General features: G+C 41.9%; 2 protein-coding genes and 1 long non-coding RNA gene across 3 annotated transcripts in view; 2 read left to right on the forward strand and 1 right to left on the reverse strand.

The window, feature by feature from the left end:
- Positions 1–162, reverse strand: part of LOC311133092 (VIP peptides-like) — a gene marked incomplete at its 3' end in the record, with an annotated part of 2,786 nt that extends 2,624 nt beyond the window's left edge. Inside the window, exon 1 of the mRNA XM_084166527.1 lies at positions 87–162. Coding sequence (XP_084022653.1) covers positions 87–88 — 2 coding nt within the window. The 5' untranslated portion in view covers positions 89–162. The remainder of the gene's footprint in view (positions 1–86) is intronic.
- Positions 163–5,664: 5,502 nt separating this feature from the next.
- Positions 5,665–52,854, forward strand: LOC311131381 (anaphase-promoting complex subunit 1-like). The gene is made up of 49 exons (XM_084164342.1): positions 5,665–5,822; positions 6,432–6,518; positions 6,612–6,848; positions 7,110–7,271; positions 7,454–7,496; positions 7,636–7,736; positions 8,626–8,708; positions 8,826–8,899; positions 9,146–9,291; positions 10,959–11,179; positions 11,421–11,630; positions 15,278–15,373; positions 15,468–15,558; positions 17,743–17,808; positions 17,892–18,029; positions 18,605–18,745; positions 19,371–19,431; positions 22,500–22,687; positions 22,992–23,066; positions 23,746–24,017; positions 25,049–25,140; positions 25,366–25,514; positions 32,167–32,245; positions 33,294–33,330; positions 33,921–33,994; positions 34,107–34,285; positions 34,402–34,628; positions 34,856–34,974; positions 36,814–37,085; positions 37,915–38,149; positions 39,627–39,718; positions 40,045–40,179; positions 40,403–40,485; positions 40,775–40,853; positions 41,052–41,126; positions 41,538–41,599; positions 41,701–41,791; positions 41,865–41,918; positions 42,089–42,282; positions 43,704–43,790; positions 44,360–44,477; positions 45,777–45,854; positions 46,173–46,240; positions 46,483–46,621; positions 47,271–47,357; positions 47,731–47,826; positions 48,469–48,670; positions 51,651–51,785; positions 51,967–52,854. The coding sequence occupies exons 3-49, from the start codon at positions 6,636–6,638 to the stop codon at positions 52,092–52,094; spliced, it is 5,847 nt and encodes a 1,948-aa protein (XP_084020468.1). The 5' UTR covers positions 5,665–5,822; positions 6,432–6,518; positions 6,612–6,635; the 3' UTR covers positions 52,095–52,854.
- A 1,957-nt stretch (positions 52,855–54,811) lies between these two features.
- LOC311132755 lies at positions 54,812–94,482 on the forward strand. The gene is made up of 3 exons (XR_014613535.1): positions 54,812–54,983; positions 88,470–88,564; positions 93,357–94,482. It is a non-coding gene; the product is annotated as an uncharacterized lncRNA (long non-coding RNA).
- Positions 94,483–144,179: the final 49,697 nt, after the last annotated feature.

Genomic DNA, 144,179 nt, shown 5'->3' on the forward strand with positions numbered 1-144,179 from the left:
AATATGATGTGAAGCCTAACTGAAAAGAATATCTAACAAATATCATAATTATCAAAAACAAATAGCACAATTTGAAAAAGTCTTACATTTTCTTTAGTTAATGATCTGCTGTTCCTGTTGGGTATCGGGTGCTGTCCAAGGTCCTGGAATGCTTTGTGGTTGTATCTCCTAGAGAAGTCACGGAACACTGTTCAGTACCTCAGTTGCTTCTTCACTGGTCAGCGTCTCTTACTATACCTTCAATCCTTCCCTCGTTTTATACATCTGAATACTTTTCATCAAGCAGGAAGGCAATCAGATTTGATCAAGGTTGATACGTCATATAAGTCCCATTGGGAGTGATGCATTCGTCATTGGCTTGTTGGCATGCTCAGCCAAACCAACCCTATGGTAAAATTAGTTTTGCTCATACAATAATTACTTATTTCATATCACGGGGGTTGACTCATCTTATGTTATACACATTTGCAATGGTATAGGCCTAATAGTTATGAATAGGGGTAAACAAAACACTAAAAAACAGTAAAAATACCTTTTAACATTTGGTAAGCAAAGTAAATATAATGTTATACACAATGTGGACACCGTGGATCTTTCCATCTCCCCAGATTGTATTTCAGGTACATAACTTGAAATTGGTTTATGTAATTGTGTGATATCTTGGACTATAACTCCCTCTGAGTGGTTGTACAGTGTCTGCATGATAGCCATGAAGAAAAAAATAATGCTTGAAACCATGAATAGTCTTTATCAGTTTAAGCACCTAAATCTCCTGCGTTTCTCCTCTTCTACCTCCTCTCTCCACCTCTCCAATTTCATAATCGTTCTACTCTATATCACTCTCTCCTCCTCCTAACCACCCTCAATCCCAGCCCTGCCTATTGTCTCTCCCAATATAAAGACATTAAACATTGACATTCCCTTACACAATGCAGATGAAAGGCTCAGTTGACACAGATGTCAGATACTCTCATGGAATAACTTTACACACTTCCATTACACCAGAAGCAATCACATACAAATCCCATCATCCCCTTATTAGGTTGAACTAAGTAAAGATTTGCACAGATGTTCTGATTGGAGAGAGTGTATTGAAAATAGTTGTTCCCAGAGGCAATTAATACTATAGACTTTGTGATCTTATTTGTAGTGTGGTAGATGCAAGACCGTATGTATGGCTGTTGTGCTGGAATGTTGGTGGTTCCATGGGAAAATAGATCAATCATTTAGAATATCCCTCAAGGCTCAAGTACTGACAAATGTGTTTCTATAACCCATAATGTTTTTGACACTGGTTAATTTCAGTGATATGCTTCAGGTTTGAGCCATAGTGTCGTACTTCTGCATTTGGATTCAGTATCAGTGTTGGACTCTAGTTTAGCTGTACTGATTCTCAGTGTTGGGTCCCATTGTTTGCATCTCATATATTCAAGACTGGGTGACATTGTTGAATGCATCTCATATATTCAAGACTGGGTGACATTGTTGAATGCATCACATATATTCAAGACTGGGTGACATTGTTGAATGCATCTCATATATTCAAGACTGGGTGACATTGTTGAATGCATCTCATATATTCAAGACTGGGTGACATTGTTGAATGCATCTCATATATTCAAGACTGGGTGACATTGTTGAATGCATCTCATATATTCAAGACTGGGTGACATTGTTGAATGCATCTCATATATTCAAGACTGGGCGGCTGTAGCCCTATCTCTACCAGCAGCCTCTGGAAGCCTAATCACAATTGTGATGTCATCATGCCAAACATCAAGTAGATTATAGACAAAGGACTAGGAAACATGCTCATTTAATTGACAGTGATGATTTAAAAACAGAGTCTGGAAAGGACCCTGTCATACAGGAAACACATGCATTATTTTGATGGAATGTGCAGAGTTTGCAAGTTCCATTGGATGAGCCAGTTATATATCCTCATAAACTACTGCATTGCTGAAACCATAACTTTGGTGTTATGATGCACAGACTTTCCTCTCAGTCATCCAGCAATAATGTCAGCAACAATAAGTTGGGTGAATTTTGGCCCATTCCTCCTGACAGAGCTGGTGTAACGGAGTCAGGTTTGTAGGCCTACTTGCTCGCACATGCTTTTTCAGTTCTGCCCACACATTTTTTATAGGATTGAGGTCAGGGCTTTGTGATGGCCACTCCAATACCTTGACTTTGTTGTCCTTAAGCCATTGTGCCACAACTTTGGAAGTATGCTTGGGGTCATTGTCCATTTGGAAGACCCATTTGCGACCAAGCTTTAACTTCCTGACTGACGTCTTGAGATGTTGCTTCAATATATCCACATAATTTTCCTTCCTCATGATGCCATCTATTTTGTGAAGTGCACCAGTCCCTCCTGCAGCAAATCACCCCCACAGCATGATGCTGCCACCCCCGTGCTTCACGGTTGGGACATCATTTTCTGGAATTTTCCAAGCTGTTTAAGGCACAGCCAACTTAGTCTATGTAAACTTCTGACCCACTGGAATTGTGATACAATGAATTATAAGTGAAATAATCTGTCTGTAAACAATTGTTGGAAAAATTACTTGTGTCATGCACAAAGTAGATGTCCTAACCGACTTGCCAAAACTATAATTTGTTAACAAGAAATTTGTGGAGTGGTTGAAAAACGAGTTTTAATGACTCCAACCTAAGTGTATGTAAACTTCCAACTTCAACTGTAGATCATTGGTATGTTCTAAACTGTGTACTTGGTTTTATTTAAAGAAAAAAAATCCACATTTCATTCAAGATTTCGACTTTGTTAAGCTACTGCATTTGGATAAATATTACATTTAGGCAATAAAAAACAATAACTTTGAGCCCAAATGGGCCCAAATAAAACACACACTGTATGCTGATGGTACACCTTATTTTGGGCCCATGTGGGACCTGTAATCATGGTCCTGTTTTAGGCTGAAATCCCTGCAACGGATCAATTATATGAACAGTTCTTCATTGCATCCCAACTAATTCTGTAAATACATTAGTGTCTCAAGCCATATGGAAGACATTATGACCAGTAATGGTCTCAGTGCTTCATTAGTCCAGTAATCAAAGGCACAAACCACCCTACAACAATCCTGGGACCACCAGTCATCAGATCCAATCACATTACAGCTTTTTCTCTCTGGGTTGCTCTCAGAGGTAGAGCCATGCATAACATTTCCTTCAATACTAACAAGATAAATTGTATTTAAGGAATGTCATTCAACTCTCTGAGGAGATGGTTCTCTGGATATCATCTACACTATATATACAAAAGTATGTGGACACCCCTTCAAATGAGTGGATTCGGCTATTTCAGCCACACCCGTTGCTGACAGGTGTATAAAATCGAGAACATAGCCATGCAATCTCCATAGACAACCATTGGCAGTAGAATGGCCTTACTGAAGAGCTCAGTGACTTTCAACGTGGCACCGTCATAGGATGCCAACTATCCAACGAGTCAGTTTGTCACATTTCTGCCCTGCTAGAGCTGCCCCGGTCAACTGTAAGTGCTTTTATTGTGAAGTGGAAACATCTAGGAGCAACAACGGCTCAGCCGCGAAGTGGTAGGCCACACAAGCTCACAGAACGGGACCGCCGAGTGTTGAAGCACGTAGCGCGTAAAAATAATCTGTTCTCGGTTGCAACACTCACTACCTAGTTCCAAACTGCCTCTGGAAGCAACGTCAGCACAATAACTGTTCGTCGGAATCTTCATGAAATGGGTTTCCATGGCTGCATACAAGGCTAAGATCACCATGCGCAATGCCAAGCATTGGCTGGAGTGGTGTAAAGCGCACCGCCATTGGACTCTGGAGCAGTGGAAACGCGTTCTCTGGAGTGATGAATCACGTTTCACCATCTGGCAGTCTGACGGACAAATCTAGGTTTGGTGGATGCCAGGAGAACGCTAGCTGCCCCAATGCATTGTGCCAGCTGTAAAGTTTGATGGAGGAGGAACATTGGTTGGCGGCTGTTTTTCATGGTTCAGGCTAGGCCCCTTAGTTCCAGTGAAGGGAAATCTTAATGCTACAGCATACAATGACATTCTAGATGATTCTGTGCTTCCAACTTTGTGGCAACAGTTTGGGGAAGGCCCTTTCCTGTTTCAGCATGACAATGACCCATACACAAAGCGAGGTCCATAAAGAAATGGTTTGTCGAGATTGGTGTGGAAGAACTTGACTGGCCTGCACAGAGCCCTGACCTCAACCCCATCGAACACCTTTGGGATGAAATGGAATGCAGACTGCGAGCCAGGCCTAATTGCCCAACATCAGTGCCCGACCTCACTAATGCTTATGTGGCTGAATGGAAGCAAGTCCCTGTAGCAATGTTCCAACATCTAGTGGAAAGCCTTCCCAGAAGAGTGGAGGCTATTATAGCAGCAAAGGGGGGACCAACTCCATATCAATGCCCATGAATTTGGAATGAGATGTTCGACGAGCAGGTGTCCACATACAGTCAGACAGCCAGATACGCATCACAGATTCTACTGCTACACAAGAATAGTTGCATTCAGAGGAAGTACTTATGGGGAAGATAGGAATTCTTGCTGAGATGCTGAGAGATGCTTGAAAAATATTTTTGTAAAAATGTATTCTTATGGTGTAAATTTTGCCCTGTCCTAGACACACATCATGACATAGGGGAGAGCAGTTAAAAGTGAGTGATTACTACAATATATAAATAATTATCAAGTTCAATAACAGGTGTGGAGGCACACTCTTTTGTAATGTACCTCAGGACAAACAGGAATATTGCCAGAGAAGACAACCTAGTTTAGCAGGCACACTGTTGGAAGGAATATCTCCCTAAATCTTTCTATTAAACTCATATTGATCTGACATGTCATCTCTAGTCCCTATGTCACCTGCATTCGTGAGCATCAATCACAATGAAAAATAATGGAGACAAATAAGAAAATCTGGACATGGCCTATATCAAAGAGCTCAAGCATGTTTGGCACCTGGCATAGTCCTATTGCATCCCAGACAGAACATCATTGAGATTAATACTTTTTGCATTGCAATTTCTTATAATAAATGAAATGTTAAGTGCCATATTATTCACTATTTGGATAGGCCTACTTACACTACATTATCAAAAGCTTCTAGAGGCAGTTTGGAACTCGGTAGTGAGTGTTGCAACCGATGACAGACGATTCTTACGCTCTACGCGCTTCAGCACTCGGCGGTCCCGTTCTGTGAGCTTGTGTGGCTCAGCTTTGTTGCTCCTAGAACTTTCCACTTCACAATAACAGCACTTACAGTTGACCGGGGCATCTTTAGCAGGGCAGAAAGTTGACGAACTGACTTGTTGGAAAGGTGGCATCCTATGACGGTGCCACGTTGAAAGTCACTGAGCTCTTCAGTAAGGCCATTCTACTGCCAATGTTTGTCTATGGAGATTGCATGGCGGTGTGCTCGATTTTATACAGCTGCCAGCAACGGGTGTGGCTGAAATAGCTGAATCCACTAATTTTGTATATATAATGTATGTTCCATTCTCTCTGGCTACAATGTATCTATTGCTGGAAATATAATTGTGGAAATATAACCGCTTGACACATGGTGCGTCACTTTCCTCCATCCTACTTGATTGGTTGATAAAGTGAGGATAAGAATCTCGGGACAGCAAGATGTCCGCGCACATTTGAAAAACTGATGTAGCTAGCTATATTCTTATTTTAGGTGTTGCTTTAAGTTGTTTTTATGTTGACAATACTGATTACGTGGTACTCGAGGAAGAGTCATATAAAGAAAAGACAAGGACTCCGAGACAAGAGCCAGACTATTCCTTATTATCAGGTTCGCGCCTGTGCCACGGCAGCATGCTAGCTAGCTAGACACTGCATGTATGATAGTATGCTAATCTAAACATGGTTGCTAGCTAGCCAGACACAAACATGCAACACTCAACGTTATATATATATATATATATATATATATATGTATGTGAGTTCTTGAAGTTTACGAAATGTATCCAGCTAATATTAGCAATCTGCTATAACGTGAGTCTTTCATGCTGAATGTTTTGCTACTGAATTAGTTAACCGGCTAGCCTAGCATTGCAACAGCTAGCTAGCTAACGTTAGTTTGGTAACGGTAATTAGCTGGCTGGCTAGCTAATTAAGTCATGATACAAAAAAAGTAACGATGACCACAGACCGTAGCTAGCTAGCAACTATTTTATCTTATTTTCAAGCCAATTGCTAGCTGCAGTAGTTTAATAGTTAGCTAGCTATAGTTATTAAGCTGTTATAGCTAGCTACTTGTCTGCCGTTGAGCATGTTCTACCTAGCTAGCAGTTGAGTTGGCTAGCAAAATAAACAATTCACAATGAGCTGTCCAGCTAGCTAGTATAACTTCTTGACTCTGACCAACATGTTGTCATGTCATTTCACCCCATGTTTCCAGACCTGAGCATCCCTTCAGTCTGGTGAACACTCTGCTTCATCACTGTATCATCATTGTATTTTCGAAGTATTTCACAGCATTCTACAGGTGAAGTGTAACAGGATATTTCTAAGTGATGTATACTGTCAGATGTTTATAATGTATTTGACTTCATGCAGTAACATACACTCTCTCTCTCAGAAATAATGCTGATATCTGGAACTCATGTCGAACGTCTATGAAGAGAGAGCCACAATGATAGCCGCAGGGGAATTGCAGTCGTTTGGCCCGTTTGGCCGTGAGCACTGCAAGAACCACCCAAACGCTGTGAACCTGCAGCTCCGGCAGCTGCAGCCAGCCTCTGAGCTCTGGTCCTCAGATGGAGCAGCTGGTCTGGTGGGCTCCCTCCAGGAGGTCACTCTACAGGAGAAGAAGAGGGTAAGACTGGGGGGAAACTCTTGGTCATCTTCTTCTCTCACATGTACAGGGTGCTACTGATAAATATGTATAGCTATATCTGGGATAAATAACCAGTTTGCCAGATAGCTTCCTTGCTTTGGTTCAAATAAGATCTCCTTACTCGGCTTATGGTTTCAGCTGCATACTTTTCTTTAAAGCGCCGTCTGTTGTGTGGTGGTTCTGTTTGATACATAAGCCAAGTAAGGAGATTTTTTTTCACCATTGTGTGTCTGTTTGCAGGAATGCTGGTTGCTGAGAAAGGGTTCCAGCGTGGACAGTGATGAGATGGAGTATGATGAGGAGCTCTATGCAGCAGGAAACATGGTCATATGGAGCAAAGGGAGCAAGAGTCAAGCCTCCCATGTCTACAAAGCTTTTACCGTGGACAGTCCAGTACAACAGGTAATCACAACATCAAACTAAACATGTCATATTAAACATACATACCTATACTCTGTGTGTACATTATATGGCATGTATGTTGTCATCGTCAACATTATGATATTAGACAGCTTATCAAGCATTTCAATAATTCTTTTTTTCAGGATGTATATCCAGTAATATCTCTCTACATCCCTTTTCAGGCATTATGGTGTAACTTTGGTATTCCACAAAAGAAGAAAGATGGTAAGTAGGCCGATGTCACATCCTCATCGTCACAATTTATCTTCATTAAATTCTATAGCTCATTGATGTGTATATATATTTTTTAATGTTTTATCTCAGTAATGTTGCGAAGATGTTCATTTGCTCTATTGTATTCCAGAGCAGGAGATTATGGAGCAGACAGTGTGTATTGTCCAGAGCAGCTGTGTGAATGTGCACAGTGTGACAGGGAAGGACTTTATCTCCCCTCTACCCTTTCAGGTGAGTTCCTCATCACTGATTGATATGCTGTTACATTGTCTAAAATGTGTGGTATCATCGCTGGATGGTCTGTCATTTGACATTTCATGGTGTTCATTACGTGTTGAATTTGGTGAAGTACTACTTGTGATGACGTCTTGAAATGTGATTTACTATGAACATTTGTTAGATAAATCCTTATTTGTACATTATCTAAAATATGTCTCCCAGTTCTGGCTGTCTAATTTCCTAATTAGAATCCCTTAAGGAGAACTAGCAGATATGGACAGTAATTATGGTTGTTTTACAGTTATTGATGTTCCCCAGGACCAGTCCATTGTCTTCTTAACCAATGGTAATGGATGATTTGGCACACTGACAGCTGACAAGAGGCTTCAGATTACAATGAAAACACCATCATGCAATTAACTGCCTCTGCATGTATGTGTGATTCTTTTTCACATCGAAATCCACTTGACATTATTGAATTTGGTTTTGTTTTCCTGGTGGGTTGCGGGAAAAACACTGCGTAAGCCTAGGCCTACTTTGTGACATGCAGGTTAAATTACGTTGCTTTCTTGGGAGCTAATTTAGCTGACGTTGATTGGGTCCACATTTACAGACCAGATTTGTGTTGGTGGATGCATTTCTTTTAAATACATTTTTTTAACCAGTTCAGTTGTAGTTGATAATACATGACTCATGAGCCGCCGTCAGACTCCAGCATTATTCTACTGTAAATAGGGACATGTCTTGATTCCCACCAGAGATACTATGAAAATGCAAACTGCCTGTTTATTTAGTGAGCCATTCAAGTGAGTCATGATTCACAAGGTTATCAAATTGTTCTCCAACATCACCTTGAATTGGATTTCATGAAATTAAGTACTGTGACTCTCGCCTTTTACAGGTCTCTAATCTGTGGCCTACTAAGTTTGGTCTGCTGTTGGAACGCAAAAACCCTGCACCCGATGCTCCTCTGAGTCCTCCCAGGTACACAGCAGAAACCTGTAAAACACACATCCTGCTGTTTCTGATATATTTTGGTTCATGCTAGTGTGTCAGGAGAGTTTGTTTTGAACATACCACTGTTTGTTTATCTGTTCTCAGGGAACCTCTCCCAACAGTATTCAGCATGCTGCACCCTCTGGATGAGATTGCCCCAGTGGTGTGCAGGCCTACAGGTGAGACTCTCAACAGAAACACGCATACATAGAAATTGTCACTATTTGTTTCACATTGTGTTTACAAAGAGCATGGCGGAAAGCACCATACAAATAAACTATAATGGATGTTGAAACCTGAATGTTGGAGCCAGCGTATTGTTGGCTCTCTTGCACTCCTTGGCTGCCCTGTTAGCTGGCTACCGGTACCTTAATTGCTGGCCCCATTATGGCTTGTTAATTGCTCATCTCCTGTGTCTCTGGCAGGTCTGTTCGAGGCTGCACGTGTACAGTACGTCTCTGACAGCACCATGAAAATCGTCTTCTCCAACTGTGAGCCCTCCATAGTCATGACATACGACACCGTGCAGTGCATACACTCTGTGTGGGCGCTGCGGAAAGTCACTCCAGATGTAAGATAACATGCAAGAAAAACACTGTTATTACTGTTCCATTACTGCTACCTCTATGATTCTTCAGTGGTAGAAAATGTAATGTTCATGTATCAATGGAATTGGAAAATAATTCTCATCGTAGCATGAGTGATGACTCAAAGGCCTATCTACGACCCCTAAGAGTGGATTTAAATTGGTCCGACTTGTGCCAGGGATAATTACAAAATGACACACTGTTTCCAAATGCTAATGTTCTAGTGTTTGTGGCACAAATCCCATTCGGGTCATGGTACCAATATTATAATTTCCAAATAATTGATTGTGAAGCTCAACAAAGTCACTTGTAGATGATTTGAACATGGTTCACAAAAAATGCTAATATTGGTACCATGACTTCAGTGGGATTTGTGCCACATGCTAAAACGTTAGCATGTGGAAACTGTGCCAGGTAAACTACACAAAAGCATGGATTGCTTGTCCATAGACTGCTTACAGGGTAAGGAAACCAGTATGTCATTTAGTAAATTGTGTGAGGTAGCACCATTGCTTATATGTGAATTAGAATTTGGAGCATGTTTGACACGTGTTGGAAGCCAGGAAAATCTAATGTTGGTTTGGTCTCCTTTGACAAATGTATTGAAGTATTTTTACTTAAGTACTTTACACCACTGCCACGTGGACAGAAAGCGGATGCAGTGCTGAATTTGATGAAATGCAGGCGATATCATCATTTGATTTCACTGAATCATTTTGTCGGCAACGTGTCACACTTTTTACTCACTCTGACTGGGACTGTATCACACTTCCTACTGGCATGTATTTCTCAACACCAGTAGGCCTAGATCTTATGAGACAAATGTTTAACATTATTAGAAAGACCAAGGTCTTTGGTTGAAATATGTTCCCTTTTATCCTTATAGCTTATTCCAAAATGGAGTTATTACCTATCAAACACACTGCCCACTTGAAATGAAGAAATGAATGTTGCCTACAGAAATGGCCTTAGAAATAGCCAGGCTATTGATTTTGATTGGACAGTATTCCTTACAAAATTTAATAGTTTATACACTCTAGATTGGTAATAGACTAAGAGCTGACACACTAAGAGTTTTCTGGCCCAGAGTACTTAGCACCTCTGAACATAATTAGCAAACCAAGTGTGCACCGATTTTCACATTTAGAATCAAGTGGAAAATGTTGGCAGTCAGACGTCTACAGCGGGAGGTCGGCAGACGAATACTGCCCAGTTATTAGAGCATGTTGTTGGAAGACCAGCAAAAGTAAAAATTTGAAGATTGGGACACTCAAGTGATACTCCATGATTAGACTATCATAGATTGATTTAAGGTGAGCATTTTTGTTCAATAAATGACTTGCGTGTATACATGGTTTTGTTTAGGCATTTTAGTAAGTTTTGACAATGTGAAACCAACTGGACCAAATGGGGGCAAAAAAGACAATGTAACAAATAATCTAACCCTGATCCGAACTATAGCAACCAAACTGTGAAAACGGCACCCGGACCCTGCCCATTTTTGTTTGCGCACCATCGGGACCACAGACTGCACTAAATTGCTAGTTTGGTCATGGGGTGGAGGCTTTCTGATGAGTTGGGTCTGGGGGGGTTGGAACAGAATCTGTTGGTTGTATATCATTTTAGTTTAACCTTTAACTCTGTCCCACAGGAGCAGTCCACAGTGCTGAAGTGTCCGGAGCAGGTAGCCACGCCCCAAGGCCTGATGCCGCCCAGCTTTCTGACCACACACCTGAGGAACGTCTCCAGGATGGACTCGCCCGGTTCACCCTTTCATTGCCACGCCCTGCACAACCAAAACAGGATGACCTCATCACCAGGCCTCCACTCACGGACACACTCACCCAGCATCTCCAGCATGGCTGCACTCAGGTGAGTTTATACCAGGTGTCTTCAGTTCTGGTCCTGGAGCGCTGCAGAGTGCAGGCTTTGAGTCAAATACCCAAATAGGATGTAAATACCATATACTATAAATTGGATCTCTGCTGTCCCACAGGATTATACACAGTTTCAGTCAAACATTCACCCTCAAAAGCTCATGACTCATTTACAACAACCACATCATGGACCATAACTAACCACCCTTCTGCGCTCTTTTGACCCATGTCTGTAGCCGGTCCCACTCCCCTGGCATGGCGGCACCCTCCTTCTCGGTTGCGGCACGGTTTAACATGTCGTACCACTCATCGTCCCCCAGAGGGCACAGCTTCCTGCCCTCGCCCAACAGCACGGCCAACGAGTCTGTGCTGGTCCCGGAGATGGAGCCCATAGTGCCTGACCTATGCATCGAGCAGCTGTGGAGTGAGACGGCTTCCTCCCACAAGTCAGTGTCTGACATTCACCGCTGTCTACAGTGGTTGTCATGAATCCTGCTCTGTGGTCTAGTTGGTTGAACCACTCCTAGTTTATAATTAGGGCTGGGAATTGCCAGGGACCTCACGATACGATATCACGATACTTAGGTGCCGATTCGATATGTATTGAAATTTGATACTGCGATTTGATGTTTCAAACATACAGTGAGGGAAAAAAGTATTTGATCCCCTGCTGATTTTGTACGTTTTTTCCACTGACAAAGAAATGATCAGTCTATAATTTTAATGGTAGGTTTATTTGAACAGTGAGAGACAGAATAACAACAACAAAATCCAGAAAAACGCATGTCAAAAATGTTATGAATTGATTTGCATTTTAATGAGAGAAATAAGTATTTGACCCCCTCTCAATCAGAGATTTCTGTCTCCCAGGTGTCTTTTATACAGGTAACGAGCTGAGATTAGGAGCACACTCTTAAAGGGAGTGCTCCTAATCTCAGCTTGTTACCTGTATAAAAGACACCTGTCCACAGAAGCAATCAATCAATCAGATTCCAAACTCTCCACCATGGCCAAGACCAAAGAGCTCTCCAAGGATGTCAGGGACAAGATTGTAGACCTACACAAGGCTGAAATCTGCTACAAGACCATCGCCAAGCAGCTTGGTGAGAAGGTGACAACAGTTGGTGTGATTATTCGCAAATGGAAGAAACACAAAATAACTGTCAATCTCCCTCGGCCTGGGGCTCCATGCAAGATCTCACCTCGTGGAGTTGCAATGATCATGAGAACGGTGAGGAATCAGCCCAGAACTACACGGGAGGATCTTGTCAATGATCTCAAGGCAGCTGGGACCATAGTCACCAAGAAAACAATTGGTAACACACTACGCCGTGAAGGACTGAAATCCTGCAGCGCCCGCAAGGTCCCCCTGCTCAAGAAAGCACATATACAGGCCTGTCTGAAGTTTGCCAATGAACATCTGAATGATTCAGAGGAGAACTGGGTGAAAGTGTTGTGGTCAGATGAGACCAAAATAGAGCTCTTTGGCATCAACTCAACTCGCCGTGTTTGGAGGAGGAGGAATGCTGCCTATGACCCCAAGAACACCCTCCCCACCGTCAAACATGGAGGTGGAAACATTATGCTTTGGGAGTGTTTTTCTGCTAAGGGGACAGGACAACTTCACCGCATCAAAGGGACGATGGACGGGGCCATGTACCGTCAAATCTTGGGTGAGAACCTCCTTCCCTCAGCCAGGGCATTAATAATGGGTCGTGGATGGGTATTCCAGCATGACAATGACCCAAAACACACGACCAAGGCAACAAAGGAGTGGCTCAAGAAGAAGCACATTAAGGTCCTGAAGTGGCCTAGCCAGTCTCCAGACCTTAATCCCATAGAACATCTGTGGAGGGAGCTGAAGGTTCGAGTTGCCAAACGTCAGCCTCGAAACCTTAATGACTTGGAGAAGATCTGCAAAGAGGAGTGGGACAAAATCCCTCCTGAGATGTGTGCAAACCTGGTGGCCAACTACAAGAAACGTCTGACCTCTGTGATTGCCAACAAGGGTTTTGCCAACAATGGTTTTGCCACCAAGTACTAAGTCATGTTTTGCTGAGGGGTCAAATACTTATTTCCCTCATTAAAATGCAAATCAATTTATAAAATTTTTGACATGCGTTTTTCTGGATTTTGTTGTTGTTATTCTGTCTCTCACTGTTCAAATAAACCTACCATTAAAATTATAGACTGATCATGTCTTTGTCAGTGGGCAAACGTACAAAATCAGCAGGGGATCAAATACTTTTTTTTCCCTCACTGTATAGGGCATCATGTGAAATAGGTGTGAGAATGCAATTAAATAGATCTTTATTTTCCCTTTGGGGCATTTCTTGTGCTGCATAAAAATAAATGTACATTCATATACACAGCAAATATCCATTGACAAGGGGAATATTAAAAAGCATTGAAGAAGAGCCATAGATGTACAAAATATACAGTAAATACACTGCTCAAAAAAATAAAGGGAACACTTAAACAACACATTGTAACTCCAAGTCAATCACACTTCTGTGAAATCAAACTGTCCACTTAGGAAGCAACACTGATTGACAATAAATGTCACATGCTGTTGTGCAAATGGAATAGACAACAGGTGGAAATTATAGACACCCCCAATGAAGAAGTGGTTCTGCAGGTGGTGACCACAGACCACTTCTCAGTTCCTATGCTTCCTGGCTGATGTTTTGGTCACTTTTGAGTGCTGGCGGTGCTTTCACGCTAGTGGTAGCATGAGACGGAGTCTACAACCCACACAAGTGGCTCAGGTAGTGCAGCTCATCCAGGATGGCACATCAATGCGAGCTGTGACAAGAAGGTTTGCTGTGTCTCAGCCTAGTGTCCAGAGCATGGAGGCGCTACCAGGAGACAGGCCAGTACATCAGGAGACATGGAGGAGGCCGTAGGAGGGCAACAACCCAGCAGCAGGACCGCTACCTCCGCCTTTGTGCAAGGAGGAGCAGGAGGAGCACTGCCAGAGCCCTGCAAAATGACCTCCAGCAGGCCACAAATGTGCATGTGTCTGCTCAAACGGTCAGAAACGGACTCCATGAGGGTGGTATGAGGGCCCGACGTCCACAGGTGGGGGTTGGGCTTACAGCCCAACACCGTGCAGGACGTTTGGCATTTGCCAGAGAACACCAAGATTGGCAAATTCGCCACTGGCGCCCTGTGCTCTTCACAGATGAAAGCAGGTTCACACTGAGCACATGTGACAGACGTGACAGAGTCTGGAGACGCCGTGGAGAACGTTCTGCTGCCTGCAACATCCTCCAGCATGACCGGTTTGGCGGTGGGTCAGTCATGGTGTGGGGTGGCATTTCTTTGGGGGGCCGCACAGCCCTCCATGTGCTCGCCAGAGGTAGCCTGACTGCCATTAGGTACCGAGATGAGATCCTCAGACCCATTGTGAGACCATATGCTGGTGCGGTTGGCCCTGTGTTCCTCCTAATGCAAGACAATGCTAGACCTCATGTGGCTGGAGTGTGTCAGCAGTTCCTGCAAGAGGAAGGCATTGATGCTATGGACTGGCCCGCCCGTTCCCCAGACCTGAATCCAATTGAGCACATCTGGGACATGTCTCGCTCCATCCACCAACGCCACGTTGCACCACAGACTGTCCAGGAGTTGGCGGATGCTTTAGTCCAGGTCTGGGAGGAGATCCCTCAGGAGACCATCCGCCACCTCATCAGGAGCATGCCCAGGCGTTGTAGGGAGGTCATACAGGCACGTTGAGGCCACACACACTAATGAGCCTCATTTTGACTTGTTTTAAGGACATTACATCAAAGTTGGATCAGCCTGTAGTGTGGTTTTCCACTTTAATTTTGAGGGTGACTCCAAATCCAGACCTCCATGGGTTGATACATTTGATTTCCATTGATAATTGTTGTGTGATTTTGTTGTCAGCACATTCAACTATGTAAAGAAAAAAGTATTTAATAAGATTATTTCATTCATTCAGATCTAGGATGTGTTGTTTAAGTGTTCCCTTAATTTTTTTGAGCAGTGTATATGGCTGTTATACAGTTCTGGTGTTTAAAGGTGATGCTGTGTGTCTGTGTGAGAGGTAAACAACACTCTGCTTCTGCAGGGAGATGAGCTGCCAGGCCTCTAAGGTGTTCATCACCTCCGACCTGTGTGAGAACAAGTACCTGTGCTTCCTCGTGGAGTCCCACCAACAGCTCAGGTCAGGGAACAGCTTTCTGTGTCCTTTCTGTCACTCTCTCTCTTTCTCTGTCTCAGTGAATCACTCTCACATGTTGATTTGTTTATCTTCATAGATGTGTAAAATTCATTGAGAGCAACAATCCTTCTCAGCTTATCTTTGCATCTGTTGCCACTATCCCTGCAAAAGACGCAGCACCATTGCAGGTAAAGTCAACCTGACTAATTGCTTTGCGTTTCCCCTAGCGGTGGCAAAGATTCTGCTAAACAAAAGCATACTGTACTTTTATGATGGTCAAGATCCTATCTTATTGACTGCTTTATTCTACGTGTGTAAAATGGTGTGTTGCTGTATCCATACAGTGCATTCGGAAAGTATTCAGACATTTACATTTACATTTTAGTCATTTAGCAGACGCTTTTATCCAGAGCGACTTAGTTAGTGAGTGCATACATTTTCATACTGGCCCCCCGTGGGAATCGAACCCACAACCCTGGCGTTGCAAGCGCCATGCTCTACCAACTGAGCTACAGACCCCTTTACTTTTTCCACATTTTGTTACCTTACAGCCTTATTCTAAAATGGATTAAATCGTTTTTTCCTTTTATCAATCTACACACAATACCCTATAATGACAAAGCAAAAACAGGTTTTTAGACATTCTTGCAAATGTATAAAATAAGAAAAACGGAAATATGACATTTACATAAGTGTTCAGACCCTTTACTCAGTACTTTGTTGAAGCACCTTTTGGCAGTGATTACAGCCTCAAGTCTTCTTGGGTATGACGCTACAAGCTTGGCACACCTGTATTTGGGGAGTTTCTCCCATTCTTTGCAGATCCTCTCCAGCTCTGTCAGGTTGGATGGGGAGCGTCGCTGCACAGCTATTTTCAGGTCTCTCCAGAGATTACATTTACATTTACATTTTAGTCATTTAGCAGACGCTCTTATCCAGAGCGACTTACAGTTAGTGATTACATATATATATATTTTTTATACTGGCCCCCTGTGGGAATCGAACCCACAACCCTGGCGTTGCAAACGCCATGCTCTATCAACTGAGCTACACCCCTGCCGGCCATTCCCTCCCCTACCCTGGACGACGCTGGGCCAATTGTGCGCCGCCCATGAGTCTCCCGGTCGCGGCCGGCTGCGACAGAGCCTGGATGTTCGATCGGGTTCAAGTCTGGGCTCTGTGTTGTCTTGGCTGTGTGCTTAGGGTCGTTGTCCTGTTGGAAGGTGAACCTTCGCCCCAGTCTGAGGTGCTGAGCGCTCTGGAGCAGGTTTTCATCAAGGATCTCTCTGTACTTTGCTCCGTTCATCTTTCCCTCGATCCTGACTAGTCTCCAGTCCCTGCCGCTGAAAAACATACCCACAGCATGATGCTGCCACCACCTTGCTTCACCGTATGTATGGTGCCAGGTTTCCTCCAGATGTGACGCTTGGCATTCAGGCCAAAGAGTACAATCTTGGTTTCATCAGACCAGAGAATGTTGTTTCTCATGGTCTGAGAGTCCTTTAGGTGCCTTTTGGCAAACTCCAAGCAGGCTGTGATGTGCCTTTTACTGAGGAGTGGCTTCCATCTGGCCACTCTACCATAAAGGCCTGATTGGTGGAGTGCTGCAGAGATGGTTGTCCTTCTGGAAGGTTCTCCCATCTCCACAGAGGAACTCTGGAGCTCTGTCAGAGTGACCATCGGGTTCTTGGTCACCTCCCTGACCAAGGGCGGCCAGCTCTAGGAAGAGTCTTGGTGGTTCCAAACTTCTTCCATTTAAGAATGATGGAGCCCACTGTGTTCTTGGGGACCTTCAATGCTGCGTACATTTTTTTGATACCCTTCCCTAGATCTGTGCCTCGACACAATCCTGTCTTGGAGCTCTACGGACAATTCCTTGTACCTCATGGCTTGGTTTTTGCTCTGACATGCACTGTCAACTGTGGGACCTTATATAGACAGGTGTGTGCCTTTCCAAATCATGTCCAATCAATTGAATTTACCACAGGTGGACCGCAATCAAATTGTAGAAACATCTCAAGGATGATCAATGGAAACAGTATGCACCTGAGCTCAATTTAGTCTCATAGCAAAGGGTCTGAATACTTATGTAAATTAGGTATTTCAGTTTTTTTATTTGTAATACATTTGCAAAAAATTCAAAAACTTGTTTTCGCTTTGTCATTATGGGATTTTTTGTGTATATTGATGGGAAAAAAATATATTTAATCCATTTTAGAATAAGGCTGTAAGGTAACAAAATGTGGAAAAAGTCAAGGGGTCTTAATACTTTCCGAATGCACTGTGTGTATATGTGCTTATGTACTATGTTATTACATGTTTATAAACATCATTGGTTTGGTCTCATCTCAAACTGTTATTTTTCCTCTCAGGATATAGATGCCATGCTAGTTCTGGAAGCCAATGGAAGCTTGGTTCTGTACACTGGAGTGATGAGGGTAACTAGAAAGTAGTGCTCGTACTGTTTAAATGTGTTTATCGGTGATGCAAGGTCAAATGGTCAAATATGTTCCGTCCACAGGTGAGCAAAGTGTTTGTCCCTGGCCTCCTGTCTCCCACCTTCAGCCTGTCCAACCACGTAACCCACCTGAGCACCCCCATGGAGAGTGTGAGCACTCCCGCCAAGGCCACAGGGAGACACATAGGAAGACTAGAGGAGGTACCACTGACACCTGAGACAGGGGTGTATATGTATTGGGTTGGTTATTAGAATGATAAGTGTAATTGCAATGAATGTATCAAAATAATTAAGCTGCTCTCATGGAAATTCAGTCAGATTGCTATGACAGAGTATAACTAACCACCAAACTGAAAGCAGGTAGTTACTGGTAATGCAAATGGTGTAATCTCAATCTGAATTACAGTGAAGAATTGCTGTCCCTCCATTTACAGTAGAGTGAAGCTGCAGTATTAGTCTGCATTAGTCTGCAGTAGAACAGCCAGTGACTAATGGAGACTATATTATGGAACCTGATCAATACTCTAATTAGATTTAAACTTCAGACTGTGTGACGTGTCTGTACCAATCTATATCCTTAAAAACAAAGGGAGAAACTAACAGTAGATGAATCAATTTAATATATGTTGCATTCATTGCAGAATTGCTGTAGAATGTAGAGCTGAAGTGTATGGATTAGTTCCCCCAACTTGCAACTAATCATCTTGATTGTGTCTATACATCCTGGGAAGCTGAGTTGTTCCTTGTCCCTCCTCCCCTCCCTTCCTGTTGGCCAGGTGGCCATGCCATCCCCTGTATCAGAGCTGAGGGGCTCAACCAAGCACCACGAGACCTCCTGGCTGGGCGACTACACCTTTCAACAGTCTGTACCCTACATCCACGGCCTCAGAGACCCCGTCAGCAGCAGAGTCACCCTGGTGTGTGTGTGTGGGGGGGTCTGTGTGTGGGTGGGTGTGTGTATTGATATGAGTGAAAGGTGGAGGGTATAATGAGTCTGAGTCAGTGTGTATGTGTCTGGCTGGTTGGCACGTGAGTACTTAGACCTCCAGGGGTGAATGTTTCTTAAATGGACACTAATTGAACAGCTTAATTTGATTTAATTGGAATGGAGAAAAGCTCTGCCTGTGTACAGAACTGAGCACCAGAGGCCTGTCAGTATGTTTACTGGGTCCAATAAGGTTACAGTTCTCTGGGTGGACATCGCTACCTGCAGGGGCAGTTTTGTTAAGACCGGTAAAGACATGTCGTTCAGCCAAGGGACTTTTCCTCTCAGACCTGTCAGTCATTTTCAAGCCCTTTTGAGAGAGCCACTCTTGACTGAGAGATATATATAGATATATATATATATTTTTTTTTCAGAGACTTGTAAATGTCCAACTGCATATGTTATGACATGTCATATTGATTGTTTTATCCCCTGATGTCTTCATCTATGTCAAATTATTTAATTGATAAAAGCGTTCAAGAGTTGACTGAAAGGTAGCATGTAGACATCTCTAACTTATTGTGAAATTATCTCTATCCCTCTGTTTGTTTTTGTAGGAGCTAAGCAATGGCACAATGCTGAGGATAACGATCCCTGAAATTGCTACCTCAGAGCTGGGTAAGGTTAACACGACAATGTGCAAAACCAATGTGCGTGACAAGATTGTGCATTGGCTTAGGTGTCACAGCTGAGTCATCCAGCGTTGATGGCCTGAAAATTGGGTTGAAGTGCTGCCAGCCTCCCGCTGTCACATTGACGTAAACCTAAGGGGACCCCACCCCACCGTTCCTCGCTCGTACTTACACACTCACCATTCCCCTACACACACTTGACATCCCCCACCCCACCCACTCTCATATCTCCTGGCATTCCACATGACACACACACACACACACACACAGTGTCTATATACACTCCGCTCTATCTGGGTAAGCCACAGCATTACGATGGCGTCACCACAGCAGCTACTCCACGCCAGGCAGTTGTAGGTGCTGTTTGTTATGGTGGGATTTCCATGCCTTTATTCAGCCCAAGATTCAATTGGGCCCTTGAGTGTCGATTATCCAGCTCAGTTGGGGGGGACAGGGGATGCTCTGGAACATGATGTTGATGAGGGTGGAAAGGAGGGATGGGGCAATAGACGAGAGGGAGAGCTGATTCTGCTCCGTTTCTATCCTGCCCAATGACATGCTCCGTAGTGCTGGGATATAATGTGAGTCTGTGTTCAGGTAGATTATTAGTAAAACATAAGACAATTTCTGTAACTGTCAGTAAAAGTGGGTATATTAACCATGGTTCCTTGCGTTTGTGCGTGAAGAGTCTGCGTCTGTGACTGTCTTTACTCTATCTAATATAGAAATGGCTTTCAATACACCCTTTCGTCACCCATTTAGTATATCTAAAGATGGGTACTTTTTTTTTGTAAATGACTTTATGTATGGGACCTATGCTGAAATCATGCACGATTCACACATCTTTCCGGTGGTGATATTTGAGCCTCTGCTGATGCAGCCTTATCCACCAGTACATGCATGTACTGTAAAACATGCTGTGGCTCATCTTTCTACCCAGCTGTAGATAACTGTAATAGCGTATCATTTTACACCGTAATTAAGGAAATGGAGCACTCGGGTGTGCCAGTATTTACCTTACAACCCTAATTGGCTTTTTGTGCGTTTTTAAGGTCTCTGCCTTCGTTTATACCATGATTCTAGTCTTTTGATCCCCCATCTTTTGTTTTGTGAAACCACTACCAATTACCGCATAGTGTTGTTCCCAGTTCCCACATATTAGTGCCTAATTGATTCAAAAGGCAGGACTTCTCAGTCTAATGAAATGGCATTTCTCCTGCTCTGCCTTGACCTTTGGAGTTTGTTGTCCAATTAGAGATTGCGGTGGAGTTAATTACCTGTCAGATTGGGTGGACATGGGAGATGGCACGGATGCTAATCAGACTTTCGTGTAGTTTGATGTCAATGGAACTTGATTAGGCACAATGAATATATACTGAACAAAAATATAAAGACAACATGCGACAAGTTCAAATCAGTCAATGAAAATAAATTCATTAGGCCCTAATCTATGGATTTCACATGACTGGGAATACAGATATGCATCTGTCACAGATACCTTAAAAAGTTAGGGGCGTGGATCAGAAAACCAGTCAGTATCTGGTGTGACCACCATTTGCCTCATGCAGCGCTACACATCTGCTTCGCGTAGCGTTGATCAGGCTGTTGATTGTGGAATGTTGTCCCACTCCTCTTCAATGGCTTTGCGAAGTTGTTGGATATTCGCGTGAACTGGATCAAGCTGTAATACATGTCGATTCAGAGCATCCTAAATATGCTTAATGGTTGACATTTCTGGTGAGTGTGCAGGCCTTGGAAGAACTGGGACATTTTCAGCTTCCAGGAATTGTGTACAGATCCTTGTGACATGGGCTGAAACATGAGGTGATGGTGGCGGATGAATGGCATGACAATGGGCCTCGCCCACATGACGCCATACACATGGTCTGCGGTTGTGAGGCCGGTTGGACGTGCTGCCAAACTTTCAAAAACGATGTTGGAGGAGGCAGCCTATGGTAGAGAAATGAACATTAAATTGTCTGGCAACAGCTCTGGTGGATATTCCTGCATACAGCATGCCAATTGCACACTCCCTCAAAACTTGAGACATCTGTGGCATTGTGTTATGTGACAAAACTGCACATTTTAGTGTGGCCTTTTATAGACCCCTTTCTGTGTTTGCAAACATTGCTGCACATGGGAGATGCGTACAAGTTGGTGGCATAACACGTGGGATTTCTTAGAGAATGCCAGCAACAACAAAAAAGCCTATAAGTGCATTTCACACTACTTTTGGATTATAATAGGATTTTAAGGCTTGTATGAATGTCCTGCCTAATATAATGTTTGTCATCGCAAATCAAATGCATTATACTTAAAAAACATTTCAACTTCAACCAGTACAATGGTTCTGAGGCTGGCTTTTGCTACAGCCTATATCAATGAGCGTTAGCATTCTAGCTAACAACTGCTGCATCCTAAATAGTTATTTTGCAAAGATCACAGCCAAATATAATCTTAGCGACTGTTCAAGCAAGAATCTAAACATAATTGTAAGCGTATGAGAACCCACATTTTTTATTTTCTTTAGAAGTAATAAAAACTTAAATCTAAGCTATGTTGAATGGGCGCAGATGGCGATGGCTTTCTTACTGCCGCACGCATCTGTCCGTGACGTCAGTGTGTTGTGAACTGTAAAGGGGTATATTATCCCTAGCACATCCCTAGTGGAGGCTGTTTAATCCGCTTCTTGATATGCCACACGTGTCAGGTGGCTGGATTTTCTTGGCTAAAGAGAAATGCTCACTAACAGGAATTTAAACAAATTTGTGCACACAATTTGAGAGAAATAAGCCTTTTGTGCATATGGAACATTTCTGGGATCTTTTATTTCAGCTCATGAAACATGGGACCAACACTTTACATGTTGCGTTTATATTTTTGTTCAGTATAGATTTATTATTTTAACCACTCCACTTTAAAAATAAATAAATTACAGTTATACAAATCAGCACAAGTTTGATACATACTAATGTCAAATTTGCTGTGTGAAGTGAACCTATTGTCATTGTGCATTGTCTGACAAATGCTTCCTCATCCCACTCGTGTCCGTAGTGAGGAAGTGCCTCCAGGCGGTGCGCTTCATCCTGCCCAAGGAGACAGCCATGAAGGTGCTGATAAAGTGGTACAACATCTACAACGCCCCCGGGGGGCCCAGTGCACACCTGGAGTGGAACCTGTTTGTCACCTGCTTCATGACTCTCATGGGCTACAACACCGAGCGGCTGGGCTGGACACGCAATGTGAGTCGCCCTGGCAACGGTGCTGTCATTCACAGCAGAGGGAGTGACACAAAGTAGACGTAGTGCAGAGCTCATTAGGAGGATAGTCTTACTGACTACACAGTGTATATCCAAGTACGTAGAAGTGCCTCAAGCTAGGTCACACCAATGTCACCTAACCCTGCACATCTCTGAAATCCATACATAGAGCCTAAGCCACAGATGTAGGTTGGCAAGGGAACACAGGAAAGACCTATGTTGTTTATCAGATGGTTAATTGGTCTGTAGCCCTACCATGCTCTTGACCTTTGTGTTTCCCCCACAGCTCCATTTTGAAGTGCCCCTCTCTCCTGTGATTGCACCAAAGAAGGCCCGGCCTTCGGACACAGGGTCTGATGAGGTAGGTAGGGGTTACCCCCGTAGGCCATGCTTTAAGTGGAAAGCATAAGACAATTCCTGTTACTCTCAAGCTCTGAGGTAGCGATGAGGTCAACTTATGAGTGAATTCGCTTTTCTGTCATGCATAATAGGAATTTCAGGAATATGTTTAGTTCATATACAGTTCACTACTATGAAATGGTTGAAACCCAAGTTACGTAATCTTGGATTAGAAATTCTGTTCCAAGTGCAGTATGTTATTTATAGATGTATTGAAGATGAGGGTAAGGTTGATAAATAACCTGTAGTGCTTCTTTCCTTCATCCATTTGCCCTGTGTGTTATTAATTCATGTGGAATGTGAGTGGTGTTAAAAAAAAACATGGGCTGAAGTAGTGGCGCTGTACTGTAGCATGGAATCCTGGCAGGGGTCATGGCCCAGGGTTGGGAGTGCACAGTTGAACTGGGGAGTTGTTGTGTAGAGTTCACCCTCTGGCTGAGAGTTGTTACTTAAGAAAGGAAGTGCATGTAGAGGTCGTTGGGAAACTGCTGATTCAGACTAGGCATCAATGTTGTTCCTTAACCTTCTGACCTTTTTGTATGTGTGGCTTTGGGGCCTGTTTCTGTGTATGCATTGAATTTAAGTGTGTGTGTTTCTGTGTGGCTTTGTGTGTGTGTGTGTGTCTGCATATAATCCACCAGGACTGGGACTACATGCGGTGCTCAGACTACCACAGACAGGTGGTGTTCAGGCATGTGTGTGGTGCTGTGAGTCTGGAGTCCACAGACACATCTGGTTGTGAAGAGTCTCTGTCTTCCACCCCTGCACTGCATCTGGACCCCTCTGCCCCACTCTTCCCCCACATCCCAGCCCTGTTCTACGTGCTGCACTTGCTCTATGAGGAGCTGAAGCTGGACGAGCTGCAGAGGAGCGGGGGGCGATCACTGGTGGGCCTCCTGCAACAGCTGGCCAGGTACTGTTGCTCCGTCTTCACAATCTATGTTAACGCTCAAATAATTCTGGAAACCCAGAAATAAAATATTGCATAATTGCGTCAGATGCTTGATTATGTTCTGGGGGAGATGAGAAAATAAAGGATACTAATGAGACCAGTGAACTCTCAAACTCTCAGCCAAAGCATGTGCCAAATGTCCCCTCTCCCTCTGAAATTCGAAAGATGCGAAATCATGATTAGTCCAAGTGAAGAAATTCCAGTCTGTTGACAGACGCCTGGATACCATCCTGTCCACGAGAGATTTACTCTCAAATGACTCCAGTTAAATGTTGTGGATTTATTATTATAGCAATGGCCTTTCAGAGACAAACTAAAGCGACAGGTCGCAGGTGAATCTTTTCAATTCAGCTATTCATTCAGAACGAACACTATTTCATGAAGCTGTTAAACATTTAAATTCAAAAGTATGCCCGATGAATCACTGCTCAATAAAACCTGATGAATATGGTCTCTCCTAAAACGTTTATATTACCAGGATAAGAAAATGGCATTAAAACGGTTTCAAGTGTGTCAAGTGGCCTCGTCCACAGTCCCATTTTACATTAAAAGAAGAGCTGAAGTGGTAGAATCAACTGGCACTTGAATTGCTTAGTGCTTATTTGGGCCTTGTTTTAGTGTCCTGGTCATTTAGGATTTCCAGGCTGGTCGACACAACAGTTGGTGCTTCAGCCAATTAATAATTGTTTATTGTCTTTGGCGTACATACTGTACAAAGAGATACAGTAGCTAAAATAAAGCACAAACCAATCTGGCAACCCGGCTAGGCCTGTACCACAATGACCTCACTACAGCTAACCCAGCCTGAAACCCCCACATTAGTAGCAGAAGTTTAAGTGGGTGTTAGCTTAATCATAGTTCTGATTTAGTTTATCTTCTTCATGGTGAGAGTAGAGCAGGTTGGGGTATTAAAAGTATTGATTAAATGGCTCTGGTTAGATTAACAGCCCCTCTTATGACCTGCTGCTAATTGTTGTACTGTTTATTAATAGGGATCTGCAGCTGGAGGAGTATATTGATCTGTACTGGCGAGATTACCCCTCATTCATCACCACGTTCAAGGAGTCCTGCATCATCGATCAGGGTAAGAGGCAAATCAACCTCTCTACAGCGTGTGTAGTCCCCTCTGCTCACGTAGAAGAGAGGGCATGTCTACCACTTTGGCTTTTCCTGATGGAGAAAAAAACTGATTGCTCATATTGATTGAAATGATGGTCTGACTGAGTGATAAGGACAGGTGTGTCTGTAGTCGCAGAGCCTGTTGTGACAGTTTGATTGACAGTCTCCGTGGCCCCTCCCTCTCCTGCAGCCCAGATGGAGCAGATGCTGCGTCCGTCCTTCCTGAGGGCGGAGCCTCCGTGTGTGTTCAGCTGGCTCAGCAGCTGTCTGAGGGGAGAGGAGGTAGCACCCTTCCCCTACCTGCCCGGCATCTGTGAGAGGACCAAACTACTGGTGCTGGTATGCTATCATCATGTTTCTATCTTTGCCTCAGGATGACAAGGGAAATTTACGGAACCATATATCGCTCTGGAAATGTATACAATACACTTTTTTATCAAGAGATGATAGCCATGCAGGTGGCAGTTTTAGGTGGGTTGCGATATAGACATCTCCAATAGGGGGTGCCACAGACAACTGAAAACCCTACTAGGGAATTACCATTTACATTGTCCTTGGTGTGGTGTGAGGAAAGTAGATTTCCCATCACCTTTGGCTTGGTTAGCTACAGCATGTGTGCACAGCTAGATGACCTCACCACCTGACTGACATGTTACATAAATACTGTTTGGACAACAAATCGTTTCTGAATATTTTGAGTGACCAATGTCAACACAGCCAATCGTATTCTAAATAAACCTTCTTCTCCCTGGGTTGGTTTGCGGTCCCTAGCCCCTGTGTAGCCAATGGCAGTTTATGTTCAAACATGATTTCCCAGTTAAAAGGAGTCATCAAACACTGACACGCACACACACACTCTGCTTAAATGTCAAAGGGCTATGACATAGGACTTCATGCCAATCAGAGAGAGGGGGAGAGAGAAAGGCATTTTGCCTATGCGTAAAAACTAGGGATGTGCATCTCTCCTTTCATGAACGATTCGATACGGATCTACATACATGGTCTCAGATACGATACAGGAACGATACGTTTAATTTGAAACGATTCGGTTTGATTAGGGGAATGAATTGATGTGAATTCAGACAATACATTTTTTTACATGAACACGTGCATTTTCCATTTTAAATTAATATCTGCTCCTGATGGAGCCTCTCTGAGCTGGATCTGTCTGAGATGACTTTTTTAGCTGAGTGGCCCTCTGTTTGTGTGTGTGTGTAGGCACCTTAGCTGAGCCATAGGGCAGATTGGGAATCTACCACCCGACTATCAGATTAGGGGTGGGGGCAATTTATGGGGCCCCCACTTTTTTATCAGAAATCACCATCACCCACGGATTAACTTGTAGTTTTTCCAGATCAAAAATGTTTTGACATAGTACTGTCAATATTTATCTTTAGAAATTAGCAATGGCATTTAGACAATTAATAGAATGCTGCTTTGGATTTTACCCCCGTCCCAAAAGTGAATTGTTTAGACTGATTGGAATTTTACAGAGAGCTTCTCCCACTCTGACCAATGAATGCAACCATGCGCAGCTCACAAAAACTATTGCTGTCCTTTATGAAATTACCCTGTTCATGTAAAAATGACCAAATACACTGACTGTTTAAAGTAAACTACCAAAACTATTTCTTATTGTGAACCTGAACAATCTAAATTAAATCTGAATGATTGAAAACCCCAATCAGCAGTTAGATGTGAGTTGTGTCCAATCCGGTAGGTTCCACAACTCCTGTAAAACCCAATTTTCTACAGTGCATTTGGTAACAATGACCCAGCAAATTACACTGAACAAAAATATAAACGCAACATGTAAAGTGTTGGTCCAATGTTTCATGAGCTGAAATAAAAGATCCCATAAATGTTCCATACACACAAACTTAATTCTCTCAAATTTTGTGCACAAATTTGTTTACATCCCTGTTAGTGAGCATTTCTCCTTTGCCAAGATAATCCATCCACCTGACAGGTGTGGCAGATCAAGAAGCTGATTAAACCGCATTATCATTACACAGGTGCACCTTGTGCTGGGGACAATAAAAGGCCACTCTAAAATGTGCAGTTTTGTCAAACAACACAATGCCACAGATGTCTCAAGTTTTGATGGAGTGTGCAAATTGGCATGCTGACTGCAGAAATGTCCACCAGAGCTGTTGCCAGAGAATTGAATGTTCATTTCTCTACCAATGTCATTTTAGAGAATTTGGCAGTACGTCCAACCGGCCTCACAACCGCAGACCATGTGTAACCACGCCAGCCCAGGACCTTCACATAGGCTTCTTCACCTGCGGGATCGTCTGAAACAAGCCACTCCGATAGCTGATGAAATTATGGGTTTGCACAACCGAAGAATTTCTGCACAAACTGTCAGAAACCGCCTCAGGGAAGCTCATCTGCGTGCTTGTAATCCTCGCCAGGGTCTTGACCTGACTGCAGTTCGGCATCATAACCGACTTCACTGGGCAAATGCTCACCTTCAGTGGCCACTGGTACGCTGGAGAAGTGTGCTCTTCACGGATGAATCTCGGGTTTCAACTGTACTGAGCAGATGGCAGACAGTGTGTATGGTGTTGTATGGGCGAGCGGTTTGCTGATGTCAACATTGTGAATAGAGTGCCCAATGCTGGCAGTGGGGTTATGGTATTGGCAGCCATAAGCTACGGACAACGAACACAATTGCATTTTATCGATGGCAATGTGAATGCACAGCGATACAGTGACAAGATCCTGAGGCCATTGTCGTGCCATTCATCTGCCGCCATCACCTCATGTTTAAGCATGATAATGCACAGCCCCATGTCGCAAGGATCTGTAAACAATTCCTGGAAGTTGAAATGTCCCAGTTCTTCCATGGCCTGCATACTCACCAGACATATCACCCGTTGAACATGTTTGGGATGCTCTGGATCGATGTGTACGACAGCGTGTTCCAGTTCCCACCAATATACAGCAACTTCAACTTCGCACAGCCATTGAAGAGGAGTGGGACAGCATTCCACAGGCCACAATCAACAGCCTGATCAAGATGGAGATGTCGCGCTGCATGAGGCAAATGGTGGTCACACCAGATACTGACTGGTTTTCTGATCCACGCCCCTAGCATTTAAGGTATCTGTGACCAACCGATGCATATCTGTATTCCCATTCATGTGAAATCCATAGATTAGGGCCTAATTTATTTATTTCTATTGACTGATTTCCTTATGCAATTGTTGCATTTATATTTTTGTTTAGTGTACATTGGTTTTCACTCAAAGTATATTATACAAGCATCTGAATGCTGAAGGCGCCGTGCAGATGTACGAATAGCCTATTAGAGCAGGGATAGGTCTACAGTGCCTTCAGAAAGTCTTCATACCGCTTGACTTATTCCACATTTTGTTGTTACAGCATGAATTCAACATTTATTAAATATTATTTTTCATCCATCTTTTATTTATTTATTTTATTTTACCTTTATTTAACTAGGCAAGTCAGTTAAGAACAAATTATTATTTACAATGACGGCCTACACCGGCCAAACCCGGACGACGCTGGGCCAATTGTGCGCCGCCCTATGGGACTCCCAATCACGGCCGGTTGTGATACAGCCTGGAATCGAACCAGGGGGTCTGTAGTGACGTCTCAAGCACTGAGATGCAGTGCCTTAGACCACTGCACACAATACCTCATAATGACGAAGTGAAAACATGTTTTTTGAAATTTTTTCACATTTATTGTTAATGAAATACAGATATCAATACTTTGTAGACCCACCTTTTGGCAGCGATTACAGCTGTGAGTCTTTCTGGGTAAGTCTCTAAGAGCTTTCCACACCTGGATTGTGCAACATTTGCCCATTTATTCTTTTCAAAAATCTTCATGCTCTGTCAAATTGGTTGTTGATCATTGCTAGACAACCATTTTCAGGTCTTGCCATAGATTTTCAAGGCCATTTTAAGTCAAAACTGTAACTTGGCCACTCAGGAATATTCACTGTCTTTTTGGTAAGCAACTCCAGTGTAGATTTGGCCTTGTGTTTTAGGTTATTGTCCTGCTGAAAGGTGAATTAATCTCCCAGTGTCTGGTGGAAAGCAGACTGAACCAGGTTTTCCTCTAGGATTTTGCTGTGCTTAGCTCCATTCAGTTTCTTTTTTTATCCTGAAAACTCCCCAGTACTTAACGATTACAAGCTTACCCATAATATGATGCAGCCATCACTATGCTTGAAAATATGGGAAATGGTACTACATAATGTGTTGTATTGGATTTGCCCCTAACATAACACTTTTTGTTCAGGACAGAAAGTTAATTGCTTTGCCACATTTTTTGCAGTATTATTTTAGTGCCTTGTTGCAAACAGGATGCATGTTTTGAATATTTTTATGTACAGGCTTCCTTCTTTTCACTCTGTCAATTAGGTTAGTATTGTGGAGTAACTACAATTTTGTTTTCTCCTATCACAGCCATTAAACTCTAACTGTTCTAAAGTCACTATTGGCCTCATGGTGAAATCCCTGAGCTGTTTCCTTCCTCTCCGGCAACTGAGTTAGGAAGGACGCCTGTATCTTTGTAGTGACTGTGTATATTGATACACCATCCAAAGTGTAATTAATAACTTCACAAAAAATCTGGATTTAATTTACTTAAAATTCAATTAACACAACAAAATGTAGAAAAAGTCAAGGGGTGTTAATACTTTCTGACGGCACTGTACCTTGCGAGCAGCCGTCTCCCGCACTGTGCACAGTAGTTATCTGACAGTCATATGCAGTTGCAAAAGTCACAACAGATGAGGTATTTTCGGCATAAAACATTAGTAAAAAACATCAGCGAACCAGCTATTCCTAAAGTTTGGATCGGTTTTCTGACCTGTTGGCATGCGTCATTTGGATCGGTTTTCTGACCGACGCATGCGTCATTTGGATCGGTTTTCTGACCGATGCATGCTTAATTTGGATCGGTTTGGGCTCCCACCAACCGACTGATATACTTGTATGCGTTTTTACTAGGGATGTACAGTACCAGTCAAAAGTTTGGACACACCAACTCATTCAAGGGTTTTTCTTTATTTTTACTATTTTCTACATTGTAGAATAATAGTGAAGACATCACAACTATGAAATGACACAAATGGAATGATGTAGTAACCAAAAAAGTGTTAAACAAATCAAAATGTTATATTTGAGATTCTTCAAATAGCAACCCTTTGCCTTGATGACAGCTTTGCACGATCTTGGCATTCTCTCAACCAGCTTCATGAGGTAGTCACCTGGAATGCATTTCAATTAACAGGTGTGCCTTGTTAATTTGGGGAATTTCTTTCCTTCTTAATGTGTTTGAGCCAATCAGTTGTGTTGTGACAAGGTAGGGGTACAGAAGATAGCCCTATTTGGTAAAAGACCAAGTCCATATTATGGCAAGAACAGCTCAAATAAGCAAAGAGAAATGACAGTCCATCATTACTTTGACTGACCTTCATGTCTTAATCTGGAAGATTTCAAGAACTTTGAAAGTTTCTTCAAGTGCAGTCGCAAAAACCATCAACCGCTATGTTGAAACTGGCTTTCACGAGGAACGCCACAGGAATGGAAGACCCAGAGTTACCTCTGCTGCAGAGGATAAGTTCGTTAGTTACCAGCCTCAGAAATCGTCAATTAACTGCACCTCAGATTGAAGCCCAAATAAATGCTTCACAGAATTCAAGTAACAGACCCATCTCAACATCAACTGTTTGAGACTGCGTGAATCAGGCCTTCATGGCCGAATTGCTGCAAAGAAACTACTACCAAAGGACACCAATAAGAAGAAGAAACACGAGCAATGGACATTTAGACCGGTGGAAATCTGTCCTTTGGTCTGGAGTCCAAAATTGAGATTTTTGGTTCCAACCGCCATGTCTTTGAGACGCAGAGTAGGTGAACGGATGATCTCTGCATGTGTGGTTCCCACCGTGAAACATGGAGGAGGTGGTGTTATGGTGTGGGTGTGCTTTGCTGGTGACACTGTCTGTGATTTATTTAGAATTCAAGGCACACTTAACCAGCATGGCTACCACAGTATTCTGCAGCGATACGCCATCCCGTCTGGTTTGTGCTTAGTGGGACTATCATTTGATTTTCAACAGGACAATGACCCAATACACCTCCAGGCTGTATAAGGGCTATTTGACCAAGAAGGGGAATGGAGTGCTGCATCAGATGACCTGGCCTCCACAATCCCCCGACCTCAACCCAATTGAGATGGTTTGGGATGAGTTGGACCGTTGAGTGAAGGAAAAGCAGCCAACAAGTGCTCAGCATATGTGGGAACTCCTGCAAGACTGTTGGAAAAGCATTCCAGGTGACAACCTCATGAAGCTGGTTGAGAGAATGCCAAGAGTGTGCAAAGCTGTCATCAAGGCAAAGGGTGGCTACTTTGAAGAATCTCAAATATAACATATATTTTGATTTATTTAACACTTTTTTGGTTAATACATGATTCCATACGTGTTATTTCATAGTTTTGATGTCTTCACTATTATTCTACAATAAAAATAAAGAAAAACCCTTGAATGAGTAGGTGTGTCCAAACTTTTGACTAGTACTGTATGTGTGTGTGAGTAATGTGTTTGAGACAACGAGTGTGTGTGTTTTGTGTCTGTGTACTCTACCATAATTAATCCCTGGTCGGATGGAGGGCTGAATCACAAGCGGGTGGGGTGAAGGGGGGTCAGGGGGGCTGTGCTGATGACCAGGCCTTGTGCGTCTCCTCCCATCAGGCTAAGTGAGGTGACGCACGTCACCGCTGAGAGACTGACAGCCTGTCATGCAATTACAGAATCTCTTTACCCACATCACTGTCTCTCTCTCTGTCTGTCTGTCTCTCCGTCTCTCTCTCTCTGACTGTCTCTCACTCCCCCTTTCTCTTGCTCACTCAGCATCTCTCTCACTCTGTCTCTCTCAACAGGCCAGATGCTGACGTTTGTTTATCTGTCCTTCTCTGCCTCTCTTTCTCTTCCTCCTCCTCTCAGAGCTACGCCCTGTACATAATTGGAGATGACAACGCCACTTCAGTTGATGTTTCGAAGTATCTGGCCAAGCTCTCTGCAGGTGGGTTTCAGTGTTTGTGTGTGGATATGTGTGTGTCTGATTTACTGAACAGTGTGCCCCCAAGATGACAAACAACCATCCCTGTGACATGCTTCCCACATGCATGTCACAGCAGTCAGTCAGTGTGCGCAAGAGAGGGAAGAGGTTGTAAGGCGGTAGTGCAATGTTGTCTCCATCCTGTTTCTTTATGTTTAAAGGGATACTGCGAGATTCTGGCATTTAAGGCCTTGTTCTTCTTACCCAGAGTTAGATGAATGCTGTACCTATAGACTTCCAGTCATTGCGCTAACGCTAGTTAGCATTGGCTCGCAAAACTACCACTTAGTTCCTTCATACTGCACGCAGACATACAAATGGTATCCACAAGTTCATCTGGGTAAGTAAAACAAATGCCAGAATCTCGCCGTATCCCTTTAAGTCAAGTCTTCATTTGGCCATTGTTACTTTTACCCTTAAAGAGGCAATCAGCAGTAGCAAAGTGCTCTCCCTGCCCCCATTTCGGTAAAAAGCTAAAGGGTGGGGCTGGAGAAATGTAACCACTCTCAAATTCGTCGACGGAGCTATGTATGCAAGGACTGACCATCCATGATATTACCATTTATAGTTTTAACCATGTTTTGAGACTATATAGTGTTTGTAAACAAAGTAAATGTTAACAAACAGAGTAAAACAAGCTGATATTTTTGGCTACAACAGTTGAGCTAAGCTCATGAGGCATTTATAAGTTATATTCTTCAAGAATCAATGGGTACATTTAATTTAATTTGTAAGTCCGAGAATGGATGTAGCAACTGCAGATTGCCCTTTTAATGAAGTCTCCAAAGAAATGTCCTTTGAAGCAGAGCTGTAAAGTTGTAAATGTAAAGCTTCATTATTTGCAACCATGATTATCAAAATGATATTTTGGACTCAAGTATGGGCATTATGGTGATGATTGTGAGGCTGAAAGGCCTCTTGAGTTCTTTTGGCATTCTCCTGTTTTCTCCTGTTTTCCTTTACTGTGACAATTGAACTACAGCCCTCGTGTGCCGTCTCTCCTCTCTGACAGGCCAGAAGAAGACTGTCATTGAATCAGCTTTGAGGAGGTAAAAACGTACCATTAACACATTTAGCCTGAATCTCTTCATTCTTATAGACTCTTGATTCCCCATAAAGTGTTTCCTCATAAAGCCACAAGAAGGGTTCACTCCGTTTTATTAACTGGGTAGTTTGTGTCCTGGATGCTGATTTGCTGAAAGCCATGGAATATCAGACAAAAAAAATTAAAAATTAAAATAAAAAAATATATATGTATGTAATATATATTTTATATATTGTAAAGTGGTTGTCCCACTGGCTATCATAAGGTGAATGCACCAATTTGTAAGTCGCTCTGGATAAGAGCGTCTGCTAAATGACGTAAATGTAAAATATACATTTTTACATTTTAGTAATTTAGCAGACGCCCTTATCCAGAGCGACTTAGTTAGTGAGTGCATACATATTTTTTTTTCTCCATACTGGTCCCCCGTGGGAAACGAACCCACAACCCTGGCATTGCAAACGCCATGCTCTACCAACTGAGCCACATGGGACTATACCTCTAGTAATAGTAGCAGCTATAAACTATAGACTTGTCCTAAGCTTTTAACCATGATTTTCCAACTGAGATTTGTAATCACTGTTCCTCTTCCAGACCGAGCAGTATGAAGCCTGATGCTCCAAATGAAAGTTTGGCTGAAAAGCTTGTGGTTTGGCTAACATCAGCAGGTAAGACTTTACATCAGGACTAGAAACATCTCCACAGCCTGTCTAATGTTATTGCAATGCTATGGAGTCTTTGCTGGTGTGAGACTCTTTTACATTAATGTGTTGTGTTTAGGTTTCACATTGAAAGACCTGGAATCTGTGCCCTTTGGTGTGGCTCTGCCCATCAGAGATGCTATCTACCAGTGTCGAGAGCAACCCTGCTCTGACTGGTCAGAGGACGTCTGCCTATTGATTGGGCGACAGGACCTTACCAAGCAAGCACACAAAGTGACCGTGGCCAAAGGCAAAGCTGTAGGTGTGAGTTTCTGGGGTTATTGGATGGTTTGGGTTTCATCCTTTACAACCTTGTGGATTTGGAGTTAATGTTTCGGTTTCGTGTGTTTATTTCTGTGTGTGTATGTACTCAGACGGTGGGTCTGGGGCTAATGCTGGAGGCTCCAGCCACCACAGAGGCAGAGGAGGAGGAGGATGGTATGACGGATCTGAACCAGGACGTAATTGGTCTTATCTGGAGCCAGGACCTGCGCGTCCATGAGGCCAGACGTCTACTCCAGAGCTCCAGACCAGTCAGGGTCAGCGTGGTCCACCTGCCCGAGGTCAGCGACCACGAGTACATAGAGGAGAAGGAGAACAAGTGAGTAATATCTTTCAAGTGATGGCAGCTATCATAGATGGTCTCATTCAAAAGCAGTCTGGGCCCAGGTTATAGGCTATATCCATAATCTGCTTAGTTTCAAGCATGCTTTTGACTTCTTTTTTTTGTTGGTGTGCTCTGTAGTTAGCAGTTGGCCTGTAGTTGTGTTGACTATTGTTCTGATGCCTCTCCCTCCATCTCTCTCTCTCTGCTTTCTCTCTGGGCAGACTGTTGCAGCTTTGCCAGCGTACCATGGCTCTGCCAGTGGGAAGAGGCCTGTTCACCCTCTTCTCCTACCACCCTGTGCCAACAGAGCCCCTACCGGTGCCCAAACTCAACCTTACTGGTACTGTATCCCTCAGGGCTTTCTCATACCAGTGTGCGTGTCAGTCTGAGAGAACGTGTCTGTGTCTTCAAACTAGGGTTGGGGGATAAATGAAATTAATTTGAATGTATGTTTTTGGGTGATATTCCAAATGCCTGTTGCATAATCAAGTTTTTTTGTATTTTCTGTTTTTATGAGCATTTATGTCCTCTTGTTCTCATGTTGTCTTTTTGGTCTCGTCTCGTTTGCTCCTTCTGTGCTGTGCACCTTCCCATTGACACCAGAGATCTGAATATAATGACAAGATGCTCATGTCTCTGCCCTAACAATGGGAGTCGTTGTCCCAAAGCCGGGAAGGCAGGCGACAAGCTTAGGTCCAAAATAAGCCCATAGAAACGCATTGGGCTTATTTTGGACAGATTTTGGCGAGAGTGAAACCTCTCGTTTTGCCTCTTCCTCTCTGTTTACACACACACACACACACACACCAAGCCCCTGCCACTCACACCAACAAAGTTGAGAGATCACTTCTTCCTCTCTGACTAGCGGTTTCAACTCGCTATTTGCATTTGAGGTTTGGTCCAACAGAATCGGTCATATGGACACCGAAACACATGGAGACATTATTTTACTGTAATAGATAAGTTAACCTTTCTAATTATACCCTTTTTTATGTCTCAACTACACAAATTGCGCCCAGAGCAGACACTACTAAAACAGGAGTATCAATGAACATTGATTCTGGAAAATGTATGCTCAGTTTGTCGCGCACAGCATTGCGGTACCGCATACCACTAGCAGCATTTTAGCCAAAGACTGTTATGCTAGCTGTCTAGTCTATGTTTTATAAATGTGCAATAAGCATAAAACACAATTCTATAAGGAACGGGCAACTCTTTCTCATTCTGAGGAATAAGGTAGGCCACCTGATTTCAACATCTGAACAAAGTGGACAGGCTAGCATGCTGTTCTAACAGGTGGAGACAGACACATAAGGGTGTGTTCAAAACAATTCAACTGTTCTGCCTTGTTAGCTAGTAAATAGATCCAAGTTGGCAAATAGAAAGATGAGCTGGCTACTCACTAGCACGTGGGCTTGTGCTGAGAGATTGTTTATGAGACCTGTGTTAATTTTCTGTAATGCCAGCTACAAGAAGTTAGGCATAACATTTGTAACAAAAACGTCATTTTCATGAAAGCCAGATCAGGGATTATTGCAAAAAAGCAGGTTAAACTATTTGACCATTTGTACAATCATCCTTAAATAATTATATTGTTAGTGGGGCTTATATTTTTTGCCTTAATTTCACACGCCCTGAATTTTTGAAATGCAGTGTATTTGACATTTAATTGTACAACAAACCTTATTTGGAGAAAACAATAAATAAAACAATCGTGAATCGGCCATAAATTTGACAAAAATGTAGATATGATTTCTAGGCCGTATCGCCCAGCCCTACTTCAAACACGTTTACAGAACTAGTTATGACAAAGCATCAAGTACAGGAGTATGTTTTTCCTTTGAAGATCTTTGGAGATCTGAGTAAAAAGGTTTTACTCAGTCTGTCTATATAAGTTCCATTTCTGGGCGTGTTTTTATTAGCAGCTCACAGACCTCACTTTAGTCAGTCTGGATCTGTAATTACAGCTGGTGCTTCAGTGTGTTGTGTTTTAGGACAAGGGAAACAATGCAATACGTGTGATCACTGTGATGAGAAGCAGAAACGTATTTAGAACCCGGCAGGCCATGTTTACATTGGTCTTTGGTGCCAATGTTATTGTGGTCTAAATGTCGAGAATGGATGCATGCGTGTAGAGTTTGTCAGAATCTGATATGGAGTATTTTGTTTCTGGTGACAGGTCGTGCGCCCCCTCAGAACACCATGGTAGATCTGAACAGTGGGAACATTGACGTTCCTCCCAACATGACGAGCTGGTCCAGCTTTCACAACGGGGTGGCTGCAGGCCTGAAGATTGCCCCGGCCTCCCAGGTGGACTCTGCCTGGATCGCCTACAACAAACCCAAGAGCCCCGAGCTGGCCAACGAGTACGCAGGCTTCCTCATGGCTCTGGGCCTCAACGGACACCTCACCAAGCTGGCCACACTCAACATACATGACTACTTAACCAAGGTGAGCATGCATGCAAACACAGATACACACACTGGGGTTCTGGGGTTGAGTGAAGTCGTGTAGTTTTTCTCATTACATGTTTTTAAGATTCTCTAGATTGCACGTTGGTTTTAGCAGAACTTGTCTCTCAGCATCCTGTTATTTTTCTCACATGAAAGTGGGAAGGCCTCAGCGCGCTGAGAGCAGAGTTTCGCTTTGACTTTTCCCTGGCAGTGACACATAGCAACTTTCTCATTTCCAGTTAGGCCTGACATAGAAGGCTGTGTGGTCATATCTATCACATCTCTCAGCTCAGGAAAGATCAGTGGTTATTTACTACAGTATACGAGTTTACTACTATTCTCATTCTTGCCAGCTTATCAACTGTGCCAGGACAGATGAGCTTACATTTGAGCACAACATGTGCATTTTTAAAGGTCTGCTGCTGGACTGTTAATAAGGATATAGTACAGCAGTCTTTGATGGGTGACAATTAATATTGAATTATGTAAGTATGAATGGGATCAGGTGATTTACGCAAAATGTGTACTTTCAAATGTTGTCATTAGTTTTGTTATGTAGCATAATTGTGTGATGAAGGAAAAAAACTGCTTTTAGGATGAACTAGAGTGTAGTTTGGTTCCCCCAAAAAGAGGAAGGCAAAAAATCAGCATATGTTGAGCAAAGATCTCTGATCTGTTATAACCTTGTTGTTTTATACTCGCTCCCCATTCAGCCCTACACAATAACTCATTCATCTCATAATCTATATGTGTTATTAAACAAGTGAACCCCTCTGTGTATGAAGTCCATGGGGGACTAATGAGAATGGCTGCCGGTGTGTCCTTAGGGCCACGAGATGACAAGCATCGGGCTGCTCCTGGGTGTGTCTGCAGCCAAGCTGAGCACCATGGACATGTCTATCACCCGCCTGCTGAGCATCCACATCCCAGCACTGCTACCACCCACCTCCACTGAGCTGGATGTACCGCACAACGTTCAGGTGGCGGCCGTGGTGGGCATCGGCCTGGTCTACCAGGGCACAGGACACCGCCATAACGCAGAGGTGCTGCTCGCCGAGATCGGTCAGTGAGAGATGCGTCCTGAATGAAGTAAATGTTTTGTTGTCCCATAGGGATATTTGCAGGGAGGAGGACCTACAACACTAAATACAATACAGAAACTGTTTTGACATGGAACTGCTAGTCCCACTTAAAACAAACTACAACTTATAAAGGCTTTATAATAGAATACATAGACTTCACAAGTGCAACAGATGCTTCACATATCATTTATAAGCTTATGTCATACTGTAAAGGGTGACATAACAGCTCCCAATGTAGGATGCATTGCACAACCTAATTTCTTATGAGATTTTAGGATGATTGTGCAACTGGTCGCATACAGCATCTGCATGCCAACCATTTAATTTCATGGGGATACGCATTTAAATCTTGAGTTATCAACAGTGTTGTTTTGAATTATGTACACTGAGCATATTTTTGCGCAGATGATATTAATAAATTGTAGGATACCTGTGTTTTGTTTCAATCAAAGCACATCTTTTCCCTAGTGGTGCTGTTTAGTTTTGGCCGCATGAGAGAGAAATTCCACCATTTCTACAATCATCCTAAAATCTCATAAGAAATGAGGTGGTGTTTTCTGTCTTGCATTAACTTTCTGTGCTATTCGGTTCTGTTATGTAGAATACGATCATTATATGATCTTGCAGACATTGATTCGCTCATGCGCAGACTCATCTGACCTTTAGCTGTTGGGAGCAGGGTTTCTGAGAACTCTGATCCGCAGCCTCGTCCTTTATTTATTCACCGTCTTTATTTTACCTGGTCTGTTTACTCAGAGCATGTGTTATTGGCTTAGCACAGCAACACACTGTAGGCCTCACATGACAGTTACCCCTGACCTGCTCCAGGCCAGAACATAAGGTTTCCCCCAGGTATGGCAGTTGCATCACATCAATACAGTTTCACACTGTTTAGATGGGGCAAGTGATGTCAGGTGGAATCTCACATGTCATATCAGCATCTTAATTAGCATGGGTTATGTCAGCCTTTTATAAAGCATTCTTTTTGGGAAATGTACATAGTGTGTTATATCATATTTAGCAATGCACCCTACATAAGGAGCTGTTATGTCACCCTTTATAGACCCTTTAGTTATTGTATGCTTAAAACAGATTATTTGTGAAGCATCTATGTTGTGCCTGGATATTAAATAGATTATACGTGCAGGCGCCCGAACCAAGATTTCAAAAATTGACTGGACCGCTGAAGGGGTGGTCAGTCTTTAGAATGTACAACTGAAATTTCTAAAGAAGGTTCAGCATGACAGCCTTATTCTCTTCAATGATATTTATTACTGACACGTTTCGGAGCAAGCTTTTTTGTCAAAGCTGAATTTTCTCCAAAATGCGTTGGCAAAAAATTACAAATGTAATTGAAGTAAAATGTATTTTCAAATATGGTGCTTTGATGACGGAGCTTACTCCAAAACGCGTCAGCAATAAATATTGAAGTAAACAGATGTTGCTTCTTCCTGCAGGTCGACCCCCTGGTCCTGAGATGGAGTACTGCACAGACCGAGAGTCCTACTCCCTGGCCGCTGGGCTGTCCCTGGGCATGGTCTGTCTGGGGGTAAGTCTAGTAGTACACACTGCACTCACACTACTTGATCAGCTCTGCATTAAGTTACTTACTGTACTGCTGTATATGTAGAGAGGTGATAGAAAAAGGAAACGTTCTTACATGGACAGCACTCTTCATACTTCAAAAGGCTGAGAAATCATAAAAGGGTGCTGAATGAAAAGGGTGACTAAACAGTGCATCACTAGCGCTCCCTCAGGACGTGGAGAATCTAAAAGACCATTAAATGTATGCTTTATGCAGATTGGGAAAACTGAAGAGGAGAGTTTCTGTCACTGAATGTGACCCCTCCCACTCTCCCCTCTCTCTCTCCATAGCATGGCAGTAACCTGATCGGTATGTCTGACCTGAATGTCCCTGAGCAGCTCTACCAGTACATGGTGGGGGGGCATCGACGCACCCACGCCGGCATCAACAGAGAAAAACACAAATCCCCCAGCTACCAGATCAAGGTAAAGGGGGAAAAAAGTGACCAGCAAGACAACTTTCCTCACTTGTAGGCCTACTGTCCGTCAGTTGATCCCCAGCTAACATATCAACGTTTTTCCTGAAGTCACGAAACCAAGGTCTGACAGAATACACTGCCCAGAGACTTTAATGTCCCAAGTGTGAGGGTTTCTGGTTATTGTCTCAGGTTTTATGTTTTTTTTTAAATGTCCCTGTTCTTCATGACAGGAGGGTGACACCATCAACGTGGATGTCACCTGTCCTGGAGCGACCCTAGCCCTGGCCATGATCTACCTGAAAACCAACAACAGGTGAGAATGGATTCCACCACCACCACTCCTATTCTCATATTAGATTAGCCTTTAACGAGACGCAATGTCCTATTCTATTATACTTGACTCCACTCAGCATGCTCCCTGTAAGTAATGGACTCGGAGAGATTCAATCTAATCTTACACGGTGCATCACAGCACATCTTGACCCCAGCGCTGCAGCACATAGCTTATAACTAAAGAAGTGATTTTGTATCAACTGGTTCTGTTCTCCTATTGTACAATTGGCTCAGGCTGCCATTAACACCTCTTTCTCACCCCCTCACAGGTCTATCGCTGATTGGCTGAAAGCTCCTGACACCATGTTCCTCCTGGACTTCATCAAACCAGAGTTCCTGCTTCTCAGGGTGAGTCGGTGCAGAGAATCTCAGCTACTGTAGCCACCGTGTACTGGCCACTACAGACCTGCCTTATTCACTATGCCAGAGCCCCTGAGCTCTCTCTGTAGATGTGACTTGGCCCATACATGATGTACATATATATATAATTCAAAATGTCTGATCCAGTACCCTCACACATTGTCACTGTCTCCTCTCCCTCCTCAGACACTGGCCAGGTGTATCATCATGTGGGATGAGATTCTACCCAACTCTGAGTGGGTGAGCAGCAATGTGCCTCAGGTAACTGCCCTGAATATGCACACATGCATGAACACCTCAGCTCATTAGACACAAGTCACTGCCAGCACAAACCTCTACTCAGGACAAGTGGTAATATCATTTCGGCCTCAGGTTCTTGGGGTCAGTCCATAGACATTAGAGGTTTCGATCCAACACACTTAATGTTGTTAGTTTGTCATACTGTGTGATGAACTTGTTAATTAATGACATCAGTGCTAAAAAGGAAACAAGTTTCAATCCTCAAATGACTCTTTACTGCCAATAGGATAAGACTGAGGCAACAAGGCTCAATTACATTTCCTGCATCTAGACCCATTTATACGTCAACAAGATCAAATTAGTTAATATCCCCAAAACAATGAAAGCGATGATTATAGAATCAAAGATCGGTTTGCTTTGTTTTTCATCCAGATAATCCAAGAGAATATTGGAAACCCAGTGGTTTCGGAGGATTTGAACATGGAAACTTTGGCGTGAGTACAAACTAACTTTACTACAAGTTTCCTTAGCTCTCTCCGCATGGCTGGATATGAGACAGTCCCATAATGATGTGTGTGATGACTCCTGTCCTCAGCCAAGCCCATGACTACATAATCGCTGGAGCATGCATGGCGGTGGGATTTCGCTTCGCTGGCTCGGCCAACTCTGACGCATTCGACTGCTTGGTAAGAAGCGCAAACTTCAAAATAAGTTAGTTATTTGGCTAGTTCGTCTGTAACCCTTCTGTTTCTCTCACAGTACAAGTTTGCAAGGAGCTTCATGCAGTGTTTGACATCAGCGACAGCGACGGTTGTAAGTTGCACTGCTTTCATACTTCTACCCAACCATAATGTCAATTTTAAGCCAATAGAATACGGTCAAGCTCAAAGTTTGCATCCAAATCACCACAACCAATTTTCTCTATTACGTTGACACTTTCTGCGTATGTGTAAATCTGTGTCTCTGTGTGTCTCCTCTGCCAGACGGGCCACTATAACCTGCAGACATGTCTGAGCATGGTGCTGCTGGCCCTGTCCATGGTGATGGCTGGCTCTGGTAACCTGAAGGTGCTGCAGCTCTGCCGCTTCCTCCACAAGAGGACCAGTGGAGAGATGAACTATGGCTTCCACATGGCCCACCACATGGCCCTGGGCCTGCTCTTCCTGGGAGGAGGAAGGTGAGACATGTTTCCACAACAGATTTCAACTAGCCTCCAATGGTCATAGCTGACAGAAATATTGCTTGTACTGTCTTTTGCATTGAAAGTAAGTAAAACATAATCCAGTCAAGGGATATTTTACCTTTTCACCTGTCATTTGTATCCGTATGGATATGGATTGTATGTTTTGCTACAGACTTAGATAATGGAACAACACGTGTATAATGAGCGGACGTGTGAGGGGAGTCCGGTTATGTAAGTGTTCTTCATAACAAATAGTTCAAATATCCCAGGGCTATGCAAACGGTGACTATGGTGTAGCTATTTTTATGTAACAATACTCATTACTGATGCTAAATCTGCCTCCTTATCAACATTTACTGTTCAAACCCTTTGATTTTAGACTTGCTGTCTTATTTTAGGGCTGACAATTGCAGGCCCAGAACTTCAAGGTTGCAATTTGAATGGCCTTATTGTAGTATTCTCAGCCTATTCTTGCCATCAACATACGCCTGCATAAGGAAAGATTGTAGAGGGGAGCAGACACATGGCGTCTTTCCTTTAATCTCTTCTTTCACTCACTCAATCTCTTTCTCTCTCTCTGGATGTGGTCTGTGGAGAGCTATTTCATCCTGCATAGTAACCAATCACCATACAGCCCTGCCAGTCTGGCTCTCATCATGGAACCTGAAGTGAAACAATTATCTTCTCATTTTGTGTAGCTACAGAGTTCAGCAAGTGAGCCTAGTCTCAGCATAGGGAATGGGTCAATTCAAACATAGAAATATTGCTCAGGGACAGGTTTCTGAAAATGAATTTGAGAAGAGCTAAATGAACAGCCATTCTCTGTGAATATGTTACTCTAGTTCAAGATGAGATCAGTGTTGAGCAAACAGAGGTTGACTGTTGCTCTCTGTGTTTGTGGGTCTTGTTATCAAGCTGACTCGTGTAGTAAATATAGTGCTGTTTTTTCACCTCTGTCTGTAATACACTTCGTAAAAACAGGAACATCCCAGCCACTTCTCTTTATCTGTTGCCATGGAGACTGGATGAGTGGCAGCTCGTGGGTTGAGAACTAATCTCTTCAGTTGGTATTTTAAGAGGAGGCGAGGCAATGCCTGCCCTACACTAACCTAAACAAGTGATTTTTCTCTCCAAGCCGACACAATGGTCTGAACCAGCCTAAGCACACACTTAAGAGCAGCCATTCTTTTTTTAAAGTAGGGCTTTTATGAGCACAAATGACGTCAGGTGCCTAGCAATTCAAAACTGTTTTGCCCTGGCCAAATTCGTCATTTGTTCTTTGGACCTATTCACAAAAGAAGGATTCTATTGTAATATGTGCCAACATCAACACTGATGTGATGTGCCTGTTTGTTTAAATGTATGTCTGTATCCATGATGTAGTGGTCTGATGTTATCCCATTGTCTTCTCCCAGGTACACTCTCAGCACTTCCAACTCAGCAATCGCTGCCTTGCTTTGTGCTCTCTACCCCCATTTCCCTGCCCACAGCACAGACAACCGGTAAGACACACAACCTCAGGAAATACAACAAATAGGTACAGCTTATCAGAGCTCTAAAATGGCAGGACAGACAGTGTTCTAAAGTAAAGCATAGACTTTCAATGGCCATAATGAATTTGGGGGGTGGACTGTTTGAAGGTATTGCTGTTTTGAGCTGTAGATTTTAAGAATTGAAAAATGGGGCGTGAGACGGGGAGGGAGTGTTACATGAGGCGAGATAAGAAAGTCCATCAGAGCTTCTACTGACAGAGCTGTAAAAGTCAAGAGCTCTAAGTCAATGACCATAATTAAGAGTAGTTAAAGCATACCATATAGATGAGGGCTATTCAGTTCCGGCCCTCTCGTGTTGAAGTATTGCAGATTTTTCTTTTCGACCTGCTAGTTGATTTATCAATTGATTTGTAATTGATTAGACAATGTTCACTCATCTGGTCAGTTCCGGCCGGGTCTGACTCAGTTGTTGATTGAATCAAGTTGATTTGATTTAGAAGGAATGGGTGAAAAGCAGCAATTCTGTGGCCCTCCAGGACCTTCATTGAGTGTCCCTGTGTGTGAACTCTGTGCTTCAGGTACCACCTGCAGGCTTTGCGTCACCTGGGAGTCCTGGCGGCTGAGCCTCGTCTGCTGGTCCCAGTCGATGTGGACACACTGAAACCCTGCTACGCCCTGCTGGACGTCACCTACAAGGTATTCAACTCAATGAATTAGTCCCCAGTCAAAATACAACCTGTTGAGGCCAATGCGTGGTCATAACGCCCAGTTACTGTCATCCTAGCTCTGTCTGCTATGACCTTCATATGTGATACCTTTAAGATGAGTCTGACTCATTCATTCAGAATTAATGCCACGTGTTAAATCAATCACTGGAGACCCATGAACTTGAAAATGATTAAACTAAACAGGTGTTCATAGAGGGGAAGTTAACATTTTGGAATGCACTTCCCAGTTTCAGTTTTGCATGTACACATCTGATCCTTCACTACAGAGCTGATTGGTACATTGCGCACTTGTATTAGTAAGAGGCAATAGCAGAAGTTTAAGCTACATGCAATACCTCAGAATTTGGCCCTGCTAATAGTAGTAACAATAAGCAACTGTTGACTTCCCTGTTTTGAATAGTGATCTTGTTACACAGGAGAACTCAAGTTGAACCTTTTCGCTCTCATTTACTGAAAGCGTCATAGGTGTCTGACTAAGCGCTCTCTTTTGTCATAAATGTTCCTGTGAACATAGCCGTTGTTTGTTGTCACTTCCTCTACTTAGCCTTATTTGGGGAGGCTTTTGTACTGTATGTCATTTCATTATTAGCCTAAAATGGCATTACATGCGCACTGTTAAAGGAAAAATCCATTCAAAAACTTTATTAAGGTATTTTGCTCATTATTCCACTGTTGATCCAGTACCAAAATGTGTTTGTTGCATGTCAGCAGTCAAGTTTCCAAGATATTGGACTTTCAAGAAGCAAAGTGTCACATGATGATGTGGCAAAGTGTCACTTCGCTTCTTCAAAATCCAATATCTTAAACTTGACTGCTGACATGCAAAACATTTTGGGACTGTATCGACAGTGGACTAATGAAAAAAATAGCAAAAGATAGTTTTGGAGTGGAGTTTTCCTTGAAGTTCTGCTAAAGGTTGGTTTTGCGGGTTCACCATGAAGTGCTCCTTATTTCAGTTACTCGAGAACAGCAGAGGGAGAGACATGCTGCACACATCGATTATAATGACACACCATGCATGTGTGCAATCACACACTTCATCTCTGTGCTGTCTGCACGTACACACACAGCATATTTCGAAATGTCTTTGTTCACTATGATGTTGCATGCGGCACACGTGTACATGATTTTAATGTGTAAATGGTGAATTTACATTTTCTTTATTTTGTGCACACAGCTTTAGTCCATGTTTCAGTTCATTTGTTTCTGTGTTAATTTCTTCATGAATGTCTTCAGAGCATATTTATTGTGTTTTTCTCCTTATCAGGAGACTCCGTGGTATGAAGAGACTACAGTGGAGTTGATGGCCCCCACCATGTTGCCTGAGCTGCAGCTCCTCAAAAAGGTAGAAGAAAATGTAGTACTTTATCAGACAAATGTAGTCAGGCTGCACAATCATTCTGCTAGTTTAGTCTTGTCAAGCAGGATGGTTGATGTCAACATTAAGAATTACAAACATTTTGTTTGAAAATGAGTAATGCAATTTGTCAGTGTATGCAATTGATACGCTTTTCTTACTTCCTCTTTATAACAAAGTACAGGGAAAGGTCACTTAGGATGGTCAAACTCAACTATTACAAGAAAATCATATATTTTTCACATTGTTCTCAAAATAAAGTTGAAAAGATGATTGGCTGACCTACTTGTTTTAATGTGCTTACAGATTAAAGTAAAAGGACCAAGATACTGGGAGCTGTCCATAGACATGAGTAAAGGGACTCAACATCTAGAGTAAGTCCACCACTTGTCTGTGAAAAGTTTCTGGCCCAATGTACATGTTCATATCATGATATCTCTGTGGGTGAGAACTTAGCAGGTCAATGCCCTTTGATGTCTTTACGATACAGAGAGTTTGTGATGTGCTGCAATAATGGGTGAAAATGGCAGCACATTGTTATGTCCATCCTAACAGGTGACCCAAAATGTGTGTTCCTGTGTATTTGACTATATATTTCTCTATATATGTGTTGTAGGTCCATTCTGTCCCGAGATGGGGTTCTGTATGTGAAGCTGCGTGCGGGTCAGCTGCCCTATAAGGACGACCCTCGGGGTTGGAAGAGTCTATTAGCCCCCAATGTCAACAACAGGAACTCAGAAGTCCGCACATTCAAGGTACAAACATCCTGGCCCTCCGATTACACAAAACTGGACAGTCTGGACAACAGTCCAAACCTTTTATGGTGCAAAAAAGCTACAACATGTTTCTACATTAGTGCTACTTTAGTACTATATTAATATTGTATACATAGAAAGTTCAGTCATACTTTACCATACAGGTCATATTGCTATTTGAGAAGGTCTGGTCACACAAATGTCTTAGGTGGCAAAGGTCCTGTTGAGTATGGCTGGCATACATAGACCAGTACACACATGTATGTCAACGTTGAGGAAATTGAATAGCTGAAATCAATATAACAGACCTAGTATAATGAGTCTCATTCATGCTTCAGAAAGGGCCTAAAAATAGGTTATATTGATGCTCATATAATCCCAGTATAACAAGGAGTAGTCACGTGACATCACTCTGGAGTGGCGGAACGAAACCAATATTTCTTGACAGTATGTGTGACCACTTACTTCCCTGTGCACTCAATGTCAACCTCCGTACCTCCCTATGATCCAATAGCCTTCTCAGTCAATATGTCCCACTAGATGCAATACAGCATCCCTCATTGGAAACCTCCCATAGCCTTCAGTGTGAGTGCCTCCCTTAGGCACGATCAGCAGACCTTGTTGTAGCACGTTTTTTTTTCTCCCACAGCCCGAGGCCATCTCAACCTTCACCTCTGACGCTGCCTTGGTCTCCTTTGCTGAATACTTCTGTAAAGCCTCGGAGAGTGTGAAACATGTGAGTTCATTAGCAGAGTATGGTGCAGCAGGAGGCACGTGGCAGCTATAGTTTAACATTCAAACACGGAGCCTACACAAAGGAAACATTTGACTTAGACTGCCTATGTCTCTCCCCTTGTGAATGCACTTGTTAATAATTTGAATCCCATTTCCACCAGGTACATATTGCATCAGTATATATAATTGGAGATGTTGGAGATTTTATTTTTTGAATACACTGAAATTGAAGGAGATTGGTTCTATCCTTTTGTTCATGATTTTATTTCAATTATTGAAACCTATTTTATAATTCCAAAGTTTTGTTTCTGATTGTTCAATTGATAAGCTCGCACTGAATGGCACTTATATTTACTGTTGTTGTCTTTGTCCAGAAACAGGACACTTTGGCCTTATTCTCTGCCATTCTATATGAGTGTGTCACTCAGGAGAACCCTGAGATGCTGCCTACCTACATCGCTATTGATCAGGTAAGAAACATAGAAATGACTCATACATTAGCAACAGTGGTCTCCAACCCTGTTCCTGGAGAGCTAACCTCCTGTAGGTTTTCGCTCCAACCCCAGTTGTAACTAGCCTGATTCAGTTTATCAACATGCTAATTATTAGAATAATGTGCACTAAATTAGGGTTGCTGTAAAAACGTACAGGTCGGTAGCTCTCCTGGAACAGGGTTGGAGAGCCCTGATGTACATGCTCCCACTCATAGAATGCAACTGTATTACTGTTAGTTAAAGATGCACTATGCAGAAATTGCTCTGCCATTTCCTGGTTGTTAAAGTTCTGATAGTTCGCCTAATTTCAGTTTATGTGACAAAACAAGCAAGTATAGTGTAGAGAATCATTCACCATCTAAACTGCTGTGAAATATATTTTCCATAACCAAAAGTAAAAGACTCAAAAAACCTAACTTAAGCATGGAAAGCATAGAAACAGCGTACATAGAACATATATACCGCTTCTTATACTTGCTTTCAATGAGAATGACAGATCTATAATAGTTTTCATAGATTGACTTTTCCCAATGCAAACTGATGTCATTTCAATGTGCTCTCGATTGTATTTCTCCAATGTCATCTCCTAGTGTGTGTGTTGACTGTTTTCTCCCCCAGGCGGTACGAACCCTGGCGCAGACGGAGATGTGTGAGACGTTTGCTCTGTGGCAGATGAGACTAGTGTTGGAGCTGTGTGAGAGCAGGGTGCTGCAGCCCAGACTGAGGGAGGGGGCACAGGGCAGGGGGCTGCTGCTCAGCTCTGAGTTCCTGCCTGTCATGAAGAACTCTGCCGATGGCACCCTGGACCGCTGGCTCACTGGTGAGCAGTCTCAACACAGTGGGAGAGGCACAGAGGATAGACTGTTAACACATCAATTTGAATGAACTGTACATTTGAATGTAAACAGTACAGTTTGTAGAAGTGTGTACCTGTATTGTGACACACAGTTCCCGTCAATGGGACTGTACGTGCCAGAACATGTCTTTGGGTGTGACAACTGTAAAGACGTGGGAAACATGGGAGGTTGCTATGGCAGGCTTTCTTTCTCAATAAATATTGGCAAGTGGCAACCATCAATAGAAAACAGATTATGTGATAGTGTTACATTAGGAATAAATCAAATAAAAAACATTGTCACATGCGCAGAATACAACAGGTGTAGTAGACATTACCGTGAAATGCTTATTTACAAGCCCTTAACCAACAATGCAGTTTTAAGAAAATAGAGTTTAGAAAATAAAAATAATATTTACTAAATAAACTAAAGTGAAAAAAAAGTTTTTAAAAAAGTAACACAATAAAATTACAATAACGAGGCTATATACAGGAGGTACCGGTACCGAGTCAATGTGGGGGGGTGTCAATGCAAATAGTCTGGGTGGCCATTTGATTAATTGTTCAGCAGTCTTATGGCTTGTGGGTAGAAGCTGTTAAGGAGCCTTTTGGACCTAGACTTGGCGCTCCGTTACCGCTTGCCGTGCGGTAGCAGAGAGAACAGTCTGACTTGGGTGATTGCAGTCTTTGACAATTTTTGGGGCCTTCCTCTGACCGCATAGTATATAGGTCCTAAATGGCAGGAAGCTTGGCCCCAGTGACGTACTGGGCCGTATGCACTACCCTCTGTAGTGCCTTAAGGTCGGATGCCGAGCAGTTGCCATACCAGGCGGTGATGCTCTCGATGGTGCAGCTGTAGAACCTTTTGAGGATCTGGGGACCCATGCCAAATCTTTTCAGTCTCCTGAGGGGGAAAAGGCATTGTCTTGCCCTTTTCACGACTGTCTTGGTGTGTTTGGACCATGATAGTTTGTTGGTGATGTGGACACCAAGGAACTTGAAACTCTCGACCTGTTACATTACAGCCCCGTCTATGTGAATGGGGCGTTTTCGGCCCTCCTTTTCCTGTAGTCCACGATCAGCTCCTTTGTCTTGCTCACATTGAGGGAGAGGTTGTTGTCCTGGCACCACACTGCCAGGTTTCTGACGACCTCCCTATAGGCTGTCTCATCGTTGTCAGTGATCAGGCCTACCACTGTTGTGTCGTCAGCAAACTTAATGATGGTGTTGGAGTCGTGCTTGGCCACGCAGTCGTGGGTGAACAGGGAGTACAGGAGGGGACTAAGCACATACCCCTGAGGGGCACCCGTGTTGAGGGTCAGCGTGGCAGATGTGTTGTTGCCTACCCTTACCACCTGGGGGCGGCCCGTCAGGAAGTCCAGAATCGAGTTGCAGAGGGAGGTGTTTAGTCCCAGGATCCTTAGCTTAGTGATGAGCTTTGTGGGCACTATGGTGTTGAACGCTGAGCTGTAGTCAATGAACAGCATTCTCACATAGGTGTTTCTTTTGTCCAGGTGGGAAAGGGCAATGTGGATTGCGATTGAGGTTGCGTCATCTGTGGATCTGTTGGGGCGGTTTGCGAATTGGAGTGGGTCTAGCGTTTCTGGGATGATGGTGTTGATGTGAGCCATGACCAGCCTTTCAAAGCACATCATGGCTACCGGCATGAGTGCTACGGGGCGGTAGTCATTTAGGCAGGTTACTTTCGCTTTCTTGGGCACAGGGACTATGGTGGTCTGCTTGAAACATGTAGGTATTACGGACTCGGTCAGGGAGAGGTTGGAAAAGTCAGTGAAGACACTTGCCAGTTGGTCGGCACATGCTTTGAGTACACGTCCTGGTGTAATCCATCTGGCCCAGCGGCCTTGTGAATGTTGACCTGTTTAAAGGTTTTGCTCACATCGGCTACGGAGAGTGTGATCACACAGTCATCCGGAACAGCTGGTGCTCTCATGTATGCTTCAGTGTTGCTTGCCTCGAAGCGAGCATAAAGGCATTTAGCCCGTCTGGTAGGCTCGCGTCACTGGCCGGCTGGGTTTCCCTTTGTAATCCATAATAGGTTGCAAGCCCTGCCACATCCGACAAGCGTCAGAGCCGGTGTAGTAGGATTCAATCTTAGTCCTTTATTGACGCTTTGCCTGTTTGATGGTTTGTCTGAGGGCAAAGCAGGATTTCTTATAAGCGTCTGGATTAGTGTCCCGCTCCTTGAAAGCGGCAGCTCTAGCCTTTAACTCGGTGCAGGTGTAGCCTGTAATCCATGGCTTCTTGTTGGGAAATGTACGTACGGTCACTGTTGGGACGACGTCGTCGATGCACTTATTGATGAAGCTGGTGACTGAGGTGGTATACTCCTCAATGCCATTGGATGACTCCTGGAACATATTCCAGTCTGTGCCTGCAAAACAGTCCTGTAGTGTAGCATCCGCATCATCTGACCACTTCCGTATTGAGCGAGTCACTGGTACTTCCTGCTTTGTTTTTGCTTGTAAGCAGGAATCAGGAGGATAGAATTATGGTCAGATTTGCCAAATGGAGGGGGAGGGAGAGCTTTGTACGTGTCTCTGTGTGTGGAGTAAAGGTGATCTAGAGTTTTTTTCCCTCTGGTAGAAATGAGGTAAAACAGATTTAAGTTTGCCTGCATTAAAGTCACCGGCCACTAGGAGTGCCGCTTCTGTATGAGCATTTTCTTGTTCGCTTATGGCCTTATACAGCTCGTTGAGTGCGGTCTTAGTGCCAGCATCAGTTTGTGGTGGTAAATAGATGGCTACGAAAAATATAGATGAAAACTCTCTTGGTAGATAGTGTGGTCTACAGCTTATCATGAGGTACTCTACCTCAGGCGAGCAATACCTCAAGACTTCCTTAATATTAGACATCGTGCACCAGCTGTTATTGACAAATAATCAGGTCCATTCCATGATTGCATCTGACGTGTGTGTGTGAAACCCCTCCCCCGTCTCCACAGATAACAGCCATGTGTTGAGGTCATACATGAGTGGCCAGTCCCTTACTGAGGACATGCTGTCCAACATGCTGGCGTGCTTCCTGGTTTACCACTCCATCCCCTGCCTCAGTAAGATGTCTGCCACACACCTGGAAGGTAAACAACTGTTAGCTAAATGTTGTCGTTAGATTTACGTTTAGTTTGAACCTAACATGTTTGACTATGGTGGTCTCTCTTTTGGCTGACTGCTGGATTCTTATCTGACTCTTTTTGTGTCATGTGTGGAGTAGTCATGTCTCACTCATGTCTCTACCAATCCGCTCACCTGGTTCCACAGGAAGTACATCATTCCCTGAGCTCCTGTTGAAGTTCAGTCAGCTGGGCATCCCTGTACGCGCCCTGCTGCGTTTGGGCCCTCTGCTCCTAGGGACTGCAGGCTTCTGGACCGGACAACTGGCCTGTTGATATTACCCTGACCTTTGACCTCTAACCTTGGTCTCTGACTTTACCCTGGTCTTGACCCACAAGGGTCACTCTGTACTGCTTGTTGCAGCTCGCAAGAAATGGACCTGATATTATATAACATTTCATTGTAAAGGCTTTCTTGATACAGATTGTATGTCAAATGTTTGTACTGTACTTATGTTTGTATTCAATATATAATAATGCAGTAAATAAAATGTGATTTGAGGCTAATGTTAGTGTAAGTGACAAGTATTTGCACTGAATGTATTTAAAGGTAAAGCTATTAACTATCATGGATGTGAATGACCAAGCATTGTACATGTTATTTTGGCTAACTCTGTGTGGTTGCAGTGTTGCCATTTTGTATTTTCCATTACAAGAGACGTTCCGGCACTGGATACAGTCTAGACTGTTACCTTAAATTAATTATCAGAAAAGTTGTTCCGGAAAAGTTGTTCAGATATTAGTTTAGTCTCTGCAGTATGTGTTGGGAGGTAGTGCGTGGGCTGTGGTGCAACAGAATGCATTGGCCTGAGCTGTGATCTGACAACATAACTGCTCTGGGAACATTCCACAGTATAATGGAAAACATCCTGCAACAAATACCACACCCACTTCACCCCATACAAATCTGTTTTCTTTTGGCCTTGTACAGTGCATTCGGAAAGTATTCAGACCTCTTCCATGCAGCAAATAACCTTCGCATCATGTAAATAAGGTATTTCTGTTTTTTGTTTGTAATAAATATGCAAACATTTCTAAAAACCTGTTTTTACTTTGTCTTTATGGGGTATAATGTGTAGATTATTTTTTTTTTTTTTCATCAGTCAATTTTAGAATAAGACTGTAACGCAACAACGTGGAAAAAGACAAGAGGTCTGGATACTTTCCGAATGCACCGTATACCCAAATAGCTTTGTGTCCTCATCTTGACCATGTTATACAGGGCCTAGCTGTTTGTGTCCCCATGGTATACAGTCATGCTCTAAAAAAACTACTTTGGCAATAGCTTTTTTGTGGCATCTGTAGGACCAACTTGCATGAAAGGCACACAGAGCTGTTTCAGATGGATTGCATACATACCATATTAGCAGGAATGCTGTCATGTGGTTCAGTGAACATTACAGACACACACAAAAGTATTTGATTTTGCAAGGGAGAACCATCAGAGAATGTGAGGAATTTAAAGGCCCAGTGCAGTCAAAAATGTTATTTTCCAGTATTTTATATTCATTTCCACACTTAAGGTTAGAATAATACTGTGAAAATGATAATGCCCTTTCAGTGTAAGTGCTGTTTGAAAATACCGGCTGATATTTCAGCCTGTTTTGGTGGGATGGAGTTTTGGCATTCCATGGTGACATCACCATGCAGTAAATGAGTTAATAGACCATTAAGAAAGTTCCAAACCTCTCCCCCAATAACAGCACATTTTTCAGTTTTCCCCTCCCAACTCATTCCACTCATACAGTCCTAGCCAAATTATTGCTTGAGAACTTGCCCTTTACTTAGAAGCAATTTTTGTAAAAAAAAGAAAGAAAAAAAAGACAGTTTTAATTGAAAACAATCACAGCAAGGAGATAAAAAACAGCTGCTTTGGACCTTTTAAATTGAGTGGTGCAACTTTTCTCTTAACTTATTGGAAGGGGAGTGTGGCATGCTGCAAGTACAATGTGGGTAACTGATTCTCTCTTGTAGTTACTATACAGTATAATTGAATACTGTTTTGGAACATTGTGGCAACCAGCAAAGTGAAGTGAGTAATAGTGCAAATTCTCTGGGGAGGCAGCAACCAGTTCCGAAGCTGGTACAAAGAGGCAGTGATGCTGTGTATTTTTTCCTCTGTAAGAAGTATGACATTGCCATTTGGTTTGTTCTTCTGTGGACATCCATGAAATGTGTAATAGGATCTACAACTTCATATTCCAAACATGTCATGGGATTTTACAGGTCAATGGCCAACCGAAACTGTAGAGCGAGTGGGTGTATTCATGAGTTTATGACCTTCAAAGGTGATGCCTTTAATAAGTGTGTGGGAATCAGTGCCCTAGGGAGCGGGCTGTTTACACAAGACATTCTATGTATGTCATACTGGTACACACCCTGTGGCCCTGGAGGTTCTCACTTCCTAAGTCAACATTGAAACAAGGCCAGTATACATAACAATAACACAAAACAAATAAATAAAAAATGTCTATTGGTCCTTAATGCTAAAAAAATTATTGCATGCAGAAAGAGAATCAAATGTCCAGTTTATAAATAGGCTACATTTTTTATTATTCTAGTCGTGTTTACTGGCCATCTGGCATTTCGGGCAAATGCCAGATGGGCTGGTCCAGTTTTAGCCTAGTGGACCTGTCGAACTTGGATTTTTGGCACAAAATTATAATTATCTGGCAAATAATGGGGGCCTCGAGAAAAAATTAGCTGGTGTGGGGACCTTGAGGAAAAAAATGGACAGGTGTGGGGGCCTCAAATGGAAAAAAATTTGTACAGTGTGTTCGAAATGGCAGGGACGATTTTTGGTCACAGTCTGCCCCCGATTAAGTTGTCATAAAAGTGCCTACATATGTGCACAAACAGACATTCAATTAAGACAACATTTGAATGGCAAAGTTGGCAGTTCGTGGAGTAAGGTGGGTGTGACCAACTACGAAGAAAAGTGTCACAGTTCTACTCCAAAGCTATGAATGGCTGCAGAACTGCAAACGCCTAGTGTTACTGTACATGAGAAGGCAGGACTTCGATCAGTTAGGTAGCTACACTGCTTAGTCCGTTTTAGAAGGACTTTTGCCAACATCGAAATAACTTGGTCAAAATGTATTATCCACCTAACTCGTTCCTGAACTGGCGCAAACCAGAAATATTCTGCACTACTTTTAATAATGGGTAAGTAGTAATTACATGCGAAATAACAGATTTGATATATTTTTGTTAGTGACTAGACACACATGAAGACTACGAATATTCTACATAATATTAAATAATATTTTGTAGTTTGAGGAAGCCATACAGTGGTACTTGAATGGAAATATAAGTAATGTACACACAAGGGCCAACTAGGGTGCAGCAATAAGACTATGTACATATTTATGGATACATTTGAACGATAACTTCCCTCTGAAATTGACATTTCGGAAGTGAAGCACGTATGACGCTAGCTGATACATTTTTTTAAATGTGGAGACTACAGAGCACTCTTGTAAAGGGCGGTTTGCAGAGATAAAAGGAAGTATGCGATGTCAGCATGAGAGAAGTCTAGCTTGCTTTTTGTATTTTTGAAAACGAATTGTCTTTGAACCGTTGACAAACAAAGCCCTTTGGAAAACTGTCTTATTATGCACGTTACGCACATTTCATACTGCCCATCATAAATATGAACGGAATGCGTAGTTAATACATTATTTATCTACATTTCTATAGGACCCAGGTTTGTGATGAGACTAGAGTGCCGAGTCATAGACTTTCATTTCTGAGTGACAAGAAGATAGGGGGGCGTGAGCTATCTAGAATGTAGCACCTGTTTCACAGACATTATCCCAAGTGCACTGGTTCAGTTTAGATTGCATTCCTTTCCTTACCACAGATATAAAACGACTGGAAGAGGTGAATGCAAACCGCCATCTATCCAATTCAGCACACTCAGCTCATATGGGACAGGAGACAAGGACAGGCTGTCTCTAGTTAACAACACATTTCCAAAAGGTTTAAGCCCTAGTGTTACATTTACTCTACAACTCAAAGCTCTGTCTTTTCCCTGGCCTGAATGAATCAATTTTTCTGTCTCAGAATGAGTACTCTGGGACTTCCCTCTCTCTCTCTCATATCCATTCATGTGGTTTAAGTTTGGCTCAGTTAGCTGGCTATGTTCATCAAATAAGCTGTGAATAGTACAGTCATTTTCATATTGCTCCTCAGAAACCACATGTATTCTGTGTTTTAGCTTACATAGACCGAAAGACAGGTCCCACCCAAATCAGTTTACATTTAAGATGGACAGAAAACCAACTGTATTTACATGCACAGCACACAGTTGACAGAATTACAATCATTAGGGGACTGAGCGAGGTCATGTCCACTTCCCATGATTGATGGGAGTGGAACTAGAACACATTCTGGTGATTCTCATTTAGAATGAACTCCCCCCTCGTATTAGCTTCATCAACAGGAGCTGCAGTTTGCTGTGTCACAGGATGGAGGTAATAGTAATTCTCCAGAATAGTGTATGTCTTTCTGTACTTGTGGAGCTCTGGTCACTGCATACTGAAAACACTAAACAGAAATAGTTGATGGTGGTTGGAGCTTGTGGCACTATATGGTTAACAGTTGTGAAGGCTCTCACGTAAAACCTAGTTTTGTAACGGTACTTCAGTTTACAACAAAACCCCAGTCTGTTTTTAGTCAGTGGGACTGGTTTCCAGTAAAAACCTGCCATTGTTGAGTAGAAGAGAAAGGAAGTGGTGGCCTTGAAACTTGCATTCATAAAACAACGTATGGCAGTCTGAGTCTGAACACGTTTGGTTTTAGTATTGTGCTCCCAACTGGTGTCAGGACTGGTGGTGCAATAGTCTAATATTCACAACTTGAATAAAGCTAATGTTGAGTATAGTGAGTTTAATGTCTACAGTTATGGAGAAGAGCAATAAAAGAGGAATTGGCCAACAGGTAATCAGAACAGTTGATGAAGTGATAGCAAAGTGAAATCCTTAAAATACTTCAGAATAAACTGAAATCTATTTGGTATTTAATTAGGATCCTCATTAGCTATTGCGAAGGCAGCAGATACTCTTCACACAAAACATGAAACATGAGATAATACAAAACATGAATAGAAAAGAACAGCTCAAGGACAGAACTACATACATTTTAAAATGGCACACATAGCCTACATATCAATACATACACACAAAATGTCTAGGTCAAATAGGGGAGAGGCGTTGTGCTGTGCGTGACGTGTTGCTTTATCAGTTTTTTAAAATCAGGTTTGACGTTCATTTGAGCAATATGAGATGGAAGGGAGTTCCATGCAATAATTGTCTCTATATAATACTGTACGCTTTCTTTAATTTGTTCTGGATTTGAAGACTGTGAAAAGACTCCTGGTGGCATGTCTGGTGGGGTAAGTGTGTGTGTCAGAGCTGTGTGTAGGTTGACTATGCAAACAATTTGGAATTTTCAACACATTGTTTCTCATTAAAAGAAGAATTGCTACAGTCAGTCTCTCCTCAACTCTTAGCCAAGAGAGACTGGCATGCATAGTATTAATATCAGTGGAGGCTGCTGAGGGGAGGATGGCTCATAATAATGGCTGGAACAGAGCGAATGAAATGGCATCAAACACATGGAAAGCATTTGTTTAATGTTGTTGATACCTTTCCACATATTCCACTCCAGCCATTACCACGTATCTGTGCCACCAACCTCCTGTGATTAATATTAGCCCTCTGATTACAATGAAGAGCAAGACGTGCCACTCTGTTCTGGGCCAGCTGCAGCTTAACTAAGTATTTATTTGCAGCACTTGACCACATGACTGGACAATAATTAAGATAAGACAAAATTAGAGTCTGCAGGACTTGCTCTTTGGAGTGTGGTGTCAAAAAAGCAGAGCATCTCTTGAATATGGACAGACCTCTCCCCATCTTTACAACCATTGAATCATTACCAGATTCAACTGAGGTCTAGAGCTTAGGGAATGATTTGTACCAAATACAATGCTCCTAGTTTTAGAGATGATCAGGACCAGTTTTTTACTGGCCACCCATTCCAAAACTGACTGCAACTCTTTGTTAAGGGTTTCAGTGACTTCATTAGCTGTGGTTGCTGGTACGTATATGGTTGAATCATCAGCATACATAGACACACAGGCTTTGTTTAATGCCAGTGGCAGGTCATTGGTAAAAATAGAAAAGAGTAAAGGGCCTAGAGAGCTGCCCTGCAGTACAATACACCCTAAATGTTTGACATTAGAGAGGCTTCCATTAAAGAAAACCCTCTGAGTTCTATTAGATAGATACAGTGAGGGAAGAAAGTATTTGATCCCCTGCTGATTTTGTACGTTTGCCCACTGACAAAGAAATGATCAGTCTATAATTTTAATGGTAGGTTTATTTGAACAGTGAGAGACAGAATAACAACAACAAAATCCAGAAAAACGCATGTCAAAAAACGTTATAAATTGATTTGCATTTTAATGAGGGAAATAAGTATTTGACCCCCTCTCAATCAGAAAGATTTCTGGCTCCCAGGACCAAAGAGCTCTCCAAGGATGTCAGGGACAAGATTGTAGACCTACACAAGGCTGGAATCTGCTACAAGACCATCGCCAAGCAGCTTGGTGAGAAGGTGACAACAGTTGGTGTGATTATTCGCAAATGGAAGAAACACAAAATAACTGTCAATCTCCCTCGGCCTGGGGCTCCATGCAAGATCTCACCTCGTGGAGTTGCAATGATCATGAGAACGGTGAGGAATCAGCCCAGAATTACACGGGAGGATCTTGTCAATGATCTCAAGGCAGCTGGGACCATAGTCACCAAGAAAACAATTGGTTACACACTACGCCGTGAAGGACTGAAACCCTGCAGCGCCCGCAAGGTCCCCCTGCTCAAGAAAGCACATATACAGGCCCGTCTGAAGTTTGCCAATGAACATCTGAATGATTCAGAGGAGAACTGGGTGAAAGTGTTGTGGTCAGATGAGACCAAAATCGAGCTCTTTGGCATCAACTTAACTCGCCGTGTTTGGAGGAGGAGGAATGCTGCCTATGACCCCAAGAACACCATCCCCACCGTCAAACATGGAGGTGGAAACATTATGCTTTGGGGGTGTTTTTCTGCTAAGGGGACAGGACAACTTCACCGCATCAAAGGGACGATGGACAGGGCCATGTACTGTCAAATCTTGGGTGAGAACCTCCTTCCCTCAGCCAGGGCATTGAAAATGGGTCGTGGATGGGTATTCCAGCATGACAATGACCTAAAACACACGGCCAAGGCAACAAAGGAGTGGCTCAACAAGAAGCACATTAAGGTCCTGGAGTGGCCTAGCCAGTCTCCAGACTTTAATCCCATAGAAAATCTGTGGAGGGAGCTGAAGGTTAGAGTTGCCAAACGTCAGCCTCGAAACCTTAATGACTTGGAGAAGATCTGCAAAGAGGAGTGGGACAAAATCCCTCCTGAGATGTGTGCAAACCTGGTGGCCAACTACAAGAAACGTCTGACCTCTGTGATTGCCAGCAAGGGTTTTGCCACCAAGTACTAAGTAATGTTTTGCAGAGGGGTCAAATACTTATTTCCCTCATTAAAATGCAAATCAATTTATAACATTTTTGACATGCGTTTTTCTGGATTTTTTTGTTGTTATTCTGTCTCTCACCGTTCAAATAAACCTACCATCAAATTATAGACTGATCATGTCTTTGTCAGTGGGCAAACGTACAAAATCAGCAGGGGATCAAATACTTTTTTCCCTCACTGTAGCTCTGAATCCAAGAAATGGCAGAGGTTGAAAAGCCATATAACATACAGTACCAGTGAAAAGTTTGGATACACCTACTCATTCAAGGGTTTTTCTTTATTTTTACTATTTTCTACATTATAGAATAATAGTGAAGACATCAAAACTATGAAATAACACGTATGGAATCATGTAGTAACCAAAAAAGTGTTAAACAAATCAAAATATATTTTATATTTGAGATTCTTCAAATAGCCACCCTTTGCCTTTATGAGAGCTTTGCACACGCTTGGCATTCTCTCAACCAGCTTCACCTGGAATGCTTTTCCAACAGTCTTGAAGGAGTTCCCACATATGGTGAGCACTTGTTGGCTGCTTTTCCTTCACTCTGCCGTCCGACTCATCCCAAGCCATCTCAATTGGGTTGAGCTTGGGGGATTGTGGAGGCCAGGTCATCTGATGCAGCACTCCATCACTCTCCTTCTTGGTAAAATAGCCCTTACACAGCCTGGAGGTGTGTTTTGGGTCATTGTCCTGTTGAAAAACAAATGATAGTCCCACTAAGCCCAAACCAGATGGGACGGCGTACAGCTGCAGAATGCTGTGGTAGCCATGCTGGTTAAGTGTGCCTTGAATTCTAAATAAATCACATACAGTGTCACCAGCAAAGCACGCCCACACCATAACACCTCCTCCTCCATGCTTTACGGTGGGGACCACACATGCGGAGATCATCCGTTCACCCACACCGCGTCTCACAAAGACACGGCGGTTGGAACCAAAAATCTCAAATTTGGACTCCAGACCAAAGGACAAATTTCCACCAGTCTAATGTCCATTGCTCGTGTTTCTTGGCCCAAGCAAGTCTCTTCTTCTCATTGGTTGCCTTTAGTAGTGGTTTCTTTGCAGCAAATCGACCATGAAGGCCTGATTCACACAGTCCCCTCTGAACAGTTGATGTTGAGATGTATCGGTGACTTGAACTCTGTGAAGCATTTATTTGGGCTGCATTTTCTGAGGCTGGTAACTCTGGGTCTTCCATTCCTGTGGCGGTCCTCATGAGAGCCAGTTTCATCATAGCATTTGATGGTTTTTGCGACTGTCGTTTCTCTTTGCTTATTTGAGCTGTTCTTGCCATAATATGGACTTGGTCTTTTACCAAATAGGGCTATCTTCTGTATACCCCCCTACCTTGTCACAACACAACTGATTGGCTCAAACGCATTAAGAGGGAAAGAAATTCCACAAATTAACTTTTAAGAAGGCACACCTGTTCATTGATATGCATTCCAGGTGACTACCTCATGAAGCTGGTTGAGAGAATGCCAAGAGTGTGCAAAGCTGTCATCAAGGCAAAGGGTGGTTATTTGAAGAATCTCTTATATAAAATATATTTTGATTTGTTTAACACTTTTTTGGTTACTACATGATTCCATATGTGTTATTTCATAGTTTTGATGTCTTCACTATTATTCTACAATGTAAAAAATAGTAAAAATAAAGAAAAACCCTTGAATGAGTAGGTGTGTCCAAACTTTTGACTGGTAGTGTACGTTTTCTCAACAACAGGTTATGGTCAATAATATCAAAGGTTGCACTGTAATCTAACAGTACAGGTCCCACAATGTTCTTATTATAAATTTCTTTCAACCAATCATCAGTCATTTGTGTTCATTCAGTAAATGTTTGTGTCAGTGCAGTACATATTTGAATCTAATGAAAATGTATTCACCTCTATAAAGCTGTGAAGAACTGTTATCCTCTTGCTCCTGGTGACAGCCTGTGGTATGCAATATCAGATACATTCGGTTTTAGTGCCATCTAGTGAACATTTTTAGTGACGTTGGTTTTTACCTTTCCACGATTGGTAGGGTTATGTCTCTGTCTCAAGGTGGCACTGTTTTCACAATAACTGTGGAAGAGTTTTTTCAAAATGATGTGAGCACCTCACAATGGTCAGATCATCATGGATAATGATGTACATTGTTGTTCCCACTAACACAAACTTTTTCTCAGTTGCTTACTAAAAAGTAAATTGATGCTTTTGTGCTTTATCAAGACTGTTGATACACTGTAGATGAAAATGTAATTCTTATTTGATAACATGTAATCACCTAGTCTATTTTATATGTACTGAGCACTGTGACATTGTGTTGCATGTCTAGTTACTAGTATACCAGTATCAACATAGTAAATGGGAAACACTAGAGTATGTTCTGAAGTGGTTCTGTACTGTAATGTAGGTCAAAGGTCATCCATCAGATGTTGACTGGCTCTCATTCAGGGGAATGTGGGGAGTGTGTTATCATGGTGTCTGTGATAGATCTCCAAATATTGACTTCCTCATGAAATCACACCCAACATCATTGTCTGTCTAAATGCTTCCTGCCTGCCTGCCTGGGCTGGGCTGGTGAGCTGCTCTATTCTCTGTGTCCCCTCTAGGATTGGAGGATATTGATTGGTTGTTTTGTGTCAGATAGACTTATTGACAGCCATATTCTAAGCAGTGGGGAAGGAAGGGATGAGCAGTGAGAAAGTGTACAAACCGGTTTCACACTGTAGATTATTATAATGAGGACAGGGACACAGCTGTTGGTCTACACTGGCCTAATTTTCCTGACAAAGACATTGTGTGTGTGGGGTGTGTGTGTGTGTTCAGTATGCACATGAGGGATTTCAGTTCTCACTTATTGTGTAAAATTGATGTAAGACATGTAAGACATACAATTCTTATTGCCCAGTAATTTTGTTGGCAGGTGTGTAGCTCAATTGTTCGACTAGGGCTGTGATGATTATGGAGTTTTGGGGAACAATTAATTGTCATACAAATGACCATGGTTATTGTCATAATAGTATATATACAGTGGGGAAAAAAAGTATTTAGTCAGCCACCAATTGTGCAAGTTCTCCCACTTAAAAAGATGAGAGAGGCCTGTAATTTTCATCATAGGTACACGTCAACTATGACAGACAAAATGAGAAAAAAAAATCCAGAAAATCACATTGTAGGATTTTTAATGAATTTATTGGCATATGATGGTGGAAAATAAGTATTTGGTCAATAACAAAAGTTTCTCAATACTTTGTTATATACCCTTTGTTGGCAATGACACAGGTCAAACGTTTTCTGTAAGTCTTCACAAGGTTTTCACACACTGTTGCTGGTATTTTGGCCCATTCCTCCATGCAGATCTCCTCTAGAGCAGTGATGTTTTGGGGCTGTCGCTGGGCAACACAGACTTTCAACTCCCTCCAAAGATTTTCTATGGGGTTGAGATCTGGAGACTGGCTAGGCCACTCCAGGACCTTGAAATGCTTCTTACGAAGCCACTCCTTCGTTGCCCGGGCGGTGTGTTTGGGATCATTGTCATGCTGAAAGACCCAGCCACGTTTCATCTTCAATGCCCTTGCTGATGGAAGGAGGGTTTCACTCAAAATCTCACGATACATGGCCCCATTCATTCTTTCCTTTACACGGATCAGTCGTCCTGGTCCCTTTGCAGAAAAACAGCCCCAAAGCATGATGTTTCCAACCCCATGCTTCACAGTAGGTATGGTGTTCTTTGGATGCACTCAGCATTCTTTGTCCTCCAAACATGATGAGTTGAGTTTTTACCAAAAAGTTATATTTTGGTTTCATCTGACCATATGACATTCTCCCAATCCTCTTCTGGATCATCCAAATGCACTTCAGACGGGCCTGGACATGTACTGGCTTAAGCAGGGGGACACGTCTCGCACTGCAGGATTTGAGTCCCTGGCGGCGTAGTGTGTTACTGATGGTTGGCTTTGTTACTTTGGTCCCAGCTCTCTGCAGGTCATTCACTAGGTCCCCCTGTGTTGTTCTGGGATTTTTGCTCACCGTTCTTGTGATCATTTTGACCCCACGGGGTGAGATCTTGCGTGGAGCCCCAGATCGAGGGAGATTATCAGTGGTCTTGTATGTCTTCCATTTCCTAATAATTGCTCCCACAGTTGATTTCTTCAAACCAAGCTGCTTACCTATTGCAGATTCAGTCTTCCCAGCCTGGTGCAGGTCTACAATTTTGTTTTTGGTGTCCTTTGATAGCTCTTTGGTCTTGGCTATTGTGAAGTTTGGAGTGTGACTGTTTGAGGTTGTGGACAGGTGTCTTTTATACTGATAACAAGTTCAAACAGGTGCCATTAATACAGGTAACGAGTGGAGGACAGAGGAGCCTCTTAAAGAAGAAGTTACAGGTCTGTGAGAGCCAGAAATCTTGCTTGTTTGTAGGTGACCAAATACTTATTTTCCAACATAATTTGCAAATAAATTCATTAAAAATCCTACAATGGGATTTTTCTCAATTTGTCTGTCATAGTTGACGTGTACCTATGATGAAAATTACAGGCCTCTCTCATCTTTTTAAGTGGGAGAACTTGCACAATTGGTGGCTGACTAAATAATTTTTTCCCCCACTGTATATATATATATTTTAATGCATGTAATGCATCTTTGAAAATTAGCTACAGCATACAGTACATACCTAATGAATACAACACAGCTTTGGTGACAACCCCGTCTCAAAAACAAATGGTATTGACTGGTTGGAACTTTTGGAAATGAAGCTTCTCCTCCCGACCGTGCCGTACTGCTCGTAAAAGAATTACCAACTTTACCCTCTTCATGTAAAAATGAAAAACTGCTTTTAAAAAAATTAAGTTGTATCGCCCCCTCCCTAAAATGAATGTATTATTAAGAAGATATTGATATTTTTCTTTTTCACGGTTCTTGTGCCAGCCCTATGGTCGATATCACTCCCTGTTCTAGGATAACACTAACATCCTGTTATGAACAACTGTGTGGGTCTCAGAACAGGCTTTACTCCTCCACTATACCTCCCACGGATTAATATTATTCCCACCTGTGGTGTCTCATTGTTGGAGGTCAGACACACTGTGAATCACCTACACAGTACAGTAGTTTTTTTTTGTCTGGAGTTGGAACTGAGGGGTAGGAAAGGAAATGTAATGCATGCAGTCTCACCCCCGCATGTCTGACATGGTAGTGTAATTAAGCACACACAATGAAGAATATGTCTGTGACCTTGCTGAGAACTAACTTTGTTAATCCTAATCCAGTCCTGACTCAGTTCCTCTCCTCCCCTGATTTAACCCAGACCTCCTATAGGGCTGTAGAACTGTCCTCAGCCACGAGTTTGATACAGTGCCTTCGAAAGTATTCAGACCCCTTGACTTTTTCCACATTTTGTTACGTTACAGCCTTATTCTAAAATTTAATAAATAAAATAAATTCCTCAGCAATCTACACACAATACCCCTTAATTACAAAGCGAAAATAGGTTTGTAGAAATTATTGCACATTTATAAAAAATTAAAAACAGAAATACCTTATTTACATAAGTATTCAGACCCTTTGCTAAGAGACTCGAAATTGAGCTCAGGTGCATCCTGTTTCCATTGATCACCCTTGAGCTGTTTCTACAACATGATTGGAGTCCACCTGTGGTAAATTCAATTGATTGGACATGATTTGGAAAGGCACACACCTGTCTATATAAGGTCCCACAGTTGACAGTGCATGTCAGAGCAAAAACCAAGCCATGAGGTCGAAGGAATTGTCCGTAGAGCACTGAGACAGGATTGTGTCGAGGCACAGATCTGGGGAAGGGTACCCAAAACAATCTACAGCATTGAAGGTCCCCAAGAACACAGTGGCCTCCAACATTCTTAAGTGGAAGAAATTTGGAACCATCAAGACTATTCTTAGAGCTGGCCGTCCGGCCAAACTGAGCAATCGAGGGAGAAGGGCCTTGGTCAGGGAGGTGACCAAGAACCCGATGGTCACTCTGACAGAGCTCCAGAGTTCCTCTGTGGAAATGGGGGAACCTTCCAGAAGGACAACCATCTCTGCAGCACTCCATCAATCAGGCCTTTATGGTAGAGGGGCCAGACGAAAGCCACTCCTCAGTAAAAGGCACATGACAGCCCGCTTGGAGTTTGCTAAAAGGCACCTAAAGGACTCTCAGACCATGAGAAACAAGATTCTCTGGTCTGATGAAACCAAGATTGAACTCTTTGACCTGAATGCCAAGCGTCACGTCTGAAGGAAACCTGGCACCATCCCTATGGTGAAGCATGGTGGTGGCAGCATCATGCTGTGGGGATGTTTTTCAGCGGCAGGGACTGGGAGACTAGTCAGGATCGAGGGAAAGATGATTGGGGCAAAGTACAGAGAGATCCTTGATGAAAACCTGCTCCAGAGCGCTCAGGACCTCAGACTGAGGCAAAGGGTCACCTTCCAACAGGACAACAACCCTAAGCACACAGCCAAGACAACGCAGGAGTGGCTTCGGGACAAGTCTCTGAATGCCCTTGAGTGGCCCAGCCAGAGCCCGGACTTGAACCCGATCAAACATCTCTGGAGAGACCTGAAAATAGCTATGCAGCGACGCTCCCCATCCAATCTGACAGAGCTTGAGAGGATCTGCAGAGAAGAATGGGAGAAACTCCCCAAATACGGGTGTTCCAAGCTTGTAGCGTCATACCCAAGAAGACTCGAGGCTCTAAACGATGCCAAAGGTGCTTCAACAAAGTACTGAGTAAAAGGTCTGAATACTTATGTAAATGTTATATTTCAGTTTTTTATTTTTTATAAATTTGCAAAACATTCTTAAAACTGTCTCACACCTCGTGGAGACAAAATGAGTCAGGCACTGTATAAGGCCCTGACCTAGCTAATGAACATGGGACCAAAGCCAAACTTGGTGAGTGTATGAAACAGGTATGAGAATGACAGATCTATAACTCACATTTGTATGTGAATTTTGTCGGGTCGCCCAAAAAGTTACATTTTGCAGCTTTAAGGAACCGCTTAGAAATAGCATGCCTGTGTAATTTGTTTGGTTTTTAAGTATCTGTCCATTGTTCCAGAGTTTTATGAAATGTGACCTAAAATGAATTACAATATGAATTAAATAATGTCCTTCCAAAAAAGTATAATTAAAGATGTTAAAAAGCAGCTTTTCTCTGTGCCCCTGCTTGGCCTGCTAGGAAACAACAGGTTGTTTGGCATATACTGGTAAAAAGCCAATGAGACGCCCTTACACTTGGATATTCAAATGAGCTCCCACGTGGAGGCACTGGGGCAGACTGCCTGAGCCCTGTTGTACCAAGTAAAATAGTGTGGATGGATTCAGGATGCACAATGGAACTACTAGGGCACTTTACTATTACAGCAATAAATGCAGACTGATTATTTCACAAGCCTGAGTCATTTCTGTCCTTTGCTTTGGTACTATGTTCCTGATATTTTAGTTGTTAACTACCCAACTAGCTAGTTGTGAAGCTAGCTAGCTAGCTACTGCTAGTACCTATATCAGTCAACAACAGCTAACTAGGTTTCCTCTTGACATCAACTTTTAGCTACAAACCACAGGATTTAAAATAGAATGGAATGGCGAGATGGTTGTTGTGTGGAGGATCTGCTTTGACTTGCTTTCTTGTTGGCTAGCCAGCTAGCTAAGTTAGCCGCGATAGCTAACTGCTTCCAAACAGCCAGCAGACCAACTGTTACAAACCACATAATTTGAAATAGAAGTGACTGGTGAGATAGTTGTTGCATAGGCTTTGTCCTGTATGCTAACACCAGCTGTGGATTGCTTGGCTTGCTAGCTAGCTTGCTTGTGTGCAGTCCTGAGCCCTTGTCTCCCATAGTCTCGAGAAGGATACTTACCCCAACCGGAGAATTTGCTGGACCAATCACATACGGGCCTATCTTATAATATAATAATAATATGCCATTTAGCAAACGCTTTTATCCAAAGCGACTTACAGTCATGCGTACATACATTTTTTGTGTATGGGTGGTCCCGGGGATCGAACCCACTACCTTGGCGTTACAAGCGCCGTGCTCTACCAGCTGAGCTACAGAGGACCCCTGGCAGAAGAGGATGATGTCATTATCCAATCAAATTTCAAGCGTTTTTTGAAACGGTTTGTATCAAAAACAAGTTTGAGGTGGGGTTATACTGAGTGTTTTCTCTCTAATTTATGCTTTGGCCACAACTACAAGTAAAGGATGAGTAAACAATATTATTTGGGTATGAGCAAACAGAATATGAGCTTTTTAAATTTTCACTGGACGGTTACTAAATAAATAATCTAGCATTGCAAAGACCAAAAACAGTCTTAAAAACACCCTTTATCTTATGAACAGATGGACATACCATGTATGTGACTTTACATATAGTATGAGCTCCTCCATGACAGAGCAATATCTATTGAAAGAAGGATTCACAATGCACATATCTGTAGAGACCAGCAACAATAGGGCTATGAGTCAGTAGTTAGATTCAGTGGTGAGATGACTGTGTAGAGTGACATTCTGGATATCTTTGTGTTCTGAGATACCAAGCAAATAGGCATGGGCAGGGGCGCAACTTTCACTGCGGACGGGGACATGTCCCCCCCACATTCTGAAATAAAAATTTTGTCTGCCCCGTCCGCAGTGAAAGTTGTGCGCACTGCCCATACCTATTTGCTTGGTATCTCAGAACACAAAATCATTGGAATGTGACGCAAAACGAGGCAACGGGTGTACTTCAGGACCATGCGGATGCCTCTGAGTGGTTGGGTAGGCTGTTTGGAGTGTTTATCCGACTGGATAAAAAATTAAAGTATTATTATTATTATTATGGCCCCCTCACTTCTAAAACCAAAGTTGCGACCCTGGGCATGGATTTGGTTAGGGACCAAAATCACGTAGGACAAATGTCCAATTTATCTGCTTGTGGTAGAATGCTAAATACAGTATATTTGTATGAGTTGTCTTCCCTTTTAGAAAAATTCTAGGGTAAGGTGAATAGTGCAACAGCAGCAATCAGAGCACAACCCTTTATTTAATTTTTGATAAGAAGATAGCATTCTTAACAGTTCACATTGACTTGAGTGGAGAGAGCCAAACCCCCCTATCCTCCTAGACGCAGCAACACTGAGCAAACATTTCCAAGTCATAATGTCTCTACAGTTTCCATTTGATGTGTAAAACATACTTCTCTGTACATACAGTGCATTCGGAATGTATTCAGACCCCTTCACTGTTTCCACATTTTGTTACGTTACAGCCTTATTCTAAAATTGATCAAATAATTGATCAATCTACACACAATACCCCATAAAGACAAAGCAAAAACAGTTTTTTAGACATTTCTGTACATTTATTAAAAATACAAAACATAAATACCATATTTACATATGTATTCAGACCCTTTGCAATGAGACTCGAAATTGATCATCCTTGAGAGGTTTCTACAACTTGATTGGAGTCCACCTGTGGTAAATTCAATTGATTGAACATGATTTGGAAAGGCACACACCTGTCTATATAAGGTCCCACAGTTGACAGTTCATGTCAGAGCAAAAACAAAGCCATGAGGTCGAAGGAATTGTCCGTAGAGCTCCGAGACAGGATCGTGTCAAGGCACAGATCTGGGGAAGGGTACCAAAATGTTTCAGCAACATTGAAGGTCCCAAAGAAAACAGTGGCCTCCATCATTCTTAAATGGAAGAAGTTTGGAACCATCAAGACTCTTCCTAGAGCTTGAGCAATCAGGAGAGAAGGGCCTTGGTCAGGGAGGTGACCAAGAACCCGATGGTCACTCTGACAGAGCTCCAGAGTTCCTCTGGGGAGATGGGAGAACCTTCCAGAAGGACAACCATCTCTGCAGCACTCCACCAATCAGGCCTTTATGGTAGAGTGGCCAGACGGAAGCCACTCCTCAGTAAAAGGCACATGACATCCCAATTGGAGTTTGCCAAAAGGCACCTAAAGGACTCTCAGACCATGAGAAACAAGATTCTCTGGTCTGATGAAACCAAGATTTAACTCTTTGGCCTGAATGCCAAGTGTCACGTCTGGAGGAAATCTTGCACCATCCCTACGGTGAAGCATGGTGGTGGCAGCATCATGCTGTGGGGATGTTTTTCAGCGGCAGGGACTGGGAGACTAGTCAGGATCGAGGGAAAGATGAACGGAGCAAAGTACAGGGAGATCCTTGATGAAAACCTGTTCCAGAGCGCTCAGGACCTCAGATTGGGGCGAAGGTTCACCTTCCAACAGGACAACAACCCTAAGCACACAGCCAAGACAACGCAGGAGTGGCTTCGGGACAAGTCTCTGAATGTCCTTGAGTGGCCCAGCCACAGAGATCGAACATCTCTGGAGAGACCTGAAAATAGCTGTGCAGCGATGCTCCGCAGCCAACCTGACGGATAGGATCCGCAGAGAAGAATCGGAGAAACTCCACAAATACAAGTGTGCCAAGCTTGTAGCATCATACCCAAGAAGACTCAAGGCTGTAATCGCTGCCAAAGGTGCTTCAACAAAGTACTGAGTAAAGGGTATGAATACTTATGTAAATGTCATATTTTAGTTTTTTAATTGTAATACATTTGCAAAAATGTCTAAAAACCTGTTTTTGCTTTGTCATTAGATTAATGAGGGGGGGGGAAATAATTTAATCAATTTTAGAATAAGGCTGTAACGTAACAAAATGTGGAAAAAGTATACGTAGTACATACTATGTTTCTTATTAAAACAAGGCGTGGCAGCATTCTGTCCTATATGATGTACTAATATACCGTAGCCTGTGTGTGTGTGTGTTGTATGGAATGGGACATCCACCAGCGTGGGAACTGCAGCAGAGGAAGTGTCTATTTACAGAAGAGCTCCTAGGTTCCCATGGACCCTTCTGGAGAATAGGAGAGCCTATTTAATTTAATTGTAATTTATTATTTATTTATTCAGAGAAAAATATTTGAGACCAGGGTCTCATTTTTAAGGGAGCCCTGATCACAGGAATAAAACAATCAAATACAATGTGACGCAAAACAGCAATCAATACAATGTCAATTGAAATAAAAAATACAGCACAATGCAAAATGTAAGAAAAACAGTTACATTCCTCAGCTACTAGGTCCTCAATCATCACTTTAAATTGCCCAAACAGCACCAGAACATCAAATTGTAATGAGTTTTGTAAATTGTTCCAGCAGTGAGGTGCATTAAAACTAAAAGCGGATTTAGCTAATTCGGTGGAGACCCGAGGAACCTCAAGAGTTAACCAACCCTGTGAACAGGATGCAGTATCAAAAGGTTGGCTGGTCCTCATTAAAGTCCCGTAGATCACGTCACTATTCCCTTTTTGTTTACAAAGCTCTACTACACAAGCTTCTGACTTAACTTACTTTGTTGGTGTAAAAAACACGAGTTACCAAACACGTTCCTAGTGGGCTGCTCAGCTGCAAAGGCCTGGGATACTGATGTATAACATGATAATGGCCAAAGAATCTCCTCCTGTACTCTACTATCATCACACACAAGTGTGAGGTTATCGCTATGACGGAGGCATGGTATGCATTTGTCCAACTGAGACAGGTGTGCGTGCATGCACACATTGATATACACACACACAAAATGTATGTCCAATTCAGAGTTCAATTTCATCTCTTCCCCAACCCCCTCAGTCTGGTTCCGGAACACACACTCTCCCACACCCAGTCCTCCCATGGTTCAGTGTGGATTCCTGAGAACTTGAGAAGTCATTAGGGGAGTTATGACTGGCATGTAGAGATAGGAAGTGGTAATTTTGATGACTCAGCTAAGGCATGAGCGATTGTGTTCCGCTAGCTGCTCACTCTGTTTTTGCTCTCTCTGACTCATCTGGATATATGTAGTCTTCTTGGGTGGGGGTGCTGTGTGAGTGGGGCATTCAGCTATGTGTGTGGGCAGGGAACGGGTCTCACTCAATGTGATGAAACTGACCCATTTCAGATGGATGTAGTCTGTCTGTTGTTCTTTGTGTTCAGAAGGTCTGGGTTCTGAAGAGGACCAGGAGGGAGTGACTGAATGGTAAGAATATGCTGGGTCATCCATGTATGAGTGCCGTTTGTGATGTCAATTTCTTTAGTGGCTGATGATGTTCCTACTATCAGAGGGTTTAGTGATGGAACTTTGTGGAGACATTGAGAACTGATGAGTAATAGAAACTGGTCACTGAAGTTAGGTTAGGTTAGGTTAAATGATATAGAGACCAGATGGATGTCCGCAGGCGTATTACCACTTCAAATGATTGACTTCTGTGTGAGTAGTAATATATGCTGCCTGCCAAACTTAACCACAAATTATATTCATTTGACAAACCAACATGGCATAATGTATTGATTGCAGCTGACTTTCAATTGAGAATTCAGTTTTTCTCTCCAGGCATTTTTTTGATGTAGGCTACAGTAGTCTACTTTTTGTAAGTTGCACATCACTCTACATTTTAAAAGTTTACTACTTTCAAGTAATTTAATTTCTAAACTGCGTTACGTGACTATCACAATACTGCTGCGCTTCTTGTAAATGTGTAGTCAGCATACTGTACTGTATATGCACAATGCATCTGTAATTGGCATATTCAAAGCAGAAGTGGAATCAATTTTATTTAACGCTTGACATGATCACCTAAATGTTTCCAAAGTCAAGATATCTCTTGTACTCAGTCCATTTTTTTATCATCAAGAACACGTCCAAATGTGGGCAATCTTTAAACAGATGCACCTCATTGGTTGTTTGCTAGATTGATTAACCCAAGGTTTTCTGTAAGGTATAGTATAATAAAAGTCCCGGTAATGTACAATATCCATATCATTTCTAATGGAAAAACTAGTAGTGTAGTGTAATGAAGTGTATAATAAAAGAGTCACACTGTATAACCCAAATCAGATGTTTAAGCTTTTAGTTGAAGTGGGAAGGAATCTTGGGTGAGGTATTTTCTGTGATATATGGGTCTCTATGGGTTACAGAATCCCCCATGCTTCTGGTTCTGCTTCTACTGCACCCATTTACTGTAAATGGAGTGTCTGTTGTGTTGTGGGCGTCTGTTAAGTGCTGGTAGTTTTGGTATTATTACCATGGTGCACACCAAGACCAGTCTAGCGTGGGTAGTTGAGCGTAGGAGGATATGACTGAGATTACTCAGCATTCTGTTACTGGGCAGAAAAAGGAGGCCTCCATGACATCTGCTACCTAAATTGTATAATTTTAATGTATCAGATAAATGCTGCAAAAATATTTAATGTGACATATTCTGAAGAACAACTATAGCTGCTAGTCAATTACGTTAGCGGATTTGGTGATAGGACAATCATTTAATTTGAGGGTAGATACAGTTTTGTAAATGTGTATTATAAGCTGATATTAATTTTGTAATTGCTTTGTAATTGATTTCCATTACCATTAGTATATATCTACCAGTCAAAAGTTTGGACACACCTAGTCATTCAAGGGTTTTTCTTTATTTGTACTATTTTCTACATTGTAGAATAATAGTGAAGACATGGAATCATGTAGTAACCAAAAAAGTGTTAAACAAATCAAAATATATTTTAGATGTTAGATTCTTCAAAGTAGCCACCCTTTGCCTTGATGACAGCTTTACACACTCTTGGCATTCTCTCAACCAGCTTCATGAGGAATGCTTTTCCAACAGTCCTGAAGGAGTTCCCACATATGCTGAGCACTTGTTGCCTGCTTTTCCTTCACTCTGCGGTCCAACTCATCCCAAACCATCTCAATTGGGTTGAGGTCGGATGATTGTGGAGGCCAGGTCATCTGATGCAGCACTCCATCACTCTCCTTCTTGGTCAAATAGCCCTTACACAGCCTGGAGATGTGTTTTGGGTCATTGTCCTGTTGAAAAACAAATTATTGTCCCACTAAGTGCAAACCAGATGGGATGGCGTATCACTGCAGAATGCTGTGGTAGCCATGCTGGTTAAGTGTGCCTTGAATTATAAATACATCACAGACAGTGTTACCAGCAAAGCACCATCACACCTCCTCCTCCATGCTTCACGGTGGGAACCACACATGCGGAGATCATCCGTTCACCTACTATGCATCTCACAAAGACACGGCGGTTGGAACCAAAAATCTAAACTTTGGACTCATCAGACCAAAGGACAGATTTCCAGATTTCCACCTGTCTAATGTCCATTGCTCATGTTCTTGGCCCAAGCAAGTCTCTTCTTATTGGTGTCCTTTAGTAGTGGTTTCTTTGCAGCAATTTGACCATGAATGCTTGATTCACGCAGTCTCCTCTGAACAATTGATGTTGAGATGTGTCTGTTACTTGCACTCTGTGAAGCATTTATTTGGGCTGCAATCTCAGGTGCAGTTAACTCTAATGAACTTATCCTCTGCAGCAGAGGTAACTCTTGGTCTTACATTCCTGAGGCGGTCCTCATGAGAGCCAGTTTCATCATAGCGCTTGATGGTTTTTGCGACTGCACTTGAAGAAACTTTCAAAGTTCTTGAAATGTTCTGTATTGACTGACCTTCAGGTCTTAAAGTAAAGATGGACTGTCATTTCTCTTTGCTTATTTGAGCTGTTCTTGCCATAATATGGTATTTTACCAAATAGGGCTATCTTCTGTATACCACCCCTACCTTGTCACAACACAACTGATTGGCTCAAACGTATTAACAAATTAACTTTTAACAAGGCACACCTGTTAATTGAAATGCATTCCAGGTGACTACCTCATGAAGCTGGTTGAGAGAATGCCAAGAGTGTACAAAGCTGTCATCAAGGCAAAGGGTGGCTACTTTGAAGAATCTCAAATATAAAATATATTTTGATTTGTTTAACACTTTTTTGGTTACTACATAATTCCATATGTGTTATTTCACAGTTTTGATGTCTTCACTATTATTCTACAATGTAGAAAATAGTAAAAAATAAAGAAAAACCCTGGAATGAGTATGTGTGTCCAAACTTTTGACTGGTACTGGATTTATCCTGCTACTGGTCACTATTACGCCTATTTACATGTACAGTGCATTCGGAAAGTATTCAGACCCCTTTACTTTTTCCACATTTTGTTATGTTACAGCCTTATTCTAAAATTGATTAAATAGTTTTTTCCCTCATCAATCTACACACAATACCCCATAATGACAAAGCAAAAACAGGTTATTAGAAATACGGAAATATCACATTTACATACATATTCAGACCCTTTACTCAGTACTTTGTTGAAGCACCTTTGGCAGCGATTACAGCATTGAGTCTTCTTGGGTATGATGCTACAAGCTTGGCACACCTGTATTTGGGGAGTTTCTCCTATTCTGAAAAACATCCCCACAACATGATGCCGCCACCACCATGCTTCACTGTAGGGATGGTGCCAGATTTCCTCCAGACGTCATGCTTGGCATTCAGGCAAAAATAGTTCAATCTTGGTTTCATCAGACCAGAGAATCTTGTTTCTCATGGTCTGAGAGTCTTTAGGTGCCTTTTGGCAAACTCCAAGCGGGATGTCATGTGCCTTCTGCTGAGGAGTGGGATCTGTCTGGCCACTCTACCATAAAGGCCTGATTGGTGGAGTGCTGCAGAGATGGTTGTCCTTCTAGAAGCTTCTCCCATCTCCACAGAGGAACTCTGGAGCTCTGTCAGAGTGACCATCGGGTTCTTGGTCACCTCCCTGACCAAGGCCCACCCCCGATTGCACTGCTCAGTTTTGCCCGGGCGGCCAGCTCTAGGAAGAGTGTTGGGGGTTCCAAACTTCTTCCATTGAAGAATGATGGGGGCCACTGTTTTCTTGGGGACCTTCTCAATGCTGCAGAAATGTTTTGGTACCCTTCCCCAGATCTGTGCCTCGACACAATCCTGTCTCAGTTGTACAAATATCTCAAGGATGATAAATGGAAACAGGATGCACCTGAGCTCAATTTCGAGTCTCATAACAAAAGGTCTGAATACTTATGTAAATACGTTTTTTTTTTTTTTTTCAATAATGTCTAAGAACCTGTTTTTGCTTTGTCTTTATAGGGTATTGTGAGTAGATTGCTGAAAAATGTTTTTATTTAATCAATTATAGAACAAAACGTAACAAAATGTGGAAATTGTCAAGGGGTCTGAATAATTTCTGATGGCAGAATGGGAGAAACTCCCCAAATACAGGTGTGCCAAGCTTGTATCGTCATACCGAAGAAGACTCGAGGCTGTAATCGCTGCCAAAGGTGCTTCAACAAAGTACTGAGTAAAGGGTCTGAATACTTAGGTAAATGTGATACAGTGGGGAAAAAAAGTATTTAGTCAGCCACCAATTGTGCAAGTTCTCCCACTTAAAAAGATGAGAGAGGCCTGTAATTTTCATCATAGGTACACGTCAACTATGACAGACAAAATGAGAAAAAAAAATCCAGAAAATCACATTGTAGGATTTTTTATGAATTTATTTGCAAATTATGGTGGAAAATAAGTATTTGGTCAATGACAAACATTTCTCAATACTTTGTTATATACCCTTTGTTGGCAATGACACAGGTCAAACGTTTTCTGTAAGTCTTCACAAGGTTTTCACACACTGTTGCTGGTATTTTGGCCCATTCCTCCATGCATATCTCCTCTAGAGCAGTGATGTTTTGGGGCTGTCGCTGGGCAACACAGACTTTCAACTCCCTCCAAAGATTTTCTATGGGGTTGAGATCTGGAGACTGGCTAGGCCACTCCAGGACCTTGAAATGCTTCTTACGAAGCCACTCCTTCGTTGCCCGGGCGGTGTGTTTGGGATCATTGTCATGCTGAAAGACCCAGCCACGTTTCATCTTCAATGCCCTTGCTGATGGAAGGAGGTTTTCACTAAAAATCTCACGATACATGGCCCCATTCATTCTTTCCTTTACACGGATCAGTCGTCCTGGTCCCTTTGCAGAAAAACAGCCCCAAAGCATGATGTTTCCACCCCCATGCTTCACAGTAGGTATGGTGTTCTTTGGGTGCAACTCAGCATTCTTTGTCCTCCAAACACGACGAGTTGAGTTTTTACCAAAAAGTTATATTTTGGTTTCATCTGACCATATGATATTCTCCCAATCCTCTTCTGGATCATCCAAATGCACTCTAGCAAACTTCAGACGGGCCTGGACATGTACTGGCTTAAGCAGGGGGACACGTCTGGCACTGCAGTATTTGAGTCCCTGGCGGCGTAGTGTGTTACTGATGGTAGGCTTTGTTACTTTGGTCCCAGCTCTCTGCAGGTCATTCACTAGGTCCCCCCGTGTGGTTCTGGGATTTTTGCCCACCGTTCTTGTGATCATTTTGACCCCACGGGGTGAGATCTTGCGTGGAGCCCCAGATCGAGGGAGATTATCAGTGGTCTTGTATGTCTTCCATTTCCTAATAATTGCTCCCACAGTTGATTTCTTCAAACCAAGCTGCTTACCTATTGCAGATTCAGTCTTCCCAGCCTGGTGCAGGTCTACTATTTTGTTTCTGGTGTCCTTTGACAGCTCCTTGGTCTTGAACATAGTGGAGTTTGGAGTGTGACTGTTTGAGGTTGTGGACAGGTGTCTTTTATACTGATAACAAGTTCAAACAGGTGCCATTAATACAGGTAACGAGTGGAGGACAGAGGAGCCTCTTAAAGAAGAAGTTACAGGTCTGTGAGAGCCAGAAATCTTGCTTGTTTGTAGGTGACCAAATACTTATTTTCCACCATAATTTGCAAATAAATTCATAAAAAATCCTACAATGAGATTTTTTGGATTTTTTCTCCTCAATTTGTCTGTCATAGTTGACGTGTACCTATGATGAAAATTACAGGCCTCTCTCATCTTTATAAGTGGGAGAACTTGCACAATTGGTGGCTGACTAAATACTTTTTTCCCCCACTGTATTTCCGTTTGTTATCTTTTATAAATTTCCCAAAAATTTCCCAAAACCTGTTTTTGCTTTGTCTTTATGGGGTATTGTGTGTAGATTGATGAGGGAACATCTAAAAAAAATATCAATTTTAGAATAAGGCTGTAACGTAACAAAATGTGGAAAAAGTCAAGGGGTCTGAATACTTTCCTAAGGCACTGTATATATTACCATTATTATATTACCATAAGTATTTATATATTCCTGCCTATATAATTCTGCCTCAAGGACAAGACTCATCCCAATAAATGTCAACCTGGCAAGGCCACAAAGTCATAAAATCTGATTTTAAACCTAACCCTAACCTTAATAACACTGCTAACCCTAATGCCTAACCCTAACCTTAAATTACGACCAAAAAGTCAATTCTGCCTCAAGGACAAGACTCATCCCACCTACCACTTATGCTGCTGCCATACTGTTTACTATTATTATTATTATTATTATTATTATTTATCCAGCATGTACATCCCTGCATGTACATATCTAACCCAAATACTCCAGTATCCCTGCACATTGTACATTTGATATTGGCACTGACCCTTTATATAGCTTCCTCTCTTATTTCTTATTTCTCGTATTTATTTTTATTTTTGATGAGATATAATATTTATATATTGAATACTGCACTGTTGGGTAGGGCTTGCAAGTCAATCATTTCACTGTACTTGTGCATGTGACAAATAAAACTAGTTTGCATAACATTTAGTTGAGTAGTTTTAGCAGTAAGGATTGGTCTTGAAATGTAAGCATCTCAACATGACTTAAAAGCTTTCTTCATACGGTGCAGAACTTGTCAGTTATCATGTTGTGTGGGTTGTGTTTACAAATTTTAATCTTCATTCAGAGTGGGAGGTTTTTGATTCCCTGTATAGATGATGTCAAATAGAAAATGTATAAATGTCAAGTTAATGTCACTGATGTATATGAGTAGTAGTAGCGTAGTTTTTGCATCCTGAGTGAAATGGAAGTAGTCATGAGTTCTGATCTGCGCTCAATGATTAATACCTATTACAATGAGTAATAATGACCTTTTCAGTACATCAGGTGTGTGTATCTAGTAAGACACAGCAGATTTCTTCTAATAATACAGGCCTAATGTGTGTGTGAGGGTTTCAGTGTGTGTCAAGTGTTTCGACAGGAATGATTGTGGTTGAGCTCTTACAGAAAAACCACATGATTTCAAATGTGGAAAATCACATGATTTCACATGAAATTTCACGTGAAAACGTGTTTTTGGAACTTCACATGTGATCACAGGTTTCCACGTGTAGTTTCATGTTATCACATGTTGCTTTACATAAGATCACGTGATCACATGAAAACATGTGTTTTTGGAACACTTCACATGTGTTCATGTGAAATTAATGTGTTTTTTCCATAATGTTAGTTTAAACCCTCTGGCCTTGATTCAAAAGAAAAACATAGGTTTACCAGTAGTTAAACTACTAAAATATTTAGTTGTATGTGTCACATTTTGAATAACTGTTTTGGACTCAGCAGTTTTTAAACTACAGTATGCTTGCAATATGGACTATGGGATTCAGTTGTTTTCACAGTGGCACTATATTTATAGCATGAAACAAAGGAATAGAATTACACAACAACATGCTCATTCAACAGTTTATGTTGACAAATACATCAACACAAATCAAATCAAAATGTATTGTTCGCATACACAGTTTATCAGAGGTTATAGGGGTCCAGACAAATGCTTGTGTTAATAGCGCCTAACAGAGCAGCAAAAATGTCAAACAAGTACACAAATAAACAAGAAATCACGAATGTCAGAACGAATCCAGTTAACATCCCAAACCACACTGTATCAGTAATCCAAATGCAATCTATGCGTATATACACCATAAATATATACTTAGAATGTTATGTACAGCAGTGGATATATTACAGTGAGCTATGTCGAGAATCCAGTGTATAAACAGTGTAACAAAATGCAATGTACAGTAGTTGATATATTAGAATGAGCAATGTGAAGAATACAGTATATGAATACAGTGTGAAAAACAGTATTAAAGAAACGGTCCAGTATTTCATGTCTCTAGGCTATATACATGTGACAGCAGCGTTGGCTGTGTGAGTGTGTGTGTATGTGCATGTGTTTGTAAGTATGGGTGTATGTGTGTGTGAGTGTATATGTGAGTACAGGAGTCTGCGTGTGTATTAGGTGTGTGAACGTGTGTGTGTTTTGTGTAAGTGAGTCTATCTTTGTCTCTTAGTACAGGAGATGGTGCGATGGCTGTTCAACAGTCTGATGGCCTGGAGATAGAAGCTGTACTGTCTCTGTCTGCTAGATGGTAGCAGAGTGAACAGACCATGACTCGGGTGGCTGAGGTCCTTGATGATCATTTTGGCCTTCCTTTGACATCGAGTGCTGTCCTGGAGGGAGTAAGGGCAGGCAGCATGCCCCCGTTGATGCGTTGAGCTGACCGCACCACCCTCTGGAGAGCGGTGCAGTTGCCATACCAGTAGGTGATGCATCCCGACAGAATGCTCTCAATAGTGCATCTGTAGAAGTTTATGAGGGTCTTAGGAACCATGCAAATGTATTCAGCCGCCTGGGGTTGTAGAGGTGCTGTTACACCTTCTGAGAGTTATTTCTCAGAAATAAGGGTTGTCTGGTCCTTCCAGAAATGATTGGCAGGTTATAACCAGTAGATGGCGTTACAGTCCCAGGAAAGCCTCTGAGCTCTGAGTTTTTGCCGCAATGAAAAGGGCAATTGGACATTTTATAACACCTCATTGTACTTTTTTTTTTCGTTTCAACATGGTCTTGTAATGCAACGATAACCGAGTAAAATATCTTATTTCATATATGCCTAACGTTTATATAGTTCTGTATGTATCACATTAGAATAGGCCTATATTGAGTGTAGTGCAATAAAGCAGTGGTCCTATAACACAGTTTACTCATGTACCCGCTGTTCATTGTGACTTATACAGTCTCTATATACATACATTATTAGCCTGCAATATATGTAGTGTTATTTTTGACAAAACCACAGGCAAATGTGGAAACAACATTGATTCAACCAGCGTGTGGGGAAACATTTTTTTCATGGCACTTCGATACCGAAGTGACTTTTTCGTAGCAGGTTAGGAGTCTGAAGTTAAGGTTAGGAAAAGGGTTAGGGTTAGCGAAAACGCTATCCTAACATGCTACGAAAATCACTTTGTATCGATGTGCGGTGAAAAGAGTGTCCCACAGTGTGTGCGCAGTGGGTTACTTTCGTAAATTGCTCACTCAGAAAACGCCAAGTCATCTTCTTCAGAATGTTTTGCTAAAGTGATTTCAGAATATGTGTGATAACAATATATCAACACATATTACAGTCTCATACTAATGTTCTATAATTGTGTCAGTCTATTTAATTTGGTTATTGCGATAACATGGAATAGCCTACACCACATATTATTTCAACGTCTTGAAATTCAGAATAGATTTGAAAATTATTGATGCATCTTAGTCAACTAAGCTATTCAAATATATTGCTTAACAATGTAGGCCTAATTGTAAAGAATCGTATAACCGAAAATGTAATGTAATGTTTGATGAATTTATCGAAATGTCATAGATCTACAACTCTTATGTGCTTTTTTGTTTTGAGAAAACAGGTTGATATGCTCAGTAGCCTAAACCTAGTGAATTAACCAAAGGCTATTGTATTATTTAAAAAACTTTGAGAGCAAAATGTATAATAGAAAACTATGCATGGCAAGCTACCCGTAAATATTGCTTATCAAATCAAATCAAATTATATTTGTCACATGCGCTGAATATAACCGGTGTAGACTAACGTCAAATGCTTGGTTATCAGCCCTTCCCAACGATGCAGAGTTTAAAAATAGTTACACACGAGGAATACGAGACACAATAATGGAGCGATATACAGAGAGCACGAGTACCAGATCAGTGTGCAGGGAGGGGTACGAGGTATTTGAGGTAGATGAACATGAAGGCAGGGTAAAGTATGTTATGAATTAATGCAAGCATTTTTTCTTTGGTAAAAAAGTAAACCTTAATATAAGGCTAGTTGCAAATAACCTACTAGTGTAGATACAATCCTGGTTAGGCCTATATATCATTTTTAGAAATTAACTGTTGTTCCTTTTTTGTTTTGATTAGAGTATTTGCATCCATAACAGCAGTTGCACATGTGTAGACACAAACGCGAAACTATGAGTTTGTTTATTTATAGGCCTACTGCTTTCTGAAACAACAAAACGATCAAATGTCACAAATTGTGCTGAGACATCCTGTTTGATAAGGATTTGATAAGAATAGGCCTTCCCTGACATTTAGCTAACTTGGTGGAGGTTTGGATATGACTATTTGGAGCAAATTTATGCAACGTGCAGCACTGTAGGGAGTGGTAGCCTTGAGGTCAATATAAAACACCTGCAGTATCTATTTGTTTTTTAAACATGAATACATATTTTACTGGTGAATATAAATCCAATATCAAATAGAAAGATTTTGAAAATAATCATCATGATATTGAAATACTGATTTAGAAGTGCACATTATTTCCCTGGAAGCATACTGCAATATCAAAGATTGAATGAAGCAATGAAATACAAATGAGATACACATTTCTTCTGTAATAGGCCCATTTTTACACTTGTAAACCATGACAAGGGTTCATTTAAAAAGGAGGACATGACACAGATTGGTTAAGATTTTGTGGCTATGATAAGCAGGCTTGATTTGGGAAAACTCAATGACATTGTCTCTCACAGATCTGTAGTCACTGATACCAGAAATGGGTGTTAAAAGATGTGTGTTAAATGTCACATAAATGTAACTTGTAGCCTTCAGTAAAAAAGTGTTATATTGGTCTCTAGAGTTCTGGAGAATTGTGCACAGCTAGAAGCCTATTGTGTCGAAGGAAAGTTGTGACTGGCCATTTCTGAGTCAAACACCTCCACAGTCTGTGGTTATGGCAAATCATGATGCTTATCCTTTAAGTATTTTTCACTTTCAGTCACTGGAAAAAATATGAGAAAGTCATCATAACTTTAAAGAGATGTATCCACAAGATAGGGCCTACTGCTTTATAAATCAAGTAATACTTTTTGATTTCATGCCACACTCTCCTTATCTCCAACCAAGCAAAATGGTTCCCTCCTGCATGAAGAAAGTACAAGGGGTTTGGTAAATATACACAAATTATTTCAGTCTATGGATTCTGTAATTTGTAGTAAGTATGAGGTTTGCTATTTTCATGAGAACCTTTTTGCATTGAACAGTTACATCCTTGATTAGGCGTTGTGCCTCTCTTTGTTTGACAACAAGTTTGTTTGTGTGTGTGTATGTGGGCGCTCGCGCATCGAGCTCTGACCATCATCCAGTACCTGACAGTAGTGTTTTGACATGTGCCTTGCCTGTACTGATTGTTTGGGCATTGATTGTCAAAAGAAGCTGAGTTAGTGTGAGCGTGCAGTGTAGAGAGACAGAGGGATTTAAGGAATAGACAGCAGAGCTGTAGAATGAGCTGTGTCTAACTAGAAGACCACTTAATCCAAATCACTTTGTGGAAATCTGTCTTCATGACAAAGGAGACGTTAAGAAAACATGACAACAGAGGCACTGAGCACTTAGGGAGATTTAGGTCGAAATAATACAAGATAGCATAACATGATTAATCTATTTCTGATGTGTCCATCCCATTGTCCTACCTCACAGCATCTATTTGTCTAGGTGGTGTTATAATCTTAAAGTATTATTATGGTCACTTTTATGTAGATGTCCGTAATAACTATGTCACACATCCTAAAGATGCACACGACATAGCTCGGCTAGAGTTGCAATAGGTTTATAGGAACAAAAAATATATATTTTAGTTGACACAATTAAGGTAAAATGTGTGTAACATAAAGTAATGTTATTAGCCTTACTGTTGTTGTTTTTTTGAGAAGAGTCACATTGTAATATTGTCCTTGGGTATCTGACAGATACATTGTGACAGTAAGCAAGTGAAAATAAGAGGATGACATAACTGGTGATTGAAACAGATTGCATCTATGAAACCCTAGCCGCTGAAAAGGTATTGTAGGCCTACAATATACCAACCTGAGACAGAGTGAAACTTCAGTGGACTTTGACGTAACAATTTGAAAGCTGTTTGACTGTGCAATTGTTCTCCTCTGAAAAAGGAAATTGAGCAAGGGTCTGGTTTTGAAGACCATGTCATAGAAGTTTGAGATGTGACATACCCTTGATACTCATCGTTACAAAACATGCCGTATATAGAGTAAGCCTATGTTACGTGGCCATGAGGAAACACAACAAACTCACATTATAAAAGCAAACAACATTTTGAGACTTAATAGTGGGTTATTCATGTTCTTCAGAACGAAATATTAGTTTTAATTAAAGACATACTCCGATAAGTGAGGGTTGATTTTATCCACACAGACAAAAATGATGTACTGTAATGTACTACAATACAATAACCTGTTCCAAACTATACCATCACTTTGGGTATTTTAAAAATGTCAGCGTTGACCTTTCTAATTAGTGTTTCTGATGTTCATTTGAGTTGGAGTGCATTATCTAGATGCTTATGCATTATTGCCATGGCATTTTAAAAGAGAACTGAGGAGAGGTATGAATGTGACCCCTGACCTTTCAAGGTCATGTTAGTCAAGTCAAACATTATACACATGGCTAAGAATTGCATGCTGATGGCAATTATAAATCTCTAGTACAGTGTAATATAAATATACAAATTACAGTTAATGCATTTCAGGTTAAAAGGACAATTACACAAAGTTCAGAGCTGTCTAGACAGTCCAGATACAGTCCAGGCAGATGTTTCAGAGATGATTGTTTATGACACCCTAAAGCTGGACTTGCTCAAATAGGTTTCAGAGTTAGGCAGTCTTCAGTGTGTATATATGTACACATCATAATACTGCATTAAACATTGAATCTGATGACTATCAATTTGCCAATAGTATAGGGCAATGTGAATAAAGCAACAATAACTTATAACCATCAATATGACATTCTGTTTGTGTGAGAGAATGTGTAAGGTTCCCACAAAAGGAGGGACATTTAAGCACTGAGCAGTGAGTCAAGGTGCGCGTGGGCTTGTTTTGAATGCACAGATGGCACCAACCAAACACATAGGATGTTGAAATGTCACCCAGAAATATCAAATCCTCCACAAAATATCTGTCTGAGCTTTTTCTGAAAACCACAAACCTTTCTCAGTTTTGTTTTCAGGCATAATTTGTTTGACCTGGAAGTTGGTTTGTTTTTGTTCATGTAAAAGTTAAATTCACATTCTTGGAACTAGCTGGAAGTTGGTGATATTGTTAATGTATTTAACAGTAAAATGCACATTATTGGAACTACCGCCTGGTATCTTGCTTGTTCTTTTGTAAAACTTAATTTAATCAAATTAGGTGCTCCAGTTTCACTGTATTTTGGTACAGATGGTATTTTGGCACAAATGGTATGAGAGGAATTATGTTAGGCCATGCAAATTGGGATGGACTATCACTAACAACAAGAGAATACAGTTGATAATATGTAACAAATTAATGAATGTCCTCTATAGACATTTACCTGTAGAACTTCAGGACACTTTTGTGTAGGATCTTAATTTGATCACCCTGTTGCAGGAGAACGTTCCTTGTAGTGTATTTGAGGTTTAAAAAGACTTCTGAAGTTTGTAATTTCCCCTTTAAAATTTCAGACTTGATTTTCCCTTACGAAAAATGTATCAACCCCTACAAAAATGTCCATTAATTATAATCCACATAAACATTCACATTTCCTGATAGCAAAGTGTGTGTCAACACTCCCACCTGTGGTTGTGTGTGACATTCGGGTTGCTCCTAGCCAGACTGTGGGAGGCCTGCAGACTCTTAACAGCTTTCACACGGGCACAAAATGTCTGCTGCACACCTCAGTCCATGTGATGTGGATGGAGTCTGTTACTCTACAGTGTTCAGAAAATAGAAGATTAATTCACTGATGGCTAGAATTGTCTGATTTTTATGTAAAGAAAATGCTACATTTTTAAGGCACATATACATATAAATGCCTTTAGGAGCTTGTACAACTTAACCCATCATAAAACATAATCTAAGGTTGTATGTATGTATCACTGTTTAAATTTGTGTTATCATTTGAGTCTTTATAAACAAGCAATGCATAGCAAAATATGTTACTTTCTCATGGACTTTCAGTCCTTGAATCCATAGCTTTATTTACTAAACAAACTGGCAGTGTCAAGTTGTTGAAATTGCATATTGTGCTTCTATGGTGTCACGGTTTTCACCTGTAAGCAGCTGTATTTCAAGTTACAGTCAAACTATACATGTTCAGTCATTTATACATTTTAGGTAAATGTCAGATGAGGTTAATGTGCTTTCAGATGGAGGAAGGGTTACGTCTGGCTTTTGTTTACGTCACCATGGTGGCTATAGTTGTCCTTCTGAAAAGTGATTTTCTTATTTGTGTGAGTTTCAGTGTTGATCGTTGGGGTTCGTTATTACGTTGGAGTGATTGGTCTTTATCTCCAGTGCCCAATGTCAACCTTCTCTCTAAGATCGTTTTTAAATTGAAACCAGTTTGAGCCCTAAATGTAACTTCAGTCTATTAACTTTCATCATGTTACAGATCATGGTAATGTCATGCTTCACAATTCAGCTTGAAATGGGTGGTACTGTTTTGAGAACATTGCTGTCTTTCCTCCTCTTGTTGCCTCAGCCTCTCTCTTCGGAGGGAATTCCAAATGGTACAGTAACTCTGTTAAGCATCATGTTTTGAAGCTGTAAGTGTATCATAATTCCTTTTCTCTATCTTTATCTCTCTCTCTTTCTCTGTCTGTGACAAATAAAAAGGTGGGAAAAGACTCGGCAAGTCTGCCCACGGCTCTGAAATCCTCTCAGTTTAACCACGGAACGCATCAAAGAAACGCTCTCAAAACCTCTTCTGTGTCATCTGACTAATTTTGATAGTGAAAATGCACAGTAAACCCTATGTTTAGTATTTTTACAAGCATGCTGTCATGTTTTCTGTTAAATATAGAAATGGGTCAAATGATCTGTTTAAAGTAAGAGTTGTTTATTTGATTTGGAAACAAATTCACACTTAACAAACCCAGTACAAATTGTTGACCTAAATATGTATATTATTTTATATGTATATTTCTTCATGATAAACAGCTAATTGTATTCTATGAAAAACTGAAGTGTTTGTTATTTTTGTTAAAGGCCTCAAAATTTTTGTTAGGCCTTAACTTTGAGTGTTTATTAATAAGTCAAAAGTTGACCAGATCAGCATTCATTAAGAAATGATGTAATAAACTGTAGTAGCTCATTAATATTGTAACCTATTTGTGTTAGACTTGTTTTTATATAAATACATCCAGAAGTCATTCTGAAACTATGATGGCTGGGGTGATAATATTACAGGCGCTCAGGGGAAATTTGCCTCATGAAATGTTCTTTCACAACCCACTCAGTTTCGATAGGAAAAATCGTTAACCTTTTCAGCAACAACAAATGCCTATCAAAAAAACAAGTGCAATATATTTTAAGGCTCTATTTCTTTTTTTACCTGAGACACAGACTACTGGTGGAAATGATTGGTTCACAAAAGAAAGCATGGTAATCTAAAGCATATATCTACCATCCAAACACAGTCTTAGTTAATCACAAATTAGTTTAAGGCAATAGTTGTACATTTCCCAAAAAATTTTCCTTTAGCTTGTATTTAATTTTGATGAAGTTTAGACAGTTTGTGTATTTCCTGTATCACGTTGATACAGTGTGTTGAAGTGTGTTATTGCTATCATGTAGGTTACTGTATGTGTTGGTTTCCTGTAATATTTAGATGACTCCATGGTATAATTTAATTGTAGGTAGTTATAGTTTTCTGGAATAGTTTAAAGTGTACTTAGTTGTAGAATATGGACTCCCTGCTTTCATGACCATAAAGAAGGCACATTACACATTTAGTTGTAAGTGTTCTTTTTTGTTGTCATGAGTAAAGTGTATACAGTATCCTGTATTATTGTGATGGCTGTCAGTTTGGTGTACAGTATAATGTTAGTGAGTGGCAGATATTTCCACAGTATGTTTGTTTTAAAGCTGAGACCTGTCACTCGTTTCACCTGTCCAGGCCTCTTGATCTCCTCAGATTTCCATTAGTCAGATTGTGTGATTATTTATGTGTGAGAAATAGTCCTTAAAATCCTGTATCCACTTATCATGTTACCCCAACTGTAATATTTAGCAATATTTGCATAGCTATAACCTCTTGATTAAGCTTGCTGCTGTGTATCTTAACTGCTGTCCTGTGTGTGGGAATTTGTTTCTCTTCAAATGAACACTGGTCATTTGTATCTGGTTTATATGGTTTTGATGGGGATATGACATCTAAGTCTCAAATTGGAAATCTTGTAAGGCCTGATGTAATATGCCCTATTTAATAGACAGACACAGGGCATGGTTAATCAATGTGTGTGTATATTTTAGGACTTGCTATATGCTTCCTTCATAGGAAAGGTATGTTGAAAGTGGAAACATTACAGGATTTAGACTTGTTTTTTAGCTGTTCTGAACCAATGCAGATATTAGCCTCACTTCCTGTTTGAAATAGGTGCTATTTTTAAATGGCTTAGGCATACCGCTTATTTAAAAAATGTCTTGGTTTGTTTTGTTGTTTTTCCTCCTTGTTTGAGTATATTACAAAACCCTAAATAATACAGTGTGACTGTTAATTAATAGAATCTGACCACCACCTAGGAACCTAGCATATATGTTTTTCTTTGTCAGTTGAAGCAGAATTAAATGTGTTTGCTCATAGTCTGTGTGTGTTTACACACATACACCTATACTTAGATGAGCGTCTACCTGAATTGCTTTGTAAAAACAAATACTATTTTCTAGATATGTATTGTATCTCTGTCACTACATTATCTTCATTCTGGCATGTATTTGATTAATGCCCATGCAATGGCTTTTCTCTGACACTCCCAATTGACAATCTCTCAGACTGCCTTAGCCATGTAATTTACACCTCAAATTCAGCTCCACAAAGTTATTGACCTTCAGTCAATCGCCTTTATGTCTGACTAATTCCAATAGCACTTTGCGATCGGTAAATACAGACACGGGGCTAATTTGAGTTTCTGTCCTCTTGTTTCAGTGTCTGTTTACAACGTGTGTGGGAGAAAGGAAGAGGAGAAGAGAGGAGAGAAGTACAGTGGCGGAACGGTCACTCTCTCCTGCAGGGCATGTGGGGTAAAATAACTACACCTGTTAATGATGAATGGAGACCTGAAACCTCAAAGAGAAATGTTCAGATCAGTGTGTGATAAAAAATGCCTGCAAGTTTAGTCAACCTCCTGCCTGCCCCCGCAAAGCCACTCTGAGTTGGCCCGCCACATGTGTGAGTCGTTCAGACAACGTACAGGAGACGTTTACTAATCACCCCGCAAACCATCCCAACCACATAATGGGGAAGCATGTCTGGGTTTTTCCCCTCTTTCTGTTTGAGATTAATTCACTTAAGTGGAGCTCATCCATTAAGTAGCCATGGATGATCAATAGCTGTCATCCATAGCAGAGTGAACAAAGTGCTGGCTGCCATGATCTCTTAGCCTGGGTGCTGGTGTCAATGCTGTGCTCCTATACGTTGTCTCACTCATCACATCTGTCTGTTAAGCTAAATAGCAAGACAGAGAGAGCATGTACGCTACAAAGATGTGACAGTGGCCTTGTTAGTGACCTTGTTATAGAGTGAATCTGCTATATGTGTTCTGTTTTGGGAACAGGGTCACAACAGTTTCTAGTCAATGTACTGTGACTGCATTCAAAGCCATAAAATGGTCATTGAGCAGAAATCGGCCTGAGAAAAACATCAGAGGTGAATTGTCAAATGTCCATTTCAGGCAGAAAAACACTGCTGTTAGACTGGTTGTTTTTCATTGCTTATTATGAGAAGCTTGTGTGAGAGCATTCACATCACTTTTTTGTTGTAATGGGGGATGCTTTAGATAAAACACTGTGTGTTTGTGAAGAAGAGAGGGAGCTTGCAAAGTGTGGTTTGCTTGTATTGTTGTGGGTGGGTTTCTCTTCATTTGATCAGAGATAGCGACACAAAAGATGAGTGAATCACCTCAAATTTTTTTTTTACCATCTGCTCTCTCTCTCCATTTGCTGTTCTTTCAAACAACAACATGTGTGTTTATAAATTGGATCAATCATGTGGTATAGTACTTATTTATTTAAATAATATCTGAGAATGTAATTGTAAGGTTATTCATATTTTATACATAATAAAATGAATATTTTACTCTAGTAGATTTTTATGAAGTTTCATGTTTTATTAGTCATATGTATAGGATATTCGCCTTCAGAAAGTATTCAGACTCCTTGACTTTTTTCAAATTTTGTTACGTTACAGCCTTATTCTAAAATTGATTAAATATATAAAAATCCTCAGCAATCTACACACAATACCCCATAATGACAAAGCGAAAACAGGTTTATTTGCACATTTATAAAAAATTAAAACAGAAATACCTTATTTACATAAGTGCAGTATTTAGCAATCATAATAAGAGTCTGGTAGCAGCAGTTGTGATGTGTGTGTAGCAAGAATTTATATGTGTGTGTGTGTGGATGAGTGTATATATGTGTGGGTGTGTGCGTGAGTGAGGTGGCTGAAGAAATTTGGCATGCCACCCCGGGTCCTCTTCAAATACTACTGCTGTACCATTGAGAGCGTCCTGACCGGTTGCATCATGGCCTGCTAGGAGAATTGCTCCGTCCATGACCGCAAGGCTTCTCCAGTGGGTGGTGAAGAGAGCCTAGTACATCACTGGGACCGTGCGCCCACCCATCCAGGACATCTTCTCAAAACGGTGCCTGAGGAAGGAACGCAGTATCATCAAGGACCCCACACACCACAACCACGAGCTGTTCACTCCCTTACTGCCGGGCAGACGGTATCAGAGCATGAGGTCTGATACCAACAGGCTCAAAGACAGTTTCTATCTACAAGCCATCAGACTGCTGAGCACTTGAACTGGACTGAACACCTGCACTGACTCTCCGCACCTTAGCACACATGACGCTGTTGCGCCCTCTTGACGAGTGGTGGTGTTGTTTGTCCATGTCAAGTCCTCGGTGATGTGGATGCCAAGGAACTTAAAACTGCTGACTCTCTCTACTGCAGTCCCGTTGATGTGGATTGGGGCATGTTCCCTCCTCTGCTTTATGACGTTAACAATCAACTCCTTTGTTTAACTGACATTGAGGGAGAGGTTGTTGTCCTGGCATCACAATGCCAGTTAATTTACCTCCTCCCTATAGGCTGACTCGTCGTTGTTGGTTATCAGGCCTACAACCGTGGTAATGGAGTTGGTGTCGTGCAAAGCCACGCAGTCGTGCGTGAACAGGGAGTACAGCAGAGGGTTGAGGACACACCCCAGGGGGGCCCCTGTGTTAAAGCCTTCCGCATGCTTTGGTTCGGCTGGCACCTAGCTGAACTTAGGCGCACCGAGCAAGTATGCTCACATACTCCCTTAAAATACATTCGCTTAAATACACCAGTATACAATTCCTCAGAATAGTCAAAACTCATGTAAGATAACTCAAGAAATCTGTCATTCATTTGGACTTTTTGTCGAGGAGATCTTAGTTGTGCAATTTTACAATTAACTAAGATGTTTGGGAAAATTCTTGCCGAAGACCAAAACTAACAAAAACGTCACAAAATGTCGTCAGAATATATGCATGAACTGTTCCGAACTGTTTCGGAAGCATGGGAAGCATGCAGATGCCTTAAGAGTCAGTGTGGAGGAGGTTTGGAGGAGGTGTTGTTGAAAGGGGGTTTTCTATGAAAGTCAGCAGTTCTAATGACTTAATTCAGTGCAGAAAATATTGTCGTCACATTAGATCATGAACCAGTTAATACATCAGTGTTAAAAGTAGGTCTGTAACATGCTAAATTATGAGATGCATTCTATCAAGCAGGACAACAAAGCTCTCTAGTCAATCAATCTTTTTGATATAGTGTCTGCACAATAAATTATGTATGACACTTTCTCTGTCCTGAGGAATGTAGTCATGATGAATGACTGCCCTTGTTGTGAAAAATGTCTCTGACATCCATTTTAAAGTATACAAATCCCTCTTTCTATGACAGGATGATAAACAGCACACTGAAAACACGTTTAAAACTCTAAATCTCTGTGTTCTAATTTTTGCAGTGTGTAGAGACACATTGGGTTATAAATGGAGGTTTTTAATTTATTGTTGACTTTTTAAGACCTCTTTAATCATAACGTCCACCTGCGATGTGTTTAGGTGGCCTGATAAATGTGTCTTGTGTAGGAGAGCCTGTCATCGGCTGGGGTGACGTGGCAGTGAATGGGACTACTCATTCATTCTATGACAGGCACTAAGTAATGCTGCTATTTTTCACTTTGGGATGGCCATTTTAAGTGTGTCTATGTTGGACTTGACATTATTGTTGTGTGCTGCAGCATGAATGCTTTGTAATGAACACAGAACACAGCAACACTAATGCTAATGTATTTCTGTGTTTTACTATATAAGGTTAGCACAGAAAGGAATAGATCACATGAGTCTAAGGATTGCAAAACTGCTTATCTAAAAAGTAGTAGTGTATTTCCCTCAAACCTGAAGGAATACTTTCACGGACATAGATACGCCTATGTCTTAACTAAATTGCACTTCAATCCAAAAATGGGTTGCATGAACATGATTTAAATACACTCCCACTCACTGACTAGTCCTCACTCTACTAAATGAGAACTATTTTTTCCAATCTATGACTGTGAAACAAACCCAAAATGTCTTAGGTCTCTGAGCAGAGTGTGGTACCCCACCAGTGTTTGTGGCACAGTGAATAGCCATCTCAGGTTTCATCCTCATCGACAGGGCCTTCCTGCCAACAACCTCTCAGCTTTTTATCTGTTTAGTCACGGTCAGCCCTCACGGTCCAGTTAAAACAAGAGCACCCAACCACAGCTCCTCTTACCAGTGTGTCAAACAAAGTCAAAGTAAATTTTAAACCAACAGGAGATTCTCTTTGGGATGGAAATCCAGGTTTTTTTTTTACTTGAAATCCTAGCTTGAATACTTGTATTCCCTTTGTAAACATTTTCCCGTACAGTGAGAAGAAAACTGACATTAAATCAAAATACAAACCTAATTAATAATATGCCATTTAGCAGACGCTTTTATCCAAAGCGACTTACAGTCATGTGCGCATACATTTTTACATATGGGTGGTCCTGGGGATCGAACCCACTACCCTGGCGTTACAAGCGCCATGCTCTACCAATTGAGCTACAGAGGACCATGGAAAGGAATTGCCATGGAAAGGAATTATTGTCCTGTTCAGCAATACAATTATTTAATTTGAAAAGATAAATAAGTAATTTAGATTAAGCTTCAGGCTTCTTTTTATATTTATGAAAGGTTGTGCTTTCTGTCTAATCTTAGGTTTTGCTCAAGTCTCTGTTTACACGTGTTTACAATACTGAGGATGTGGGTTTTCAGACACCTTTCTGTCCATAGCTAATAAGAGCTTGTTGAGAGTAGGTGGTGCTTGGGGGTATCAAATAACACCCTGTGGTCTATGAGCAAGGGAAAAGTCAGAAGCAGTAATGGATCATGAAAATACATGACACATAAACTTGAATTTAGGTTTCAATGGTGTAATATTGTATAGAATCTACGAGAATTATATACATTATTTCCTTCTAAATGTAAGGCATGATTTAGTTATATAAATATTATTGTTTGGTAATAGCAATATAAGTAGAGAGTGGGAAATTGGAATTATAGTTTAGGCAAGACTGGTGTGTTGAAGTAGCATCTTGAGTGAAGATAAATCAAAACCTGTTAACACATCATATTATTGCATCATATAAACACCACAAAGCTTTTTTATAGGATAATGATACCAAAGGTTAGATTTTCTGTTTACAGTATTTATCTGCCCCCGGATACAATGTGTCTATCTATTTATTCACCCTCTTTCTCTCTTCCACTCTAGATTGAGATGGATGAGAAGGATGTGTCATGAGACCGAGGTGAGATGGCAGTGAGACCGAGGTGAAATGAACTACCCTGTTTGAAATGATCTTGTGAGGACACTGAGACAGAAGCAAGACTTCTTAGTTAGATTACACTGGCTCCACCTGTCTCATACTGTAACTTGGCAGGTGGGAACCCAATAATTTAGTTTGAACTATAGTATTTATTGCTCTATGTACATTTCACTTGGCATTATAAAAAAGATAATGTCTTAGAAAACCTGGATATAATATCACAAGTATATGATATCATTAATTGACAAAGGCATTTTGGTTTAGAAAAATATTTGACTGAAAGGATCCACTCAGAGGAGCCCAAGGCATTGAAATCATAGAACCTAAATTCTATATATGTTTAAACACTTTAAAAAAAAATGCATTCCCTGGTTTACTGTTTGATGTATTTGATACCATTCCACTAATTCAGCTCCAGCCATTACCACGAGCCCATCCTCCCCAATTAAGGTGCCACCAACCTCCTGTGGTATAATAGTGGTATACCTGAAAATAAGTGATAAATAAGGGGCTGTTTGAAAGGGGGTCAAATAAACATTGCCTTCTATTTTTTACAGGTAATATACCACAACTTCTGTCTGAAATGTGTATGTCTCTGTTGGTGTTTTTTTGTTATTTCCTGTGTGAGTGTGTCATGTGGCTCTTCATACCTCGTCCTTTCCTGACACTCTGGGGACCATGTCAATTAGCCTTATTCTGTTTCTATTTCCTCCCGCTAGAACACCTGGCAACCCATTACTCTGCTGTTAAAGCAGGAGGGAGTTTTTGGACAAAGCACCTCATAGCTCACAAGTGATGACATGGATCTGTTAAATGGCTCTAAAGCTGTTTTTGTGTTAAAAAGAGAGCCTCTTTGCAGACTATTGGCTTTGAAAGGCATTGCCTGAGGCTCAAATACTACGAGGCTGCCTGTTAATGACTTGTCAAGAGAGGGAGGGGAATAGCTGGAGACAGGAGTTCATGCTAAGCTCTGCTGGGTTTTCCTAATTGCAGTTTTGATTCCTGGGTTGTTGAGGGCGATTTGTTAAAGTTCTGTACCTCTAACATAACAACAATAAATTATTTGAAACTAAGGACGTTGTCTGACTTGAGTTTTTTGTTTTATATGGAGAAATATAAATGTTTTCAATAATTGGAAGAAGCATATACAGTGGGGAAGAAAGTATTTAGTCAGCCACCAATTGTGCAAGTTCTCCCACTTAAAAAGATAGGTTTCACTTTACAAGAGAGGCCTGTAATTTTCATCATAGGTACACGTCAACTATGACAGACAAATTGAGAAGAAAAAAATCCAGAAAATCACATTGTAGGATTTTTTTATGAATTTATTTGCAAATTATGGTGGAAAATAAGTATTTGGTCACCTACAAACAAGCAAGATTTCTGGCTCTCACAGACCTGTAACTTCTTCTTTAAGAGGCTCCTCTGTCCTCCACTCGTTACCTGTATTATTGGCACCTGTTTGAACTTGTTATCAGTATAAAAGACACCTGTCCACAACCTCAAACAGTCACACTCCAAACTCCACTATGGCCAAGACCAAAGAGCTGTCAAAGGACACCAGAAACAAAATTGTAGACCTGCACCAGGCTGGGAAGACTGAATCTGCAATAGGTAAGCAGCTTGGTTTGAAGAAATCAACTGTGGGAGCAATTATTAGGAAATGGAAGACAAGGCCACTGATAATCTCCCTCGATCTGGGGCTCCACGCAAGATCTCACCCCGTGGGGTCAAAATGATCACAAGAACGGTGAGCAAAAATCCCAGAACCACACGGGGGGACCTAGTGAATGACCTGCAGAGAGCTGGGACCAAAGTAACAAAGCCTACCATCAGTAACACACTACGCCGCCAGGGACTCAAATCCTGCAGTGCCAGACGTGTCCCCCTGCTTAAGCCAGTACATGTCCAGGCCCGTCTGAAGTTTGCTAGAGTGCATTTGGATGATCCAGAAGAGGATTGGGAGAATGTCATATGGTCAGATGAAACCAAAATATAACTTTTTGGTAAAAACTCAACTCGTCATGTTTGGAGGACAAAGAATGCTGAGTTGCATCCAAAGAACACCATACCTACTGTGAAGCATGGGGGTGGAAACATCATGCTTTGGGGCTGTTTTTCTGCAAAGGGACCAGGACGACTGATCCGTGTAAAGGAAAGAATGAATGGGGCCATGTATCGTGAGATTTTGAGTGAAAACCTCCTTCCATCAGCAAGGGCATTGAAGATGAAACGTGGCTGGGTCTTTCAGCATGACAATGATCCCAAACACACCGCCCGGGCAACGAAGGAGTGGCTTCGTAACAAGCATTTCAAGGTCCTGGAGTGGCCTAGCCAGTCTCCAGATCTCAATCCCATAGAAAATCTTTGGAGGGAGTTGAAAGGCTGTGTTGCCCAGCGACAGCCCCAAAACATCACTGCTCTAGAGGAGATCTGCATGGAGGAATGGGCCAAAATACCAGCAACAGTGTGTGAAAATCTTGTGAAGACTTACAGAAAACGTTTGACCTGTGTCATTGCCAACAAAGGGTATATAACAAAGTATTGAGAAACTTTTGTTATTGACCAAATACTTATTTTCCACCATAATTTGCAATTCATAAAAAATCCTACAATGTGATTTTCTGGATTTTTTTTCCTCATTTTGTCTGTCATAGTTGACGTGTACCTATGATGAAAATTACAGGCCTCTCTCATCTTTTTAAGTGGGAGAACTTGCACAATTGGTGGCTGACTAAATACTTTTTTCCCCCACTGTATTCACCCTGAAGTGCCAAAAGGCCAAATACATTTTTCTCATGAATAGTGTCTCAAGGCTAAAGTATTCTGTAGTTGACAGGGAATCACTCTTGACTTTGAGCTCAGTTCTGAAATTCTTTGAAGTCTTTGAAACAGAATGATTAGTGATTCCATGTCCACTCAAGTTACCCCAAAAAACACTCTTCCAATGAAGATACTGTCATTTTCTGTCACGAGCTGCACAATTGGGTGTTTGAGGTCATGAAGGTCAGTATCTGGGGGTATCTGGGGTCATGCTCATGACTTGATAAGGTCACAAGATTAGTCTCTAGGTCATGAAAAGTGTTAGTCGATTCAGGGTGAATTAGATAGGGTGTTGAAAGTGATTCTGACAGGGGCAGACGGGTAGTTGAGGTCATGGACAGGGAATACCCAGGGGGTAAGATTGGGTCATGACCAAGTTTGTGACTGGGTGAGGTAGGGACAGCCACAGCTGGCTGTACAAGAATGCGGGCTAAGCAGTTATCTATCCCAGGCTATAAATGGGTTATCTCCAGTACAGCAGTGTAGTGTCTTATCGGGCACCTGGTAATGCTAGACTCTAGACTCCTATGATATGACGCTGAAGACAGCCCTATACAATATACTCACAGCTATCACCAGGTATAACTGATGTTTTATAGCAAGTTAATTCTTATTAGGACTGTTTTATGTCTCATATGTGTCATGACATGTTTCAATGTTTATGGCCAAAGTCCTGAATTGAATCAAAACTGGTTTATCGGGTAAGGCAATACAACATTATCACGTAGGACTTTGGGCGTCGTCATGGGTCAGGCCTCAGAGTATTAATACATCTGTGAACTTTTAAACAGAACATACCCAGGATACACCTGGCTCCACATAACGTCACAGAGGGTGATGAACAAGCGCAATTGCCCAATAAAATACTGTGTGGTTGTATTATTCAGTACTTGTTAATTTTGATTCAGTTGAGATGCTCCTATACAGCTTTTTAAACCAATGTTTCTTGGATATGGTATTAGATTATTGGTGTTACGTTATAATAGGGGGTTCAAGAGAATTTGTGACTGTATTTTGTTACTCTCATTATACATTATGGTCAAGACGATGAAGAAAATGCTAGTTGTCAAGACAATGTATCTTTGGCATAACACTGTTGTTTTCTTTTTACATGATTACGTCTTTCTGTGTTCCCTCTTAACAACTCAGGTGACTCAGCAAAAATACAGGAAGTTGTGTTACTTCCATAGTTATGTACTGTATGTCTCTGAGCTTTCTGTACAGCTTAGTTTATATTCCCCCTTGCCCCCTCTCCTTCCTTGCAATGGACACTCACCAAATTACCAACTTCTATCAGTTAACTGCTTGCTTAGCTGCATTCATTTGCATCACAGACCTTTTTGTATAAATCAACAAACTAATATTACATGTAATAAAAGAGAGCTGTTATTGTGTTGAATGCTTGTCGACAGCAGTGTGTCAAGATCAACAGAGCAGAGAATGTGTCTGGAGCGACACACACGCCGACCTGCAGGAGCCAGGGCGCACGTGATGCACGTCGGATGAATATCTGTTTACAAGCCACTGAAAGCCGCCACACAAAGGCTGGAGTGACTCATGGCAATCAGAGACAGGCTGTGATACTAGCTCTTTTTCTGCCAATGTTATTGTCGCCTTACTTGGGCTCACTCAGGGGCGCTAGTCTGAAGGTACACATGGTACAGTTGCAATGGAGAGTAGCACTAAGGTGGCACTAACTCATTTAACCTATTTATTTAATGTGAGCATGTATGTACTGCGTGTTTACTGTGTGTGCCTTTAACAGCATGTAGCTCTGTGTTTTTTTGTATCTGTTTAATTTGTTACTATGTTCCTGACTGAAAGACTTACTATATCCCCAGGTCATCACTCCGAGACGGCCGTCTACTCTTTGTTCCTTCATGTCCGAACTGGCTACAGTTACAGTGGCAGGCAGATAGAGTGAGCGTCTGAACAGTTTCTGTCTGACACTCATGAGCATGCTCAGTAGTGCCTCAGGGCGCAAGCTCTACAATGTACAGACAGGAATACGCCCAGACATGTTGAGCAGTCAGTCGCTCACTCCCCCCAGTTTACTGCTCTGTCCAGTGCAATATAAACACAGCCTTGTTGCTATCTGGGCCAGCTGCTGCTCAGCTATAATGCGGATAATGCTGTGCCTTATTGAACCATTTGTTCTTTATAGCCAGTTACTTCATTTACTTACAGTCAGCACCCATTAACCACACTAACCCTTCATTCAAACCTTATCATAACCTTATGACACAGTCCCCCACACCCCAATCAACAGGCATCCTATTATGTAGAAACCTGCTAATAGTCTGTTACAGACTGTAGTCTATATTCACTCATAGGCCTGTTTAGCCTCACTATTACCCAGTGCAGCATAGCCTCTTGTACATAATTCAGTGTTACTTCAACACCTCCCCTTCACCCCTGTACCCCTCCAACACTGGCCCTTAACACTGTAATTTCTCCCCAAAATGTCGACTTTCTACCACATTTGAAAAAGGCTTCTCTTTATCAAGTCTAATTTTTTTGTGTGATACAAAATTTGACCTTAAGGTGGAATTGGCAGGAACTGAAATAAAAAGGAGATGCTAACAGAACTGTTTGACAACTGATGACATATACTCATATCCTTTATTCTCAGCACTGTACCAATAAAATGATGATCCTTCTCGGACCCCAAGCTTAAATCCCTGCAATAAATACTATACTACCCAATGTGATAATATTAGTCTGTTCAAAACTGTTTGGTTCCTGCTTGCCTAGGACAACTCCATAGCAGTGAATGCAGCCATGACCTCTTCCCCACAACCGCTAACTCATCATTAGTCCACCATTAGAACTCTGGGTGGTAACACATGTTGTCCACTGATTACTTCTGCTTGACAACAAGTGTTTTGCAAGTGAGGTATATCACAAAGAGGCTTTAACATTGAACTTGGGATCAAACACTGATTAAATAGCAGATTTGAACCATGCTGAGTGTCAGGAGCACATAGTCTCATACAGGTGTCTGTGGAGTTCAACTTGATAAGAACTCTGACAGTGGTTCCCTTGTTTGGATAAACTGTTAGATAGTCTAGTCACATTTCAGGGATGTGACTGTGAGCAGGGTTGGGTTGTCAGGACTGGGTTATGACAGTCAGATTCAAGGTGCGGGTAACTGGGGGGGAAATGAGACTCTTTTGTTTTGCCAAAGTGCTCCTCGGCTGTTGGAAGACATGGTGGTGAGATCAGATAGCAGATAGCAGCGTGGAGCTCCTGGCTGTCTGTCTCTTACCCCAGCATGGCAGACAGCATGATCCCTGATTACCAGTCAACCAGCACCACACCAGCTCTTTCACTTTGTGGCTGAGCAACACCTGAGGGCGCATCTACTGTAGTTTTGTTTTTGTTTCTTGCTTGTTAGAATACAAGGAACAGTTGATGGAATCTAAGTAGATTCTCACTCTCATTGGATTTAAAAATAAGCAGTATATTGTAATCCTAAAATGAAACAAAAAAGCAGAAGTTTGTAACCACTGGAACTTTAAATGGCCACCAGTATGACATTGCTGTTTGCATGGATTACAGTCAATTTATGACACCATCCACAGGAGCATTTGTACTACAATCATGGCATTTTGAATTAGATGCACAGATAAATGGAACATATCTAATTCAATAATTCTTAGAACAGTCTAATATTCTTCAAATAGCATGTGAAAGGTTAGTAACATATTCTCTCTGGTTAAAAGGAGAAGCGCTGTGTTGCTGAGAGGAGAGGAGGCACACAGCCTCAGTCAACTAGTCTCAGTGACAGGGCCTGTTGACTTATGGGAGGACTCTTTCCTGTTCAGATGGCAGTCATTTTGATTGTGCACGACAGGGAAAAATGCAGAGTCATGTAACAAAATAAACTCATTTAACAAATAAAATCTTGTGTTAGGAAATTAACTGTGAATAACATTTTTTACAGTTTCAACAAAGCTGACAAAATGAAATATTACAGTAAGCCTACTTCACATCATCAATATGTTTGAATTTATAAGAGAACAGAAAGCAGATATATGAGATTGAGATGGTAGACTTTCATCCCTGAGCTCAGCTATAGAAACTAACTACCACAGGATCTGACCTGCTCTCATTATATACCTGCATTGAAATAGCTCAGCCAATCACAGGTGAGAAGACTGACAGGTAAGATGACTCACCACAGCAAAAATAACTCACAATGACAAAAGCATAGTGTTCTGAGAGACTTTCCATTGGGAAACAAATACACTACAAGGATATCAGATAAGGTGCTGAATTGGAAGATTAATGAGAAGCATTACAAATGTCTTTGTCAAACAAGCTGAAACATTCATCTTATCAATGCAAAGCCTTCAAATCCCAAACTAGACATTAGTCATAATGCCATCTCTTTATTTGAAGCAGGATGTTCATGTGAGAGCTCCCTGATGGGAGGGTTGTAAGACAGGGTTGTGTGTTGAGAGAGTGAGGCACCATGTTTAGTGACTAATATCTCAGCAAAGTACTGAGGACTCGAAGACTGATGACTTAGAGCCTTGGGGCAGGAGAGGCTTTCTGTGGTTAGAGGTGTGAGGCTGGGTGAGTGGACATATAAACAGCTTTAGCAGAGGAGAAGGGTGAGGTTAGGGGCCCTAACAAGAGCTCTCAAGGTTACTACAAGCTCCACTCCGCTGATCTGCGTGCGTGCGTGCACGTGGGTGGAATCGGACACCTTTCGGGTAACATGACATCCTCGCCAGTCCCACTCCCATTTACAAGGGGGCGATAGCAAATTATTTTATTTTTGTCTTAGTTTTGTGAAAACAAGAAAGAGTCGCCTTCCCTTGCTAGTAGCAGCTAGCTGGCAGCATGGCTAGCTGGCTTTAGCCTGGCTAAAAACATAGCAAGCTAGCTAGCTGTTTTAGCTTCCCACACATCTCCATGTGAAATAATCAGATTTATAATTAAAAAAATATGCCTGGCAAATATTCTTATACCTGTAACCTAAAACATTATCCCAGTTTGATATGCTGCTTGTGTATTCATTCCCATAACTAAAAATATAACTTAATAATGTATTATTTATTTTATCCAAATGCATACATTTTTTTGTGTATGGGTGGTCCCGGGGATCGAACCCACTACCTTGGCGTTACAAGCGCCGTGCTCTACCAGCTGAGCTACAGAGGACCACATTAATGTTTTGGTCACTGAGAAAAAAGCACATGGATAGCTAGTTAGCTACAGCAGGTTCTACCCTTTCACAATAGCCTGTAATCACTAGTTATTACTTCTAAACAAAATACCTTTTGGGGTACATTTTGGGGGTTTCTTGTTGTCTTCTCATTTGTGGTGAAAGCAAATGAGTCTCTTGTCTCGTCTTTCCATTCTAGCAAGTTGGCTAAACACCGCAAGCTAGCTAGCCTTTTAGCTTCCAACATCTCCATGTGAAATAATCTGAATTATAATTTAAAAAATATGCCTTAGCAAAAATTCTTATACTTGCCAGTGTAACCTACAACATTATCCTAATTTGATATGCTGCTTCAATGTATTTGTTCACATATCAGCAAAAAATAGGATGTCATCATTTTTAGTCATGGAGAAAATAAAGCACATGGGTATCTGTTTAAGCCTAGAATAATGTTATCACTTCTAAACTAAATTAATTTTGGGGGGATTCTATGAGGCTACAATGTCGTTTGGTTTATTGTTTGAACAGTCGCTGAGATTATATTTGGTTATCAATGCAAAATAGGCTGCTTATTTAATGCCACCCTTACAAAAAAGTCCTATAGGAATCCTTCACGGAAAGTTCTGCAGAATATATATCCTGAAGGAATAGGAAGACCTGCAGGATATCCCACATGATTTTTGGGGCCACTTTCCTGTAGGACAATTCCTGCAGGAATCCTGCAGGATCCTGTAGGAATTATGCAGGTAGTCATTTACATTTACATTTTAGTCATTTAGCAGACGCTCTTATCCAGAGCGACTTACAGGAGCAATTAGGGTTAAGTGCCTTGCTCAAGGGCACATTAACGTCATTTAGCAGACGCTCTTAGCCAGAGCGACTCACAAATTGGTGCGTTTACCCTATAGCCAGTGGGATAACCACTTTACAATTTGGGGGGGGGGGGTGAGAAGGATTACTTTATCCTATCCCAGGTATTCCTTAAAGAGGTGGGGTTTCAAATGTCTCCGGAAGGTGGTGAGTGACTCCGCTGTCCTGGCGTCGTGAGGGAGCTTGTTCCACCATTGGGGTGCCAGAGCAGCGAACAGTTTTGCCTGGGCTGAGCGGGAACTATGCTTCCGCAGAGGAAGGGGAGCCAGCAGGCCAGAGGTGGATGAACGCAATGCCCTCGTTTGGGTGTAGGGACTGATCAGAGCCTGAAGGTACAGAGGTGCCGTTCCCCTCACTGCTCCATAGGCAAGCACCATGGTCTTGTAGCGGATGCGAGCTTCAACTGGAAGCCAGTGGAGTGTGCGGAGGAGGGGGGTGACGTGAGAGAACTTGGGAAGGTTGAACACCAGACGGGCTGCGGCATTCTGGATGAGTTGTAGGGGTTTAATGGCACAGGCAGGGAGGCCAGCCAACAGCGAGTTGCAATAGTCCAGACGGGAGATGACAAGTGCCTGGATTAGGACCTGTACCGCTTCCTGTGTAAGGCAGGGTCGTACTCTCCGAATGTTGTAGAGCATGAACCTGCAGGATCGGGTCACCGCCTTGATGTTGGCGGAGAACGACAGGGTGTTGTCCAGGGTCACGCCTAGGCTCTTCGCACTCTGGGAGGAGGACACAGCGGAGTTGTCAACCGTGATGGCGAGATCATGGAACGGGCAGTCCTTCCCCGGGAGGAAGAGCAGCTCCGTCTTGCCAGGGTTCAGCTTGAGGTGGTGATCCGTCATCCATACTGATATGTCTGCCAGACATGCAGAGATGCGATTCGCCACCTGGTTATCAGAAGGGGGAAAGGAGAAGATTAGTTGTGTATCGTCAGCGTAGCAATGATATGAAAGGCCATGTGAGGATATGACAGAGCCAAGTGACTTGGTGTATAGGGAGAAAAGGAGAGGGCCTAGAACTGAGCCCTGGGGGACACCAGTGGTGAGAGCACGTGGTGCGGAGACAGCTTCTCGCCACGCCACTTGGTAGGAGCGACCGGTCAGGTAGGACGCAATCCAGGAGTGAGCCGCGCCGGAAATGCCCAGCTCGGAGAGGGTGGAGAGGAGGATCTGATGGTTCACAGTATCAAAGGCAGCAGACAGGTCTAGAAGGACAAGAGCAGAGGAGAGAGAGTTAGCTTTAGCAGTGCGGAGAGTCTCCGTGACACAGAGAAGAGCAGTCTCAGTTGAATGACCAGTCCTGAAACCTGATTGGTTTGGATCAAGAAGGTCATTCTGAGAGAGATAGCAAGAGAGTTGGCTAAAGACGGCACGCTCAATAGTTTTGGAAAGAAAAGAAAGAAGGGATACTGGTCTGTAGTTGTTGACATCAGTGGGGTCGAGTGTTGGTTTTTTGAGAAGGGGAGCAACTCTCGCTCTCTTGAAGACGGAAGGGACATGGCCAGCGGTCAAGGATGAGTTGATCAGCGAGGTGAGGTAGGGGAGAAGGTCACCGGAGATGGTCTGGAGAAGGGAGGAGGGGATGGGGTCAAGCGGGCAGGTTGTTGGGCGGCCTGCAGTCACAAGTCGCAGGATTTTATCTGGAGAGAGAGGGGAGAAAGAAGTCAAAGCATAGGGTAGGGCAGTGTGAGCAGGACCAGCAGTGTCATTAGACTTAACAAACGAGGATCGGATGTCGTCAACCTTCTTTTCAAAGTGGTTGACGAAGTCATCCACAGAGAGAGAGGAGGGGGGGGGGGGGGGGGAGGATTCAGGAGGGAGGAAAATGTGGCAAAGAGCTTCCTAGGGTTAGAGGCAGATGCTTGGAATTTAGAGTGGTAGAAGGTGGCTTTAGCAGCAGAAACAGATGAAGAAAATGTAGAGAGGAGGGAGTGAAAAGATGCCAGGTCGGCAGGGAGTTTAGTTTTCTTCCATTTCCGCTCCGCTGCCCGGAGCTCTGTTCTGTGAGCTCGCAATGAGTCATCAAGCCACGGAGCTGGAGGGGAGGACCGAGCCGGCCGGGAGGATAGGGGACACAGAGAGTCAAAGGATGCAGAAAGGGAGGAGAGGAGGGTTGAGGAGGCAGAATCAGGAGATTGGAGGGAGAAGGATTGAGCAGAGGGAAGAGATGATAGGATGGAAGAGGAGAGAGTAGTGGGAGAGAGAGAGCGAAGGTTGCGGCGGCGCATTACCATCTGTGTAGGGGCAGAGTGAGTAGTGTGGGAGGAGAGCGAGAGAGAAAAGGAAACAAAGTAGTGGTCGGAGACATGGAGGGGAGTTGCAGTGAGATTAGTAGAGGAGCAGCATCTAGTGAAGATGAGGTCAAGCGTATTGCCTGCCTTGTGAGTAGGGGGGGACGGTGAGAGGGTGAGGTCAAAAGAGGAGAGGAGTGGAAAGAAGGAGGCAGAGAGAAATGAGTCAAATGTGGACATAGGGAGGTTGAAATCCCCCAAAACTGTGAGGGGTGAGCCATCCTCAGGGAAGGAACTTATCAAGGCGTCGAGCTCATTGATGAACTCTCCAAGGGAACCTGGAGGGCGATAGATGACAAGGATATTAAGCTTAAATGGGCTAGTGACTGTGACAGCATGGAATTCAAATGAGGAGATAGACAGATGGGTTAGGGGAAAAATTGAGAATGTCCACTTGGGAGAAATGAGGATTCCTGTACCACCACCCCTCTGACCAGATGCTCTCGGGTATGCGAGAACACATGGTCAGACGAGGAGAGAGCAGTAGGAGTAGCAGTGTTTTCAGTGGTGATCCATGTTTCCGTCAGCGCCAGGAAGTCGAGGGACTGGAGGTTGGCATAGGCTGGGATGAAGTCAGCTTTGTTGGCAGCAGAACGGCAGTTCCAGAGGCTGCCTGCGACCTGGAACTCCACGTGGGTGGTGCGTGCAGGGACCACCAGGTTAGAGAGGCAGCAGCCACGCGGTGTGGTGCGTTTGTGTAGCCTGTGCAGAGAGGAGAGAACAGGGATAGGCAGAGGCATAGTTGACAGGCTGTAGCAAATGGCTACAATAATGCAGAGGAGATCGGAATGAAATGAGCTAAGCATCTGGGAGCGGAGAGAGCAGGGCCTCCCTCACCAAAAACTTCTACCTCAGAAACTAAAATTGTTTCACTGAACCACCCGAACAAAAACTCTCCCAACTTCCACCTTTAGAAATCAGAATTGTTGTGAACCACAGCGGTTCAATGTTTAAAGGAATAGACTCAACCCACTTTATTCAACTATGACACCATAGCTAACTAGCAAGCTAGCATCCAATAACAATCCTTCAGAAAAAGAAAAAAAATCCTGCAGGAATTGTCATACACCAAAAATGCCCCCAAAATCCTGTGGGATAGGTAAGAGTCCTGCAGGTAATGCCACAAGATTTCTAGGGCCATTTTCCTGTAGGAAAACTTGCTGGACTCCTTCCTCATCATTTAGAGAATTTCAGGTACGACACTCCACATTCTTTAAAAATAATGGACAGATTGCACAAGATATAAGATTGCATGACAATTGTATTATCCAATGAAGCAACAGCTGACATGTTTGATTGACCATTTCACCAGCACTGCATAAAATATGATTCCTAGGAAAAAGAAAATATGAGATTTTGAATGAATATGGTAAAAGCATATTTTGTAACAAGAGTGAGAGTAATGGTGACATCACATGAACAGTTTATGTGTATTGGTGTGAAGGGAAGCGGATGTTTGCAATGGTAAACTTGGTGATAGTTGGTTTTAATATGGCTGGTACACCAACAACATCTGTGAGTATGCATGTGTGTTAGGCTCCGTTTTAAAGGGAGAAATGAGAGGCTGAAACTGTGTGTGGTGATACGTACGCTGCATGGCTGTCCAGTGCTGCCTTCTGTGGTAGTCAGTCTCACTGTTGTTTACTCTCTCTGTCTTAACTGGGGAGGACAGGAGAGAGATGAGAGGGGCAGAGTTCGGAATATACCTGCAGAACATCTGTGTGTTACATGAAAAACAGTAACAGAATAGTGCTAATTATATATTGTAGTAGTAAAAGAAAACCTACTCAATTTTAACTAGTAGACTAATGGTCTAATGGAGCTCCAAATGAGACAAAGAATCAGAAACAGAATTAGGTAATGTATTGTTTTCTCATGCAGTTACCAACTCTAATGTGGTGTGGTGGCCTTCTGCTAAACTGTTAGAAATACAAGGTAAAGAATTACAGTGAAATACTAGGTGTGTGTGTGTTTTCTGTGCTCCCTGTAGTCTAAACTTTAAGGGAAAATAAAATAACTCGCAATGGTGGTGGTGGTGAAACTGTCCAAGCACGCTAAAAGTAAAACAGAGAGAAAGTCATGTTAAAATTAGACATTTCTATTACAATCAAACTATTTGTACATTCAATTGAAACCTAATATATTTCAGTGAAAATAATGGTATATTTCATAGAAAAACATTGGCTGTGTTCCAAATTGCATATGTATTCTATCTAGACCGTATAGCGAGTACGGAAGTCAACTGTCATTTTTCAAGTGCGATTCCAAACCTAAGAACGACGCGAAGCGGCAAGTATGTACTAGGTTTGCCAGAAGTTCTATAAGAGTACTTGAGAGGAATGGAAAACAAAGCATGCATGGGAGCATACATTGCATTCGGAAACTATTCAGACCCCTTCACTTTTTCCACATTTTGTTACGTTACAGACTTATTCTAAAATTGATTGAATTAAAAATTTTCCTCATCAATCTACACACAATACCCCATAATAACAAAGCAAAAACAGTTTTATTTGTGTGTGCAAATTTATTAAAAATAAAAAACAGAAATACCTTATTTAAAAAAAGTATTCCGACCTTTTGCTATGAGACTCGAAATTGAGCTCAGGTGCATTCTGTTTCCATTGATCATCCTTGAGATGTTTCTACAACTTGATTGGAGTCCACCTGTGGTAAATTCAATTAATTGGACATGATTTGGAAAGGCACACACCTGTCTATATAAGGTCCCACAGTTGACAGTGCATGTCAGAGAAAAAACCAAGCCATGAGGTCGAAGGAATTGTCCGTAGAGCTCCGAGACAGGATTGTGTTGAGGCACAGATCTGGAGAAGGGTAACAAAAAATGTCTGCAGCATTGAAGGTCCCCAAGAACACAGTGGCCTCATTCTTAAATGGAAGAAGTTTGGAACCACCAAGGCTTTTCCTAGAGCTGGTTGCCCGGCCAAACTGAGCAATTGGGGGAGAAGGGCCTTGGTCAGAGGGTGACCAAGAACCCAGTGGTCACTCTGACAGAGCTCCAGAGTTCCTCTGTGGAGATGGGAGAACCTTGCAGAAGGACAACCGTCTCTGCAGCACTCTACCAATCAGGCCTTTATGGTAGAATCGCCAGACGGAAGCCACTCCTCAGTAAAAGGCACATGACAGCCTGCTTGGAGTTTTCCAAAAGGCACCTAAAGGACTCTGAGACCATGAGAAACATGATTCTCTGGTCTGATGAAACCAAGAATGAACACTTTGGCCTGAATGCCAAGCATCACGTCTGGAGGAAACCAGCGCTCATCACCTGGCCAATACCATCCCTATGGTGAAGCATGGTGGTGGCAGCATCCTGCTGTGGGGATGTTTTTCAGCGGCAGGAACTGGGATACTAGTCAGGATCGAGGGAAAGATGAGCAAAGCACAGAGAGATCCTTGATGAAAACCTGCTCCAGAGCGCTCTGGACCTCAGACTGGGGTGAAGGTTCGCCTTCCAACAGGACAACGACCCTAAGCACACAGCCAAGACAATGCAGGAGTGGCTTCAGGACAAGTCTCTGAATGTCCTTGAGTGGCCCAGCCAGAGCCCGGACTTGAACCCGATCTAACATCTCTGGAGAGACCTGAAAATAGCTGTGCAGCAACGCTCCCCATCCAACCTGACAGAGCTTGAGAGGATCTGCAGAGAAGAATGGGAGAAACTCCCCAAATACAGGTGTGTCAAGCTTGTAGCGTCACACCCAAGATGACTCAAGGCTGTAATCGCTGCCAAAGGTGCTTCAACAAAGTACTGAGTAATGGGTCTGAATGCTCATGTAAATGTATTATTTCCGGGGGGTTTTGCAAACATTTCTAAAAACTAGTTTTTCGTTTTTGCTTTGTCATTTTGTGGTATTGTGTATGGATTGATGAGGGAATTTTTAAAAAAAAATCAATTTTAGAATAAGGCACTAACATAACATCATGTGGAAAAAGTGAAGGGGTCTGAATACTTTCCGAATGCACTGTACATTTTTGTTCTCTTCGCCGGGGAGGCTATCCCATAACACCTTGCAACACAGCGAATTCCAAATACTTCTGAATTAATGGCGGACTGAAGTCACCGCTTTGGAGAAAATATTCCAGAGGAACAAGGTATAACTTTGTAAAATGCAAGTATTACGTTTATTTATTCACCCAATTATGTTAAAATGTTCAACAAATTACTTTCATATGAATTCAAACGTTAAGTCACTGCTGTTTATCAGCCCCCTAGCCAAGCTAAGTTAGCTTATTGGACATGATGGCTAGCTAGCAGGCGATCTCATCCTGGTTATTTAATTTTTGTTTAAAAATCATTTAGCAGCTCTTATCCAGAGCATCTTACAGTTAGTGGGTGCATACGTTATCATACTGCCCCCCCATGGGAATCAAACCCACAACCCTGGCATTGCAAACGCCATGCTCTATCAACTGAGCTACACGGGACTACAGCAGGTTATCAGCTGTTTAGGGTTGACAAACTTAACATACTGATCGTAAAATCAGCGGTGTCAGTTGTGAAGTCCCGGACAGTTTTTTAAATCCTGAACTGGTGAACTTGCTAGGCAGCTAATGGGAAATGTAGTTTTTTCAGGGACAGATGGCAACTGATGCGTTCATTTCACGCCATGGCATTGGCAGGACAAAATAGTTGTGTCCGACTGGTTTGGAGGTAAGACATTTTAACAACATCTGATTTAAAAACATAGGAAATGCAGCTAGCTGTGTTCTGTTCAATCTTGGCTAGTTAGCCTGCCAAGTTATTTGTACACTCTTACATGATAAGTAAATGCATGCATGCAGTGTCTGTTTACCTAACGTTAGCTAACTTTTTTCTTGTCACTTTCCCCTCACCTCGTGTTTCACCATTGCATACAAAGAAAATGTTTTAAATAATGAAATGGTCAAATAAAAGTAAATCGGTGACAACTTGATCAAGCCTATGAATATGCAAAACTGTTTGCAAAACCATTGCACAGTAACATAGTTGTGGTTCTCAGCAACTTGAACCAGCTCTGAAATTTGAGCAGTGAGGTTAATTTCTAATGTTTCTGCTCTGTTCTCCTCAGGTTGAAGCACAGCCGACCCCATCACCCAGGCAGTTGTAAAGAACTTGGGAACCTCCCATCCACCAGGAAAATCACCCTATCCCAGGGGTTTATTCAGCAGTGTTCAACGTCACTATATTAAAAGTAGATCCACGCATGTTATTCTCTATCATGCAGAATTGTCAGCTCATTGTAACATATGAAGCTCATTCTAAAATACAGACGTGGGTGATTTCTGCCCCAGGGTACTGCACTGTGTTCAAGTTTTTATTCCTGCCCAGCAAATGTAACAGTGTTGCTTCCGTCCCTCTCCTCGCCCCTACCTGGGCTCGAACCAGGGACCCTCTGCACACATTGACAACAGTCACTCTCGAAGCGCCATTACCCGTCGCTCCACAAAAGCCACGGCCCTTGCAGAGCAAGGGAAACAACTACTTCAAGGTCTCAGAGCGAGTGACGTCACCAATTGAAATGCTACTAGCGCGCACCGCTAACTAGCTAGCCATTTCACACCGGTTACACTCACCCCCCTTTTGACCTCCTCCTTTTCCGCAGCAACCAGTGATCCGGGTCAACAGCATCAATGTAACAGCGTTGCTTCCGTCCCTCTCCTCGCCCCTACCTGGGCTTGAACCAGGGACCCTCTGCACACATCGACAACAGTCAACCTCGAAGCGCCGTTACCCGTCGCTCCACAAAAGCAGCGGCCCTTGCAGAGCAAGGGAAACAACTACTTCAAGGTCTCAGAGCGAGTGACGTCACCAATTGAAATGCTACTAGCGCGCACCGCTAACTAGCTAGCCATTTCACACCGGTTACTCAAACACCATGTTCAACTATTCATCGTCTACAATGTAGACCACAATTAGTTGAATGAGGCATACTGAACAAGCTTTTTAATGTTAATCTCCTTGATGTCCCTCACTAAAATGTATGTTCATATGATCTTTTATTTCTTATTGCGTTGTCGAGAAGGAACCTGCAAATAAGCATTTCATTGGACCATGTGTATCCTGTACATACGACTAATACAACTTTTGTACAATGGACTGTGTTCCATAGATACAGGAAAAACAATAAAAGGGTTCATATTTATTAAAAATGACAAGTGTTGATGTCTCCCTACTGTTCTGGTTTTGAGGCTTGGGCATCTGGGGGGTGCAGTTCATCTGTCTAATCCCCTGTAGGGAGAGAGAAAGGCATTGATAATATAACAATGGTGTATTAATTTAATATATTCCTGTTTAATATGCATGGACATTGTCCTTTATAATATGCCATTTGTATCCAATGCATTTAGCTTACATTAGGATGAAGTAGTCTAGGCCTTCTAATCTAGTTGTATTGCATCGTATCGCCTATCATATAGTTATCAATGCATAACGTGAATATAAAACCAAGCTACCGTGAACATCAGCGTCATTTAATAATATGCATGGGTGTTATAGTTGTATGAATTTATCACAATGCAAACCTGCTCATTGGAAATAAAACACCAGTAGTCCTAATGCAATGTAATATTAGCTTCACAGTGAAACACCACTATTCTGGCTATTTATCATTCTTAAACAGTAAGCAAAATAGCTTATTTCGCTACTTCAAACTTTTTTTTAAACTTCAGCCTCTGTACAATGCATGAAACGTACCTGTCATATGTCCACAACGATGTAGCAGCAGACCAAGCAATTTGCGAGAGGAGGACCCCACGTACAATTATTCTGGTTGGTGTTATCTTAATTCACTAACAGGTACTGAGAATATCCATTCTGTTACTCATTTACTTGATATTCATGTTAAATATTTCCATTCTGGGATAGTTGTTCACTGAATTGCTAGCACTAGTTGCTCACACTGCCACATTGGCTACAATGTAAAACAGATGTACAGTTGAAGTCGGAAATGTACATACACCTTAGCCAAATACATTTAAACTCAGTTTTTCACAATTCCTGACATTTAATCCTAGTAAAAATTCCCTGTCTTAGGTCAGTTAGGATCACCACTTTATTTTAAGAATGTGAAATGTCAGAATAATAGTAGAGAGAATGATTTATTTCAGCTTTTAATTATTTCATCACATTCCCAGTGGATCAGAAGTTTACATACACTCAATTAGTATTTGGTAGCATTGCCTTTAAATTGTTTAACTTGGGCCTCCTTGCTCGCACACGCTTTTTCAGTTCTGCCCACGAATGTTCTAAAGGATTGAGGTCAGGGCTTTGTGATGGCAACTCCAATACCTTGACTTTGTTGTCCTTAAGCCATTTTGCCACAACTTTGGAAGTATGCTTGGGGTCATTGTCCATTTGGAAGACCCATTTGCGACCAAGCTTTAACTTCCTGACTGATGTCTTGAGATGTTGCTTCAATATATCCACAACATTTTCCTTCCTCATGATGCCATCTATTTTGTGAAGTGCACCAGTACCTCCTGCAGCAAAGCACCCCCACAGCATGATGCTGCCACCCCTGTGCTTCACGGTTGGGATGGTGTTCTTCGGCTTGCAAGTACCCCCTTTTTCCTCCAAACATAACGATGGTCATTATGGCCAAACAGTTCTATTTTTGTTTCATCAGACCAGAGGACATTTCTCCAAAAAGTACGATCTTTGTCCCCATGTGCAGTTGCAAACCATAGTCTGGCTTTTTTATGGCGGTTTTGGAGCAGTGGCGTCTTCCTTGCTGAGCGGCCTTTCAGGTTATGTCGATATAGGACTCGTTTTACTGTGGATATAGATACTTTTGTACCTGTTTCCTCCAGCATCTTCACAAGGTCCTTTGCTGTTGTTCTGGGATTGATTTGCACTTTCGCACCAAAGTACGTTCATCTCTAGGAGACAGAACGCGTCTCCTTCCTGAGCGGTATGACGGCTGCATGGTCCCATGGTGTTTATACTTGCATACTATTGTTTGTACAGATGAACGTGGTACCTTCAGGCGTTTGGAAATTGCTCCCAAGGATGAACCAGACTTGTGGAGGTCTACAATTTTTTTTCTGAGGTCTTGGCTGATTTCTTTTGATTTTCCCATGATGTCAAGCAAAGAGGCACTGAGTTTGAAGGTAGGCCTTGAAATACATCCACAGGTACACCTCCAATTGACTCAAATGATGTCAATTAGCCTATCAGAAGCTTCTAAAGCCATGACATCATTTTCTGGAATTTTCCAAGCTGTTTAAAGGCACAGTCAACTTTGTGTATGTACATTTCTGACCCACTGAAATTGTGATACAGTGAATTATGAGTGAAATAATCTGTCTGTAAACAATTGTTGGAAAAATTACTTGTTTCATGCACAAAGTAGATGTCCTAACTGACTTGCCAAAACTATAGTTTGTTAACAAGAAATGTGTGGAGTGTTTGAAAAACAAGTTTTAATGACTCCAACCTAAGTGTATGTAAACTTCCGACTTCATCTGTAGCTAGCTATCATAAAAGCTAGCTTTGTTGATGCCGGCTGTGTGATGATGCAGTTTCCTATTTAGATTAGAGGTCACGTCGAAGTACGTTCAAATTTAGTGGATTTTAAGCACTTTGCGTTCTCCTATACTAAACGGTATGCTCTATCAGGTGTTCTTGAAATATCACCCTTGAAAGAATGGGAAAACGTAGATATGCAATCTGGAACATAGCCAAAGTTTTAAACCCCTCTTTGCTGTTTAAATGCAATCACTTCCTTAATTACATGTCATGATCGGTCATGTGACTTGGTTAGTCGTCAAGTGCTAGCCAAGAAGCTATTAGCCTAGTCATTCAACAAATCGTATCTATCACCATCCGTTTCAAAACAATAAAAAATTCCCTTATGAAAACAAATTGCTGTCAGAGTGCAGCATAACTGCAGTACACTGTAGTATACAGTGGGGAAAAAAAGTATTTAGTCAGCCACCAATTGTGCAAGTTCTCCCACTTAAAAATATGAGAGAGGCCTGTAATTTTCACCATAGGTACACGTCAACTATGACGGACAAAATGAGGAAAAGAAATCCAGAAAATCACATTGTAAGATTTTTTATGAATTTATTTGCAAATTATGGTGGAAAATAAGTATTTGGTCAATAACAAAAGTTTCTCAATACTTTGTTATATACCCTTTGTTGGCAATGACACAGGTCAAACTTTTTCTGTAAGTCTTCACAAGGTTTTCACACACTGTTGCTGGTATTTTGGCCCATTCCTCCATGCAGATCTCCTCTAGAGCAGTGATGTTTTGGGGCTGTCACTGGGCAACACGGACTTTCAACTCCCTCCAAAGATTTTCTATGGGGTTGAGATCTGGAGACTGGCTAGGCCACTCCAGGACCTTGAATGCATCTTACGAAGCCACTCCTTCGTTGCCCGGGCGGTGTGTTTGGGATCATTGTCATGCTGAAAGACCCAGCCACGTTTCATCTGCAATGCCCTTGCTGATGGAAGGAGGTTTTCACTCAAAATCTCACGATACATGGCCCCATTCATTCTTTCCTTTACACGGATCAGTCGTCCTGGTCCCTTTGCAGAAAAACAGCCCCAAAGCATTATGTTTCCACCCCCATGCTTCATAGTAGGTATGGTGTTCTTTGGATGCAACTCAGCATTCTTTGTCCTCCAAACACGACGAGTTGAGTTTTTACCAAAAAGTTATATTTTGGTTTCATCTGACCATATGACATTCTCCCAATCCTCTTCTGGATCATCCAAATGCAATCTAGCAAACTTCAGACGGGCCTGGACATGTACTGGCTTCAGCAGGGGGACACAGGATTTGAGTCCCTGGCGGCGTACTGTGTTACTGATGGTAGGCTTTGTTACTTTGGTCCCAGCTCTCTGCAGGTCATTCACTAGGTCCCCCCGTGTGGTTCTGCGATTTTTCCTCACCGTTCTTGTGATCATTTTGACCCCACGGGGTGAGATCTTGCGTGGAGCCCCAGATCAAGGGAGATTATCAGTGGTCTTGTACGTCTTCCATTTCCTAATAATTGCTCCCACAGTTGATTTCTTCAAACCAAGCTGCTTACCTATTGCAGATTCAGTCTTCCCAGCCTGGTGCAGGTCTACAATTTTGTTTCTGGTGTCCTTTGACAGCTCTTTGGTCTTGGCCATAGTGGAGTATGGAGTGTGACTGTTTGAGTTTGTGGACAGGTGTCTTTTATACTGATAACAAGTTCAAACAGGTGCCATTAATACAGGTAACGAGTGGAGGACAGAGGAGCCTCTTAAAGAAGAAGTTACAGGTCTGTGAGAGCAAGAAATCTTGCTTGTTTGTAGGTGACCAAATACTTATTTTCCACCATAATTTGCAAATAAATTCATTAAAAATCCTACAATGTGATTTTCCGGATTTTTTTTCCTCCATTTGTCTGTCATAGTTGACGTGTACCTATGATGAAAATTACAGGCCTCTCTCATCTTTTTAAGTGGGAGAACTTGCACAATTGGTGGCTGACTAAATACTTTTTTTCCCCACTGTAACTATAGTTAGAGTGCAGTATAACTGCTGTATGCTGCAAATACTGCATCCAAAAGAACACCGTTTTTTACTGCAGTAATTTTGCTTTGTAACTGCAGTTACAGTGCAGTATACTGCATCCAAAACACCACAGTCGACTGCACTTTTTTTATTTAACCAGGCAAGTCAGTTAAGAACAAATTCTTATTTACAATGACAGCCTACACCGGCCAAACCCGGACAACGCTGGGCCAATTGTGCGCCGCCCTATGGGACTCCTAATCACAGCCGGTTGTGATACAGCCTGGAATTGAACCAGGGGGTCTGTAGTGACACCTCAAGCACTGAGATGCAGTGCCTTAGACTGCTGCGCCACTCGGGACTCTGGACTGTTACTGCAGTTTCAAAACTGCAATCTTTTTAGTAAGGGTTATAGCCTAACTTTTGACAACAGTACTAAAGAGACATAGCAAGAGGGATATCAAACCTCAAGCAAAAGTTTTAAATGTTTTTTTGTTGTATCAAAGGTAGCTAGCTAGCTAGTAGCCAGTGGTAGAGAACATGCTAGCTAAGCTAGCTAACTTACTCATAACAAATATTCTGCAAACACAACACATTAACAAATAACTATGCTACCCCCTAACATGTTTATATAGACATTTGTTGTAGTTTTAGTATGTTTCTCTGACTCTTTACCTGTAAAAATTGTTTTAATATTAGCAGTCCTTGAACTAGCTAGCTAAACTGCCTGGCAACCATTTCCTCAACTGCCAACTGTCAACTGTTGCTATGGTGACCAAGATGTCACATGACCATTCGCCTTCTTCTTGTAGATTGTAAAGGAGAGTTTGTCCCACTGGCTATCCTAAGTTGAATGCACCAATTTGTAAGTCGCTCTGAATAAGAGCGTCTGCTAAATGACTTAAATGTAAATATATATGTTTATTGTTTGAACAGTAGCTGAGATTATATTTGCTTATCAATGCAAAATAAGCTACTTTGATGCATAGCATATAGCCTATAGATCAGATCAAGAAACCAAGCAAGCTTCATTACCTACACAGCACTGCCCCCACGACTACGGGGGACAAAAAGGGACAATAAGACACATTAAAATGTTCATTTGGCACGGGAGTAGGGAGTATGTCGAATGTCGGAACGCACTACAAGGAGGTGGCTCCTTTTGTGACGAAAAACAACATTGCTACACTATGCTACGCGCTGTCATGCTGTTTGCATATTCTGTGGAGACCCCTTAAGGGGCCAATTCAGGCGTAGGAAATGTACGCCTTTGCTACGCACTTCTCAGTAGTTGATATTCAGACTTACCTTATCCAGGTGCATATCGTGGTTCCTTTGCGCATGCTGAATACATTTAATTCAACTGCTGAAAACCCTCCCACTTGCTGGCCAACAGATTTTCTCCTGGAGTTTTCATTCAAAAGGGTTTTCAGTACATTCATCTAAAGCCAACCCTTTCAATTTGGTGGACCTTTAATTAGAATTTTCTTGACAGACTCACTAGAATATATGGAGAGAACGGTTCAGAATATTAGTGATCAATAATAGAAAACCATGTAAATACAAACATATCCATCTCCTTTTCAGCACCAATTGGTAGATAAAAAAAATACTTGGATCTTCTGTATTATTTAGGGTTAGGAAAGTATTTGTGAATAAAAATACAAAACGGTTTGGAGAGCCTTTACACACAAAATAAAGTGCCTTCAGAAGGTTTCACACCCATTGACTTTTTCCACATTTTGTTGTGTTACAGTTTGAATTTAAAATTGATTTTTATGGATTTTTGGTCACTGGCCTACACACAATACCCCATAATGTCAAAGTGGAATTATGCTTTTTCATTTTTTTAAAGAAATTAATAAAAAATGAGAAGCTGAAATGTCTTGAGTGAATAAGTATTCAACCCCTTTGTTATGGAAAGCCTAAATAAATTCAGGAGTAGACATTTGCTTAACAAGTCATATAATAAGTTGCATGGACTCACTCTGTATGCAATAACAGTGTTTAACATGATTTTTGAATGACTACCTCATCTCTGTACCCCACACATACAATTATCTGTAAGGTCCCTCAGTCAAGCAGTGAATTTCAAACACAGATTCAACCACAAAGACCAGGGACTGTTTTATAATGCACTAAAGTCATACTGCAAAAAATGTGGCAAAGCAATTAACTTTTTGTCCTAAATACAAAGTGTTATATTTGAGGAAAATCCAATAAAACACATTACTGAGTACAACTCTCCCCCCGTGTAGCTCAGTTGATAGAGCATGGTGTTTGCAACGTCAGCGTTGTGGGTTCAATTCCCACAGGGGGCCAGTATGAAAATGTATGCACTAACTGTAAGTCACTCTGGATAAGACCGTCTGCTAAATGACTAAAATGTAATGGTGGTGGCTGCATCATGTTATGGGTATGCTTGTCATCGACAAGAAGTAGGGAGTTTTTTTTATAATAAAAAGAAACAGAATAGAACTAAGCACAGACAAAATCCTAGAAGAAAACCTGGTTCAGTCTGCTTTCCACCAGACACTGGGAGATTAATTCACCTTTCAGCAGGACAATAACCTAAAACACAGGGCTAAATACACTGGAGTTGCTTACCAAGAAGACAGTGAATGTTCCTGAGTGGCCGACTTACAGTTTTGACTTAAATCTGCTTGTAAATCTATGGCAAGACCTGAAAATGGTTGTCTAGCAATGATCAACAACCAACTTGACAGAGCTTGAAGAATTTTGAAAATAATAATGGGCAAATGTGCACAATCCAGGTGTGGAACGCTTAGAGACTTACCCAGAAAGACTCCCAGCTGTAATCGCTGCCAAAGATGATTCTGACATGTATTGACTTAGGGGGGTGTTCTTTTGTATTATTTTTATTACATATGTCAGAATTTTTCTTCCACTTTGACATTACAGAGTATTTTGTGTAGATCATTGACAATTAAATCCATTTTAATCCCACTTTGTAACACAACAAAATATGGAAAAAGTTGAGGGGTGTGAATAATTTCTGGTGAATCAAAAATACAGTGGTTTGATTCATCCTGAAAGTTGCCATATTCAATTGTTCAATCCATGAATTATTAGAAAGTGAGAAAAGCGTACAATAGGGGTTGAACAGTAGTCCTACTAATCTACTTTAATAATCCTCACTAATCAACGAACTGTGATGACAACGGTCCAGTCGCCGTGAACCGTGCGCCCGGCTCCATGTTCAAACTGCTATGTATGGTCTGCGTTCCATAATGATTCAAATGGCTACATGTTCCAAATTATTGCACAACTTGTAATATGTTAGCCTAATATGATTCACAATTGCTAGCGATCCTAAGGAACAACCACGAACGTGAAAGAGGAAAGAAAGGTAAAGTAAGGAAACTAACACTAAAGTGACAGTTATAAATGTATGTGGGTATAACTGACGGTGGCTATCGATAGTGGCTAATATTTAACACAATAAAAATTGTAAAAAATACAGTGAAAAGTCTGGGCATATAATTAAAACATTATGGAAATCATAAATCAACTCGGTAGGTTTGGCGCTATACTGTCATTTGCGCATGGCTGTAGAAGCCAATATCTTGGGTCTCCAAGTTTCATCCCTTGAAGTTAGGCCATACAATTTACATTTTGCATAATGGCACAACATTTCATAAACGTCACTATGGGAAGGTTGATACAGTATGTTGATATGCTTCAGTGTGCTGCCATATGACTGGTTTCACATTTGTCTCCAGCGATCATAAATTAAAATAGATCTAAAACAATTGTCATTTATATTTACAATCCCCTTATCAAAACGACTTACTCATTTACCTAGCTCTTATCAATTTGTAAATTACAGTGCATGGAGAATGGTGTTATTTCTATCTGAAAAAATTAAGTAGATGTTGTTCTACTAGGAACCGACAGGTTTCTCGACCTTATTCAATGTTTCATTGCACTTAAAGGTGGTGTAATTATTAGGGAATTAAGTCAAGGTCAGAATACGGCATATCTGTAGACACACCTCTGCCACACCTCAATTTCTGTGATCTCCACTACGAAAGAAAATCTGACTGAAACATGCGTTACCTAATGCCTAAGTTCAAGGTAACAATACAGGAACAGAGAAATGTGCCTAAAAAGGAAATGTAGTTCATTTATGCACTTACGGGAGCATAACTTGGGGCTGAAGGAATCAACCCCTTTTCTGAAGAGTTTCACGCCCATTTTACTGGTTTGTGCACCTTGTACCTCCACTTCTTGCAACATTATATCACTAAACACTTATCTAAACACTTATCATTAAACCCCTACAACTTATCTAGAACGCTGCAGCCCGTCTGGTGTTCAACCTTCCCAAGTTCTCTCATGTCACCCCGCTCCTCCGCACACTCCACTGGCTTCCAGTTGAGGCTCGCATCTACTACAAGACCATGGTGCTTGCCTACCTTCAGGCTCTGATCAGACCCTACACCCAAACGAGGGCACTACGTTCATCCACCTCTGGCCTGCTAGCACCCCTACCTCTACGGAAGCACAGTTCCCGCTCAGCCCAGTCAAAGCTATTCGCTGCTCTGGCACCCCAATGGTGGAACAAGCGGAGTCACTGACCACCTTCCGGAGACACATGAAACCCTACCTCTTTAAGGAATACCTGGAATAGTATAAAGTAATCCTTCTTCCCCCCCTCCCCCCCATAAAAAAAAAAGTGGTTGTCCCACTGGCTATCATAAGTTGAATGCACCAAGTTGTAAGTCGCTCTGGATAAGAGCGTCTGCTAAATGATGTAAATTTAAATTTAAATCTGACAGGATTCATACAGAATGGCATCAACAGTTATTTTTTCTGTCCAATGATAAAAATGCATTCTGGTTTCTGCAGTTGCCTAAATAAAACCATTCAACTAAAACCATTAAACAAAAAAATATGCAACTAAAACTCCATCAGATAAATCCATTCCCTGAGAAAAGAACATATGATAACACTTTTCTTGAATACTCCCCTGCAGATAGTTTATAAATGTTCAACTAACTATCCACTAACCCTAACCCTAGCTTCATGTCCACACCCGGCTCAACCCCAACCCTAACCCTAGCCATAACCCTAAACCAAACCTATCTTAGAGCTGGGACGAAAAAACGAAAAATTCCAATACTGATCACTTATTGCAGACATTTTGCTTACATTACAATAAGTAGCCTATATTAGAGACATTTTAAATTTGAAAATAAATAAGTTTGCTAATATGGGTGATTCTTAATGGGACAATTGATGGTTACAACAATCAAGCTAGTAGTAGTAGTTTAAAGAATAATACAAAACAACTGTGGTGTACATTAAAGTTATAAACGTATCATTCTATCTTTCATTATCACAACTCTAACCTTAACTCTAACCCTAATCCTAACACAAGTGCAAGCTGTTTCATGTCAAATTTTAGTTTAAAGTTTGTTGATAGTATGCATCTATTGACAATCTGTAGGGGACTATCTAATTAAAATGGGACCAAAAAGCTTTCTTTGTTTAATTCAACACAACTCTGCTGTTTTGGGACTTGCACTATAATGCCCTCAGTGACCTGTGTCTTTTCAACACAGCTCCAAAAGACTCAACAGACCAGCAGCTCAGCAACTCTCACAACGTGACACACAGTTTCCATGACCCTCCAGATGTGGTTGTCCTCCTTGGTCACATATGGGCTCAGAGTTGCACCAAAGCCCCTTTCCTGGAAACAGCTGCTATCAGAGAAAAGGGCAAGGCAATAAAAGAGCAGGGTAGATGTAAGTATTTGTTCGTTCTAGGTCTGTATAACCAGAAGCCCATGGTTTCTCTTCCTCATCTCTTGGGACATAGCGATTATTCAGCCTGAGTCACTGACACTCACAGCCTGAGGCGTCTGTCACTGGGTGGGCTCACTTTACAGTTTTTTACGGGTGATTTTTCATTTAAAACAGTATCTGTCACAGTGTGTTTTACAGTATGGTCAATCAATTTCAGCGCTACAAAGCCCATTCCAAATCTCCATGGTTTAGGTTTAGGTTTATTTGAACATCTTGGTACATATGCAGAAACATACATAAAATGCGATGTCATACAATGTACAGTACCAGTCAAAAGTTTGGACACACCTACTCATTCAAGGGCTTTCCTTTATTTTTACTATTTTTTACATTGTAGAATAATAGTATAGACATCAAATCTATGAAATAACACATATGGAACCATGTAGTAACCAAAAAAGTATTAAACAATTTATTTATTTTTTATATTTGAGATTCTTCACATAGCCACCCTTTGCCTTGATGACAGCTTTGCACACTCTTGGCATTCTCTCAACCAGCTTCACCTGGAATGCTTTTCCAACAGTCTTGAAGGAGTTCCCACGTATGCTGAGCGTGTGCTTTTCCTTCACTCTGCCGACCGACTCATCCCAAACCATCTCAATTGGATTGTGGAGGCAAGGTCATCTGATGCAGCACTCCATCACTCTCCTTCTTGGTAAAATAGCCCTTACACAGCCTGGAAGTGTGTTGGGTCATTGTCCTGTTGAAAAACAAATGATAGTCCCACTAAGCCCAAACCAGATGGGATGGCGTATCGCTGCAGAATGCTGTGGTAGCCATGCTGGTTAAGTGTGCCTTGAATTCTAAATAAATCACAAACAGTGTCACCAGCAAAGCACCCCCACACCATAACACCTCCTCCTCCATGCTTTACGGTGGGAACTACACATGCAGAGATCATCCGTTCACCCACACCGCGTCTCACAAAGACACGGCGGTTTGAACCAAAAATCTCAGATTTGGACACCAGACCAAAAGACACATTTCCACTGGTCTAATGTCAATTACTCATGTTTCGTGGCCCAAGCAGGTTTCTTCTTCTTATTGGTGTCCTTTAGTAGGGGTTTCTTTGCAGCAATTCGACCATGAAGGCCTGATTCACACAGTCCCCTCTGAACAGTTGATGTTGGGATGTGTCTGTTACTTGAACTCTGTGAAGCATTTATTTGGGATGCAATTTCTGATGCTGGTTACTCTAATGAACTTATCCTCTGCAGCAGAGGTAACTCTGGGTCTTCCATTCCTGTGGCGGTCCTCATGAGAGCCAGCTTCATCATAGCGCTTGATGGTTTTTGCGACTGCACTTGAAGAAACTTTCAAAGTTCTTGACATTTTCCTGATTGACTGACCTTCATGTCTTAAAGTATTGATGGACTCGTTTCTTTATGCTTTTTTGAGCTGTTCTTGCCATAATATGGACTTGGTCTTTTATCAAATAGGGCTATCTTCTGTTTACCACCCCAACCTTGTCACAACACAACTGATTGGCTCAAATGCATTAAGAAGAAATTCCACAAATTAACTTTTAACAAGGCACACCTGTTAATTGAAATGCATTCCAGGTGACTACCTCATGAAGCTGGTTGAGACAATGTGAAGAGTGTGCAAAGCTGTCATCAAGGCAAAGGGTGGCTATTTTGAAGAATCTCATATATAAAATATATTTTGATTTGTTTAACACTTTTTGGGTTACTACTTGATTCCATATGTGTTATTTCATAGTTTTGATATCTTCACTGTTATTCTACAATGTAGAAAATAGCAAAAATAAAGAAACGTTCAAAGTTCTTGAAATGTTCCGTATTGACTGACCTTCATGTCTTAAAGTAATGATGGACTGTCTTTTCTCTTTGCTTATTTGAGCTGTTCTTGCCATAATATATTTTACCAAATAGGGCTATCTTTTGTATACCCCTCCTACCTTGTCGCAGCACAACTGATTGGCTCAAACGCATTAAGAAGGAAAGAAATTCCACAAATTAACTTTTAAGAAGGCACACCTGTTAATTGAAATGCATTCCAAGTGACTACCTCATGACACTGGTTGAGAGAATGCCAAGAGTGTGCAAAGCTGTCATCAAGGCAAAGGGTGGCTATTTGAAGAATCTCAAATATAAAATATATTTTGATTTGTTTAACACTTTTTTTGGTTACTACATGATTCCATATGTGTTATTTCAAAGTTTTGATGTCTTCACTATTATTCTACAATGTAAATAATTTGTAAAAATAACCCTTGAATGATTAGGTGTGTCCAAACTTTTGACTGGTAGTGTATACTGAACAAAAATATAAACTCAACATGCAACTATTTCTAAGATTTTACAGAGTTACAGTTCATATAAGGAAAAGGCCCTAATCTATGGATTTCACATGACTGGGAATACAGTTATGCATCAGTTGGTCACAGATACCTTTAAAAAAAGGTAGGGGCGTGGATTGGAAATCCAGTCAGTATCTGGTGTGACCCCTATTTGCCTCATGCAGCGCGACACATCTCCTTCGCATAGAGTTGAACAGGCTATTGATTGTGGCCTGTGGAAGGTTGTCCCACTCCTCTTCAATGGCTTTAGGAAGTTGCTGGATATTGGCGGGAACTGAAACACTCTGTCGAACACGTCATTCCAGAGCATCCCAAACATGCTCAATGTGTGACATGTCTGGTGAGTATGCAGGCCATGGAAGAACTGGGACATTTTCAACTTCCAGGAATTGTGTACAGGTCCTTGCGACATGGGGCCATGCATTATCATGCTGAAACATGAGGTGTGCCTCAGGATCTCGTCAGGGTGTCTCTGTGCATTCAAATTGCCTTTGATAAAATACAATTGTGTTCGTTGTCTGTAGCTTATGCCTGCCCATACCATAACCCCACCGCCACCATGGGGCACTTTATTCACAACGTTGACATCAGCAGACTGCTCACCCACACAACGCCATACAAGTGGTCTGCGGTTGTGAGGCCGGTTGGATGTACTGCAAAATTCTCTAAAACAACGTTGGAGGCGGCTTATGGTAGAGAAATGAACATTACATTTTCTGGCAACAGCTCTGGTGGACATTCCTACAGTCAGCATGCCAATTGCACGCTCCCTCAAAACATCAGATATCTGTGGCATTATGTTGTGTGACAAAACTGCACATTTTAAGAGTGGCCTTTTATTGTCTCCAGCACAAGGTGCACCTGTGGAATGATCATGCTGTTTAATCAGCTTCTTGATATATCACACCTGTCAGGTGGATGGATTATCTTGGCAAAGGAGACATGCTCACTAACAGGGATGTAAACAAATTTGTGCATAGCATTAGAGAGAAATAAGCTTTTTGTGCATATGGAACATTTCTGGGATATTTTTTATTTCAGCTCATAAAACATTGGACCAGCACTTTACATGTTGCATTTATATTTTTGTTCAGTGTTAAACACAAGTATAAAGATAAGATCAGCCTAACTATATGGACAGTGCATAAGTCATAAGTCATAAACAACATATTGGCATTCCACTAAATCAATAAATATGCATATCAAATGTCTTTAGTGATAGGGAGTTTCATTTGCATAGTTTGAGAGCTCATGCCAATAAATATCTCTGGTGTCTTGTAGTGTGGCTTGTTGCAATAGAGTATTGCCTTGAACTCCTCAGATCATGCTGTCTCTGTGGACGGGTTAGGAACTTGTTCAGTGGACTTGTGTGGTCGTACAGGAGCGCTGTGAAGGTCTTGACTGTGGCTTTATCCCATCTGCTTTCTGGAGATGTGAGTGAGTTGTAGGGAGTGCCAATGATTAGGCAACATCATCTCTGAATGCCTTCTAAGTCCTTGGAGAGACACTTTAGAAGGCTGGCCCACACTGGGGAGGCATATTCCATGATTGGACAGATGAAGGTCAGGTATACCTGCAGTAGGCCTTGCTACATACAGTGGGGGAAAAAAGTATTAAGTCAGCCACCAATTGTGGAAGTTCTCCCACTTAAAAAGATGAGAGAGGCCTGTAATTTTCATCATAGGTACACGTCAACTATGACAGACAAAATGAGAAAAAAAATCCAGAAAATCACATTGTAGGATTTGTAATGAATTTATTTGCAAATTATGGTGGAAAATAAGTATTTGGTCACCTACAAACAAGCAAGATTTCTGGCTCTCACAGACCTGTAACTTCTTCTTTAAGAGGCTCCTCTGTCCTCCACTCGTTACCTGTATTAATGGCACCTGTTTGAACTTGTTATCAGTATAAAAGACACCTGTCCACAACCTCAAACAGTCACACTCCAAACTCCGCTATGGCCAAGACCAAAGAGCTGTCAAAGGACACCAGAAACAAAATTGTAGACCTGCACCAGGCTGGGAAGACTGAATCTGCAATAGGTAAGCAGCTTGGTTTGAAGAAATCAACTGTGGGAGCAATTATTAGGAAATGGAAGACTTACAAGACCACTGATAATCTCCCTCGATCTGGGGCTCCACGCAAGATCTCACCCCGTGGGGTCAAAATGATCACAAGAACGGTGAGCAAAAATCCCAGAACCACACAGGGGGACCTAGTGAATGACCTGCAGAGAGCTGGGACCAAAGTAACAAAGCCTACCATCAGTAACACACTACGCCGCCAGGGACTCAAATCCTGCAGTGCCAGACGTGTCCCCCTGCTTAAGCCAGTACATGTCCATGCCCGTCTGAAGTTTGCTAGAGTGCATTTGGACGATCCAGAAGAGGATTGGGAGAATGTCATATGGTCAGATGAAACCAAAATATAACTTTTTGGTAAAAACTCAACTCGTCGTGTTTGGAGGACAAAGAATGCTGAGTTGCATCCAAAGAACACCATACCTACTGTGAAGCATGGGGGTGGAAACATCATGCTTTGGGGCTGTTTTTCTGCAAAGGGACCAGGACGACTGATCCGTGTAATGGAAAGAATGAATGGGGCCATGTATCGTGAGATTTTGAGTGAAAACCTCCTTCCATCAGCAAGGGCATTGAAGATTAAACGTGGCTGGGTCTTTCAGCATGACAATGATCCCAAACACACCGCCCGGGCAACGAAGGAGTGGCTTCGTAAGAAGCATTTCAAGGTCCTGGAGTGGCCTAGCCAGTCTCCAGATCTCAACCCCATAGAAAATCTTTGGAGGGAGTTGAAAGTCTGTGTTGCCCAGCAACAGCCCCAAAACATCACTGCTCTAGAGGAGATCTGCATGGAGGAATGGGCCAAAATACCAGCAACAGTGTGTGAAAACCTTGTGAAGACTTACAGGAAACGTTTGACCTGTGTCATTGCCAACAAAGGGTATATAACAAAGTATTGAGAAACTTTTGTTATTGACCAAATACTTATTTTCCACCATAATTTGCAAATAAATTCATTAAAAATCCTACAGTGTGATTTTCTGGAAATTGTTTTCTCATTTTGTCTGTCATAGTTGACGTGTACCTATGATGAAAATTACAGGCCTCTCTCATCTTTTTAAGTGGGAGAACTTGCACAATTGGTGGCTGACTAAATACTTTTTTCCCCACTGTAGGTAGTACATTTACATTTTAGTCATTTAGCAGACGCTCTTATCCAGAGCGACTTACAGTTAGTGAGTGCATACATTATTTAAAAAAAAAAAATCATACTGGCCCCCCGTGGGAATCGAACCCACAACCCTGGCGTTTTCTGGGTAGCTCTTGATAGTAAGCGATTGTGAGCGGGACACCTCATGCTCTTGATAGTAAGCGATTGTGAGCGGGACACCTCATGCTCTTGATAGTAAGCGATTGTGAGCGGGACACCTCATGCTCTTGATAGTAAGCCATTGTGAGCGGGACGCCTCATGCTCTTGATAGTAAGCCATTGTGAGTGGGAGTGAGTAGGAACTAGCCATGGTCTATAGTGTCAAATGCTCTGCAAAAGTCTGTAAAGGTTACATGAACATCCTGCTTTGGCACTTCGTTTGTTGTAAGGTTTGGTTCAGTTCGGTTCACCTTAGGTCAAAAGGTACTCCTCTTTCTCACATATTCCACTCCAGATTGGGAAAAGAAGTTCAGGAGGATTTAAGATGGGATTTTAATTGCCTAAGGTAGTAAGTAACATTTGATGTATTTGTTTTGAAGATGCACTTTGATTCCAAAACCTGTGGTGTAAAGTACTGCAATAACCACAGAGGTCTTAGGTTTGAACAAACCCTTAGTGCACTCTGTGCAGATTACCAATGTTTCAGTACTTGTTTCTCTGGCAGTGACTCAAGGTCTGGTGAAATATAGCATGAGGGGAATCCTGACAGGGTAACCACTCATAGTGAATCACTGAGAATCACAACCTGTTTGTTCAGTCACAGAACACAACTCAGGATTATAGTGAGGAACAAACTATCATTACCGCATGACGCTAGTGGTACATACACAGTATAAAATGGAAATAAAAGTAGATTTTGGTGTGTTCTCTCTGTTGCGTTGTTATTTCAGTGAAAGTGTTCTACTATACTTACTTTATAATTAAGTACTCTGTAGTTGTAAGTGTCACTGAGCTCTTGACCACAGGATTTGGTTGCAGTGGGTCATACACATATGATTTTTACACAACTTTACACAAAATGGCTCCAAACCTGTCAAATTCATTGTGCCACAAAAAACATTAATTTGACTGTATGCTGTAGGACTGTTAAATGTAATGGATACAGAACCGGCTACTTAAGCACAGTTAAATGCACACAATAAAATGATTCTTGTGAATAGTCAGATTAATATAATAGTTTGTTTAAAATGTTTACATGCTTTGCAAGAATAATAATTTCCCTAATAGGATCTTTCTATAAACTAGAGTACCAGTGAGCATTTATTGTAGTGGAGTTTGGAGCTGTTACAAAGTCTTTAATAATAATTTGCCTTTTTTATGTGAATACATTAAGATATAAAGGGGGAACATAGGTCTTGATTCGACTCATGAATTATATTGAATGTATCTATGTTTAAACCCTTTTACATGCTTGGGAGTCTTCACAGATTTGGCAAAAGTCGTGTGACATAAAACACTACCTTTCTTTCCTTACATTTATGATACTGTTGTGTGTTGTTATATCATATACTAAGCATTTAACAATTGAATTACACATTGACCTTGAACCTGTGAAATTCCTGGATATTGCTGTTGGATTCTTTTTTGTATGGAGATCTCAGAAGTGTACTGTAATCTTGTAATATTTTGTATCTCCCTATCAGTGGCGGTCGATGAGGGAGGACGACATCTTTTTTTATGAGCATGGCCTTATTTCTATTACATCATATTGGATGACTGTCATTCATATTCCATTCACCCAGTTCAATGTAACAGCTATAGGTTTAGGCTACTACATGATACCAGAATTTTCCCTATACCGATCACGAGGTTGCTACAGCCTAGCCTATGAATGAAAGTTTACAATCTAGGTGCACAGGCCGAGAAAAAAAATGAGAGTAATTAAGGTGACAGACAATGACACATTCAGTACCACCTTGCACACTCTTGTCTGCATCTAGCTGATCTAGGGTGTAATCATTAGTCCAACAGTTGCAAACTAGAGTTTCTATTGGACAATTCAGGTATGTTTATCTTTGCTTCTGTTCCGTTTGCTTCTGTTTAAGAAACATTGTTCAACAGAATCGGCAGAATGAATACACCCTGATCACACGCAAACAGAGTTCACTTTCATAGCAGCCACATACAAACAGAATGATCAATTTGCTCGTTGTATAATTCCTTCTCGCATCTATGCACTCTTCCTCTCACCTTTTCCCTTTGCTTGTGGACTTCAGTGCACAACACATCAGCTCTCTGTGACCAGGCGAAAAAAAACTTTACAAGCCTTCATATCATAACCACTAACTGCTACAAACAGCCTACATTGTTGTTACCATATTAACTAACATCCTAGTCAACATAGCTACTAGAACTAACGGATTAGTAAACCGGCTCCAATCATGCAGTACAGTGTACAGTCAGCAAACAGTTTAGCAATAAATTAATAAAACCAAAAGCTTACCTTGACTTGGAAGAGTTCCAGTGTTGGATAGCCATAGCCAGCTAGCTAACATAGCATCCCTCTCTGTTTGAGCCGGGTGTTTGAGTAGGCTAAACTAGCTAGCTGCATTCGCTAGCTAAGTGAAAGTGAAAAACAATACAACGAACTACCTCTCTCTCTCTCTCTCTCTCTCTCTCTCTCTCTCTCTCTCTCTCTCTCTCTCTCTCTCTCTCTCTCTCTCTCTCTTGTCTCTCTCTCTTGCTGTCTTGTTTCTCCTTCATTTTTAAAGAAATGAATTTGTTCAAAACTGTTCAACTATTGTCTTTCTCTCTCTTTGAGTCAACTTCTCACCACATTTTATGCACTGTAGTGCTAGCTAGCTGTAGCTTATGCTTTCAATACTAGATTCATTCTCTGATCTTTCAATTGGGCGGACAACATGTCAGTTCATGCTGCAAGAGCTCTGATAGGTTGGAGGATGTCCTCCGGGAGTTGTCATAATTACTGTGTAAGTCTATGGAAGGGGGAAAGAACCATGAGCCTCCTAGGTTTTGTATTGAAGTCACTGTACCCAGAGGAGGACGGAAACTAGCTGTCTTCCGGGTACACCATGGTGCTACCCTACAGAGTGCTGTAGAGGCTACTGTAGACCTTCATTGTAAAACAGTGTTTTAATCAATTATTTGGTGACGTGAATATACAGTACCAGTCAAAAGTTTGGACACACCTACTCATTCAAGGGTCCGACTCATCCCAAACCATCTCAATTGGGTTGATGTTGGGGGATTGTGGAGGACAGGTCATCTGATGCGGCACTCCATCACTCTCCTTCTTGGTAAAATAGCCCTTACACACCCTGGAGGTGTGTTGGGTCATTGTCCTGTTGAAAAACAAATGATAGTCCCACTAAGACCAAACCAGATGGGATGGCGTATCGCTGCAGAATGCTGTGGTAGCCATGCTGGTTAAGTGTGCCTTGAATTCTAATTAAATCACAGACAGTGTCACCAGCGAAGCACCCCCACACCATAACACCTCCTCTTCCATGCTTTACGGTGGGAACTACAATTCACCAACACCGCTTCTCACAAACACACGGTGGATTGATCCAAAAATCTCAAATTTGGACTCCAGACCAAAGGACACATTTCCACCGGTCTAATGTCCATTGCTCGTGTTTCTTGGCCCAAGCAGGTCTCTTCTTCTTATTGGTGTCCTTTAGTAGTGGTTTCTTTGCAGCAATTCAACCATGAAGCCTTGATTCACACAGTCCCCTCTGAACAGTTGATGTTGAGATATGTCTGTTATTTGAACTCTGTGAAGCATTTATTTGGGCTGTCATTTCTGAGGCTGGTAACTCTAATGAACTTATGCTCTGCAGCAGAGGTACAGTGAGTAAAAAAAGTATTTGATCCCCTGCTGATTTTGTACGTTTGCCCACAGACAAAGAAATGATGAGTCTATAATTTGAATGGTAGGTTTATTTGAACAGTGAGAGACAGAATAACATGTCAAAAATGTTATAAATTGATTTGCATTTTAATGAGGGAAATAAGTATTTGACCCCCTCTCAATCAGAAAGATTTCTGGCTCCCAGGTGTCTTTTATACAGGTAACGAGCTGAGATTAGGAGCACACTCTTAAAGGGAGTGCTCCTAATCTCAGCTTGTTACCTGTATAAAAGACACCTGTCCACAGAAGCAATCAATCAGATTCCAAACTCTCCACCATGGCTAAGACCAAAGAGCTCTCCAAGGATGTCAGGGACAAGATTGTAGACCTACACAAGGCTGGAATGGGCTACAAGACCATCGGCAAGCAGCTTGGTGAGAAGGTGACAACAGTTGGTGCGATTATTCGCAAATGGAAAAAACACAAAATAACTGTCAATCTCCCTCGTGGAGTTGCAATGATCATGAGAACGGTGAGGAATCAGCCCAGAACTACACGGGAGGATCTTGTCAATGATCTCAAGGCAGCTGGGACCATAGTCACCAAGAAAACAATTGGTAACACACTACGCCGTGAAGGACTGAAATCCTGCAGCGCCCGCAAGGTCCCCCTGCTCAAGAAAGCACATATACATGCCCATCTGAAGTTTGCCAATGAACATCTGAATGATTCAGAGGAGAACTGGGTGAAAGTGTTGTGGTCAGATGAGACCAAAATTGAGCTCTTTGCCATCAACTCAATTCGCCGTGTTTGGAGGAGGAGGAATGCTGCCAATGACCCCAAGAACACCATCCCCACCGTCAAACATGGAGGTGGAAACATTATGCTTTGGGGGTGTTTTTCTGCTAAGGGGACAGGACAACTTAACCGCATCAAAGGGACGATGGACGGGGCCATGTACCGTCAAATCTTGGGTGAGAACCTCCTTCCCTCAACCAGGGCATTGAAAATGGGTCGTGGATGGGTATTCCAGCATGACAATGACCCAAAACACACGGCCAAGGCAACAAAGGAGTGGCTCAAGAAGAAGCACATTAAGGTCCTGGAGTGGCCTAGCCAGTCTCCAGACCTTAATCACATAGAAAATCTGTGGAGGGAGCTGAAGGTTCGAGTTGCCAAACGTCAGGCTCGAAACCTTAATGACTTGGAGAAGTTCTGCAAAGAGGAGTGGGACAAAATCCCTCCTGAGATGTGTGCAAACCTGTTGGCCAACTACAAGAAACGTCTGACCTCTGTGATTGCCAACAAGGGTTTTGCCACCAAGTACTAAGTCATGTTTTGCAGATGGGTCAAATAATTATTTCCCTCATTAAAATGCAAATCAATTTAAAACATGCGTTTTTCTGGATTTTTTTGTTGTTATTCTGTCTCTCACTGTTCAAATAAACCTACCATTAAAATTATAGACTGATCATTTCTTTGTCAGTGGGCAAACGTACAAAATCAGCAGGGGACCAAATACTTTTTTCCCTCACTGTAACTCTGGGTCTTCCATTCCTGTGGCAGTCCTCATGAGAGCCAGTTTCATCATCGCGCTTGATGGTTTTTGCGACTGCACTTGAAGAAAGGTTCAAAGTTCTTAAAATGTTCCGTATTGACTGACCTTCATGTCTTAAAGTAATGATGGACTGTCTTTTCCCTTTGCTTATTTGAGCTGTTCTTGCCATAATATGGACTTGCTCTTTTACCAAATAGGGCTATCTTCTGTATACCCCCCACCTTGTCAAAACACAACTGATTGGCTCAAACGCATTAAGAAGGAAAGAAATTCCACAAATTAACTTTTAAGAAGGCACACCTGTTTATTGAAATGCATTCCAGGTGACAACCTCATGAAGCTGGTTGAGAGAATGCCAGGAGTGCGCAAAGCTGTCATCAATGCAAAGGGTGGCTATTTGAAGAGTCTCAAATATAACATATATTTTGATTTGTTTAACACTTTTTTGGTTATTACATGATTCCATATGTGTTATTTAATTGTTTTGATGTCTTCACTATTATTCTACAATGTAAAAAATAGTAAAAATAAAGAAAAACCCTTGAATGAGTAGGTAGGTGTGTCCAAACTTTTGTCTGGTAGTGTATTTAGTATAGTTTTATCTAAAAATTATAACTTTTTTAGTGTTTCACTACTTTTATTTTTATGAAATTCACTGAGGAGGATGGTCCTCCCCTTCCTCCTCTGAGGAGCCTCCACTGCTCCCTATGTTTTCATGGCCGACATATCCAAAATAATGTATGTGATTGCAAAATCCAATGCATCAAACAGAAAGAGTAACTTTAATATGCTTAATAAAACAAAAATCGATACTGTCATTAACAGGGTTCTTCAATAATGACTCATAATTGTTGTTTGATGTGCGTTTGATGTCTAGCTGTTTAGTTAAGTGGGGACATTATCACGCAATATCAGCTGATTCAGGAAAGGATTTTCAGAATGACTGTCAAGTGATAAAGAGTTTGTGTGATACTGCACGCGATTTAACAACAGCCAAAGTGCGGGAATTAATGTTGATCTTGAGGATTGACAGAAAATGTTGGTGTCTATGTTGTTATGGTGGTCAAGATAATTAGCCTACTTCTTGGACAACATTAAATCAACATTCTTGAGGTAAGATTACGGTCCGTATGTTTTGATCGTTTGTTTTCCGAGTTAAAGCAGAGCAATCGGGAACGTGAAAACAGCCTTTTTATTCGTTTTTGAATTGCTTTTTGATTTAGTTTTAGTTTTTTGCATATTAAACAAAAAAACAACTTGAAATGTCAATGTTAAAATGTGGGTGAGGTTAAATGTGGAATGTCTGGTCAAGTGCACAGCCAACACTTCCTATCCTTTCAAAGTAGTAGGTCTCCCTTCTAACTCCATTCTTTGAATCTATTAATCTACTATCTATTAATTAATTGATTAATAGCTGCCCATACCTGCCACAGTGCCAAAATAAGGTAAGATTTCTCAATTTCTGCATAGTATTTAGTGTGCATTGACTTATTAATTAACTACGATTACTGTAAATGGTCAGCTGACTGATATATCCTAGATACCTAGCTAACCATTGGTAATCTTATTGAATGATGCTATACAGCCAAAACAACAGTATCTATTGCTAGACTAGAGATATGCACTAGCTATAGTTAGTCAGTGGTTGCACATCTAACTAGCTGGAATGAAGCAAGGATTTAAACAGTAGACATGTAAATATATCCTTTCACTGTTTACAGCAGGTCTCCAGCTACCCAGTCCTGTCTGATCAGCCTGATATGGTACAGCGGGTGTGTCCAGTTTATGCCTGTGCAAATCTGTGTGTGTATAGCAATGGAAGTAAACATCCAATGCCTCAAATGTCATGCTGTAGGTCCTCCACACACCAGAAGGGTAGCCCTTACCCCTTACGCCTAGTGGAGATCTGAGAGAATTGGACTGGTGTAAGCAATACCACCAAAATTCCACCATGCCTATCAGAGGGTAAGGTGGAGCTCTCACCATGTCACTACCCATCAATCCCTCTCAGATCTCCACAAGTGTCTAGACTCTGGGTAGTAGGGGCTAGGGGTTGTTTCTGGAAAGGCCATGAATATTATGGTAGCTCAGTCAGTCAGTCAGTCAGTCAGTCTGGCACTGTCAAAAAATTAGAATAGCTGTCAAATACTTGCTTCCTCTGTCCTTTGGAGAATCTCAATTACATTTCCTTGATTCGTTGAATCCTCGCTCCTCATCTCCTTCTCAAAACCCATTGGATGAGAAGGTCAGAGGTCCCGCCCCTCTCACCTTCTTATCCAATGGGATTTGAGAAGGAGGTGAGGAGAGAGGAAGTGAGGAATGAAGGAAATGCAATTAAGATTCTTCACTTGTTTCCTCCATACCTCACCTTCCTCTCAAAGCACATTGGGGAGAGGAAGGTTCCTCCCCTCAGGTTCCAAGGAGAGGCAAGGAGTGGAGGAAACAAGGACAGAGGAAGCAAGAATGTGATGTCTAGTTTTCACACACACACACACACACACACACACACACACACACACACACACACACACACACACACACACACACACACACACACACACACACACACACACACTGCTTGAAGAGTTGTACTGATTATAATTATTTAATTATTGGTTATTAATGATTTTGTTGACAGAACCCATTGTATTATATTATTGTATTAAATTATTACATCAACTACAATTTAAAAAAAAATATTTTTCATTCTTCTGGAATGTTTCGCATGGCTATAAATGATAGAGAAGTTGACTAAAGCACAAACAGACTTGGCTACTAGGCATGACAAAGAAACATGCAGTGTCCATGTTTCATGTGACATTTTGAATGACATGTAGATGTTTTGTTGTTGCTGGAGTTATGGTCTCATTGTGCCTATCTAGACTCTTATTACTGTAACTACACATGTGAAGCTGCTAGAAAATCATATTTAAATGTATATCAAACCATTTGGACATTTTGACCATGATGTCACACGTTGGCTCATTATTTATAGAAGGACCCAATAATCATGTTGGATACATCTGAAATCAGGCTACCTGATCGGACTTTTGATAAATGCAGAAAATAGATAAAACTATACTAAATACACTACTAGTCAAAAGTTTGGACACACCTACTCAAAATCGTATGGTGATGCCGTGCGCCTCCCATATTTTTTAACAATGCGGAGGGCTCCGCATAGCTCCGTACATGATTCGTTGACGGTACGTGGGAGCGGTACATCCTGTATAAACACAAACTCACTTCCTTGACAACAAACATAGAGAACTTTGGCGAAATGCTATCAGAACAAGTTCACAAATAAAAAACATTGTAATGATACCTCGTGTAAGGATTTCAAAGACACGAAAATGAGTTTGAACTGCTGGAAAGAGATCGGGGAGGTAATGGTGATAAAGAGGTCAGTGGAATGCAGACCGTGGGGGATAGAAGGACGCTGGATAGGTGCACATTCAACAAATCTGATCTAACAAAGTGGATATTTGTCAAATCCGTCATGATTGATGTATTGTAACAGGCCCACAATGTGGTTACGAAAACCTGATTTGGAAATATTTGGCAATTTTTTCACTGCATAACATTTAGAAGTTGTCCCTTCTCAGGTTTAGAAAAAGTGTCTGCTGAATGCTAACTCCAGTTCATATAAGCTGGTAGCATAACTAGCATACAGAAATAGGTGGTGGTAGTCAATAGTTTTTAACTGTAATGCAGTTGATTGATGACAATGACATGAGCATGTATTAGGGTTGACATCCATACAAGCATTATACTCAGATGTTTACCTCAACATAGTGAGAAATACACTTACAGTGCTATTAAAAACATATTTGCCCCCTTTCTAATTTTCTCTACTGATAACTTAATGTTATCAGATCTTCAACCAAAACCTTATATTAGATAAAGGGAACATAAGTGAACAAATAACACAACAATTACATATTTATTTAATATATTTCATAAACAAAGTTATGCAACACCCAATTCCCCTGTGTGAAAAAGTAATTGCCCCCTTACACTCAATAACTGGTTGTACCACCTTTAGCTGCAATGACTCCAACCAAATGCTTCCTGTAGTTGTTGATCAGTCTCTCACGTCCCTGTGGAGGAATTTTGGCACACCCTTCCATGCAGAACTGCTTTAACTCAGTGACGTGTGGGTTTTCAAGCATGAACTGCTCGTTTCAAGTCCTGCCACAACATCTCAATTGGGATTAGGTCTGGACTTTGACTAGGCCATTCCAAAACTTCCAATTTGTTGCTTTTTAGCAATTTTCATGTAGACTTGATTGTGTGTTTTGGATCATTGTCTTGCTGCATGACCCAGCTGCGCTTCAGCTTCAGCTCACAGACGGATGGTCTGACATTCTCCTGTAGAATTCTCTGATACAGAGCAGAATTCATGGTTCCTTCTATTAAAGCAAGTCGTCCAGGTCCTGAGGCAGCAAAGCATCCCCAAACCATCACACCACCACCACCATGCTTGACCTTTGGTATGATGTTCTTACTGTGGAATGCAGAGTTTGAAAAAGCCAGACCTAATCCCAATTGAGATGTTGTGGCAGGACTTGAAACGAGCAGTTCATGCTTGAAAACCCACACGTCACTGAGTTAAAGCAGTTCTGCATGGAAGAGTGTGCCAAAATTCCTCCACAGCGACGTGAGAGACTGATCAACAACTACAGGAAGCATTTGGTTGGAGTCATTGCAGCTAAAGGTGGTACAACCAGTTATTGAGTGTAAGGGGGCAATTACTTTTTCACACAGGGGAATTGGGTGTTGCATAGCTTTGTTTATGAGATAAATATGTAATTGTTGTGTTATTTGTTCACTTATGTTCCCTTTATCTAATATAAGGTTTTGGTTGAAGATCTGATAACATTCAGTATCACAAATATGCAAAAGTAGAGAAAATTAGAAAGGGGGCAAATACTTTTTCATAGCACTGTATAAACAATAGCCTAAATGTAGGGAATTTTGCTGGGGGACAATGGGGAGATTCGGATGGAGTTGCAGGTGGGAAAACGGTGCAGCCTTTTTACTTCATGCTATCTTGGTTGAGCTTCTATGTCAAGCACTGGGAAATGGACTCCAACATTTTTACGGTACCGCATCCTGTTTATGTTTAGCCTCAGCCCAAACTGTGTCGTCATTACCAGCTGTTGTCTTAGCTCTCTCAAATTACACCTGTGATTGCTTTATGCCTCTCTCCCATGTCAATATGGTTTGCTTATTGCTGTTTCGGTTATTTATAATTGTACTATTTCACTGTAGATCCCCCAGCCCAGCTAAACGTGCCTTAGATAGCTCCTTTGTCCCACCCCCATACACGCGGAAACCGACTCAATCGGTGCCTCCAGTGATGCTATCTCTTTCATTGTTACCCAACGCTTAGGTTTACCGCCACTTTACTCATATCCTTCCATATCCTTGTCTGTACATAATGCCCTGAATCTTTTCTACAACGCCCGGAAATCTGCCCCCTTTATTCTATGTACCCAACGCACTAGAAGACCAGTTCTTAAAGCCTTTAGCCGTATCCTTATTCTAGTCCTCCTCTGTTCCTCTGGTGATGTAGAGGCTAACCCAGGCCCTGCAGCCCTCAGTATCACTCCTACTCCCCAGGCGCTATCATTTGTTGACTTCTGTAATCGCAAAAGCCTTGGTTTCTTGCATGTTAATATCAGAAGTCTACTTCCTAAGTTTGAGTTATTCACTGCGTTAGCACACTCCGCCAACCCTGATGTTCTAGCAGTGTCTGAATCCTGGCTTAGGAAGGCCACCAGAATTTCTGAAATTTCCATCCCCAACTATAACATTTTCCATCTAGATAGAACTGCCAAAGGGGGTGGAGTTGCAATCTACTGTAGAGATAGCCTGCAGAGCTCTATCATACTATCCAGGTCTGTGCCCAAACAGTTTGAGCTTCTACTTCTAAAAATCCACCTTTCCAGAAATAAGTCTCTCACTGTTGCCGCTTGCTACAGACCCCACTCAGCCCCCAGCTGTGCCCTGGACACCATATGTGAATTGATTGCCCCCCATTTACCCTTAGAGTTCGTACTGCTTGGTGACCTAAATTGGGATATGCTTAAAACCCCGGCCATCCTACAATCCAAACTAGATGCCCTCAATCTCACACAAATTATCAACGAACCTACCAGGTACAACCCTAAATCCGTAAACATGGGTACCCTCATAGATATCATCCTGACTAACTTACCCTCTAAATACACCTCCGCTGTCTTCAACCAGGATCTCAGCGATCACTGCCTTATTGCCTGCGTCCGTAACGTGTCCGCGGTCAAACGACCACCCCTCATCACTGTCAAACGCTCCCTAAAACACTTTAGCGATCAGGCCTTCCTAATTGACCTGGCCCAGGTATCCTGGATGGATATAGATCTCATTCCGTCAGTAGAGGATGCCTGGTTGTTCTTTAAAAGTAATTTCCTCTCAATCTTAAATAAACATGCCCCATTCAAAAATTACAGAACTAAGAACAGATATAGCCCCTGGTTCTCCTCAGACTTGACTGCCCTTGACCAGCACAAAAACATCCTGTGGCGTACTGCATTAGCATCAAATAGCCCCCGCGATATGCAACTTTTCAGGAAAGTTAGGAACCAATATACATGTTACGTTCCCCAGTTTCTATGTTGTGGTTTGTGTATTTACATGTAGGTATTTCAGGAAATGGGTTCCTGAAATTCCCCAACAAGCAGCTGATTGGTTAAAAAAACATTGACGATTGGAGAGCTGACACCGCGCCCTCGTCAGGACGCAGCTGTCTCCAATTTAACAACTCCTCCTGAAGCTATATAAGCCCCAGTTCTGTTGCTCAGAAGAAGAGAAAGGGGAACCAGAATTGCTGAGAGTTGCAGCATGTTGGTTGTATGCTAAGAGTTTGGTATGTACTGTGTTGTTGTTGCTCTGACCACCAATTGTAATGTTTTGTGTTAGTTTGTGGCTCAGAGTTTCTTTAATGTCCTGAGTTAGTTTTTCTCAGGTTTTTGTTGTGAACCAGTTTGTGCTATTTTTGTTTCATTTGTTCCCAAGGGGGGAAGGGGAAGGCACCTAGGGAGTGCTTAGGCAAGAGGCCCGCGGGCATACATTACCCGTAGAAGTTGACTGTCTATGCACACTAGGAAAGACCTGGGCGGACCATCCCTTGTATTTTGGTTAGTGCACCAGGTGGTGCTAGTTCAGTAAGTAGTGGGTAGGCAGGTAAGGTAGGAGAGGGGGCTTTGATATTTACTTTGTTTGCTTTGGTTCCGTCCAGCCCCTTTTCCCCAAACTTACCGTGCGAAGGAATAAATTCCCTGTTAACGGTATTCTCTGCCTTTTGTCATCCTTACTCACACCTACAGTCCCATACCTCTTTCACACCACGGAGAGTTGAGTTGTAGCAGGGTGTTGCGTTCCCTCTTCCGAGAGGCGTGCGTAACATAATGGGGGCTCGTCCGGGATTTCATTAAACCCACAGGACGCTGCTGCACTGAGCTCTCTGAGTTGTGATTGAGGTGTGATGGTAGGTTGTGAGTTTGGGTGACTTGTTTAGTTTGTGTGTATTCAGGAGGCTGCTGTATACAAGATGGCTGCCTCAGCCATCTCCAAGTTCATTGAAGCGCCCTCTGTTGATAGTTTGGTGAGGTTTTGGAAAACAGATATTTTCGCTATTGCTCACCATTATGGAATTGTTGTCCCTGAGAAAGCCCTAAAGGCAGAGCTTTTTGTGCTAGTCAGGGAGGGTTTAATGAGAGAGCGAATTCTCTCATTTCAAGATGAGGAGCGGGAGGCTTCAGGAGAGGAGATGGGTAGACCTTCCGATGCCAAGTCGGAGGACAGGACGGAGGAAGGGGTTGCTCGTACCCCCTTTACATTGCCCCGATTCGATCCTTTATCTTCTGCTTCAGGTCGTTCAAGCGGGACCGCCAGGCTAAAGGTGAGGCTGGCCCGGTTAGAAATGGAGCAAAAAGATAAAGAGAGACAGATGCAGTTTGAACTTGAAATAAGGAAAATGGAAATGGAAAAGGCGGTGAGAATCCGACAACTGAAGTTAGACGCTGGCTTCAGTGCGACTCCACAAACTGCTTATCATCAAGCCCACTTTGATGTAAGTAAAAATATAGCGTTAGTCCCTCCATTCCGAGAGTCGGAAGTTGATTCCTATTTCTTTGCTTTTGAGCGTGTGGCCGCTGCGCTACATTGGCCACGCGAGGGTTGGCCGCTCCTGTTACAATGTAAATTGTCTGGGAAAGCCCAGGAAGTAGTAGCTGCTCTCTCCCTGGAAGATAGTTTACAGTATGATACAGTTAAAACTACCGTGTTGCGGGCTTATGAGTTGGTGCCTGAGGCTTATAGACAGCGCTTCAGGAACCACAAAAAAACATCTCACCGTACTTTTGTGGAGTTTGCAAGGTACAAAGAGTCTCTGTTTAATCGTTGGTGTTCAGCCAGCAAAGCTAACACATTTGCTGATATTCGGGAGTTGATGCTGTTAGAGGATTTTAAAAACAACCTCCCTGATAGAATTGTAGTTCATTTAAATGAACAGAAAGTGGTGACATTGGCCCAGGCAGCAGTGTTAGCAGATGAGTACGCTTTGACACACAAGACTGTCTTTGGTGCGCCTCGTTTTGAAGACCGAACGATTACATCATCAGTGCCTCGTTCAGGTCGTTTTTCCTCTGACAACCCTAAGCCTTTTCATGAAAACCGTGAATGTTTTTACTGTCACCAAAAGGGTCATGTGATTGCGGACTGCCTGGTTTTGAAAAATAAACCGAAACAGTCCCGGTCACCGTCCCCAAAAATGAAAAGTATGGGTTTAGTCAAGTCTTTGGCTCGTCCGTTGGAACGAGTTATTGATTCAGCATTTGAGAAACCGGATCCTGTCTATGCTCCGTTTATATTTGCCGGTTGTGTTTCCTTAACTGGAGAACAAGCTGATCAAAAGCCCATTCAAATCTTGCGAGACACCGGGGTGGCGCAGTCAGTAATGGTTACTGATGCTTTACCCTGGTCTCATGAAACATATTGTGGCTCGCATGTCATATTACAGGGGATCGAGACAAAAACAGTACCTGTACCATTACACTGGGTCCACTTAGTGTCAGACTTGGTATCAGGATGTTTCCGAGTTGGTGTAGTGTCTACACTGCCAGTAAAAGGAGTTACATTGTTACTAGGGAATGATATTGCTGGTGGTAACGTCACTCCTGTGTTAGAGGTAGTAGACAACCCAGAAATCAGAATTGCAGATGATAAACTGGTTCAAGCATTTCCACATGTTTTTCCAGCTTGTGTGTTAACGAGGGCACAATCTCGCAAGCTAGGAGATGTGGTGGATTTGGCTAGTTCCATTTTTGAGAAGGTTGAGGTAGAAGACAATGCACCGAGTATTCCTTCTGCTATGCCGACAGTTTTTACTCCTGTAAAAACTAAGGCAGGGGAAAGTGAAATCGCGCCCCAATTACATGACATTATTTTGTCTGTCACCCCTGAGAAGGTGATTGAATGTCAAAAGAGAGACACCAGTCTTCGCAAGTGTTTTACTTCGGTTATGTCCATTGAGGAAGCTAAAACTAAGGAGACTGCCTACTTTATGGAAGCAGGAGTTTTGATGCGTAAATGGGCAGCTCATGACACCGTTAGTGACTGGAGTGAAGTGTGTCAAGTGGTTGTTCCTACACCGTTCCGACAGCAGGTGCTGTCACTCGCCCATGACCAGGCTTGGTCCGGACACTTGGGGATCACGAATACTTATAACCGAGTACTTCAAAAAAATGTTGGGCCAGGTTTGAAGTCTGACGTTGTCCAGTATTGTAAAACATGTCACGTATGTCAACTCACTGGGAAAGCGAATCAAACAGTTCCTCGTGCGCCGCTCTGCCCGATTCCTGTGGTGGGGGAACCGTTTGAAAAAGTGATAATTGATTGTGTAGGTCCGTTGCCGAAAACCAGGACAGGTAACCAGTTCTTACTAACAATAATGTGCAGTGCTACTCGATACCCAGAGGCTATTCCTCTCCGTACAATAACGGCTAAGACTGTCGTGAAGGCACTGGTAAAGTTATTCTCTACGTTTGGACTCCCTAAAGTAATCCAAACTGATCAGGGATCCAATTTTATGTCAAAGCTGTTCTCAAATGTGTTGAAGATGCTGTGTATTTCCCATCAGGTCTCCAGTCCGTATCATCCGGAGAGTCAAGGGGCTCTCGAACGCTGGCATCAGAAGCTGAAGGCAATGCTACGCAAGTATTGCATGGATACCAGTACCGATTGGGATGAGGGGGTGCCCTTTGTCCTATTTGCTAGTAGGGAAGCAATACAAGAGTCCTTAGGGTTCAGCCCTGCTGACCTTGTGTTTGGACACACCCCACGGGGTCCGCTGAAAGTGTTGAAGGAGCATATCTTATCTCCTACACCCAGTAGTGCCCCTAAAAATGTGTTGGATTATGTCAGTAAGATGCGGGAGAGACTGCACACTGCATGCGCGTTAGCCCAAAAGTCCCTCTCCTCTACTCAAAAACGCATGAAGTTGCATTATGACAAAAAGGCTGTTGGGCATTCTTTTGCACCAGGGGATCAAGTTTTAGTTTTGTTGCCAATCCCTGGATCATCTCTGTCAGCACGTTTTTCTGGACCATATCTAGTGGAAAAGAAACTGAGTGACACCAATTATGTAATAAAGACCCCAGATCGGAGGCGTTCTTCCCGAGTGTGTCATGTTAACATGCTGAAAGCATATTATGTGCGTGATTCTCCCAACAGTTCCTCAGGTAAGCCGGTCCAGGCCACCGTCTCCAGTGTGGCTGCGGTTGTGCTAAAGCCTGGCTTGGACCTAGAGGAGGATAAAGAGGACGGGTTGGAGTTGCGCCATACGTTACAGCAGTGTGAACGCTTATGTAATTCAGAGATGCTGAAAAAGTTACCCTCTCAAATGGAACGTTTGGATAATGAGCAAACTAAGCATCTTATCCTATTGATAAACAGTTTTCTCAATGTGTTTCAGGACGTTCCAAGTCGCACGTCTATCTTGGAACATGACGTGGATGTGGGGAACGCGGCTCCCATAAGACAGCATCCGTACCGAGTTAATGCAAAGAAAAGGGAGGTAATGAAAAGTGAAGTAGCTTATTTATTACAGAATGACATGGCAAAACCCAGTAACAGCTCCTGGAGTTCTCCGTGTATTCTTGTTCCTAAGCCTGACGGTACGTCTCGCTTATGTACGGACTATTGTCGAGTAAATGCCGTTACAAAGTCTGATTCTTTTCCTCTACCTCGCTTAGAAGACTGCATTGATAGAATTGGCTCTGCTGCTTATGTTAGCAAGTTAGATTTGCTAAAAGGTTATTGGCAGATGCCTCTGACCTCTCGAGCTTCTGACATCTCGGCTTTTGTTACTTTATTTTATTTATTTATTTATTTATTTATTTTATTTCACCTTTATTTAACCAGGTAAGCCAGTTGAGAACAGGTTCTCATTTACAACTGCGACCTGGCCAAGACAAAGCAAAGTAGTGCAACAAAAACAACACAGAGTTACATATGGGGTAAAAAAAAAACATAAAGTCAGAAATACAACAGAAAATATATATACAGTGTGTGCAAATGTAGCAAGTTATGGAGGTAAGGCAATAAATAGGCTATAGTGCAGAATAATTACAATAGTATTAACACTGGAATGCTAGATGTGCAAGAGATTATGTGCAAATAGAGATACTGGGGTGCAAAAGAGCAAATTAAATAGCAATATAGGGATGAGGTAGTTGGGTGGGCTAATTTCAGATGGGCTGTGTACAGGTGCAGTGATCGGTAAGGTGCTCTGACAACTGATGCTTAAAGTTATTGAGGGAGATAAGAGTCTCCAGCTTCAGAGATTTTTGCAATTCGTTCCAGTCATTGGCAGCAGAGAACTGGAAGGAATGGCGGCCAAAGGAGGTGTTGGCTTTGGGAATGACCAGTGAGATATACCTGCTGGAGCGCAGACTACGGGTGGGTGCTGCTATGGTGACCAATGAGCTAAGATAAGGCGGGGATTTGCCTAGCAGTGATTTATAGATGGCCTGGAGCCAGTGGGTTTGACGACGAACATGTAGTGAGGACCAGCCAACAAGAGCGTACAGGTCACAGTGGTGGGTAGTGTATGGGGCTTTGGAGACAAAACGGATGGCACTGTGATAGACTACATCCAATTTGCTGAGTAGAGTGTTGGAGGCTATTTTATAAATGACATCGCCGAAGTCAAGGATCGGTAGGATAGTCAGTTTTACGAGGGCATGTTTGGCAGCATGAGTGAAGGAGGCTTTGTTGCGAAATAGGAAGCCGATTCTAGATTT

This window comes from Coregonus lavaretus, assembly GCF_964263955.1.
Source record: "Coregonus lavaretus genome assembly, chromosome: 1".
Taxonomy (NCBI): Eukaryota; Metazoa; Chordata; class Actinopteri; order Salmoniformes; family Salmonidae; genus Coregonus; species Coregonus lavaretus.

What these genes read in the sequence shown, in the direction of transcription:
- LOC311131381 (XM_084164342.1), top strand. Translation starts at nt 6,636, where the DNA reads ATGTCGAACGTCTATGAAGAGAGAGCCACAATGATAGCCGCAGGGGAA. An exon ending in TGCGGAAAGTCACTCCAGAT is followed by an intron (nt 9,292 to 10,958) that starts GTAAGATAACAT and finishes TCTGTCCCACAG; the next exon opens with GAGCAGTCCACAGTGCTGAA. An exon ending in CAGAAGTCCGCACATTCAAG is followed by an intron (nt 46,622 to 47,270) that starts GTACAAACATCC and finishes TTTCTCCCACAG; the next exon opens with CCCGAGGCCATCTCAACCTT.